This window comes from Mauremys reevesii, linkage group 2 (assembly GCF_016161935.1).
Source record: "Mauremys reevesii isolate NIE-2019 linkage group 2, ASM1616193v1, whole genome shotgun sequence".
In the NCBI taxonomy this organism is placed as follows: domain Eukaryota; kingdom Metazoa; phylum Chordata; order Testudines; family Geoemydidae; genus Mauremys; species Mauremys reevesii.
In genome coordinates, this window is record NC_052624.1 from 173024370 (window position 1) to 173148924 (window position 124555).

At 43.6% G+C, this 124555-nt stretch overlaps 3 protein-coding genes and 1 long non-coding RNA gene across 13 annotated transcripts; 2 read left to right on the forward strand and 2 right to left on the reverse strand.

Moving 5' to 3' along the window:
* Positions 1-647: 647 nt before the first annotated feature.
* SSR1 (signal sequence receptor subunit 1) lies at positions 648-21259 on the reverse strand. The gene is made up of 8 exons (XM_039523780.1): positions 21029-21259; positions 13313-13431; positions 10694-10781; positions 10212-10474; positions 9402-9478; positions 7249-7327; positions 6038-6131; positions 648-1450 (listed from the first exon to the last, which is right to left on the reverse strand). Exons 1-8 carry the CDS (start codon positions 21111-21113, stop codon positions 1383-1385), a joined length of 873 nt encoding a protein of 290 aa, XP_039379714.1. The 5' UTR covers positions 21114-21259; the 3' UTR covers positions 648-1382.
* A 1516-nt stretch (positions 21260-22775) lies between these two features.
* Positions 22776-53282, reverse strand: CAGE1 (cancer antigen 1). Of its 10 annotated transcripts, none has more exons than XM_039524318.1 (16): positions 52983-53134; positions 52411-52552; positions 46645-46721; positions 44837-45324; positions 44336-44527; positions 42032-43237; positions 40603-40725; positions 38940-39089; positions 32721-32825; positions 31954-32034; positions 29857-29964; positions 29272-29376; positions 28682-28752; positions 25039-25107; positions 24023-24062; positions 22777-23533 (listed from the first exon to the last, which is right to left on the reverse strand). In XM_039524318.1, exons 1-16 carry the CDS (start codon positions 52996-52998, stop codon positions 23426-23428), a joined length of 3081 nt encoding a protein of 1026 aa, XP_039380252.1. In that variant the 5' UTR covers positions 52999-53134; the 3' UTR covers positions 22777-23425. The 10 variants fall into 10 exon arrangements, with proteins under 10 accessions (XP_039380251.1, XP_039380252.1, XP_039380245.1 ...); XM_039524311.1 differs by lacking the exon at positions 52411-52552 and adding an exon at positions 50468-50683 and having other exon boundaries at positions 22778-23533; positions 46625-46721; positions 52983-53282; XM_039524315.1 differs by lacking the exon at positions 52983-53134 and adding an exon at positions 50468-50683 and having other exon boundaries at positions 22780-23533; positions 46625-46721; positions 52411-52546.
* LOC120397803 lies at positions 23943-28386 on the forward strand. The gene is made up of 3 exons (XR_005594012.1): positions 23943-24499; positions 25211-25377; positions 28184-28386. It is a non-coding gene; the product is annotated as an uncharacterized LOC120397803 (long non-coding RNA).
* Positions 53283-53400: 118 nt separating the features above from the next.
* RIOK1 (RIO kinase 1) lies at positions 53401-79852 on the forward strand. The gene is made up of 17 exons (XM_039524322.1): positions 53401-53878; positions 56903-57098; positions 58591-58681; positions 59685-59754; positions 61687-61729; positions 62499-62591; positions 64059-64171; positions 64309-64389; positions 67777-67863; positions 68554-68691; positions 69162-69265; positions 71029-71135; positions 72492-72557; positions 73961-74080; positions 75633-75686; positions 77110-77259; positions 78688-79852. The coding sequence occupies exons 1-17, from the start codon at positions 53808-53810 to the stop codon at positions 78796-78798; spliced, it is 1695 nt and encodes a 564-aa protein (XP_039380256.1). The 5' UTR covers positions 53401-53807; the 3' UTR covers positions 78799-79852.
* Positions 79853-124555: the final 44703 nt, after the last annotated feature.

Here is a 124555-nt window from a genome sequence, read left to right on the forward strand (position 1 = left end):
ACAAAACAAATCCTATTTGAGGGTGCATAGCAGTGTATCTTTTAAATGTATGTTGAACTAGCATGTATTTAATAATGGGAATATACTGGAATTATCAACCTGAAGAAGCAAGTTAAACAAAACTTGCATGAAGTACAATACAATTTAAAGTCCGAGTAAGATTTAGGTATTTCCAATAGCTGTCATTTCACTATGACTCAGCTACTTTAAAAAAAAGAGTATTTTACAACAAAATTTAAGTACTTCACTAAGATCAAAACTTCACATAACTCCACAAAAAAAGGGTCAAAGTTAATTTTTTTTACTGTCATTTAAGACCTCACAGCTTTGTACACCTGCAAGTTATATTTGAAATTAAAATTTGTTTACAAAAAGTCTCTTTACTGTACATTAACTAGAGTCTCTGCATAACATACAACTTCATAGGACAGTTATCTTTTGCATCCAATATAATCTATGAAACTCAATGCATGTTGCTACTTGTGATTCTTCTAGTTTTTGTAAGGGTGGGGAAGTCACTGAACACTAATTGGGTCCTATTGATTACTTGGACCATAGAGAGAGCTTTGGAATGCTTGCTCAATCCCCAGAACTGTTGGCACCAGTTAAATAAACTAACAATTTAAACAGATATAATAGGGGGAGGGGAGGGTGTAAAAAGAATTTTATATAGATTACATACCATTCCATGCTTCACAAATTTTGCTGCTGTAAAAATCCCTCTAACATTTATACAAATACATTTGGATTCTTAGGCCTCACAGTGTGCGCATTATATCAAACAGCAGCAAAAAAATTCTGTACTGCTAAAAGCAGTTACACCTGTTTGTGCCTTTAGAATACTAACTACATTTTAAAAAAGTCCAGCTCATCAGTGCATTATCACTGAAGTAGGAACATACAGAAAATCCTAACAAAAGTAGCTATGTGTGCAGCAAAGAATGAAGTTCATAGCTTTAGGATACTACAAAATAAAAATGCACGAAGACTCTTATATAAACAGGATACACTCAGAAGAGATTAGGCAACTACACATTTGGAAAAAAACAACACTTCAAAAAGGTTTGCAGATGACAAGCCAGCATTACATAGGACTCTAAAGGCACATTTCAGGTAGCACAATGATTCTGTTCAGATCAACTGTTTATACACACAAATGGTTAACTCTCATTCCCCCTGCCCCCAAAGCAATTTTGTTATCTTAAAGGGATGAGAACTATGTTTTCAGCAATGTTATCACCAGTCAGATAAACTGATCAGTCCAAATAGTAAGTAGTATTTTCCTCATGTTGATATGGATTCTGTGCACTACTGCAATCCAGGAAAAAAAGGGGGCGGAGGGGCAGGATTAGTAAAGGCTGAATTGTTGTATTAATTAACATTTACTCATCAGATCCCACTGATCTCTTCTGTACCCTTTTGCGCGGCAACCGCCTTGGTGAAGCTTTATCTGAATGAGAAAAGGAGACAAGATTACCTAAACTGCTGCAAACAGTATATCAAATTAAAAGGGCATATTTTTCTCTTTTAAAATATTCTCATGCTTTTCCTGAATAGAATGGAAATTGCCATTTGGCTTTCCAGCACACTGCCATGCAGGAGGCAGATTTGAGATGAAAGAGAAACTTACTTATTGTTTTTGAACATGCTAATACCATAGTATTTAAAATCTATTTAACTTCAGGGCATATAAATGTTCATGTTCTTCAACACACACCTCACAGGACTGACTATATTTAGTTGTTTGTAAAAAACTAAAAATGCACCCTAATGAAAGGTGCTTTGCATTCAAAACATTAATCTGTACCCCGCTCAAAGGATTACATGCTCTATCAGTTCCTTTAGAAGCTATGCCAAAAACCCTACACTTACCTTCCATTAACTAAACACTTTCCACAGTTTGCATATCATCTTCTAGCATCATATCAATCTCTAGAGAGTAATGCTCTACCAGCTGACAGCTGGAATCAAGTATTCCTTTAATGGTTTGTGGTAACCACATCAGAATTCAGCAGGGCAAAAGAGATATTCGCCATGATGATTTTAAATCCCATGACGCTAGGAATCATTCAAGCTTTACAATACTATAAAATAATCATTTAAAGTTTAATCCTGGGGTAGTTTACAAAACTCATTATGGCAGGTCTACAACTGTCCTTTGCTCTAGGGATGCTTTTTGTGCAAACAAAAACAGTAGATGAATTTTCAGTCCTTGTATAAGACAAGTGCAGCTATTCATGGGTGGGGGAAAAAATATCTAGTTCATTGGTATCTTTATAGATCTGTTTTTACAAATACTTGTTAGGATAAGACATTTCAAATATGGGTCCTCAACAGTCTCACTACTGAAAGTGTACAGAGATTCCCAGACACACTTTACTCTACCTTTTGAAAGCTGTAAATATACAATTTTTAAAAAGGGAGGAAAAAAGTCTTAAATCTTCTACATAAACATCTGAAAGCCAGGAAGCTCAAGGTTATTTCAGCACCACATTGCTAATTAATGCAATCCAAAATATAAATCCATGCCTAAATTTGGACCTGTGGCTCCAGGGAGAGTATTTTATGCCTTGTTGTTTAGACCCCTATCAATCTCTTCATTTTACTCTAAAGTCCTCTGGTGCTAATTTATGCACTTTCGTAATTCTGACACACATTCCTTCTACAAACCTCCTTATTCCTTCTAGTGTCTTTTATACCATTACCTCCCAACCAAAGACCTGTGGAAAGAAATAGGTAGGATACAGGAAGGGACCCAATAGTTTTATAGCATTTCACAATTATGATGCAGTGTGCAAACAGCCAATCCTCAGACCTTTATCGGGTAAGAAAATACTATTCCTATTTTACTGATAGGGAAACAGGCACAGGAAGTTTAAGTAGTCTGCCCACAATCACAGCAACTCAGTGTCCGCCTAAAGATTATAAACTAGGTCTCAATAGCATCCATGCCTAATCCAGCAGACCAGTGTCCCTCACGAGTCATATAACTGTCAGTTTTCTAATGATTACTCTTACACTTCACATGCTACACTATCTAAGGCCACAGATCCATAGCCACTATCACTTCCATCAGCTTGCACAACTAATTTCATACAGTAGGTGCACACTGTGGTATTCTCCTGGATGCTGCTGCAGTACTCACCTACCTTTCTCCCTGTCCTGGTCATGAGTAGTTCCACACCATAATAAAGATTTGTAAAGTTTCACAGATTTGACTGTGTGCAAAATTCTACATGCAAGAGATATTATGGCACATGCAGTTACTTGTACTAAAAGTGAACCAACTGTGTTTAAAATGAGATCCATGACCTTGTTTCCTTGTTACATGTGCATGATTTTTGTTCTTTTCACTATAAGTTTCCTCACAATGGCAGCCTTCATCTATACAATACTATGAGGGGAATAAAATGCTGTGCACTTTAAACTAGACTACCAAAACAAGAGTCACAAGAATACTAAAACTAAAGGAGGATCTATATCTGTTAAATGTTGCAATATGTTTACCTGCAACACCCAAACTTCTGTTGTAATCTTACTAGGGCTGTTGATTAATTGCAGTTAACTCACGCAATTAACTCAAAAAAATTACTTGCGATTAAAAAAATTAATCATGATTAATCGCAGTTTTAATCACACTGTTAAACAATAGAATACCAATTGAAATGTATTAAATATTTTTTGAAGTTTTGCTACATTTTCAAATATATTGAACATAGAATACATGTACAGTGCTCACTTTACATTTATTACAAATATTTCACTGTAAAAATGGTAATAGTATTTTTCAATTCATGTCAGAGATTGCATGACAGTACTTGTATCGTGAAAGTGCAACTTAAAAATGTAGATTTTTTTTGTTACATAACTGCACTCAAACACAAATGTAAAACTTCAGAGCGTACAAGTTCACTCAGTCTTACTTGTTCAGCCAATCACATTTGTTTACATTTATGGGAGACAATACTGCCAGCTTCTTATTTACAATGTCACCTGAAAGTGAGAACAGGTGTTCGCATGGCACTTTTGTAGACAGCACTGCAAGGTATTTACGTGCCAGCTATGCTAAACATTAATATGCCCCTTTATGCTTCTGCCACCATTCCAGATGACATGCTTCCATGCTGATGCTTGTTAAAAAATGAGTTAATTCAATTTTGACTGAACTACTTGGGGGAGAATAGTATGTCTGTTACTCTGTTTTACCTGCATTCTGCCACATATTTCATGTTATAGCAGTCTTGGATGATGACCCAGCACATGTAGTTCGTTTTAAGAACACTTTCACTGCAGATCTGACAAAACCCAAAGAAGGTATCAATGTGAGATTTCTAAAGATAGCTACAACACTCGATTCAAGGTTTAAGAATCTGAAGTGCCGCCCAAAATCTGAGCAGGACGAGCTGTAAAGCATGCTTTCAGAAGTCTTAAAAGAGCAACATTCCGGTGCAGAAACTACAGAACCAGAACCACTGAAACTGAAAATTAACTTTCTGCTGGTGGCATCTGACTCAGATGATGAAAATGAACATGCATTGGTCCACACTGACCTGGATTGTTATTGAGCAGAATCCGTCGTCAGCATGGACACATGTCCCCTGGAATGGTGGTTGAAGCATGAAGGGACATACGAATCTTTAGCGCATCTGGCACGTAAATATCTTGCGAAACTGGCTACAGCACTGCCATGTGAATGCCTGTTCTCACTTTCAGGTGACATTGTCAACAAGAAGCAAGCAGCATTATCTCCCGCAAACATAAACAAACTTGTCTGAGTGACTGGCTGAAAAAGAAGTATGACTGAGTGGACTTGGAGGCTCTAAAATTTTACATTGTTTTATTTTTGAATGCAGTTATTTTTTGTACACAGTTCTGCATTTGTAAGTTCAACTTTCATGATAAAGGGATTGCATGACAGTACTTGTATTAGGTGAACTGAAAAAAAAAACTTTTTTTTTACAGTGCAAATGTTTGTAATAAATATAAAGTGAGCACTGTACACTTTGTATTCTGTGTTGTAATTGAAATCAATATATTTAAATGGTATTCTATTATTATTTGTGCAATTATTTTTTTAAAATCGCTTGACAGCCCTAAATCTTACCAGTGCTTTCATGCTATTACAGACTCCAACATGCAGCAATGAATTATAATTTTACCAGAGACCAGTTAATGTAGATGCATAGTAAAAGCCCCCCAGTTACTATAAAGCACCAAAGTTTGAATGCCTCACCTCTTCTACTCTGCACTGAAGCCACAGGAAAGCAAAACAGAAGATAGCAAAAGAGAAGTTAGAAATATCCACAAGTATTCAAACAGCCTAAGAAAAATCAGATACTGAATTTGGGTTTAGCATTCTTAACAGAAGTAGTGATATTTAGGACTCCAATACAACTACACAACCTTAGTCTTAATGTTTTCTGTTTGATAAGTACAAGATCATACACTTTGATCATCATTTGATAGTCTTAAATGTGTTCATTCTACAGACTGAAAACCTGGGGGGGGAGGGAGGAGGGAAATGAGAAAATGTCTTATTCCACTAGGACTTCTCAGCAGGACCCCCCCTTCAGAATTCTGTGATCAAAACTTTGGTTGGAAGGTCAGCAGTGCTGAAAGCCAGTCTATGAAAGCATGGGTAAGAAAGAAAAGTTTTGTATTTTTTCTTTTTAAAAGCCTCTATATAGATCACTTCTGCCATGTAACACCTATTTTGGACTTCGTTTCTAGCTAACCAGTGAGATGGAATCTAATGAAAAATGACTAGCAGGCAGGCAGGAAAAGTTTGTGATGGCTGTCACTGTTAGCTCTACAACTGTCTGTTTAGAGTCTACCTTTAAAAACAGCTCACTATTTAAAATAGCCAATTACTGTGTAATACGCAAAAGAGTTATTACAAAAAGGTGCATATGCTTAAGATACTTCTAGATTGAACTTGTTTCATGAAGCAGATGGCTTAAGAATCTGGAAAAAAAATGTTTAACAGTTTGATAAAAGAAGTGAATCATACCACAGTTGTGAAAGGCTTACTACTTACTGATCTGATTTAAAGTTTCTTGAGGAATCCAGCTCATGTCAACGTCATTTTGATTTGATGTGCCCATCTCTACTTTCTGTGCTGGTCTCTTTCTCTGGAAGAGTTTGAGGCAAGAATATGTTTATCTCACACTGAGAGATGTATACAAATTTGCTTTCCATAAGGAAGCTTTATGTAGTACAAATGTCAGGGTATTAAACCTAAATAAGGAATTCCTGTAAAAGCCAACTGTCATTAAGCAAACACAAAATAATACACCTTTAAGCTTGTGAACAGCTACAGTGTCAACCCCTCCTTGTAGCCTAACTTTAGCAAACTTGACACCTTAAGTAATTTGTCACAACTCTTATAAAAAGTGTCAGATCTTACGCTTTTAAATTCATATCCTCATTCCATGTAGCAGGAATTATATTTAGATTCCCATACAACTCCATACATATCAGTGATGCAGTACAGTATTAAATTACCAAAAAAAGCACAAATCTACAAAACACTACTCTTATCTCCAGTGTACTTATGATCTATCATTTTTAAAAAGTTAGGATTTTTCCCTAATAACATTCTATTATTACTCTTTGAAATCAACACCCTTGTGGTACCTGGAGTGTTGTTACACTTTCACTAGATGTACTACTTGGCCAAATCAGTATGACGACAAACCATTAGTTGCAATATGATGATAGCGTTCAAGTCTCAGGCCTATCATGCTAAGCAAATATAAACATGTAGGAATACATGATCCCAGTCCCAAAGGTTACAATACAAGTTAAGACAGGGCATTAACCGCTGACATAACAGCAGGAAATGAGGAAGGACTTCAATGAGGTTGTAAAGAATACATGAAAAATGTAGTTTTGTAGCTACACCTGCCTGACATCTGGAAAACACCAGAGCCTTTTATTCCACAAGGCTGACCATTGCTATGGTGGAAGAAGGTAAGCAAAGGTACAGTAGTAGACAAGCAACTCATCAGCATAATTTTTTCAAGTTACAAAACAGCTCATAAGACACATTTCTGTTTAAAGGCTAGGAGGAATTTTAGTATCAATCTGCTTCCCTTCAATTTCACTGATCTACGTTAAATTTTCATGAGTTCTTTTGTGCCATAATAGACCATAAAAGGTGTATTGCTCTGATGGGAAGCTAACACTTAATCATATACAGTATTCTGTTGATGCTGAAGCAGTGCATGTACATAATTGCTTACTTACTTTCCTAGATTCTAGCAGTTGATGTAGACCAACAATGACAAGTAGGCCAAGTCCTGCCAGGAACACGTACATGAAGATTCTTATTTGGTAAGAGAAAAAAAAATGTAGGGTCATCTTCAGTTTGAAGTCTAATCAGTTGTTTAAAACAAAGAATGAGAAGTAATTGCAGAAATTTTATCGGGTCCTTGGAGTGCCTCTGCATATTGTGACTTTTTTTTTAAAGTGCTCATAAAGCAAGTTTTGAGGTCTCTCTCCCGTCTCTTTCAGGAGAAAGAATGGAGGGTGAGAAATAATGAAGCTTAATACAAAGTACTGTGAAATACAGAGTAAACCAAATTGAGTTGTTTGGCTCTGATAAGTTACAATAATCTTAACTTTTACTTGGAAAAACAGGGCAAATTTTCATACAAAAGTGCCATTTGGCAGACTTCAACAAATATGTATTTAGCTACTGACATTTCTCTAGGTTCACATTTGCTAAAGTTAACATGACGACCAAATTCTAAAATTGGGGGTGGGGGGGAAAGAAGAGAGAGAATGAACAAATGTGACCGCCAATTTACTAATCAGTTACAAAAGCTATGAGACCTCATTACATAATCACTTCTGTAGTATACACCACCTCAATGCACATGTTGCAAGAATACCCTGAAGTCTTTACTGATGACGGAGCATCCTAAGAAATGGGTACCTAAATTAGAACTTATGGAGAGAGTGTTCTACAGCTGAACTCTCTGAAACAGCCTGTACATTTCTTAGACTAACTGGATAGTTGAATTCTTTTTCCATAGATTCCAATTATAGTTTAAGTCTTATTCAGTATTTAAGAGGTTAGGTTCCCTTATTCTTATGAACAGTAGATCATCCTCCAAGGTATTAAACTAACCAATTTTACAAGCTGAAGCTGACAAGAAGTTCTAAATCTATGAACCATAAAAATTATTGTGCCAAGTATCAGAGGGGTAGCTGTGTTAGTCTGTATCCACAAAAACAACAAGGAGTCCGATGGCACCTTAAAGACTAACGGAGTTATTTGCATCTGAAGAAGTGGGTTTTTTACCCACGAAAATTTATGCCCAAATAAATCTCTTACTCTAAGGTGCCACCGGAATCCTTGTTTTCATAAAAATCATTGCAGAAAGAGCTTAATCAGAATCTTCATCAAAAGACAGATGTTTTCAGTAAGTTTTGGAAACTGATTTGCTAAGCAGGCAAATTCTAGTACACAGTCACCTGTAAATGCTCGGTCCTTCTTCAAAAGGGTGACATAGGTGCTTTTGAAAATTCCACACACAATATTTTAATGTATGTTTAACAAGTATGTACTGTGCCACATCCTTGCAACAAGTAGTGAGAGTACCACATCATTTCCTTTCTTTCAACAATTTAGTTGAATGCTCATAATGAATGCCTCTAATCCACAGATCAAGTAAAGCAGCTAAAAGTTTCCCCACAAGGAACTGCAAGCTACTTCCAGGGACAAGTAATTCTGTTTTCAAAGCAATTCACCTTTAGCCTCTTTGCATTTCTCCAAAATTGTGAGGAGCGCATGTGTTAACTACAAATTAGACTAACAATTCACATGTTGCCACCTGAAAAGAACCCCTCAAATTGCAACTTAGACTAATTTCAAACAGTGACTCAGAAGTAAAATTGTATACCACAGGTACTTCAGCCTTCAAAATGTGGACATTGCAATATCCTGAGCCATCAGTGTCACCCTTCCTCCCTACAAATAATGTTATTTAGGAATACAGCCTCAGTTTGAGGCTATTCCTGCAATTACCAATAGGCCACACTTATGCTCTGGACTTGGATCTCTGAGACAGAAAAGTAATGAAAACTATCCTATCTGAAATAGTAATATTATGACTATATTTTGAAATATGAATTAGGTACAGAATTTTTCTTAAGTCTGAGAAGTGCACATCCAATCAGTTTTACTTCACATTGAACAAGAATGCACAGCCTCTATTTCTGAGGTGTTGGCTTAACATTTCCTCTCCCCTCTTCTGAATCCTCTACTATCACCAGGCCATACAAGATTTCCAGCATTCCATGAAATGAGGACAAAAGCATTTTTAAGTGGCCACATATAGCAGTACATTACGGCTGATGTACTACCAACAAAAACAAGTTCAAATTTCTCTTACGTTTCTCCATCCAATCCATCTTCTTTTTCAATAATTGTAACAGTTTGATTGAAGACAGCATCTTGGAACACATTGCCCTGCAATAATGATGATTATTTTTTAAATCAGTTTAACCTGTTATAATTGTAATGCCTTCCAAGGAAATGTGATGAGATTCTAAAACCTCTGCTGAGGACAAACTACTATGTGGAGAGCAGAGGAACTGATTAGCTCACAACAAAAAGGTTATAGCTATGGGAGAAAACACTGCAAGAGGTTCTGAAACTGGAGCTAGCTGAAGACTTGCAGAGCAATACCTTTAGTAAGTACGTAGAATAAAATTTTTTTTACATAAGAACATGTGATACAGTGTCCATGGCTTTAGCACAAATGCTATTACCAATTTCATGTCTTTCTGTACTGTGATAGAGATGTTCTATTGAGCACCAACGATCTTATTACATTGTTCACTGGAGGGAACTTTCAAAGGTGCAAGAAGCTGTTAGAGGTTTAACTCCTTCTGAAAGTCAATGGGAGCCAAGCACCTAACTCCCATTAGTGCCTTTGATAAATCTTTTAAAAAGCTAATGACAACACTTGCACTGCTCACTCATTCAGATTCATGGGACTACACAAATCTCACCCAGTGAGTTTACGAGATCTCAGGAGAAAGTCAAGATTTTCCATAAAGACAGAGCACCATTCATTATCTTTATCTACACAGACAGTAAGTGTTTTTTAAAACACTACCAATTGGATTAATCTTTCCCTTCCTGCCCACAATTCCACTTTAATTTGAAGGAGTAAAAGTAATTCCAAAACCGGGCTTACATTTAAGTCTTTGTAGTTCAGATTTATAACCAGTCCGAAGGGGCGACCACCCATAGGCTCTGCAGGGATGAACGAGTACTCAAATGTGGCCTGTCTTTGTGGTGGAACCACTGTGTTCAGAGGAAGAGCTGTGAAATTCTGGATGAAAAACTGATAGTCCTGAGGGTACCGGAAAGAGGCATCAAGAGACTCAACAATAAAATCCTCTGTACCCTTGTTGGTGAAGCCTACCAGGAACTTTACAATGTTGTTTGCAGGAAAGTCTAGAACATAACAATATCTTAAAGTTAAAGTTTTTATATGCCATGCCAGTGTTAAAGTGCACAAGAATCCCAGTTTAAACTCAGCCCCAACAAAACTGTACAGTGCTTTATTAGAGCTTCAATATTGTTTTATGCATGTGTAATGCCATTTAAAACTAGTGACCAGTCAGCAACAGCCAAGCATTTGATAGACTGCTACAGGACTTGTGTACATCTTACCTTCACCTTTCACAAACAAGATAATTGTATCAGCGCTAGGTGAGGCTTTAGGTTCTCCTGATAAGTCTTCTTCCTCTTTTTCTTCTATCTAAGACAAGAGAATTTTTTGAAAAAAACCTATCAAACAGTGAAGCAAAGAATGTGCACATTTTATGAGAATCCTATAAGTTAAGTGTAACGGAAGTATTTTGTTGTGTGGCATTCTCTAACAAAATTAGTGGGACAAAACATTTACAGCTGCTGCTGTTGCAGAACTATTCTGATGTGACAGACTGCCAACTCTCTGCTGTTTGCTTCTCTTTGACCCTGAGCTGCTAGTTCTCCAGTGCTGTAAATGGCTACTGAGAGTGAAATGCAGCATGATTATCATATTCGTAGGCTCTAGCGTACAAGAGGTGCTTAGAAGTTGGTAATCTAAATTTGTGGAGTCTTGTTTTCCCCAATTATGTGGTTGTTCTCTATTTTTTAAAACAAGCAAAGAGCTTGGTCTAAGCCAAGGGCTATTTTGTCCCTCTGCATCTAGTTACTTTATAATAAAGTGAAAACCGGGAACAAGGCATCCTTCTTGTAAATAACTGTCTATGCAATATAAAATTTGTTAAATGTAAACGTATTAAATAGCCAAAATATAGTTCCCTGTTTACTAACCAAGACAGGTGGATATGTTTGTATAGTCTGTTATTTGATGACATGACTAAATATTTAAAGCAGTGCAGTACTTTGACACTTTTTAGGAGGAGTCAGTAGTCAACTGTTACAAGGAAGATAATCTCAACTGATGTCTTAACAAACACCTTTCAGTTCTACCTAAAGGATAAGGCTTCTGATCACAAAGCAACAGGAGAGTAACTGTTTAAATGAACAGTCTAAAAATAACTTCAAAAATTCAAGTAAGTTTCCATACCTACTCCAAGGTGTCAGTCGCTTATTAAAACAGATCTTACAGAATATAGCTTAGACAATAAAAAGTAAGTTTTGCTACAGACAAATTTTTGTTCAAAGACTATTTCTACTGAATTTTAAGATGTTAATGGTAAAAAAGTTGTATTGTGTTTGAACTCAGTCCCTTTAATTGTTCTTTGAGTCCACATTCTGGACAGGCCTCATTTTCTCATCCCTACATAATAGTATACCAATTGCCTGTCCTTCCATCTCCAAATAAGAGGACAGACTTTTGAAACAAGGAATCCTATGTCTTGTAAAATTTTGGGGAGTGAATTACTATTCATCTAGGAATTCTTAAGGGCAGCAGCTATTTATAATAAAGGTGTTTCTAGCTTAGTAAGGATATTACCAATGCTACAATCCTCGAAATGGAGGTACACCTCACATTATAATATTGTTTTCTACTTGTAAAACTCTGTAGATATATTGTGAGATACTGTTAATCACATTAAAGTTAAAGTGTCAACGTTACTTTTAACCAAGTGCTGTCAACTTGTTGGTGAAGGTTAGGCTTCAATTAAGCTTACATTCTTATGTTTATTCTTGGACCAAATATTTTTTGAAGAAAATCAAGCGCACAGGAAATTTTTAGAGTGTTCAGTACTCTATTCATCCCTAGGACTTCAAAAAATTTACCTCTATTCCCTTTCTAACCCAAGAACTAAGCCTACTAACCACAGAGAAAGATATATCATGCCTCAATGCAAAGCCACATCTTGTGTTATTTCAAGACCAGTCCTATACTGTTTGAACACTATACTTAATTTTCAGCTTACTACTAGAGATGGTTAAATAGGCAACGTACATTGAATGTATTCCATTAATACCACCAATATTTAATTCCTGCCTAATAGTATCTGACTGCTGTTAAGCTGGTCACGTACTATGGAAGGGCATCAAATAAATTTGATGAAAACCAGTAAAATGCATCAAATGTATTTATCAAGCAGTAATCTAGTAATTCTTTGCTTTTATTGTATATAAAAATTCACATACACCCTCCTCTTTTCGTCATCTTTCCATTTTTCTTTATTTTCCCATTCCCACGCCCCAAGTTTTCATTTTAATTTCTTAGCATTAATGTGCATGAGTTGATGTCAAGAGATTAGCCTCTATCAGGTATTTAACAGCTGAATGTTAAATCTGCCAGAGGTGACTAGTAACACTACATAAATCATATCACAGCAAGATTTTGAAATAGTTGCCTCAAAAAGGAAAGTGACATTTCTGGTGGCACGACAAATGTACCTTGCAGATGTAATTAATAGAAGCAAAAATATACCTCAAAACTAGATTTCAAACATTATTGCAGGGCTTAAGTGAGACTTCAAAGAGACAATATGACAAACCAAATTTACACTGAAGAAATACCATTATCTTTTTAAGGTAAATGTTGAAGTGGGAAAAAGCATGAACTGTGCAATTTCAGTTAGTGTTCTCTTTTTAAGATGCTGTTAGGCACAGCCAGTGTTCCAATTACTATTTAGTTGTTCCTCTTATATCTTTCCTAGTTGCCCAAATCGAAAGTATTTCTAAGGTCCTTAATTATATTTTGTCTTTAGCCACTTTAAAGAAATTAAATATGGTAAACTAAAATTCATATTTCTAATCTAACCTCTAACTTAAAGAAGCTGTATAATCTAATGCTTTGAAACAAAATGTATGCACATCTACCAAGTCTGTGGGTTCATCTTCTTCAACTTCAGCTTCATCATCTTCATCTTCAACTACCGTATCTTCCACTGCTTCTTCATCCTCCGTAGCATCTTGGGCTGCAACTAGTAAGCTTGAACCTAGTAACAAAACAAGATGGAAATACCAGAAGTCACTTTCTGTAAGTGTGGTTGACTAAGGGGACATTGGGATCATATTTCAGTTTTCCAAGACTTACATTTACTGGTAGGAGATAAATAGCTTGAGGTTTTAGTTGCAAAATATTATGCAAAAGTTTTGGTCTGTATAAGCAGAAATCACTATCAGTTTAGAAACTGAAGTTTTTATTGAATAAGTTTTTAAAATTTAGAAATTTACGTACCAGCAATTTCAAAACAAATTAAAGCTTTGATGCACACAACTGCAGAGAAAAAACTGAAAACAAGGTTTGTCAAGGTGTTTGCCTTAGGGTACTAGGAAGTAACCAAGCTGCTTCTTAGACCCCGATTGTACCATGAATGTCTCATTATTGTAAGATTATAACATTAGGTGTAGCTGATATGAAAGTGTTCTTTATTTCTAACAGGTTTCAGAGTGTTAGTCTGTATCAGCAAAAAGAACGAGGAGTACTTGTGACACCTTAGAGATTAACAAATGTATTTGAGCATAAGCTTTCGTGGGCTAAAGCCCACTTCATCAGATGCATACAGTGGAAAATACAGTAGGAAGATTATATATACATACACACACACACCCCCCATGAAAAAAAATGGATGTTGCCATGTCAACTCTAATGAGACTAATCGAATAAGGTGGGCTGTTATCAGCAAGAGAAAAAAAGTTTGTAGTGATAATCAGAATGGCCCATTTCAAACAGTTGACAAGAAGGTGAGAGTAAAAGTAGAGGGAAAATTAGCATGGGGAAATAGGTTAGTTTGTGTAATGACTCCTCCACTCCCAGTCTTTATTCAAGCCTAATTTAATGGTGTCCAGTTTACAAATTAATTCCAGTACTGCAGTTTCTCGTTGGAGTCTATTTTTGAATTTTTGTTGTTGAATAATTGCGACTTTGAGGTCTGTAATCGAGTGACCAGGGAGGTTGAAGTGTTCGCTGACTGGTTTTTGAATGTTATAATTCTTGACGTCTGATTTGTGTCCATTTATTCTTTTGCGTAGAGACTGTCCGGTTTGGCCAATGTACATGGCAGAGGGGCATTGCTGACACATGATGGCATATCACATTGGTAGATGTGCAGGTGAACGAGCCTCTGATAGTGTGGCTGATGTGATTAGGTCCTATGATGGTGTTCCCTGAATAGATATGTAGACAAAGTTGGCAACGGGCTTTGTTGCAAGGATAGGTTCCTGGGTTAGTGTTTTTGTTGCGTGGTGGCTGGTGAGTATTTGCTTCAGGTTGGGGGGCTGTCTGTAAGCTAGGACTGGCCTGTCTCCCAAGATCTGAGAGACTGAGGGATCGTCCTTCAGGATAGGTTGTAGATCCTTGATGATGCGCTGGAGAGTTACACAAACTAACCTATTTCCCCATGCTAATTTCCCCCCTTCTGTTACTCACACCTTCCTGTCATCAGATCGAGGGACAATCATTCCCTTCTATTAGACATTGGTGAGGCCTCATCTGGAGTACTGTGTCCAGTTTTGGGCCCCACACTACAAGAAGGATGTGGAAAAATTGGAACAAGTCAGCGGAGGGCAACAAAAAGGATTAGGGGGCTGGAGCACATGACTTATGAGGAGAGGCTGAGGGAACTGGGACTGCTTAGTCTGCAGAAGAGAAGAATGAGGGGGGATTTGATAGCAGCTTTCAACTACCTGAAAGGGGGTTCCAAAGAGGATAGATCTAGACTGTTCTCAGTGGTACCAGATGATAGAACAAGGAGTAATGGTCTCATGTTGCAGTGGGGGAGGCTTAGGCTGGATATTAGGAAAAAACTTTTTCACTAGGAGGGTGTTGAAGCACTGGAATGGGTTACCTAGGGAAGTGGTGGAATCTCCTTCCTTAGAGGTTTTTAAGGTCAGGCTTGACAAAGCCCTGGCTGGGATGATTTAGTTGGGAATTGGTCCTGCTTTGAACAGGGTATTGGACTAGATGTCCTCCTGAGGTCCCTTCCAACCCTGATATTCTATGATTCTAACTGTTTGAAATAGGTCATCCTGATTATCACTACAAAAGTTTCTTCTCCTGCTGATAATAGCCCACCTTATTTGATTAGTCTCAGAGTTGGTATGGCAACACCCATTTTTTTCATGTTTTGTGTGTATCTCTATCTCTCTTCCTACTGTATTTTCCACTGCATGCATCTGATGAAGTTGGCTTTAGCCCACAAAAGCTTATGCTCAAATAAATATTTTAGTCTCTAAGGTGGTGGTTCCCAACCTTTTTTGTCTGGCGGGTGCCAGACGACGAGCCACCGAGGACCGTTGCCGGTGGACAAGCATCTGCCGAAATGCTGCCGAGAAGCGGCAACGTCAACAGGTGTCGCCGCCGAAATGTCGCCGACAAGCAGCATCATCCAGAGGTATCGCCGCCGAAAACCAGCAGCATTTCGGCGGCGACGTCTCTGGATGACGACACTGCTTCTCGGCAGCATTGCCTCTGGAGGACGTTGCTTCTCGGCGGCATTTTGGCAGCAATGCCTCTGGAGGACACTGATTCTTGGCAGCATTTCAGTGGATGCTCATCTGCCGGACAATACGCAGGCACACATAGATGCCCCGGTGGGCGCCATGGCACCCAGGAGTTCCGCTTTGGGGACCACTGCTCTAAGGTGCCACAAGTACTCCTCGTTCTTTATTTCTAAGTAATCCACTAAATTTTAAACTTACATTTATACAACAGGAAGTTGAAAAATCAGATGCTAATTAATTGAGTAATCCTTAGGAATAATAAAATCATGGTATTTTATGTACATTGAGGCATCTGACTGTTGATATTGCTTTCATTCATGTAGTTCAACAATTCAGGTCAGAATCTGGCCTATATTTGAGAAATCTTTAAAAGCCAGAAATAAATGCACCATTCAGCTAAACCAGAGGTTCTCAAACTGTGGTGCACAGAACACTAGTGGTCCACAAGCTCCATTCATGTGGTCTGCATGACTCCACCAATTAGGTGCCTGGACCCTGGAGAAGACATGTGTAAAGTGAGGTGGTGGTCTTGGGGGGAATAAGGTATCAGTGGGAGGGGTCAATGAGGTGAAAGAAGGGGGTGAGGGAGAATTTGGGATGTGTAGGGCTGCGGTGGCCAGAAAAAGAGCAGCTCTAGGGCTGCAGCTGCCAGGGAGACGGTCCTCCTTCCCAGCCCCATCCCAGGGGCTGCTGCAGCAGGGGAAAGACCCCCCTCCTTCCCAGCCCCATCCCAGGGGCTGCTGCAGCAGGGGAAAGACCCCCCTCCTTCCCAGCCCCATCCCAGGGGCTGCTGCAGCAGGGGAGAGAGGGCATATCCTCGCATTAGAAAGGTAAGACTACTGACACTAAAATATGAGTTGTGTGCTTTTATTTGTAGAACAAAAAACCTATTAAGGGGCTTTTTTAATATAGTGCTTTTATCCAAAGCGCTTTACAATAGTTAGCTAATGGTACAAACAACATTTGGAAATATCATTAAGTGGTCCACTGAGACCCTCAGCAATTCAAGTGGTCCACACACACACAAAAAAAAATAGTTTGAGAACCACCGAGCTAAACTAACTAGATGCTCCAGCGCTCATTATCTATCCCTTGCTGTTTGTTATATTGCAATATTTTGGCTCAAGATGGGAAAGGTCTGAAACTAGAACTAAATGGAATCAAACATCTAAGCCCTTCTCATTTTCAGTTTTAATTTTTTCTTAAGTTTCCCAGGACCTTTATCAGTGTTTATTCAAAAATTAAAAAGGTGAACATTGGTAAAATATGAAAACAAAAAGGCAGCAGGCAGATGGGAGAAGGGGTGTTCAGTGCTCATGGGAGCCAGGGTACTCATGACATACTGGTTGGATGGTCTTGGGTGCTGGAGCCTGGCTCCCTGCCCCTCTTGCTTCCCCCCTGTACAGAGGAAGTGAACGGGAATGCACTGAAGGGCGTCAGGAGTGGAGTGGAAAGCTGCATCCCATGAGTACTAACACTCTCCACCAGGTGTAAGGGGAGTTCTGTGTGGGCTCTCTCAGCTATTGGGACCTCGCTCCTGCCCATCTCAATTCTCCAGGATACAGGGTCCTGTCTACTTCGCCTACTGGGCAAAGAACCCACCTGACCTGGCCCTTCAGCGCAGCCCTATTCATTTTCTCGCAGAATCCCCGTCAGCCTCCTCAGCATGCCTGGGCAAAGGACGGTAACTGTCAGTTGGTGGCTGCTATGCCTGCATGTTGGGGGAATGAAATGAGCAGGGCGCCGAGACTGCTTGCACAGAGCCCTGTCCACTTTCCCTGCTGGGCAGAGTGCCCTCCTGACCCCATCCACTTCCTCTGTGAGATTCCTGGGCCCCCTCGCCCCCCCCCAATAATCAAAAATGGGGGGGATGGGGGGAGAGAAGTAAAATCCAGATACTAGCTTCTTCAAAATCTGGGATTTTTTGGGAGCTGGGGTGAACTCGATAAATACTAAGGCAAGGGCCTTGCTAATATCATATAGTATAGATCAAATTATAGCAAAGGGTACAATTCAAGGACCTAAGAAAATTCACTTTAGCATGTCAAAATGATCAGAATGCTATAGTGGATTTATAACTAAAGTCATCTTGTGCTATTTTTCCACACCTTCTCTGAAATTCTTCCCCCCCCCACAAATATCAGCATTCACATCAACAATTGGTTTGGATCAATTTCACTTTAATTCAAAGTCATTAGGCGTTTTATCACATTCATGATATATGAGCACCTATGAAATTAGCTCAAATCCTCACATTTAAAATATGTAGGCACATACTGACGAAGTTTGAAAACTACAAATTTAGTCCCCAATCATATGGCTCATGCAGAGCTCCCCACCAGAAACAGAACTGCATATGTGCACGATCAACTATTTTTAAATGCTCAAGAACAAGAAAATTAACGGTCTCATTAACTTGACCATATTATGTTTTCTATTGAATGGCATGGTTTCAAACATTAAGAGTTATCATGTTTAAGAACATGAATACCTTTGCACAACACAGCCACGCCTTTTATAATAAAGTGAACTTTAATTTCCTGACAAGCATTCAGAGGTCCAACTCTACAAACATACATATGAATAACTAACTCAACCTGTGTGTATGAAGACCCACTGTTCTAAGCACTGTGATCTGAAAGACAGTCAACTTAACCCCATTTGTCTGAATTAATTTAACTGGTATTGTTACACCTAAAATTACCTTAACTGAAAAGAAAAGAAAGAAAATCCCTATTTACTTCATGCATTTGACAGCATTTCATGTGCAATCAGTTTTACTATTTCCCCTGTGGGCCCAAAACCTGAGTGAGGCCTGGAGGCATTAACCTACCTACAAATAAGTAGGAAAGGTAATGTTTTAAAATATAGTAAAATAGGACAGTAAATCCAAAAAAATTGTCAGGGAGGTCAAGGGTAGATACAGGACCTGGAGCTATTCAACTCATTTTAGATTAACAGATTTCAAGTTCATAGTGACCTTTCACTGTTACAGAAACAAAATTAATTCACCTGCTTTGGAAAAATCCAAAGTTATCAAGTTTAAGTAACTTGTAAGCAAAACAGCAGCTATGCAGGGCACTTACTCCCAAATAGGCCAGGAGCAATTCTCCTGGACCAGAGAAAAATCTGGATTTAGTGTGGCACTAAAACAGTCTCATTCAGATTGCTTATTATACCCCTCTGGTTGGCATCTCTCATTGGTTAGTTTAGGCAGCTCCCTGTCTATCCTGCTGGCTTAGTGGATTGCAATCTATGGTGTCTATGGGTACATCTATACTACCCGCCGGATCAGCAGGTAGTGTTCAATGTATCGAGGATCGATTTATCATGTCTTGCCTAGATGTGATAAATCGATCCCCAAATCGACGCCTGTACTCCATGTCGGCAGGAGGAGTAAACTGAGTCGACAGGGGGAGCCACGGCGGTCGACTCACTGCTGTGAGGATGGCCAGATAAGTGGAACTAAGATACTTCAACTTCAGCTACGCGAATAGCATAGCTGAAGTTGCGTATCTTAATTCAAACACCCCCCTGACTCCCCCAGTGTAGCCCAGGCCTAATTCTCCCAACTCTTAATATAGGAACCTAGGCACCTAATTCAGGCTTCTTAGATTGAAGTACAGTTCTTGTGATTTTCTAGGTGCCTAAAAATTAGGTGTCACAAGGTTCAGCATCACAATTACTAAATCCTTTTGTGGATCTAGGCCCAAATCCTCAGAGGATTAGCACATCTGTAGAATTCAAATGTTATGTTTAGCAATTTGTAGAAAGACTTTCAGAAACTTTTCAAGTTTACTGCTTAGCCACAACTAACTGAAATAATTTCAGCCCTAGAAGGTTTCAGAAAGTTAAGAGTTTGTGAATACTGGATTTATAATTAAAGTTCTAACATAACTTTAACTATAGCCAGTGGCTGCTATGTTATTTTATATCTCACTACATAAACGTGCTTCCTAAACAACACACTAATCTGTGCTCCCTTCAATGGATTTCAGAAGGAATGATGATGTGGCAATACTAGAAAAAGAGAGCTGCTTTTTTGTGGGAAGAGGACCACATGATATATGATGCAGTACCCAGGCAGAAAAGCATGCAAGTACAGCATTGCCCTTCAACTCTCTTTCAACTTAATATTATCAGCAATTTTCAAGGCATAAATCAGATACAATTACAGCGTAAACAGACGTGGTGAGTGTTTTATTATTTGAAGGACACTTTGGGGCAGGGAAGAAGAGAAGACTGGCTGCCAAGGCATTTTCTTGCAGTTTTAAAGTAGGCACTCATCAATTTATACAGCAAGTCCAGAAAAACGACCCTTACAGCCATTTCAAGCATTACAGCCTTCGGCAATTTAGCAGCCGCTCTGCAGAGTCACACAGTCCTTACTGGCTGCCTTGAAACGATGCTTCCCCCCGAAGCGAAGGTGCCTGCTAGAAAGTTACTGCTCACTGCAGCAATAGGACAGTCCCTGCCCCCGAGGCTGGCAGTCTGGGCGCGCTCTGGCTTGTGACACCTGCCAACGGTGTGTGACCGATCGCGGGAGACCACTCGCCCGCCACACACACCACCGAACCCCGAGTACGGGCGCGGGCCGGCCCGGCTGCCAGCCCTGCGGCGCTTTGGGTGTCGCCGCGGGTGTCCAGGAGGCACCGGGGAGCGCAGCACGTGTCCGGGAGGAAGCCACCGACCCGGGGCCGTTTGGTCAGGGGTAGCCGCGTGCGAGGGTCGGTAGCCGGAGTGGGGAGACCAGTGACACGTCAGCCTCGCGGACAGCGAGCAGCTCAACCTCCCCGCGCCGCCCGGCTCGCCCCAGTTGAGCGCCGGGGAAGGCGCCTGCCTTTGCCGCCGGCATGTCCAGCAGTGCCAGGCACCAGGAAGGCAGGACCTGGCCACCTCCAAACTGGACAGGGGGATCCCGGACCATCCCCCCGCCCGACACTCCGTGCCCAGGAACCTGGTCTCTCCACCCACCCGGGGAAGCCCAGGCCCAGCCCCTCACGCGCTCGCCCGCTCCAGGAAGCGGTTAACGTTTCCCGTTCGAATTTCAAATATCAACGTCTCCCCGAACACGAGCGCGCGCGTTCTCACCCGGGCCGCCGCGAACTCCGCCGAGCAGCAGAGCGGCGGGAAAGGCCAACAGCACGAGCAGCAGCAGCTGGGTCGGGGATCTCATAGCGGCAGCTACCTAGCGCCCTCCGCGCCTGCTGCTCTTGCCCAAATGGCGATCACCATCGCCTCCATCCGGGAACCTGGCGCCCTCACGCCACGCACGCTCTCCGACCCCGCCCCCGAACCGCGGAGGACGTGGCTCCGCCGGGGAAGCGGGAGGGGATCACGTGACTTAAACAACACGTACGCTTTCTTCTGGCCCTTAGGGCGCATGCCCAGAACCTCAAACGCACATGTGCCGGACGAACGGTCTCGTTTTCCAGGCCGCTAGTGCGCCCAAGCAAGGGGCTCCGTAAGGTTCACGTTGCGCATGTGCGAAGCTGTTCTTCTGTCAGGTTTATGGCAGGCGCTCCTTCCCCCCCCCGCGCTTATGCGAAGGAGAAGGGGACTCTGCGCCAGACGGGGATAGGCTGGTTGTCCCAATGCAGGCAGCTGTGAGGTGCAGCCAACCTGGCTCCTGGGGGGAGCGGGGGCCCTGCTACCTGTTGGCTGTCACTGTCCCCAGTAGCTTTGTGCCGTGACTACGTTTTGGCCATTTTAATAAAGTGCTTTAACCTCCCCCAGCACCTCCTGCATTTATTACCAGCCCTACTTTTTTCTTGTGCATGTGTGGGAGGGGAGAGAACTAACCGCACCCCAACACCCATGTCCTATCTCACCAAGACTCTCATACTGCTGGCTGGCGGCTCACACCTCATGGGGGTTAAATCAGTGGTTCTTAGTACCGGAGACCCCTTTCACATAGCAAGCCGCTGAGTCCAACCTCCCCCTCCAATAAATTAAAAATACTTTTAAATATATTTAACACCATTATAAATGCTGGAGGCAAAGCAGGGTTTGAGGTGGAAGCTGACAGCTTGTGACCCCCAGGTAATAACCTAGTGACCCCCTGAGAGATCCTGACCCCCAGTTTGAGAACCCCTGGGTTAAATCAAGGCAGGATAGTGCAAACAGCCCACCATCCACTTCCAGGCACTGGCTTCTCCATCCAAGATGGTCCATGTCCCATGGTGGCACCAGGCATCTCTTCGGGGCAGGATACGGATAGATGAAATGGACATGTCAGGCACTGGGTCTTTCCATGGTGTGTCGTTCACCATGACCTGACATCTCCAGAAACTCAGATTAGTGTTTTGTTCAGTGTTGCTAACTCTCATGATTGTGTTGTTTTTTTCTTAAACCATGGGATCAATATGAGTTGTGTGTGCACGTGTTGCGCACTTGCAAGGAACAAATGCGTAATGTGCTTACATCTTATCACAGTTAAGCAGGGGCCTATGTACTTTTCAATTGGGGCCTATAAGCCTGATTCAATATCCTTTGAAGTCAATGGAAAGATGGCTGTTGACTTTTGTGAGCATTGGGTCAGGGCCCATATGTGTTAAAGTACTCTTGCATATAAAAGTGCCGTAATTTCAAACAACCAACCATCTAGCAAAACTATTGGGCCTGATTTTCTGCAAACTAGTAAAAACCAAAGATGCCAAATTTTCTATTTAGTACTGTATTTCAAAACAATTCCTAATTTATCTGAAGATTGTTGTTGAGAATTAAACTTTCTTAATATTATGAGTGAATTGTTTAATTAAACAAACTATGTTAAACGAACACTAATAAAGTTGCAAAGTCAACTACTCAAAAGTTAAAAATTCAACCTTAATTGGTTCTCCTTGCACATATTCATTATGATACAGTATTTAACTGCATGACCACATACTATTTTTTGCTTCATTCAGTGCTCAGGATGGATGGTGCTTACTTAACAAGCAGCTATTCAACATTTTGTTTTCTCTTAATAGTTCAGTGCATGGCCCCAGGTCTTATTGCACAGTATCCAAACCCTGCTCTGAAGACAGAATTATTAATTTCCTCCAGAAGGCACTGCATAATTGAGCCTTAAACCTGCAGCTGCTTATTACATTATTCCATGCAGACTCTTTTGTATAACCTGCAGTGTTTCATATGCTCCCAGTTTAAAGTTGGAGTTTATTTTTAAATCCCCCACCACAGATAGGCTAGGCACAGAATGAGATACCCGCATTGGCTTCTCCGCATAAATAATCCCAGGCTTGTCAACTACCAGGATCTCCAACATCAAATTGGTAGGAATTTTTTACTATTAATCAAAATGCAAGATATATATTGAGTTTGAAACTGGGAAAAGCCTTCGCCAGTCCAGTATGCAAAGCACTCAGGAAAGAATCCACTGCATCCAAAAGCTGCCCTCAAACTTTCAGTTTCCTTCCATTGTTAATTCAGTAATGTATATACAAAGGAACGGTGTAAAATGAATAGTGTTTTGTCCATGGTAATACATCACTTGAACACATGCAATTTGCTGCTCTGACAGTGATACAGAGAATATTTCATCTTCTGTTCTTTAGTATCTACATTGTTTCCATTTAATTTTTGAACATCTTGACCCTGTAAATTATAGGAAAAAACATAAATCACAGTCCGAAGATTTCTCTAGTTTTTTTTTAACTTCTTATTCTTAATGTATTGAAATACTCTTATGCACTGATTCACAGTAAAGTCTAATCTGAAACTGGATAAGACCCTCTAAATCAGTGGCTCTCAAACTTTTGTACTGGTGAACCCTTTCACATAGCAAGCCTTTGAGTGCAACCCCTCTTATAAATTAAAAACACTTTTTTATATATTTAACACAATTATAAATGCTGGATGCAAAGCGGGGTTTGGGGTGGGGGTTGATGGCTCGCAACCCCCCATGTAATACCTCATGACCCCCCCGAGAGGTCCCAACCCCCAGTTTGAGAACCCCTGCTCTAAATCCTGGTTATTGGGGCAAGTATCTCTCAGCAAATATCCAAACAGATATATTATGCCAACTTTTCTGAAAATAAGTCACTTTTGATTATGAGCAATTGTTGGCGACATTCTTTGACTTACCTCAGTCACAGCTTTTGGAAAAGCAGACCAACATCTTTGTCTGTGGAAATTACAAAGATAGGTTGTTTCTGTGACATAGGAGGTTTCCTGTTTGATGGGCTAGAACCTGGAATCATATCCTAACATCTTCTGGGCAACATAGATGAAAATTCTTTTCTAACTGAATTAACTGACCGCTGCCCCACATCAATGTATAAATGGACACTAAACTGTGTGGTGCTGCTACTGAAATTGCTAGAGGTGTATTCTAACTCATGGGGGGTGGAAGGCGTGTTTGAGAAGAGCTGGGATAGCCTGTATAGCCCTAGGGAAAGGTTGATTATTGTTATTTATAGTGTTGTAGCACTTGAAGGCCTCAGTTAGGCTGGGGCCACATTGTGCTAGGCACTGTATAAACATATAGTAAATGACAGACCCTGTAACAAAGACCTCACAGTCTAAAAGAAAACATAACAAGTGTGTGAAACAAGCAAGCAGGTAAGGGGACATTGATAGGAAACACCAGTAGTAGGATGTTTTAGCATAGACTAGCTGTGTGCTCAGTTCACAGGTGTAATAAGCTAATCAGCAGCAGTAGTCACTATTATTGCAACTTGATTATAGGATACAACTCCCCTCTGATACTATTTCTGTGAATCAAAGGAGCATTGGGAATTCCCTGTCAAGAAACCTACAGAAGATCTGATTGTTTATCCAAGAGATATGGACAAACATCTTTGTATTAGGATTACCAACCCCACAAGTTTGTCCTGGAGTCTCCAGGAATTAAAGATTAATCTTTAATTAAAGATTATTATGTCTTGATGAAACCTCCATGAATACATACAACCAAAATCGGTAATGCTACTTTGTATTAAAAAGAGTTATTTTCAGCTAGAAGGGGCTGACCATGACTGTTCAGTTGCATAGATTTTTTTTCCTGCAAAAAGGGTCCTCAGTTGATAGTATCTATTATAAAAAGAGTTGATTTTTTTTTAAAACCTGTTGTTCTGGCATTTGAACTATATGATATTTACCTCAGCTTTCTTGCTTTCATTTTGAACTTCTTTACTAAGTCTTCCAGATGCTTGTTTCTTTTCTCTAAACTGTCAACATGAGACAATGTAACTGTTATATATACGGATAGACACATACACACACACACACACACACCCCTACCTTATTTTTCAGTATAAATATTTTTGTTAGGTGCAGTACAGAAATTAAGACAAACTGTCTCTTCTGCATGTACTGTATGTGGAGCCATCACTCAACTCAGGAAGATGCTTGCCTTTGGTGAACCAAGAGAACCCCAGTATGTTGACCTTTAAGACACATGGCCTGAGTGGTGGTGGAAGTGCATGTGTGAGGAGTTGGTGAGTTGATATTTAAGTTGTTTTGGGGGAAAATCTCTTCCTTTAAAAATTGTATAACATTTTTATACATGCACCTTGATTTTGTAATTAGATGCATTTTATTAATTAAATATAGCTTTTATAGAGAAGGCCTACAGAATTTGAGAGAGAATTTTAACCTGTCTATAGAATTTTTAACCAGGCTAGGAAATCTACGAGACAGGGTACTGGACCAGGAATCAGACACCTGGGTTCTACTGATCTGTTGTGTGAACTTGGGCAAGTCACTTTATCTCTCTGTGCCTCAATTTCTCCTCTCACCCTTTTTCTATCTTATTTATTTAGAATGTAAGGCCCAGTCCCTCAAATGTATTTAGGCATCTAACTCTCACTGATTTCAATGGGAGTTAGGTGACCCCAGACCATTGAAGATCTAGGTGTAAGGTCCTTGGGGTTAAGACTGTGTCTTATTATGTGACTACACAGTGCCTATCACAATGGGTCCCAAATCTCAGTTGAGGTCTTTAAATAATAATAATAAATACATATCTGATCAACCCATGCAATTCATTAGCAGCGATATAATTCTCTATTAAATTCTATAGTTTTCTAGAGTAATTCTATAGAACCATATAATTTCTATGGAATCCTGTCAGTTTCAGTCCTATTATACACCACTACCTCGATATAACGCCATCTGATATAACACAAATTTGGATATAACGTGGTAAAGCAGAGCTCGGCGGGGGGGGAGGGGACTGCGCACCTACAACATGGTAAGATTTTTTGGCTCTCAAGGACAGCATTATATCGAGGTAGAGGTGTACTTCTATAGGACTTTTCTAAAAGGTAAATGACTATTGTATATAATCATTATAACTAATAATAGGTCTTATTGGAAAATCTTACAATGGGATTTTCCCAATAAAGCATATACTTTTCAGAGCACATATTTTACTATTTATTACTTCACTACATGTATTACTAAGCTATTAGGTCAAAGTTTTCAAAACTGCCCTTTTGTGTTTGTTGTCAAAATTTTTGGATTCCAAAATTGAGATACCCTGGGCCTAATTTTTAAAGTCATGAGATCCCACAATTCTAATTGAAGTCAATGGGATTTGCAAATCTTTAGCATCTCTGAAAACCAGGCCCAAGGCATCTCAGGCTGGGCATTCAAAATCTGAGGCCAGTTTTGAAAATGTTGGTTTTAGTCAATAAGCTCTGAGTCAAGTGTTTGACAGAGGCTTTTTAGTCTTCCCCATCTTGTGTTGGATTTCTCAAATTAGAAAACAATAACAGGAAAATAAAGCATGTTTTAAAATTGTAGTAGGCCCAGAAATAGATACTGAATGTCCCTACTAGCCAGACAATGGGAGACTTCAGTTGAAAAATAAGTTTCAACTTGCGTTTTTAATTCTCCCCTGCCCTCCGTGAAATCCTCTGACACTTACTGGATTGATAAAGATAGTCCATAATACATATTTCTGTGATATAACTGACACCACTAGTCCCATGCAATCTATATGGGATATATCTTAGCCTTTGGAAATAGGTTTGGATTACATAGCCTTATCTCTTATATATTTAAACAACTACATGCTTTTACAAATTCAGGCCCTGGTTCAGGGCAGCAGTCCAGCACATGTTTAACATTAAAAGCATGTGCTGAAGTACTGCCCTAAATTAGAGCTTCAGGGACCAGTCCCGCAGAACCTTATTTACAGAGTTTAGTGTTTACTACCTTAGCAGACCTGCTGATGTACTTTATACTACTCATGGTAATAAGTACTGTGCATAGTGCAGGATTGGGCCTTGTCACTGTTACCATGTAATTTCCTGTCCTGTAACAGTAAAATAAATTTGTTACAGGATATGATGTCATATTCACGTGCAGTCTGATTCTGCAAGGTGCCAAATGCTCTCTGCTCCCATTTACTTTATTATCGGGTACCTCATTTGAGATCTGAAAATCAATGGGAGTAGAGAGCACTCAGCACCTCAGAGGAGTGGGTCCTAGGAGTCCATGCCTGCTCCTAATGAAATCCAATGGCAAATCTCCCATTGACTTCAATGGTGTTATGATTAGGCGTTTAGGCTAGGATTTTCAAAAGCACTTTAAGAGGTTTAAACTTTGAGCTCCCATAAAATTCATTAGGATTACTAATGCTAGTAATCTAGCAACTAACTGCCATGTGTTCCTTTGAGAATCACAGCCTTCAGAGTTTTAGTTTCCAAAAAGGAATTGTTGCTGTTATACTGCAACAACATTTTCTCAAAAACACCCAGATTTTTATTCTGTCTAAAGAACAGTGATAACTGTTTGAAGATCAAACAAATAAAAAGAAGTTGAGAAATAAGATGTGCTGTCAGCTTGACCACTTTCGATGTACTTGTCAGACATAGAAGAAATAAAAACAGAAGACAGCTGTTGGAAGTGATCTAGAAAATTTTCTTGCTGTTGTTAAGGAGAAAGATGGAACTGATCATGACTCTTTCAAGTACATTAGGAAATGTACCACAATGGTTGAAGCACTTCAAATAGCCACACTTAAAAAAATTTCCAACTTCCATTTGGTGTTGGTGGGTTTGTTTCTGTTTGTTGGTTTTGGGGAGAAGACTGATACCAAAAAGTGTTATAAATAATATACAAGCCCCAAGCTGTATATATTGCAAAGGTCTTATCCCAGTTCTCAACTGGAATGGTGCAAGTTGGCCCTAAATTAGGCATAGCCAGGCCTGGGAAAGGCTCCCATTTTAATGGGATGCTCAGCTAATGTAAGGCAGCCGTAACAGCTTCTATGTCCCTCTCCCATTGCCACTGTAGGGATCATGGCCAAAGCCAACAGAGGAGGCTCCCCTGCACTCTGACAATCCGCAGATGTCATATCAACTCTTTGGGACAGATGTAAGCCAATAAATTGTAAATTGCTCCACTTTAGCTAGTGTAAGTGGGACCAACCCTTAGGCTGCTCTAACATACATTGGGTGAATGCTCCATGACACATCTTTACCAAGATAAGACCAAGTTTGCAAAGATTCACTGTTTACTCCAACCTCTGCTGCAATCATGGAGGCCTCCCCTTTTAGTTTTGGTGAAATGTACTGTACAAAACAACTGATCTTTGTTCTCATGTTGTACAGTACCTAGCACATTTCAGTAAATATAAAATATAAAAATACTGTCATATCAAGGATCATCATTTATTCATTGTCTCCCTGAATATGGGAAGCAAGAGAAAATCTCTCTCTCTCACACACACACACACTCACTCTCTCTCTCTGCAAAATAAAGGAAATCAAGGAATTACTTCAGTCAACCTACTATGATATCTGGGTACTTGCTATCTCAAGCCTTTGGTCAGCACATTCAATAATTTCCTCATATGATGTTACCTTTCAAAATAAAATCATCAAACGATTAGCTGCTGTATAATATCTAAAACAGCAAGAGAAGGTTTCCACAAAGCAATACATTCTCATCTCGATAGGCCCTGCATTTGTATGTGTTGCTCCCACTGGCCCTAATGAGCATTCCAGAGCTATATCCTATTCGTCCTGCTCATGCCGATAATCCCACTGACTTTAGAGGGACTAACCATGTGAATAAAGTAAGCAGGACTTGGCTCATATGCTAAATTTCTACACACACCGAGTTTAGCTTGCTTTTCTATCAAAGTATATCAAACCCAGATATCTGTTCTTTAGAGGTTTCCCATCTAGGTACTGACCTGGCCTGACTCTGCTTACTTTGTGAGATCTGACAAAGAGTTCACAAGTCTAAGAAGACAATTAACATAAAATAGGTTGGAAGAGGGTGAAAAATATGTAGTTTAAACAAATGTCCTGAAAATGTCAGCTTTCCATTGTGTCAGGTTAACATGTAGAGTTTCTGCTATACAATCACACTTGTACCTTGCATGTCAAGCTACCCAAATCTCCTTGAAGCTTCTCATTTTCTCCTGTGAGCCTCTTGCATTCTTCTTCCTTTAGCGCCAGATGGTTTTCCAGTTTTGTAATCTCAGAAAAACAACAAAAATGTTTCATTGACAGTTACTGCCTTAAACATATCCTGTTAAATATCAGAAATAAAGAGCTACCGCTCAGAATGGAAGAGTGGAAGATAGAGGGCAGCCATGATTTCCTGAAAAAGGATAGTGGTCTTTGCAAGCCTTTATTTGTCACTTGTCAGTTCCCAAACTGTAAAGTGAGGATAACACTGCTTGTACTTACTAGGGGTATTGTGAGGCATAAATCAATATTTGTAAAGTATTTTGAGGCTCCGAGGTGGCAAGCACTATAAATAGAAAATGCCATTACTTATCACCACCAGAATGGATTTATGTTTGTGTGTGTATGTACATATATCCATAGGAGAATATAAGGTTCACCAGACTTAGGAAAGGAACTAGAATTCAGTGTGACAAAGCAGTATTGTACACTGATTTCCAACAAAAATAACTTCCAAGGCCTTATTCTGTCAGATACCAGTTTCCTCACCTGGCAATGGAGGTCATCACTTTGCTTATGGTATTCACCCATTTTTGTTCTCAGCAAATCAAGCAGTTCTGTGCCACTCCCAGTTTCCTCTTGACCAGCACCTGCATCCTATGGATAAATGTGCTATTAAGGAAAATTGGGTCAAATCCAGTAATAGTCATTAGACTCGTTTCCTTTTCTATAATAATGGATTTCAAGTTCCATAATGTAATTAGTCTATTTTTACAACTATTATCCAAACCACACAATCTACCAAAGACTAGTTTAGTCTTCAAGGTTTCCAACACACTCAATTTTTTAAAAATGTGCTTGTCAAAATCAGGACAATATAGTCTCTGGGCTTGATTCGCTACTTGTTAATCCAGGTTTAAACTGGTGTAATTCTGCTGATTATAGAAGTGTTACACTTACCTAAAATTGGAGTAATGCACTAATAACTCAAACTCTCTATTTAGTATGTTTAAGTTTTCCTAAAGACTACAGCCCATAATTTAAAATGTTTGGTAAAAGTGACTCATCCACAGAGCTCTATTCATTCTGATATAACTTTTTGAAGTGTAAAATGTAAAAAGATTATGGCGCAAAATCTCACCCCAATTCCACTCCCTTTGTGACTCTCAGACAATGTAAAGGAAGCTGAGACTCACTATAATTAAAGCTAAGATTTTGTCATGGTTATTTTTAGTAAAAGTCACGGACAGGTCACGGGCAATAAACAAAAGTTCACGGAAGCCATGACCTATCTGTTACTTTTGCTGCTGCTGCGGCTCCATGGTTTCCCCCGCCACTGTGGTGTCTGGGAGCTGTGGGGTTTCCCCTCCGCCCACAGCAGCTAGAAGCTGCAGGGGGGCCCCCTCCACCCACGGTGACTGGGAGATGCAGAGTGACCATATTTCCTGAACAGAAAATGGGACACCCCCAGCCGCTTGCCTGAGACGCCCCCGTCCCCATCCCCCTGCACGAGGCTGTTGCCTGTCACTGGAACCCCGAGGAGGGCCCCCTCAGGAGACTGTCACCTGTTGCTGGAACCTTGCAGGGAGCCCCCTGTCACTGGAACCCTGCCAGGGCCTTGCTGACTGCCAGCTCCAGAGTCCTGCAGACCCTGGGGCTGAAGCAGAGAATATCATGGAGGTCTCTGAAAGTCGGATTCCGTGAATTCCATTACCTCTGTGATATAAACGTAGCCTTAATTATAATTCCCATGCAAGGAATTCCCCTAGCACTGGTCGTCCCCAGATGGCACACAGATGTCAGACAGGGCGCTAGCCTGCCTTCTCTGCAGCCCTGGTGCCAGGGGTATATCGGGACTGGGAGTGGAGAGCAAATGACCAAAGTTTGACTCCCTCAGGCAATCCTCAACTGGACCATAGTCACTAGGTAAGTTACTATGTTATTGAATGGGGTAGCACTGCTAGTGCTGTCTTGCCCTGCAACAGAGCAGTGTGACTTCATTAGACAGTTTGGTTTATATGTATTAGTGCAGTGCATCCAAACACACCCAACTGTTATTGTACCTATGCACTGATACTCCTTCCCCAAAGTTCCCTGCATATCTGTCCTCAACAGGGGCACAACAGCAAGTGCAAAGCTGGCAGCACTCGGATACATACATCTTGTTTTTATTGTATCCTTAGTAGTATTCTTCTTAGCACCCAGGGCCCTAATCAGGACTGAGACCCTATTGTACTAGGCTCTATACAAACACAAAGGGTATGTCTAGGAACAATCACAAGGTGTGCAGCTCAAATATACTTTCGTGAGCTAACTTTAATTTAGCTAGCTCAGATCCTAGAGTAGTGAAGTTGCAGCAGCGCCTGCTTACCATAGGCTAGCCCTTAAAGTAATTATCCAGGGTTCTGGGTGGGCCTGTGCAGCCGCAGCTTCACTCCAGGACCCAAGCCAGCTAGATTGAAGCCAGTTTGGGTTCATCTGCTTAAACTGCAATCACACTCTCTAGACACAGCCACAGTATGAGACAATCCTGCCCCTGGGGAAATAAGTCATATTCTATTTTAATCTCATTGTATATTTTAATACTGACCAAAAAAACAACCTACTACCTCTAATTTCTGTAACTGTTGATAATGTTGAACTCACCTCAGTCACTTGATCTTGGGAAGCTTTCTCATAAATAATTAACTCTCTCATGGCTGCTATGCTTTCCCTGTGTTTCTGTAACTAAACAGTTACAGTGATTAAAGTGTACGTGAGAGAGAGAATATATGCCGCTCAAGTATAATTTATTTTTAACACAAACATCCTAGAAAAACTATCAATCACACAAGCAAATCTTGAGTGGAGAGACTCGCAACCAAAAAAATACTGCTTTATAAATGATGCACAGAGCCTGGGTGTAGTACATTATTTATATCACTTCAGTATCCCCAGAAGGAAGCACAGCTACCAAATGTATCCAATTTATTCTGTTCAGATTTTTGTATCATGCCCATCACTGTGTTCATCCAACAATTTTTATCACTTCCCATCTTAGACCCCAGTCCATGCAAGGGTACAGCTGCATGGAGATAATTGCAGGATCTGGGCCTTAAGGAGCAAGCATGTCTGTTAGACTTAGAATGATAAAAAACAACATAATGAAATTATAGGTGATGCCTTTTATTGGAATAATTCAGAATTAAATGGGTAAGCTTTTGAGGATTGCACCTTCTTCATCAGGGACCAAACAGAGATTCAGACCCTGATGAGGACAGTTTGAGTCTCAGAAATCATTTTCATAGTCATTCCCATAGAAAACATCACCTAACGTTGTGTTGTTGTTTTGCTGAATCTGTCTTTCTTCTTGGGACAGTCTGGGCTGGAAGGAGCCTCACTTCTACCTTCACCAAGAATGAGGGACGATTTACCTCTTTCTCCAAGGTTTTCTTTTTAAGGGTGAAGTTCTTCATTTTTTCTCCCAATTCAGTAATCATTTCACTCTTCTTGGAATATTCAATAGTAGAATCCATGTCCTAGTAAACATAACAATGGGACAGCATTAACAATGTTTAAACAATCAGACTAATGAGATTTACCAGGCCTAACTGAGGTCTGTTCAGAACCATGAGGTTCCCTAGGCCAGATATTGCTAGGAAAAGTAGTGACTATAAGGGGAAAGAACACCTAATATTGTTGTTCAGTGACATCCCGATGGCCCGACCAGAGATAGTTCAGATTGATTTTGGAGGAAACCACATCTAGAGGTTCTTTGCTGGAAGTCCAACCACCAGGCTTTTAATCATGTAACAGCAGGACCCTGTGATCTGCACTGGCTGCTTGTTAGTTTCCAGGTGGAGTTTAAGATGTCTGTTTTAACTTACATTGTCCCAAATGGTTTGGAACCACCTGCCTACCTGAGAGACTGGCTCCCTCACCTTGAGGCACAACCTCATCTGTGATCAATGGAGGTTTTTGTAGCTGGAGAGCCCTGGCTTTAACAGGAAGGGCCTGCTAATAGGACATTTTCCATGAGGGATCCATGACTCTGGAACTTACTTCCCCATTGGTTTACTAGAGCACAGATTTGTGAACCTTCCCGACATGCTGTAAAGGACCATCTTTCTTCTCTTCCTGTTTGGGAAGCATGACTTGAAGGACATGGATTGAATAATGTAGTGAAGAGGAGGTTAGCTAGGATTACTGTGGTGGGAAAACATAACTATGCCAGTGGTGGGAGATTTAGTTTATTACATATAATGATTTCAATGTTACCTTATCTATTATAAAAATTCCTAGAGCAATAGGTGGACACTTGAAATAAGTAAAAAATGAATGACAGAAAGGAAGGATTGAGGGGAATAAAAATAATTCTCTCTCCCTCCCAAAGACTCCCCAAGGATTTGCCTGTTATTAAAATTGAAGGGTAGGCTTGAAGTCTAAGTGGGAGCTGTTTTTGTGTGCATTATTTATTTTTTATTAGAATAGCAACTACAGGCCCACTATGCTAGCCACTGTACATACACTTAGCAAGACACATCCTCTGTCTCAAAAAGCTTACCATCCTATTAGACTAGACAAACTAAGCGATAGGAAAATGGAATCTTATTCCTCTTTGATAGATGGGAACTGAGGCATAGAGAGAGTAAAACCCTGGCCTCACAGCTGATGATGTGCGATTGCAGCAGTACAACCATGAATAGATCAGTTCGCTTCACTGGGGCTCCACATGGGCTCACTGCCACTACATGCAGTTAGTTGAAGGACCAGCACTCAGTGACTTGACCAATGTCATACAGGATGTCTGTGACAGAAATTGAACCCAAATCTCCTGAATCCCAGTCCAGTTGTGTAGGATTTGACCCCTGGTTTCAATTTTGTCCTTTGTTCTGCTCTGAATTTGTCAAAGAGAGCTTAAATAAACACTCAAAATATTGACTAAAATATAGACATATTAAGAAATTAAATGATTAAATAACAAACATATCCCATATAGGAATAGCCAGTAATGCTGTTGTGCATCATGAAACAGCCATACAACTGAGGAAGAATTCACCACTTCACTGATCCTTGGGTTTTGAAAATTCTTTACTCTTTTCAAATACTGAACTAAAATTAGTCCAATATGAGTTTTAAATTGTCCATTTCTATCTCTTCTCTTCTTCTATGGGGCTTGTAGCTGTTCTGCCATGCAAGGAGTCCATACAACTTTAAAGGTTTTCTGTATGATTTGAACAGAATAGGCCAGTGCTCCATTTCCTGTACATGCCACATACAGTATTACCAATCATATTAGCCTTTTTCCCATTGACTTCAATGGGCACTGAGTCAGGTCCTAGATGAGAGGGGAGACTTAGGCTTCCAAGCTCTCCCTATAGTACTGAAATAGGAAAATTACTGATATATTTTTAAAAAGTTTATCACAAGGAATGTCATACAGACTCCTGCTACCTCTAGCAAGATTCAAACGGAGTATGTCAGCACACACTATGGAACTTTTAGTGCATGGTAGCAGGGTCCACTCAGCAAGTTAATGCATGGCAGGTCAGTGTGCTGTAATTCACACCCTGGCTTGCTCCACACTAACTCACCGTGTAGGCAAGCCCCGCTTTTACAAACATAGGCCCTGCTCCTGCAATATGAACTGCACCCATCTGGATCCCTGTGGGCTCTACCCACATGCTGCTCAGTGCAGGATTGGAGTCTTAGGGAGACAATGGAAGGAAGAAGCTATTTTATACCATTGCATCTAGGGAAGGAGTCCAAATTTTTGGAAGGTGTTATTATTTCACAATCTATGCAGCAGGGGTGAAATCCTGGCCCCATTGAAATCAATTAGAGTTATGTTTTTGATTTCAAAGAGGCCAGGATTTCACCCCAATTCTTGGAACACAGTGAAACTTCACATATCCACTTGTGTACTGGCAAGACCTTTTCTCATTTCCATGGCTATGAAACATTAACATTGCAAAAGAAAACAAGAATATTCAGAATTTCTATTTGCATGGTGAAATAGTCACCTTCATGAGGGATACAAGAGAGAACCATCCTTGGATCCAATGGCAAATTCTCATCCTGTTCCAACAGTTCATTTGTTATTTATTGTAAAGTCTCCCAATGTGTTTGTAGTTTTATACAATTCCATAGTATCTGTGTGAAGTCAGCATTTTCTGTACTACAGACCAGATTCTTTGCTACATCTGGTCAATGCAAAGTACAATGACACAAATGAGCCTTGCTGCAGCTCCCTGACTTTCGGACTGGTTCTGTCCCAGTCTTAGCCCTGCTGTAATTTACAGCAGCCTGGTAAGTGCTTGAAATCTGTGTGTCGCAGGACGGGTTTAGGAGGGTTGCAGGTGCAGGGTTGGTGTTAGGGAGCGGCAAACAGGGTAACCTCCCGGGGCTCCATGCCACAAGGGGCCCTGTGAAGCTGAGTTACATGCTTCAGCCCGAGCCCTGCTGCGCAGGGCTGAAGCCCAAGCCCAAGCTCCACCCCCGGGCTGAAGCTGGAGCCCGAGCCGGTGCTTGGGGCTGAAGGCTGAGGCCAAGCTTAAGGTAGGGGGTAAAAAATTTTTTATTTAAGTCCAAAGGTGGTTGCCAGCACAAGAAGATTGAAAAACACTTCTCTAAACTATGCCTAAAGGTACGTCTACACTGCAATAAAAGACACATGCGGTATAGCTGCTGTTGGCCCGGGTCAGCTGTCTAAAAACTGCAGTGTAGATGTTTGAGCTCAGGCTGAAGTGCAGCTCTGAAACCCTGTGCGGCAGGTGGGTCTCAGAGCCTGGGCTCCAGCCCGAGCCCAAATGTCTACACACACTGCAATTTTTAGCCCCGTGATCCAAGCCCTGCAAGCCTGAGCCAGTTGACCAAGGCTCTGAGACTTGGTGCTACAAGTTGTTTTTAATTGCTGTGTAAATGTACCTTTGTGACCAACTAAGTCAAACTAGCGTACAGTAGCACTCTGGCCACACCTCCAACACACCTCCTCTGCCAAGCCATGGAGGAGGGTAGCAGCCAGTAATGCCAGCTCTGCTCCAGCGGAGGACACCCTATGCTGGAGGAATTTTTACCTGAGATCCCATTTTGGCCCCTTAGTGCTGCCAGCATGGCACAAGTGGGCTGAAGAGGCTAGAGAATTTGGCCCTACACCTCCAACACAACACATTCTTCTGTTTCCAGTAGACATTGTCTATAAAGAAACAATGTGACCTTAATGCACAAGAATTTTCACATTCTTTATACCAGGCCTGCACAACTCATAAAGCGGCGAGGGCCATATTACTCCAAAGAAAACAGCTGAGGGCCAAAATCCCACTGGCCCCGCCGACCCCCCCCTCCCCCAGCGCCGCCGAAAAATGCCCCCCAGCGCTGCCCAGCCCCTGTGGAACACAACCCCCCCAGCACCGCCCACCTGGCGAAAACAACCCCCCCGCACTGCCCAGCCCCCCCCCCACCAAACAACCTCTCCCCAAGCGCTGCCCGCCCCATGGAAACAAACTCTCCTTCCCCAGCACCGCCCCACCGAAACAGCGGTATTGAACCTTGGTAATATGTTATAGTGGGCCCCTAAGGTAGTATAATTAAGGTAAAAGAAAAATGTCTTTTTGCTAGAAGTAGAATAAGATCTTCCCCCCTACTTTGTGATCAATTGCCCTGTTGAATGAATGAGGTGTGACTGAGGAAGGCATGGAAGGCAGCACCTCCAGACAGCTGCAACCCTTGGAGAGGGGATGGGAGCCAGACCAGATCAGTAGAACAGGTCAGCCACCGACTTGTAGCTCGTCTCCTCAGCCCCCACCACCTGCGTGCCTTGTCAGCCTCCCCCTCCCCTGCCGTCAGCTCACCTGCCCCCCCCCCGCCAATGCCGGCCCGTTTGCCTCCTCAGATCCCCACTCCCCCGGCTCACCTGCCCCCCTGCTCACCTTCTCAGCCCCCCCCCCCCCAGCTCACATACTCACCCCCCGCCATTGCCCACCCGCTCACCTCCTCAGCCTCCCACCACCCTGGCCAGTGATGAGCTGCCAAAATCTTAACAACCGGCTGTTCACACTGGAAGCCTGGGAGGGCTGAGAAGCAAGCAGCGGCTTCGCGCTCAGGCCCAGGGAGGCAGAGGCAGAGCGGAGGTGAGCTGGGGCGCGGAGCGGTTCTCCTGCGCGCTCCCCCCCACCCCGGGTTACCTGCTGTGGCGCGGGCGGCCCTCCTCGCGTCCCTCTGCCCCAGCTCACCTCTGCTCCGTCTCCGCCTCCCTGGGCCTGAGCGTGAAGCCGCCGCACTGCTTCTCTGCCCTCCCAGGCTTCCCACTCAATCAGCTGATTCGCAGGAAGTGGGGGGGGAGGCGGAGAAGCAAGGCGGAGTGTTCAGGGGAGGAGGCGGAGTGGAGGTGAGCTGGGGCCAGCCGCCGGCTCACCTGCCCCCCTGCCATTGCCACTGCGCTCTCAGCCCCCGCCACCCGCTCACCTGCCCCTGCCACTGCCTGCCAGCTCGCCTCCTCAGCCCCTCTCCCTCCCCCCCTGGTTGCCTACTCACCCTCCCTCCCCCCCCCTCCCGTGGGCCGCACAGTGAGCCCATGTGGGCCGCATGCAGCCCACAGGCCGTATGCTGTGCAGGCCTGCTTTATACAATTGCTCAGGAGTCATATGGAAATCTTAATGGCCCCACTCTTAATGGCAGCCATCTGTTCCAGAGATAGAGGACACTTCATAGCTACCAAATCAGCTCCCCTGGAATTAAGTAAAAGGAGCCAGAAGCAACCACTGAAAATGTTTCTTCCCTGGTTTGACACCTGTGGCTAAGCCAAAGATACAATGCAGGTAGGTATGGCCTACGCCAGGAGCATTGCTCAAAATGCAACCTTGTTGCTAACCCTACTTCAGCTCCACCAGTGTTAGTAACTCACCAGCACTCACTTACCGGAAGCCTTTTTTAAGCAGCAGATCTTAGACACACATTTGGTCTAACACACAGTGCTTAAAATGCTGGCAGCAACATAGAGCCTAGTTTACATCCTGGCTTTCATCATTGTTATGTTGGTGGAGCTGAACCGATGTTAGCACAAATGTCCCTATTGTAGTCAAGACCAAGAGGCTTACAGATAAGAGGGGAGCAATAATTTGATATTTTTTCATTTACCGCAAACAGAATTATTTTTCTTTTAACACGTTGTGTGTGTGTGTGAATTTAATGCTCATGAAAGGTGCGGGACTGACAGTCCTGAACAACAATGAAAGCAGCATTAAAACATTTATTCCACCCGTTTGTCAATGGAAGAGAGTAGTCTGAGTGGGGTTTTGGCAGGTAGGCAATGCTAGAAGGTGTTTCAGGTACATCTCCATCTTTTTTTCTTCTTCTTGCCCTTCCATACATGGACAGAAATGTTGCCTTGGAACCAGCAACCTAAAATCGCTTCCCAACTTAACAAGGGAATGGGAGCTCAGCCGCGTGACTGTGACTGGTTAAAGTTGCAGGGAGGAGTTAAAATAATAGGGTTTTTTTGTTTGTTTGTTTTCAAGACATGTCTGAAATTCCTTTATTTTAAATTATTGGAAAAATACAGCAAGAGTGAATACCAGGTGACTAGCTCCGATTGGATCTGAAATCAGTGCCTAGGACTTGTGTAGATAGGCATTGACAGGGCTGTTTTGCATTACCTGGCAGGTAAGTAGTCCCTCTGTGAGGGACAGAAGGCTGCGAATTTTAGAGAGAAGCTGGGATGCTCGCTGCACATATGGCGAACTGAAACGGTCTTCTTCGCTGTGGAGGTTTTTCTGGATTAAATCAGAATGCATCGACTTCATATCCTGTATGGACACATTGGGATCTGTCAGATCACAGGACAAAGGCTGCCTCCCAAATGAAAACACAAGTAGTGTGCATAATTAGTGTTACCAAAGAAAAGCTACATGCAACACAGGATTCTCACCATTCATAAGGGAAGTTTCAGAGTGAAATCTGGGGACTGAACATGAGTACATGACGCTGTGCTCTTAGTTTTTATAATTATGCTTGTATACTTCAGGTTCTGACAAAGATCTCCTACATTGAGGGCATATTCCTATTTACCAGAATTCCTTCCCCAGGGAAGGGACCGTGCCTTCTTCTATATTTGGAAAGTACCTAGCACACCATGAGTGTTGGGGAACCCTAGGGAAGTGGAGCTTTCAGTTCCCACCGAACAAGCAGTGTGTCTCTCTTACCCAAGATACATCTGGAGATTTGTAGGTCCACCCTGCTGGTCTCACACATCAACAGAAGGGTGACACATTCATGCAAAAGTCCAGTGGTTCCTCACTATTCCTGGTTCTCCCTGACTTTCTTAGGGCAGGTCCATACTCACTGCGCGGGTCGACGCGGTGAGTTCGACTTCACGGAGTTCGAACTATCGCGTCTGATCTAGACGCGATAGTTCGAACTCCGGAAGCGCCGCGGTCGACTCCGGTACTCCACCACTGCAAACGGCGGTGGTGGAGTCGACGGGGGAGCCGCGGAGTTCGACCCCGCCGCGTCTGGACGGGTGAGTAGTTCGAAAAATTAGGGTACTTCGAATTCAGCTACGCTATTCCCGTAGCTGAATTTGCCTACCCTAATTCGAACCCCCTTTTTAGTGTGGACCAGGCCTTAGTAACTGCTCCTACTAGCTCCCCACTGGATCTGTCCCCGTTCTGAGAGTTTGACAACACAGAGCTGGAGTCTGCATAAGATAGTACATGGAAATCCCGAGAGGTGGTGGGAGAGGGAAGTAGGAGGATGACCCAGTCATGCCAAAATCATGTACAGAGGTTTCTGCAGTGCTGGAAGAAAAAGGTATGATGCCACATTAGCTGAATCCCCCTCCCTCTGACATAATTTGGTATGCAATTCCATTCTTTCATCTGCTCCATTGGGGGAGGTGCGGGTGGATGTGGACATACCTATTTTTCCACTTTAATTTACTGTACACTTCAAATTAAAAACTGTAAAACTTATCTCCATTCTATGTAATCCAATGTTTGTGTGAGCCATTGTATAAGACATATTTCCCAGCTTAGACCCCTATCCAGCAAAGCACTTAAACCTATGCGTATCTTTTAATTGCAGGAGTAGTCCCATGTACTTAAAGATAAGCACATGCTTAAGTACTTTTTTCAGATAGAAGTCTTAGTACTTAGTCCTGTTCCTGCACTTCTTACTCACTCAGAATTCCCACTGGAGTCAATGGGAGGTTTGCATAAGTAAGGAAGAAAAGGACTATGTCATCTGTAGACATGAAAGTGTAACTGCTATTTCTATAATAAAGCATTCTTCTAAGAAAGGACAGCACATGTCCTAACATACCAGAAGAAACCTCCCCAGAATGTGCATCTTCCACTCTATTTCCTCTTCTTTCTTCCTTAGTTCTTCCTTCTGTATTCCAATTTTATGTCTGAGTGTTTGGATCATTTGATACTGCATCTGCTCCTAGCATGTAGACAGGGAAATTAAAGAAGAAATCAACATATGCTGCTTATATCTCTGCTCAATACAAAGGCTCATTTACTCAGACCAGGGGTGGGCAAACTTTTTGGCCTGAGGACCACATCAGGGAATAGAAATTGTATGGTGGGCCATGAATGCTCACAAAATTGGGGTTGGAGTGTGTGTGGGGGGGTGAGGGCTCTCATTGGGGGTGAGGGCTGGGGATGAGGAGTTTGGGGTATAGGAGGGTGCTCTGGGCTGGGACCGAGGGGTTCAGAGGGCAGTAGGGGGAACAGGGCTGGGGTACGGGAAGGGGTGCAGGTTCTGGCTGGGGGTGCGGGCTCTGGAGTGGGGCTGGGGATGAAAGGTTTGAGGTGCAGGAGGGTGCTCCATGCTGGGATTGAGGGGTTTGGAGAGCGGTAGGGGGATCAGGGCTGGGGCAGAGGGTTGGCGCATGGGGAGAGGCTCAGGAGTGTGGGCTCCGAGCGGTGCTTACTTCAAGCAGCTCCCCAAAGCAGTGGCATGTCCCTTCTCTGGCTTCTACATGTGGAGTGGCCCCTGACACTGTTAGAGTGCCGGAGCGGGGCCATGCCACGTGGTGCGGCCCCCGACCCGGCACCCCGGCTGGAGCAGGGCCGAGACCCGTGGTGTGGCCCCCAACCTGGCGCCCCAGCTACAGCACCGGAGCAGGACAAGCCTCAGACCCCTCTCCCCAGCGGGAGCTTGGGGACGGCTTAAATGGCTCACCAGCCAGATCCAGCCCACGGAACGTAGTTTCCCCATCCCAGACTCAGACCCATACTCCCAACTTTCACTGAGAAAAGGGGAAAAAAGATAGAAAAATACTATTTTTAGGGGACCAAAATTCTCTCTCCCCCTCTCCCCAAACACACACATTTTGAGCACCATATTTATTTCAGTGAGGGATTTTAAATACATAATCAGTGCTCACAACCACAATATTCACCCTGTAAAAGTTGCATTTAGCAGCTACGTGTGACTTGCATTTTATGCAAGTGTGTGTGTTTGCTATGTGTGCTTCGGGTGAAATTCACCTCTGTATACAGAGGCAGATCAAGGCCTATGCACCACTGATGCCTTCAAAGTAGGTCTTAAATGGGGCACAGGCCTTGTGCTGAGCTTCTGTGGAGAGATGAATTTCACCACTTCTAAAAAAGTGAAGGAAAGACACATGGTGGTCACTGAGTGTGTAAGACAGCCGGGCGTTCTAGTCTATTCTAAATGACGTAGGTTCTTTTACTTTTAACAGTAATACAGTATGTCACGGATCCAAAGTGTATAGTAATACCTTTACTATTTGTGACTCCCTGATTTTGTCATACTGCTCTTTCCACCTGGCAGTTTCAAGCTGGAGAAAATGATTTTGCTCTCTGTCTTTCACTATCTGTTGCTGAAGCTCTTGGTTCTCTATTTTGAATGCACTGATCCGCTGTTGCATTTTCTCTGTCTCAGCCCGCTCATTTTCAGATTCTGTTTGCAAGATTTTAATCTGAGCAACCAGGTTGTTATATCTGGATTCCAACTGCTGCCTTTCTGCCAGCCTGTCGTCTTTCTGTCTCTGAAGTTCTGCCTGAAGGGACAGGAGCTGTTTCTCTGCATTCTCCTTTTCTTCCCTTAGTCTGTGCAAGGCGGAAGTGGCAGTCTTGACTTCATGCTCCAATTTTTGTTTAAGATGCTGCAGCTCTTGTATTTCTTGCTCTTTTCTGCGTATAGTCTGATCCATCTGTAAGCACTGTGTCGTAGATTTGATCTTCTGCTCCATCTCTGCTTCATGCTTTTCCTGAAGGAGACTATAATTGGTTTTAAGTTTTTCCAGCTGCAGCAGAAGGGCTTTTCTTTCAGCCCCAGCTTCCTCAAGATGGTCCCTGGCACTGGATAAAGCCTCCTGCACATTCTTCAGGCAGCTGTCAGTCTCAGACTTCTCCACAGAGATCTTGTCCTTTGCTTCAATTAGATCTTCGATGTTCTTCTTCAGCTTGTTTATGGTGTCTATAAAATGCAGCTGCTGGACAATTTCCACCTCTAGCTGTTTAATCTTGGTCTCCAACGAAATGTTATCATAGTAAAGATCCATGATTTGGGTCTGCTGTTTCTTTTGGTCCTGTTCTACCTTCTTCATGACCTCGCCCAAGTCTACACACCCCTCTTCAAGCAGCAGCTTCTCTATTTCTTTAATCTTCTTCTCCAAAAAAATATTATCATACTGAAGATCCATGATTTGGGTTTGCTGCGTTTGCTGGTCCTGTTCTAATCCCTTGATGACCTCATTCAAGTCCACATCCCCCTCCTGAAATTGACGTTTCTCTGGGCCAAGCTCTGAATTTTTTGTCTCATACATATTGACGGCTGCTTCATAGGGACTCAGGCAGTTTCTACTTGTACTATGAGATGGGAGAATTCCTTTACTACCTGTGTCCCCTTGCTTGCATTCTTCTTGGCCATCGAGTGACTTCTCAGAAGGATGGAATAAAGACTTGTCAGATGTACACGCTCCCTGGGGGACAACCACAACCTATTGTCAACTTATTAGAAAAACAAAAGCATACATGACTTGATTGGCTGTGACTATCTGCCTTACCTGACTAGTTCACCTGAGGATAATTTGAATGAGTTCCATTTACTGTAAGAGAACCAATATTGTTGCAACTTTACCATTACAAACAGGAGGTCATATCCTTCCCTCTTTAGTCAGTTCTCCTTACTCACACTGCATTTCCATTAACTTAAATGGAAATATTACTTATCTGAGAACTCAATCAATCTGCACCAGGCATTACAAAGCAAACCAAAATAAGGTTAATAAATATAAATTTTCAAAAACACTTTTTATAATATTTTTTTCTTTTGAAATTATTAACAGCTCATTTTTGTAATGGCAAAAAATAAAATTGCAATAAATTCAAGACACAGAATCTTTCCCAACCAGAAATAGGATGCTGTGTATTTTCCTGGACTGACAATGAATAAAAAACAGCATCTCTCTAGGGCCCCAGTCCTGCAATGGCACCCATGGCCACTCTGTCTGTGCAGAGCCCCCAGGAAATGAATGGGGCTCACAAGGATGCCATTGTAGGTTTGGGTTCTAAATTGTGTTGAGCAACCATCTTACAACAGGAATTTAAAAAACTCAGGCTATCAGGCACAACTATTGCACAGGATAGCATGAAAGTGGAGACAGAGAGCATTTAAGTTGAAAGGGCAAACACGACCACAGATAAAAAGTGACTTTCACTGATCCATGCAACAATATATGTGTTGAATTTCTGTATCCCCTACATAAGGGAGATTTCACTCAATGGTGGTACAACTTAACCAAAAGAGAGATAAAGGGCCAAATTCTGCTTTCCATTCTATTGGGCAACTCCACTGACTTCAGTGGGACAGAACTGGGTATCAGTGATACCTAACACAAGAAGGCCCTGATTTTTGATTGAGGGTTCTCAGATGCTATCATAAAACTAATAGTAAATTGGAGCAGAGTTTAGCCCACATTTTTATGTAGTTTTCAACTCATTTAAACTAAAAATTTCTTCCCCTTATTGCATATCTGTGGCTAAAAGGATAGAAAAATTATAAATAAAAGGTATCTCACAGACTCAGACAGAAGGCTGCCGCCAACACTTTCCTCTTTGTTGCAACAATGTAATAAGTTGCTCTTGATATTTTCTTTCATGAGTCTATTTGATTTCATTAGAGCTTGAATATATTCTATGTTTTCATCCAAAGAGACTGGAGAAATATCCTTCAAGTTCTCTGCACAGTCAATGTGTTGTTCAGTGGCTGTCTGCCAAAAGAAGGTAAGTGTTTGTAAACTGAATCCATACATCAGTGAAAATATGCTCTCTCATAAAATCCAGAGCTCAGTTAATTCAATAGGCATTTCTATTGCACCCAACTTTAGTATCAAGGGGGGATTTAGAATACATCTACTCTCTTATTAATAACATCATACATCAAGGAGGTGCAGTACTCTCCCACAGAGAGTATGACTAGGTATACACATCATTTCAAATATCACCACTAGCTATAATAGGGAACATCGTTTTCATCAACATGCTTCCATTTTCTTGTGGATTGCAGTTTGAAATCTTACCATATTTCCTTCATGACTGGCTGCTTTGCCAGTCAAGTTAAAGTTGTCCTCTCTGAAAAATAATTCTTCAGTAACAAAACACGGATTTTTCTTAATTAAAGAGCCTGTGGGCTGAGTGAGAAAATAGGACACTTCTTTTATGGGGGATTCCTTAACAATGCACTCCAGGAATGACTCCCCCATTATCACAAATGGATCATCTTCCAGAGGTAACAATTCTTTTGCCAGTGAAACTTCCTCATGCTCAGTTTCCCATGATGCTTTTTTAATCAAGTCTTTTCCAGTAATGGAGCTTTCCTTTGACCAGTCCAGCATTTTGCTGCGTTCTGTTGATTCTTCTTTGGATAATAATTCCTTCCTAGGGAAGAATATTCTTTCATTATCTGAGGATTCCTTCCAGTCTGCTACATACAGAGAGTCCTTGTTGCTAAGGCATGTTCTTGTATCACATAATGGTGTCAAAACTTTCTGTGAAGAGTCTTCAAAATCTGCACATAGTCAAGATGGGATTGAGTAAATACATTTGAACTGGTTCATAGAACATTAATAGAAATATCACACTGTAACTGGGGAGAGGTATGCTGTTCTGTTTCAGGTTAGCATAACAGGTGTATGATTTCCTTTCAGTTTACATGGCTTTCTGATCAGAAATAACCTAACCCGAACATGATGCAACTGTGTGAATGCTCACACCAGGGATTATGTTAGCACACTCAAATTTCAGCCCTCAGATACATGTGTACAACATCCACTGAAATCAATGTGCATGTGAGGGCAGAATTTAGACTACAATGTTAGGGAATAGTGAATTATGCAAAAGAATTAGCATGCTATGGACTGGATCCTGGCCTCTATTGTGCTGGCATGTAAAGGGAAACAGGGTATAGGGAGTCTTTTATAATGGAGCAAGCAGCAGAGCAGAATCAATCCTAATGCTCAAAGCAATACTAGGAGGTACTTATGACTAGCATGCTGGCTTGCACGCTATGGGCCAGATCCTTAGCTGGTGTAAATCAATGTAATTCCATTGACTTCAGTGGAGCTATGCTGATTTTCACCAGCTGGGGATCTAGGCCTCTAGGCTCTAGAAGAGGTAATCTGCCAGCTAGTGGATGTGTGCAGCCCCCGCTGCCAGCTAAGCACATATGCTGCTGTCAGCAGCAAGTGCTAGTTGGGCGTGCATTCTGCTCCTGCTCACAGGAGTAGGCAGCAGCATGTTGTGGCAGCCTATTCTGAGTCATCAGTGAGCCTGCATGGAATGAAGGTCTGACAAGTCAGGAACAGCTGTGAGGACCAAATTATCTCATTTCAGTGTCACCGTGGACACAGTGGAAGGGAATTTATTATTCACTGCAATTTACAAGTGAAATTTGTGTGTTGGTGAATTGAATATGGACCTCATGTTTCTTCTCTAGGTTATTTTCTGTCCGATTGACATAGTTGTGTTTTTATGTAAATAAATACACCTTTGCTTAAACAGTATCTTGATTATATTGCTACTGTTTCCAGACCTCCTTGCTCCATCCTGTCTCTACTGCTTATCTCCCTTACTAACATCACATCTGAAAGGTAGATGGTAAGTGCTTGATCTTAAACCTACTGAAATCAAAAGGAGCTTTTTATTGATATCAATAGACTCTGGACCAGGCCCCATGTGCTTTGGGGAAGGGAGTGAGTCTTTCTATACCTTCTGTGAAAGGCCACTGTAGCACACTTAGAGGCACTATAAAAAAAAAAGACAGTTAAAGTTCTTTCTATTTCCTGATTCATTGCCAAAGAGGAACATACTGTATATCAAATTTTCCAACCCTGGCTCAAAAAGATGATCTCCTTTGTAGAGTCTGCAGCTAGGATCCCCTTTCTGCCTCGCATTCTGTATTTCATCCTGCAAACACAAAAAGGGGACTCCTTAATTATCCTCATCACTTGGATCTTCAGCTGGTAGCAAGGCCTCACTCATCACAAAAAGAGTCACTACACACAGACGGTTTTTCTGTTTATTTTCTCCAATAAGTGTGAATCACAGTCAGGGGCGGCTCTAGCTTTTTTGCCGCCCCAAGCACGGCAGGCAGGCTGCCTTCGGCGGTGTGCCTGCGGGAAGTCCGCCAGTCCTGTGGCTTTGGCGTACCCGCCGCTGAATTGCCACCGAATCTGTGGGACCGGCAGACCTCCTGCAGGCAAGACGCCGAAGGCTGCCAGACTGCCTCCCTCACAGGGACCGGCAGGGCGCTTGGAGTGCTAGTGCCTGGAGCTGCCGCTGGCGCCCGTTATTTGGCCCAGAATGGATTTTGCTTTCTCTGCAGTACACCTTTAAATCACTCAAGGCTTATGCTATCTGCAGAGCAAAGCACCATTTTGTGTTATGTTCTGTGCAGGGCCGGCTCCACGGTTTTTGCCGCCCCAAGCAGCAGAAAAACAAAAACAAAAACAAAAACCGCGATTGCAGTTGGCGGCAACTCCACCGAGCCGCTTTCTTCTTCGGCGGCAATTCAGCGGCAGGTCCTTCCCTCTGAGAGGGACCGAGGGACCCACTGCTGAATTGCCGCTGAAGAGCCCAATGTGCTGCCCCTTCCCCTTGGCCGCCCCAAGCACCTGCTTGCTGGGCTGGTACCGAGAGCCGGCCCTGATCACAGTGTATTTGCTTTTCCTAGCCAAAGATGAGCAAGTGTCATCAACCAGGGTTAGACAGAGCTTTTAGGCACCATCCTGTGTATGGAGCAGTGCATAGCTACAATTCCTTGTTCCTGGAGGTTAGTAAAAACCTGATACTGACTGTGATCAGTAGTAGATTACAGTTCACCCCATGCCAGCTCACTTATGCCAGGTGGCATGTTGAATGGAGGTCAGGGCCGGCTCTAGGCACCAGCATTCCAAGCATGTGCTTGGGGCGGCACTTCTCAAGGGGCAGCTCTTTTCAAGGGGCGGCACTCCTTTTAATTTTTTTTTTTTTTTAAACTTCATTGGTGGCACTCTGACTTTTTTATTTATTTATTTTTGCTTCGGTGGCAGCACTCTGGCTCTTTTTTTTTCTCTCTTGGGGCAGCAAAAAACCTGGAGCCGGCCCTGGTGGGGGTGGAGCTGCAAGTTAGTCCTCTCTGTCCACTCCCTGCTGACCTGTATGAAGGCGGGGAAAAAGTTTGAGCATGCAGCCCCTGCTTCCTCCCACCTCTGCTTGAGGCCAACGAGACATGGGGAGGCTGCACAGAGGTGGTGGTGTGGGGGTTGTCTCACAGCCCTGCACAGCCATGTAAGTCAAGTCCCACCACAAGAAAATAGCAGAGCAGAAATTAGAATCCTGATCTCTGAACTCCAGCCCTCTGCTCAGTCCAAAAAATTACAGCTTCCCCTCTGTTTCGTTGGCTATCTAGATATCGTGGGATATCCATCAACATACTACCTGAGTTTATTTATTCTCCACCCGGGGGGGGGGGGGGGGCGGGGCTTGCCCGCCGGGGCCCCCCGCGCCCGCCGGGGGCCCGCGGGGGCGCCCCCCCCGCCCCCTGCCGCCGCCCCGCCGCCGCCCGGACGCCCCGCCGGCGCAGCCCGCGCGCGGCGGCGCCCGGCGGAGGGGGCCCGGCACTTCGGCGGGTCCCGGAATGGAAGGCCCCCGCCCCGCCAATTACCCCCAACCGCCGCTGAACGGCGCGGCGGCGTCCCGCCCCCTTCCCGTGGTTCTGGGGGGGTCCTTCCGGGGCTCCTCAGGACCCCCCAGACCGGCGGCGACCGCCGAGGCGAAAGCTCCCGCGCCGCCCCGCCCCCCGTTTGTTTGCGGGGAGTGAGAGAGTGGACCGAGGAGGGGCCCCCAAAACTCTGGTGGGGCCCCCCATGGGACGGGGGGGGGGGGCAATTTTGCCCTGCCCCCTCCCGGGCGGCCCTGTTATTCTCACAACACCCCTGTGAAGTAAGGAATTGTTATCTTCCCCATTTCACAGCTAGGGAACTGAATCACAGAGATATTAAAAGCAGCAAAGAGTCCTGTGGCACCTTATAGACTAACAGACGTATTGGAGCATGAGCTTTCGTGGGTGAATACATCTGACGAAGTGGGTATTCACCCACGAAAGCTCATGCTCCAATACGTCTGTTAGTCTATAAGGTGTCACAGGACTCTTTGCTGCTTTTACAGATCCAGACTAACACGGCTACCCCTCTGATACCAGAGATATTAAGTGATTTGTGCCAGGTCACACAGGAAGTCTGTGGCAGAGCCAGGAATCAAATCTGATCTCCTGAGACCCAACACAGTACTTTAAATATAAGATTGTCCTCCTGAGGGCATGGTACTTTTGCTAGCTACTTGCAGAAGCAGGAGCTTCACTGAAATCAACCCTCTCACAGGTGTCACATATTCCCTAGGGAGTCACTTCTTGCGTCACCTTCTATGGCTGTTTCAGAATGAGCATTGTTGGCCTCCTAAAGGAGAAATATCCAGCCCACCTTGGCTAGAGAGATGTTCACCCACATGGAGGCCTTGAGGAAAATCTGAGAAAGTATCTCTAGAGTAGGAAATAGTTAATAATCAATGTTACAAGCAAGCTAATTCCGAATCAGTCAACTGAATCACCATGTTTACTTGCAGAGTTCCTTATTAAATATATAATGGAATAAACTTGCAAGTCTCTACTTCAAACCTATCCCAGGTGATCAATAGTAGCTGAAACCATGTGATAGTTGATCCTAAAAGAAATGAGAGGGTGATCTCAGCCCAGCTCCTAGTTTTCCCTGGCAGCATCGGCAAAGACTGACTGGGCACAGGGAATGACCTACACTCTCACTGCTGGTCCCCTCTAGGTCAGGATCACCAGCATGCTGACAGGACAGCATGAGGAAGCTTATGCTGCTGCTACTCACACTTCACTTATTTTGTTGACACATAAAGAACTTCAGCCTCCAGGACCATCAACACTTCATAAGCATTAGATTCACTTTAAGCAAAAATATATATAGAATACCTAGACTGTGAGCCTTTGGGGGTAGAGACTCCCTTTTTTGTTACTTGTCTGTACAGTGCCAAGCATAATAGGGCCCTGATCCTGGATTGGGTTTCTTAGATACTACAGTATAATAATAAGTAAGAATACAGATTGTTTTCAGATACTGCCTTTCATACTCAAGGCATTACAAATCACATTGCTCAAAACGATGTACACATACTGACAGAATATTAAGGCTGGAAGAAATGTTGCAGCTCTCTGCAGTGTATAGGTACTGGGCAGTAGTGCTTTAAATAGTTTGGGAGCCCTCTAATGGGCATTCCTCTCTTCTAGTTTTGATGCCAACAGAACCCTAACAGAGCAATGGTGTATATATGGAGCTAGGTCTCGTATACTTATATATTTAGTAAATACAGTTATTTGGAACCCAACTGTGTCTATCTGGTTTCCTCATATTCCTAAAGATGTGTAGAGAGCAAAGACACACCACTGTCTTAACAACAGCTCACACAAAACCATGAGAACCTGCCTTACTGGAGGAGAATATCAGTTTGGATACCAGCATGTAATTCCCCTACTCCTTTGGTAAAAATATTCATGGGATATTTAATTTCCATGTGAACCAGAGACTGGCATGGGAGAATTTAGAGATATCCCAATTTAGAGATATCCCAAAGTAGCTCTATGACGTACACACCTGAGAGATCTCTGAAGGTGTACTGCTGCTTTCAACATTAAGAGAATCTCGGTGGGTCACCTGCAGAGAAGCATTGCTGAGGGAAATGGCATCTCCTTCATTCATTGTATTTAAAGGCTGCTGAGTAAAAGCATCGACCTCTGCTTTACTGATTACTGCCAAAGTCAAAAACTTTTGATAGCCTTCATCTTTACATACTGGATGGTGGGGAAACATCTGCAAATAAAAGATTGTAACCCTTTTAATTTCAACTAGCATAAACCACAAACAATGATAGCAAAAGACAGGCCTCCACCTTCATTTTTCTAACACATCAACAAACAAGCAAGCAAGCAGCAATCAAACTGTTTGTGTATTGGTTATTAACAGTGTTGTGGCGGCCATGTTGGTCCCAGTATATGAGCGAGACAAGGTTGGTGAGGTTGTATCTTTTATTGGACCAACTTCTGTTGGTGAAGCTTGAAAGCTTGTCTCTTCCAACAACATAAATTGGTCCAATAAAATATATTACCTCACCCACCTTGTCTTTTGTATTGAATATTAAGACATTATTATGACATAAGTAGAGAAATGTGATCTAGTGAGGACTGAATATTGGGAATTCCATTGGGTTCAGCTGGAGTTTTGTCAGAGTAAAGAAAGATTTTATAGTATATTATATACACCTGTATATATAACACAGAGACCACACAATCTACATTACATACTACATAATGGGTATATGAGTGTGTACTCTCTATATATCTGCCTTTATAGAGTAACAATCTTTACTCAGAAAAAGCTTCAATTGAAGTCTGTGAAATTCCTGCATCCAATATATATATTCTGCCAATTAAACTCTTCTTGAAAGTAATGAGTAGTTATTCCTAGTAAGGGAGGGTAAAAGGACTTCTGGGAGTGATAGTTCTACTGATTTATGTAACCTATATATGAGAATTCTGTAATTCAGACCTGCCATGGCCTCCAGAATAGAAGGCCTGTGCTTGTCCATCTATCATGGTGACTGGGGTATCAGTTTAGAATAAGGGACAAGCAGAAGAGCATATGGAGCCACAGTGGTGGAATTGGTCAGAGTCTTCGGCCATAGACAGGACTGTGTGCTCACTATGTTCACAGTGGAGAAGTAAGGGCCTGATCCAACTCTTATTACAAGATTTTCAGATCTAAGGCAAAATCCACTGATCCAGGTCTCTTACTCTGAGGAAGCCCCAGTATTTTTGATTGCATGACATAACATGACATGACATGACAAAGTATGCTTTCAATTTAGAATAAACTGTAACAAAATAAGGATGACTTTATAAATATTTTTATTCATCTTCTTTTTAATCACCAATGTTTAGTAGATATGGATGAACTGGATTGAATTAAAAATTGGATTGGATTAAATCCTGGCCTTATTGAAGTCAATGGGAGTTTTGCCTTCGATTTCAATGGAGCCAGGATTTCACACAGTTCTTAGCCCAAACCTCTCCCTGACCCAATTTTCACGCACCTTTACACTTGCTGGTCCTGGTTGGATCAGAGGCATATAAGCCAAAATAACATAAGAAAAGGCAATTCTCATGGTATTTCTAGAAAGACTGAAAATGCACTTATCAGAATTTTTAGGAGTCTGATTTTTGCAAACCAAAATAGTTCAAATATTTCAGAAAAGCATCTTAACTTTGACCTCCTTAAGGTTAATAGTTCATACCATAATATGGGATACTTAGCAGTTTTTCTCTTAGAAAAAAAATTTCCTAGGGAAATACCTATCATGGTAATGATAATAAATCCCCCCCCCCCCTTTGTATTTTATTAATTGTATTTAACCCAGTTTAATCTTACAGTTCTATTTGGGACTTTTTTTTATAAGTGGGGTAGAAATTTATCACTGGGCAGCACCTCTTTTCACTTCTCGTAATCAGTTTTTGCTAGGTCTTAAATTCTAATGGACTCACTTCTTGGATCCATGGAAACTTCTGAATTTAGGCCAGGTGCTTCCGGTTCCCTCCTGGACCATCCGCGTATGAGGTGGGTTGGGGGTCTGGCTGGTCTTAGAAGTCCAGTTGGCTAGGACTGCGGTGACGTCACAAAGACCCCCTGTGACATGACAAATCCACAACCAATCCCCCTGCCTGAACGGCGGGAGAGGGGCGGGGACGAGAGCCTTGAAGCTGAATGTTGGGTTTGTCTCACGGGCACGTGTAAACGGAACTGGTGCCGGGGATTTGTAAGAACCACTCATCGGCCCGCGGCTCAAGTTCAGCCGCAACCTTACACCGCATTAAGCGCTATTGGTTTTGACAGCCAGCTCCTAACCATGTTCGAGAAGCCTGATGTCAGCGTTCACAAAATAACCCCTGTACACACACACACACATTAACGTGTGCGAACACCAGATACGCATTGCGTTGATTTATAAATATACCGATGTATATAAATATTGGCCCTATAACTATTGTGCGTGTGTCTGTACCCCGAGTACCTACTGTGTTTCTGTAGGCGGACGATGTACCGGTTATGCACGTACCTGGCTCCCGTGCCATGTTATGGGTATACACGGCTGTGTATGGGTACTCGGGATACAGGCACACTGTGTTTGCTTACAGCGTACAGCGTGGTGCGGCTGGGGTTTATAGACTCTGCACGGAGGAGGCGTGCAGTCCTGGCGCCTCGGCATTGGTTTACACGAGACCGGCGCTCGGGTGGGTGCGGCTTCTCAGAGCGCGCGGTCGCGTTCGTGGCTTTTTTGAGCCGCTGGCTGTGCCGTAGAGGGTGGTTCCTGGCTGGTGCTAGCGGCGGCGCGTGTCCGAGCTCCGAGTCCCGGGACGCGGAGGAGGCCGCGCGCCGCACGCGGGGAGCTGCAGCCCCAGCGAAGGGGCCACACGCACGTAGCCTGGGACCCGCGCGCAGCGAGGGGCCTGCGCACCACCCAGTAGGCTACGCAACCCGTGTGTGTGTATGTGTGTGTGTCACACACGGCACGTAGCACGTGACGCTGCCTTCCTACTGCACTGCCTGTGCGTATGGTAACACACAACACGGCCTATCGAGTGTGTGTGTGTGTAACACGCACGTGTAGTGTATTCACTGTAACGTGCACAGAGTGCCTAACCTGCATACTATAGTATACACTGGAGTGTCCTGAGCATACACTGTGTGTGTGTGTGTGTATATACATCTAACACACGTAGCCTTCACATCCGACATAGCTTCAGTGTAAGGTGTAGAGCTAAGAGACCGCACATAGAATTTAGTTTATAGCTCATAAACACAGTACATAACCTAGCGAACACATTGTGTATATGACACGGATTCCAGTCCTCTGTACGTTGCGTGGAGACCTACTGCAACAATGAATTACAGGAAGGAGATGATGCGCCGAACAGTCCCAGGGCAATTCGATGATGCAGACTCCTCTGACAGGTAAGGAGAAAACAGGCTGCCAAGATTATTTTCAAATCATGTGAAAAGTTAGAACAGAGTTTGTTTTTCCCCTCACTGACTGCCTACTTGTATTTTTAAGATAGTGTTGAAAAGTTGGGGCAGTGTTGGTGGGATGGTGGGGAACAAGGTTTTTTTTTTTAATACAATGAGGAACAATTTGTTAATGATATTTCCTCCTATGCTGTTTTGGCCCCTAAGACTTCTGCATGGATACAGGGGGCCTCTTGGTAGAGCTCTGTGCAGGATCAGGGCCTGCACAGTCTTGCAAACATGACTTATGAGGTGTAGTGCTTACTGTTAGGAATAGTCTTGCTGACTTAAGTGGAACCACTCGAACAATTATATGTGTATGTGTTGCAGGATTGGATGCTTGATGATTAAAGATACTTTTTGCCCATCAGGTCCTACTTCTTCACAGCATGGCTATTGCTTCTTGGTCCTGCAATAACATTGTAATCCAATGTGTTTTACTCCAGATTCTGATGCCAAGGGAATAATGTTGGCGTCAGGCAGTTACTATTGTACATTACATCCTGGAGCAAATAGGGACAGGGTGGATTGTGAGGAAAGAGACATTTTGGATGATTATCAAAGGAAAGAAAAATCTACAAAACATGCAAAATATGACTAGATTTAAAGGAATGCTGTCAGGTTAGAAATGGTATGTGAGACTATATATAAAGTCTATTTACTTTTTACGCTCTCTGCTTAGGCAATAAAAATAGATTGGTTTGTTGCAAATTTGTTTCTCAGGAGTTTCCAGGCTGTTTCACTCTGTGATTCTCCTGAATTGTTTCAAAGCATGGAGGAGAATGTTTTTGTTTAAAAAGAAAATTGTTTAAATAAAATCATGGAAATATTTACATTATGTGTAAAGTTTGTGAAAGGTTGATTTGAATGTGGAAAAGTTTTTTCTTTTTGTTTTTTGTCTTTGTTTAACAAACCTGTGTTCAGCACATTTGACATTCCACAGTCAACCTGTAAAACTTATTGCCGGGGGATGTTTGGAGGACAAAAGTATGGCTAACTTAGCGCTGCGCTGCGCCGCAGCAGCGGGCAGCGCTTTGAGCGCTAGAGTGTAAGCAAAGCGCCAGCTGCGAAAACTCTCCCCTCGCTGTCTCGTCCTCAGCTCAGCTCTGGAATGGACAGCGCGGACAGCGGGCTCCAGCGGCTGCTTTTGATTACACTGGGACTGGGAGCGCGCGCATTTGCAGCTGCGCAGCAGGTGTGTTTTCACACCCTGCTGCAGCGCTGCAAATTTGTAAGTGTAGCCGACTGGGTTCAAATAAGACATTAGGTAAGTTCATGGAGGATAGGTCCATTAATGGCTATTAGCTAAGATGATCAGGAATGTGACCCTATGCTCTGGGTGTCCCTTAACCTCTCCATGCCAAAGCTGGGACTGGACTCAATAATTGTCCTGTTCTGTTCACTCTCTCTGAAGCATCTGATGCTGGCTACTATTGGAAGACAGGATACTGGGCTAAATGGACCATTGTCCTGACCCAGTATGACTGTTCTTATGATCTGTCAGGATCCTCGTTCTAAATTGAATAGTAGAGTTGTCAGCAAAGGATGGAGAAGTGCAGTGGGAAAGGGTTGATAAATTCTTAGGGTGAAATTCACCCCTCCCCATCTCATATTGGGTCTATGTGAGACATTCTGCCCTACTTGAACCCTACACATCTACAACTGTGGCATGTGAGAGCACAATGGATATACACAGAGGCCTCCTCACTCCTTTGCTTATCATGTAAGAAGGCTCCAAATTTAAGTTGATGCAGTGGCTCAAAACCCCAGTGTAGGAGGTACTGAGGGGCAATGCTAGGTCATAGGCTGGAATAGCAACCTTGGAAGGGCTATAGTGAATCTGTGGCTTTCCTGGATGTTGGAGGTAAAATCCATCTCCCAAATTATCCTTGACCTTCTTCCAAGAACCCATTTCCTCAGATTTTGTGTCGGGGAGGAGTAAATTTCACCTCTATAGTCTATGGTCTCATTTTTCTATTGCATTTGATGAAAAGATCTTCTGGACTGCATATGCTTATGATAAATTGATCTGGAATCTAGAATTGGTATGTTTCAGGCTAAGGTAATATTCAGTTTATTTTTGATGTGGGAGGGAACCTTACAAATATCTGAGGATATGTTTACATTGCAATTAAAAACACTGCAGCGCCAAGTGTCAGAGCGTGGGTCAGCTGACTTGAGCTTGCAAGGCTCATGCTGCGAGGTTAAAAATAGAAGAGTAGACATTTGTTTTCAGGCTGGAGCCCAGGCTCCAGTGTGAGCCCAAATGTCTACATGGCAATTTTACAGCCCTGCAGCCTGAGCCCGAGTCAGCTGACTTGGTCCAGTTGCATCTATGCTGCGTGTCTTTTACAGCAGTGTAGACATACCCTGAGGTGACTAAGGAGAAATTAGAGGTACATGGGAAGAATATGAAGAGACCTGACAGGCCACAGAGACCGGGCTTAGGATGGATCATAAGCGCTCATAACAACTAAATGTTCATTTCTAGGTCATCAGTTTTAGTGCTGGATCTGTTGATCTCTCAGACCAGGGTATTTGTTGAGCTTTCTGCAACTCAGTGGTAAGGTCCAGTTTGGGAACATCTCAGCTAGAATCCTTGCCTAGCCTAGTTTGCTAGGACAGCGGAGTGTGTCTGCCTCTGAAGAGTGAACAGGATGATCTTTTCTAGTGTAGGTGTTTGGTATGAGTTGCAGAGAGTGCCAGATATCAGTGATTCACTGAACAGAGTAGTTGAATGAATTACAAAACAGCATTTAAGCAAAGGAAGAAGATACTTAAAAGTGCTATAGTAAAAGTTAGCCACCATGCAGAAGAGCTCTTCAGGGCAGGTGAAATAATAAAATATTGAGCAGAGGTACCCTTGCTATTTCATTCTTCTGGATGACTGTACATTAATTTCACAATGATTCTGTATGGGTTTTATTTATTTATATATGGGGTTTATTTATATAGATCTTTTTTTTTTTAAAGTGAATTGACCCAGGGCACGGAAACAGTTAAAGAGGAAGAGGTAACAGTTAAACATCAGCAGTCATGTTTGTCTGAGGAAGTGGACAGTGATGAAATTGAATATGATGACGATGATGAGGATGAAGAGTGGGACTGGGATGATTCAGCTGGAAGACTCACCAAGCGGCATACTGCAACTGGAGGCTGCAACCCACAGGTACATTAAAGACACTTCCAGGACACTTTTCAGAGTTTCTAATAGCAAACGGGACTAAAGCAGGGCACAATGATATATGAATGTGACCCCAACCATAAATTCAAGTTGGGACTTGTCACTGCACTCTCAGCTTAGGAGCATCCCCATGAGTCCTGTCTCTTCTCCTCTCACACACACCCACCGCATACCTCCTAACCAATGCCACCCTCTTCCCATGCCCCGGTGGTTCTCCTTCTTCAGCTCCTATTGCTTGGTCTCGCCTGTGGCTGCAACTCTGTTCCATTCCTTTGGGGTCTCAACCTTTCTCTCCACCCTGATATCACTGTGATGTCCTCCTTTTCAATATCCTCCTTCTGTATTCCTGGGTTTCTATCCTTTCCTTCTCACCAGTTTGTGAGACGACATGCTTGATGTGACTGGGGAGTGTGAGGGCAAGCATACATTTTGTATCATTAGTAAAGGAGATAGCTCAGTGGTTTGAGCATTGGCCTGCTAAACCCAGGGTTGGGAGTTCAATCCTTGAGGGGGCCATTTAGGGATTTGGGGATTGGTCCTGCTTTGAGCAGGGGGTTGGACTAGAATATCTCCTGAGGTGCCTTCCAACCCTAATAATCTATGATTCTAAGGAGGCAAGTAAACCTATGAAAAACACCAAAGGTGAATGGATTTAGAGGGGTTTCTATCAGGTTAGAAATCTTGTCTGAATTACTAGCTTAAATAATTAACCCACAGAATTTGAAAACTAATTTACTTTTCACTATGCTCTCAGCTTGGGCAGCAGAAGGAGAACATTTCTTCTTTTCTCTTTGACATAGGGACATCAGAGTATCTCTGGGAAACTGAAGGGGAGCAGTTACAGAATGCTGTGGCTGGCACAAAATATATTTTGTGGGCTACCTATTTCTGCCTTATGGGCTTTGGAAAGAGACCTGGGGAGGAGGGAGTTATGTGTGGTGTGTGCTATTTAGGGGCTTATGATGGGGATCTGGCTAGGGCAGACATTGATTGGGTCTGGAGAAGAGTGCCTGTGGGAACTGATGCCTCTTTGGCAAGCCATGCATGCCCTTTCTTTGTTCTCTCTTTTTGCTCTCTTTCCTCTCTCAGTTTTTCTCCCCATCTCTCTCTTGGTGTTTTCTCTCCTTGTTTTCCCCATCACTTGTGTTCTTGTTCCCTCTTGGGAGCTAAAATACGCTAGTTGACTGAGTGACAGTCAATCCCCTGGTTAACAAGCACCTTCTCCTTGAGCTCTTAGCTAATAGGATTTTGAACCCACATATGTTTTTTGTTTTTTCTTAACTGAAATCATTTCCAGTTCTTAGCTATGTCCGTACCCTGACAAATTCTGATTTTCTAAATGCAGATAAGCTTGTACAGGTGTTTAGAGACATGAGCAGATCAAACTAGATAAACTGATTTTTTCCCCCAAGGTACTGTGTGTATTTAGAAGGACTACTTAGGGAAGGCAAATTATGTAACAAATCCTTTGTTTCAGGCAAATAGACAGACCCCTAGTTGCAATTCAGCAAAAATGTCCACTCCTACAGACAAGGCCCTAAGAAAATTTGAGCATAAAATTAATCTAGGTAAGTATAATCCTATCATCATCTTTTATGGTAATAGGTACACCTTGGTGACATTCAATGATTAATTCTAATTACAATGAGCTAGAGCTTTTAGGCATTATAACTAGCCAGCTGTTACCAAACAGTTAAAAGGGTTAATATTGGGTGTCACCTTCAGACATCATGTTTGTCTTTAGATACCATTCCTGGAGTCGTCTTCTCCCCAGAGAGCTGTCGGTCTCTCTTCCCTCTGCCTCCTTCTGATTACACAAAATAACTTCTGTAATTTCACCCCAGAAACAATCTGATTAGCTGGGAGGGAGGGACTCAGCTGTCCATCAGACCATCATCTGGTCACTCTGAAAGCTGCAGCACCTCAGCTTTTTTGGTTCTACAATATTCTGTCTAGTCAGTATGCAGTGAAGTTGCTGTGTAACATACAATGGTATCTTGTGATATCAAACTTATACTAGGATACAGTGATTTTGTCTAGTATCTTTCATACCAAAAGATTTAAAAAATGATGAGATAAGTGAGTAGGGCAGTGATTTATAGACACAGACAGCAGCAGTATACTTGGCATTAAGTCACATGCTACCTTAAACATCAGAATTAGCGATATTGAGGGAATATTGGCTTGGACACTGAGGGCTATTGCTTACTCTGTTAAAAAATCCCATGCCATTTTTCAAAGTTCCTTGAGAGAAGGGCAGATAGACTTCTGTTTAACATCCCATCTGAAGGACAGCATCTCTAGGCACTGTCTCATCTCCAGGGCAGTAGCCCCGTTGCTCCTCTATAATCCTGGAGTGTGTCTAAGACCCATAGAGGAGAATGCTAAGTTAACACATGCCGCTAGTGCATATGTTTTGAAAACCTGATCATGTTGTTACAAGTATTTCTTTATGTGCCTTGAATGTGTGTGATGTGTGATATGTCTATTGGCAGCAGAAGTGTAGCTGCAGTTTTGTGTGCGGAAAACCTCTTTGATCTTCACTTTTTTTTTTTTTAATGTATTTTTCAGATAGGTTAAATCTTGCTGACTCTGTTATAAACAAAGTCACAGAAAAGTCTAGGCAAAAGGAAGCAGATATGTAAGTACTCTGGGTGGCTGTATTTCTGTTGATTTACTGAAAACTCTTTTATGCCCTCAAATAGTTTTCTACTATGAGCTGCAACTTGATCTGTGATGCTGAATAAACTAGAAATTAGAGAATGTAAATGCTCTGTGTGCTGTTTGTATTTTGGATAGGGCTGTCAAGGGATTAAAAAAATTAATTATGATTAATCGTTCAATTAATCGAACTGTTAAACAATAGAATACCATTTATTTAAATATTTTGGATGTTTTCTACATTTTTAAATATATTGATTTCAGTTACAACACAGAATACAAAGTGTACAGTGCTCACTTTATATTTATTTTTTATTACAAGTATTTGCACTGTAAAAAAACCAAAATAAATCGTATTTTTCAATTCACTTAATACAAATACTGTAGTACAATCTCTTTATCATGAAAGTTGAACTTACAAATATAGAATTATGTACAGAAAAACTGCATTCAAAAATAAAAGAATGTAAAATTTTAGAGCCTGCAAGTCCACTTGGTCCTACTTCTTGTTCAGCCAATCACTCAAACAAACAAATTTGTTTACATTTGCAGGAGATAATGCTGTCCGCTTCTTTTTTACAATGTCACCTGAAAGTGAGAATAGGCATTCTCATGGCACTGTTGTAGCTGGCATCGCAAGATATTTACGTGCCAGATGCGCTAAAGATTCATATGTCCCTTCATGCTTCAACCACCATTCCAGGGGACATGCGTCCATTCTGATGACGGGTTCTCCTTGATAACGATCCAGATCAGTATGGACCAACGCATGTTCATTATCATCATCTGAGTCAGATGCCACCAGCAGGAAGTTGATTTTCTTTTTTGGTGATTTGGGTTCTGTAGTTTCTGCATCGCAGTGTTGTTCTTTTAAGATGTCTGAAAGAATGCTCTACACCTCCTCCCTCTCAGATTTTGGAAGGCACTTCAAAGTCTTAAACTTTGGGTGAAGTGCTGCAGCTATCTTTAGAAATCTCACATTGGTACCATCTTTGTGTTTTGTCAAATCTGTAGTGAAAGTGTTCTTACAATGAACAACATGTGCTGGGTCATCATTCGAGACTGCTATAATATGAAATATATGGCAGAATGTAGGTAAAACAGAGCAGGGGACATACAGTTCTCCCCCAAGGAGTTCAGTCACAAATTTAACTAATGCATTTTTTTTTTAACGAGTGTCATCAGCACGTAAGCATGTTCTTTGGCATGGTGGCCGAAGCATGAAGGAGCATACGAATGTTTAGCATATCTGGCACGTAAATACCTTGCAGTGCCACCTAAAAAAGTGCCATGCAAATGCCTGTTCTCACTTTCTGGTGACACTGTAAATAAGAAGAGGGCAGCATTATCTCCTGTAAATGTAAACAAACTTGTTTGCCTTAGCAATTGGCTGAACAAGAAGTAGGACTGAGTGGATTTGTAGGCTCTGAAGTTTTACACTGTTTTGTTTTTAATGCAGTTATGTAACAAAAAAAATCTACATTTGTAAGTTGCACTTTCACGATAAAGAGATTGCATTATAATACTTGTATGAGGTGAATTGAAAAATACTATTGCTTTTGTTTATAATTTTTACAGTGCAAATTTTGGAATTAAAATTTTTCCAATAAAATGGGATGATTTGCAGAGCCAGTCACTAAAGTCATTGCCAGGTCTTGATCCTGCTTTCTTTGAAGTCAGTGGCAAATCTAATTCATTTCAGTGGCTGTGGGATTAGTCAATATGGCAGAAAATGCTGGTGGTACTTTGCCAGCAAAGGAATCCCATTTTAATGTAATGATGCTTCCTCTTTTCTCTCCCTTCCTTGCCTAATTTTCTTCTTGAGCAAGCATTCTGGAAAAATTATTGGCGGAGCTATGGGTATTTCTCCTGAGTAGATCATGTCATGCTGTTATATTTTAATTTCCACTAGGTATCGAGTCAAAGATAAATCTGACAGAGCAACAGTGGAACAGGTAAGTCTTATATATATCAAACTGTTTGTTAAAAGGCTTATTTTCATTTGACTCAATAACCAGAGGTAAAATCCTAGCTTCGTTGGTGTCGATGGCAAAACACTCATTGACTTCAGTGAGGTCAGGGTTTCGCCCCAGATGTTTCTTGTCTTTCTGAACAAGACTGCTTTATAAAAATTGTCTGCTTTCACAGCTGGTTTGGAGAATATTGTGGTGCTTAGTATTATGATTTGCTGTTGTATTCAACTGGGATTTTGTTGATAGGCATAGAATTTCATCTTAGCTTTACTCAAAAGTGGAATTTTCCATGGAAAAGATGAAATGGTCCCTTTTTTTTAAATCCGCACATTTTTGCTTTTAAACCTAGTATGATACATTAAAGGCCTGTATACCACAAGGACCACCATGTGCTATTGTGAATGCCTGGCACATTTTAGGGTAGCTGTGTTCTAATGCACTTTTTTCTTGGTACTGTGGATGGGAAATCACTCCTCTATTAGCATTAGCCTAAGGATGCATGTCAAATATTATAAACCACTGATTAGGAGTTGCATACAAGTCACAAACCCATTTTCTCCTAATATTTTAAAGATAATTCCAAAATTATAGAAGAAACAGAGTACTATCCAGATAGAATTTTGAATGGCTTGGTCCACTAAGATGCTGTGGTTCTGTGGGTTCTTCAATTCAAGATGGATTAGTTTAATAATATTTTCAGTAAACTGGATAAAGTGATTTTGCTTATTTTTTTTTTCTAATTTCCCATGAGGTATTAGATCCAAGAACACGAATGATCCTGTTCAAGATGCTAACTAGAGGTGTCATATCAGAGATAAATGGCTGCATCAGCACAGGAAAAGAAGTGAGTTTCATTCCAACTGGCATGCTACAGTCTTCTTTGCAAACTGAAAGGAAGTTGACTGTGCTGAAAGGGAAATAGTAAAATACTTATCTCCTGCATTAAATTAATTTTCTTGTGTTTATCAAGAAGTTAATTTATCTACTGTAAAGTGAGACATCTGTTACTTTGAATTTTATCACATATCAGTAGTGAAGCTACTGAACTCTGTTTAATAATCAAAATATAGAGTACCATTTAAATTCCACTTAGACCGTAAGTGGTCATGAGGACTTGAGTGGTACATAGGTCTCATGCTGGCACTTGGCACAGAGGCTAGTTTCATTCTTACAGCCAAAGGCTGGTCTCATTGAAGTAACAGGCAAAATGCCATTGACTTCAGGGGAACCAGTATTTGGCTCTGAAGATCTGACCTTGCAGACCCCTGCTTATCATATGTGTAGTCCTCACTCATGCAGATAGTTCCATTGAAGTCAATGTGACCACTCTCAGGAGTGCAGAGCGTCAGTAAGAGTTGAGGGTGCTTGGCACCTCTTTGGATCAGGCTCCTCTCTAGTTATCTGTAATGGACATCCCAGCCATTATTGTGAAGTTCTATTGCATGTACGCATTTTAGAGCTTTATACATATGCTAACATCTTTGTATAGTTTTAGATCCCAATCCTGCAAGCTATTCCCTGTGGTTGGATCCCTGGGCCCATGCAAAATCCTGTTGACTTCAGTGGGGCACCCTTGTTGAGTCCAGAGGTCTCTAGGATTGAGGCCTGTAACAGCATTGCCACCACCTTATATCTTGGGGTGTCCTTGCAGCACTCTTGCCTCAGTTTCCCTCTTCTGAGGGCTCCTTAAAAAATTCCACACAATCCAAGATACTCAAAAACAAGGTTCCCCTTCTGCAGTCCAATTTATTAAGTCCTCATACAGTTTCCAATCGTTTCTCTCTCTCTCTCCCCCTCTTCCCCCCGATTACACTCATTTAGTTCTATCTGGACTGGCAATAAAGTCTGTCAAAACAAATGTAACTCAGAACAGAACCATCTTAACAGTCCTTTCTCCAGGGCATTTCTGCTGGAGTGCAGTTTTCCCACCTTTCTCTGGGGCTTGGAGGCCAGGACATATTCCAGGAAGCATGCAAACAACCTTCCCCTGCTGTCTCAGGGTCTCCAGCAGGAGCCTTCTTGCTTTCCGCAACTGTGCAGGCTCAGATCTCTACCTTACTCAAAGTCTCTCCCCTATCTACACCAGAGGCCTGATTGGGTCACCCCTCTGCGAAGGAGAGTTAGCTGTGTCACAGGTGGGATTCAGACCCATTTCTCTTTAAAGGGGCAGCCACCCTGTGACAAAGCCCAAGGTTTAATTTCTCTCCTAAAAAATGGTGTTCTTGACAGTATTTGATACATGAGCAAACTTCTCAATATTTAAACTATTCCCAGGACGTTAATATTGTTTCTCTTACTTTCTCACTTATAGGCTAATGTCTATCACGCCAGTACAGTGAATGGAGAGAACAGAGCAATAAAGATTTATAAAACCTCTATTTTGATGTTTAAAGATCGGGATAAGTATGTGAGTGGGGAATTTAGGTGAGTTGGAGTTCTTTTCTTTAATGACAGCAAACCTCTGCAGGGCTAACTGTGCATTTACCTTGTTCTTAATTGTTCTTAATTTTTGTCACAGGTATTCTATAACTGTTTGTCACTGTGGTGTGCTTGTTTTTAAGATTTCGTCATGGGTATTGTAAAGGAAACCCGAGGAAAATGGTGAAGACATGGGCAGAAAAAGAGATGAGGAATTTAATAAGGTGATTTTTGTGTTTAACTTTGGTGCAGATGTGACTTGTGCATTCCATTGCTGGTGGGAATTAATGTAAGTGTGAGCTGGCTGCTCCTCAATGTCCCCTGTGTGGTATCTGTGTGGAAAATTGATGTGATGAGATGTCACGGCCTTCAGGGCTGTCACCAATTCCCTGCCTGCTTATTTGGAAGCGCTGTTCATTCATTTACTAAGGGACGTTGAAAAGATTTCCCCAAGATTCCAGCCTGATGTGTCTAAGGTGTTTCTTCTGCATTAACAGCACTTGGGCAGACTGCTGCACCCACACACAGCCTCAGTGATCTGAGTGGGCTCCACACAAACACAGCTGTCCCCCCATTCACTGTCAAAGCAGGATCAGGGCCTACATCGCACTAGCTGTTGTGTTGTCTCTGTTCCTAAAACATTGCTTTACTTTTTCTCTGTTAGGCTAAATATTTCCATTAACATTTAAGTTCCTCATCTTAGTGTGCATGGATTGTACGATAGGCCAAATCCTGCAATCCTTATTCAGACGAGATTCCCAATGGAATCAGACAATCAGGATCTGGCACGTGACATTAAGCTTTGAAATCCACCCTCTTTTTCTGTCATGCTGCGACTAGCTCATTCATACTGTAGCCATGTTAGACTTTTAGGAAACTCAGTTTAGGGCTTTTCAACTAACAAACGTATTTTTAACACACAACCCTCTTGTGATGTTTTTAAGTGTCAGGGAGGCAGTGACATCGCTACAGAGCTCACTATGTCACCTCGTTCCCCCACAAGCACGGTGAACAGGAGAGGTGGCAGAACCACATTTTGTGGCACTTCACACAAGAGAGCCCTCAGGGCAGAGGAGCAATTGTTCATCACTGCAATCTGGTCCTCTAGCAGAGGAAAGAGCGGAGATGCTCCAGGGTGACTCAGTCTATCCTTGCCAGGGTCTGCAGAAGTGTGAGCCCCTCATGGTCACTGGGATCAGAGGCAGCTGATGCATTTAAGGGTTTGATCCAAAGCCTGTGAAGGTTAATGGAAAGACTCCTGTTGGTTTTAATGGGTTTTGAGTCAGGCCTCAAAAGAATCAGCATGGATGTGATTGTTGTTCATCACCATGTTGACATCAATGAAGACCAGCGCTGGTCCCATAAACAGAGCAGAAACCAGACTGTCTGTGAGCCAGGGAATCTGGGTGTTGCCAAGGCTGTTTGGTTAAAACCTTCCCCAGAATAGTAGGGTGAGAAGCAAAGTGATCATAGGAGATGTTGTCAGGTCAAGGGTGATTCTCCAGCAAGGGTCAAACAGTCGCTCTTTTGAGTGATTCTGGCACCCTGCCCTCCCCGGGGAGGCATCAGTCACCTCTTCCTTTTACAGACCCAGTGTCTTCTCACTAGATTTAATGTGGGATTTTCAAAAGTGTCTAAGTGAGTTAGGAGCACAAGTCTCATTCACTTTCAATAGGCCTTGTTCTCCTAATTCACACATTTTTGAAAAACCCTGGCAATGAGGGATATGGATCTAAATCTCCAGCATTTCCACACCTGCACAAAGTGAAACCTGCTGAAACTCGAGGAGAGACGACGTTGTGGCCTCCTTCCACTAGGATCAGTGGTTTGTGCATGTGTAGTGGGGTCTCAGGGAGGAGGGAATCAGGCAAACTAGAGAGCTAGCCAATAAACCGGTGCCAACAGGGGGTGGATCATTTGATGGTAGCTGTTCTGTTGAGCTCCTGCTTGTCCCAGATGCCCCGCAGGCACAAAAGGTGGGTTCTGATTTTAATCTGCCTCAGATCCTGTCCTCAGTTATGGAGGAACAAGATGTTTGGAACCTGATCTCCCATATAATCCCCCATTACCCATAGTGTCACTCACAAAGCCGCGATAGAGGGTGGGAGTCTTTAGTGCTGTCTGTTTCAGGAGTGAAACAGGAGAGAATCCCAGCCACTGCACCAAGATATCTCCCAGGACTGGGGAGCAACCCACAGGAGACAGCCCTCCAACACACACACAAGGGAGCTTTATTATCCCCTCTCTCAACCTGTGACAGCCATGACAGGGAATAATTGTAAGGCTCTGCCTGCATGCTGATCCTTTTTCCTCTAAAAATCCCCTCTTCCTCCTTGTCATGATCCCATGGCATAGTCTCTTGGGTCCTCCTTCCTTGCACTGCTTGGTGTGTTCCCTTGGGGTCCTTCGTCCTCTTCCCGCCCAAGCCCCAGCTCTGGGATTCCATTCCAGGCGTTCTCAGCTGGGTACAGGAGTCCTCCTCATTCCTTGCCCTATCAAACAGCTGCTGTGTCCCAGATCCTGGGTGAGGGAACAGATCCTCTTATGTCCCAAAACCAGCATTGAAAATGATGTCAGAATATGGTCAGTTTCCCCATGTAGATGGGAGCCAGAAGTGCAACGTATTATTTATTCTCTGTTGAAACACTGTGACCGGTGCTGACCTGACCCCATCATGCTCCGTGGTAGAACACTGACTGATGGGCACACAGCTTTCTGCTAATGGGCCGTGTCGGTCCCCACCGCACAGACCCTCCTAACATCCCTTCTCTTCCATCAAGGAAGAGAATGGAGCTGCAAAGGACACCGGGGACAGGGGAGACTGTTGCCTTTGCAGAGTATCAGTTACCCAGGCACCATCTCAAGGAATCTTTTTTTTATTTCATCTTTTTATGGGGAGAAAAATCACAGCGATGTCAACAACTCGTGACCAGTTGTTGCTAATGGAGGCATCTGTCTGGGGAGGGCAGGGTGGGATAAGGATGAAACACTTGGTCAGCAACAGAGAGACAGACTGGCTGATGCAGCTGGATAGTAGAGTGTATGGGGCAACTTAGTTTAACAAAATATATATAACTAAGGGTATATCTGTAGTGTGCAGCAGTGCACTGCAGGGGTGTGATTTCTAAAGCACACCACTATGTTGCACACTAATTGGTCCATGTAGAGCCTGCTGGTGCACACTAAAAATTCTCTAGTGTGCTTTAATGTAGCTGTGTTTAAAGTGCGCTATGGAACTTTTAGTCTATACGGACCAATTTGTGTGCAATATGATGGTGCGCTTCAGAAATCACAGCCCCATAGCGTGCTTTGCCAGTGTGGACACCACTGGACATTTGTGGCCTACCTTCTCACGTTCCAAGTGGTTAATGCAGGACTCAGCAAGTGTGAAAAATCAGGACGGGGTGGGGGGTAATAGGAGCCTATATATGAAAAAGATCCAAAAATCAGAATTGTCCCTATAAAATCAGGACGTCTGGTCACCCTACCTACAACAGAGGGGTTCCAAACTTAATTGGTGCCCCTCGGCACGACTCTAATACAAATTATAAGTACTATAGATTGCATTTGTTTTTAATAGGTAGTTATGGGTTTTTGTTGTAATGTTACAGGTTGAATACAGCACAAATACCTTGCCCGGAGCCAATTATGCTAAGAAGTCATGTACTTGTCATGAGTTTTATTGGTAAAGATGACATGTAAGTATCTTCAGAAAATCAATGAGAACTTCTTTATTGATAGGCTTGAACGAAGGTGAACTTAAAAAAAAAATCTGTTGAATTTGCGTAGTTTATGGCATAGGCTGGTGATTAATTGAGTACATTGCTCTGGTGTATAAATGAGAAGTAAAATATCAAGATCTCTCCCAGCTCCTGTGACAGAGGGTCTGCCTGATTCCAAAGCTTTATCCATGCAAGGCGTGAGCAAATAGTCTGCATTAGCTAGAAATTAAGGCCCCGGTAATGTAACTGGATCTGCATGGGCCTTTTTATACTTCATAGAATAGGGATGGTGAGGATTCCATGTTCTAGAAATGTAAAATAAACTTCAAAGCTCAGGTTGTGATGTGTTAATGCTTTAGTTGGAAAGTTCATTAGTGATGCACACAGAAATGTTAACTCAGCATTTTGTAATGTAAATATTTAATATTTATAATGTTGTGCTCTAGTTCTTCAGCTGGTGTAAAACATTGTAGTTCCACTTTCTGCAGTGGAGCGATGAATATTTTTATATTAGCTGTGGAGCTGGCCAAGTGTTTGAGTAAATCACTGAGGTCTTTCCATTTACTGAATTAAAATGGATCAAGTATTGTGGTGAAGGGACTATACAGCTGGTGTAAAATGGAAGGATTTATTCTGTTTTTTTTGTGTTGTTTTTTTAAATCCAAGGCCTGCTCCTCTATTGAAAAATGCTCAGTTATCTGACTCAAAAGCCCGGGAGTTGTATCTACAGATCATACAGTACATGAGAAGAATGTACCAGGATGCCAAACTTGTTCATGCAGATCTCAGCGAATTTAATATGCTGTATGTTTTTAAACCTTGCTCTGTATTTTAACATTTAAAATGTAGGCATTGGTGGCTTCTCACATATGTAGAGCTGTGCAGTACTAATATGCTCCTATGGGAGGGCAGTATCTTCCTTTCAGCTCTGCTTTGTAATTTACCTGATTTATTATACAGATTTCATCCCAAATCTATCTCAGATACTTTAGCTTGCAAAATACTTCCCTGAACAGGTTATTCAATGAGTTTTTTTTTCATCAGCTGATGAATAAACAAGTAAGCTATTTTAATTCATTGTTCTAAAATTGCTTTCTGTGTTCACCAGGATTGTTCTCTCAAATAATGTACAATAGTATAACTGAAAACAATTATTATATGGAACGTGTCCATAGCAAAACTTTAGTGTCAGGCCCCCAAAACTTGAACCATTTTTTCAAATGGTGGGATTTAAAAACATGTTTTTTCTGCTTTTTCTCTTGCTGCATCTCCAGATACCACAGCGGAGAGGTGTACATCATTGATGTGTCTCAGTCGGTGGAGCATGACCACCCACATGCATTAGAATTCCTGCGGAAGGACTGTGCCAATATCAATGGTGAGTGGGCAGTAGTTCAACTCCTCTTCTAATAGGTCATTCCTCTAGGAAGATTAACTGTATAATTCCTTGTATTCTTCAAACTGACACTGCATGTAGAACAGGATGGAGTTAGTTAAAATGCGCATCATCTTAGGCTGTGTATAAGTTTTGTTAGGAAACCAACAAGCTACGCTACACTAAGTACAGCCAAGGTAGAGTATGTCACACAAATTCAATTACATGTGAGCTTATGTTTTAGGCTAGCCTAAGGAAAGCAGAGTTCACACAATTTCTTACATTACAACAAAGGAAATATCTACCTGCTGTTATGGCAGAGAACATACAGGCTACAGATCTGCTTTGTTGAGTGATTACAAATCAAGTGCAGAACTTCTTTGTCAACAAGAAGTTACTCTTGGTTTGATCACGTTAGTCCTTGCACCTGTGCAGAGCAGGTTACAGGTTTGGGGCCCTTGGTGATCTATTGTTAAAGGGATATGCTAATATTTTATGTCAAGTTCATCAAGATGCAGTGAGCACCCTCAAACAGTATTTTATTTAAAAATGTTGAAATTATTGTCTTCATAGAAGAAGTATGGACAACTCTGGTCTGCATTTTGCTCTGGGCAGCAAGAAATGGGTGTGTCTTTGTAAACATTGGCTTCCTTACTGAAATCTTTATTTAAGAAAAAGGAAAAATCCATAAGACAGAACTTCTTACATTTTGATGTCACACATTGCTTGAGAGCCAGTGAACTAGTAATGTCTTATCCCTCTTGTGTTCCATGGGTTTGTGAATGTTTCCTTCTATTATCTGTAATCTTTCTTCTCCATGTTGTTCAGCTTGTCTTCTCTAAGTGCCACGTGACTTTGGAAGTTTCTTTGGCTGCTCTTTGTCATCCCAGTTCTCTGCTCTATCACTTCCACACTGGTGTTTACTTTGTCTGCTATAGAACTTGCAAGAGTATTTCTCCGTGAGCATGACAGTCATCTTAGTTGCCATGTTTTCTGTCCCTGGGCTGCGAGAGCCACCTGGGTTGCTTCCAGGCTTACCTTTTGTTCTGTCTTTCTAATTCATTTCTCTGGGATGCTATGTTGGTTTATCCACAGTGAGCATTAGCATTAGAGAGTATTCAGCTAAATACCCCATGGAGTGCCTTTGGTTTTTACTTGGCTATGGAACCGTATTTTCTCTGTCAACCTTCAGATTTAGTTAGGATTGGTATCTTAAGCCAGCTGGGTGTGAGTATCAAAGAATGGTCGTTAGCCTAAGATGTGCACCATATTGTCCCCCCCGTGAATGAAATTTAAATAGATCTTAACTGTACCTCAGGGCACACCTTTGATTCTCATCTGTAGAAATTCCAGATCTGCAAATTTCACTGTTTGACATCTACAAAGTTTAATCTTAATATACTGCAACTGCTTGATCCTTTATGAAGCCTTCCCTTCCACCCTCCTGCTTTTCGCTTGTTTCCTGGTCGCATTTGGCTTTCACTGAAGTCTATTTGACTTTTGCCCTTAACTTCAATAGGAAGGGGATTGGACTTCAAATATGCATGCTTCGTTCAGCATTTGTTGTATCTGAAAGATGGGCAACTTGGGCTTTGGGTGACTAAGAGTTTTCTGATAACCACACCCAGTGGGATTCTACAAACCTTGTAGGGAATTTCCCCAATTCATAGAACCATTATTCTGTATTTACCATCACTTTGATGGTGTAGAAGCATAAAGTGAACTGAATCATACTAACTTTGTTTTTTTCCCCTGCTTCCTGGCAGACTTTTTCTGGAAGTACGGTGTTGCGGTGATGACTGTCAGAGAGCTCTTTGAGTTTATTACAGATCCTTCTATCACAAGCGACAACTTGGATGCTTATCTCTCAAAGGTCAGACTTGAAGTTCCTGCTTATGTAGGAAGATTTAAGTAGTAAAATATGATCTGGTTCAAGCTCATCTATTCCGTTTATCCCACAACGATGCTTCTGCAGTAAAGATTGTTTATTGTATAATGAGACAGCAACTTAAAAAAAATATAGAAATGTTTTAACATCAATACTTGTAAGCCGTGGGAACTTATCCACACCTCCCCACCATGTTTGTATGGGATAGGGCGTATGAGTGGGATGAGTGAGGCAGACTTGGGGGTAAATGGGTTTGAGTGGAATGAGGGAGGCTTGCACCCCACCCTAAAACACCCAGCATCACCAGCTAAAATGCTGATTAGTCCAGTAGGTGAAAGGAACTTGCCTATTCTAGGAGGGGCGGGGGGTATTCTGACTCTAAGCCCCACACCTGGAATGTCTCAGGCTGGTCTCAGTTACTCACCATTGCTCTCTTCCCCTTTCCTCTGTCTGTCTAGTCTTGTTCTGACTCAAGCAGGGGTGGGTGTAAATTCAGCTGGGGTTCAGTTGTTGCTAGTGAATCGATGATCACTTTCCAGCCCCCTAGCTCTAGCAGTCCCTTCGCTGTGTCATCAGCCCCAGCAGCCACGTTGGGTTCTCCTTTACCAATTAGCTATTGCAGTAAATCCCAGCTCGGGTAGTCAAAGCAACAAAGATGGTGAAGGATCAAATTAAGACTCCCATATCCTGACCTCAACCATGTTGGGAATGGGGTGTCAGGAGACATTATTCCTGCCCCAACCTGGAATGCTGGGTAGGGGGCGAGTGCTTCCAAGCAGCCCATAAACGCTTGTACGGCACGCACAGCTTTTGGGTACTCACCGGTGCACTGGGCTGGAGGGAGTAGGACTGTGGCTACAGTACTCCCATCTTGCTCACGCATGCTGCTCTGGCTATTCAGTGCTGCTGGCAGCAATAGCAGCAACTCTCTGCAACTGGGTGGTGTAGGCAGCCTCCAGTGTGAGAGCATGAGCAGCAGACAGAGGCTCCCTGTGCGCTGTTATCCCACACTGGTGTAAGGACAGCCATAATTTGGCTCTGTGTTTGGATTGGCGGGAGTGGAGGGAAAGTTTTTTTTTGCTCTCATTAAGCAGATCAGTAGCCAGGAGTGGGATTTAAGTAGGTGTGCCCTGCAGAAATGTTCAGCACCGCTAGGTGTCACTAAAGGCATTGTGGTACGAAAAGCTGGAGTGTTTTACATGAGCGGGAGAGAACAGTTTCCCAGCGAATGGAGTGGAGGTGGGGAAATATAGGTAGGAACAGCTACATGAATTATTATCCAGCATGAGGGACTGGATTGTGAAGAGTGATGATTTTGTATTGCATTTCATATTGCTGTAGGCGATGGAAATAGCAACCCAAAGAACAGAGGAAGAAAGGTCCAGTCAAGATAACGTGGATGAGGAGGTGAGGATTTTTTGACTCTGCCAGGAGGGAATCATTGCAGTATCCCTTTTGAAGACTTTTTGAAATGTTATCTTTGATACCCTGTTCCACAGAATGTTACATTTAATACATTGATACATCCTGAGATAAGTGGAGAGGTTTTCAGATAGTAAATGGTTCTTTATATGCTAGCTAAACGCTTCTCATGATATCTTCTTTGCAATCTCTGGTCAGCATCACCTGTGTCATTAGGATGTTTCCTAGACCAACATGCTTGGTCTTGAACTTAGACATCACAAGGGACCCAGCTAGCAATGAAGGGGAAATCTTTGAGCTTCTGCAAATAATGTGCTAAAATGAGGATTCATACAGTGTTAAGATATGAATAGTTTTTGCCCCCTGGTTATTCATGTTGACTGAAAAACAATTCCAGCTCCCTCTCCCAGATTCTGATTTGGGTCTTCTAATTGTGGTAATATTGTTTCTCTCTGCTTATTTCTGATGCAGCAGTAGCCAACATAGATCTGTTTTCTTTACATCATTGAGGATGTGTGGTGCACTGGCAGTATTGTTTAGCATGGGAGCAAAAGACAAAATCACTATCTTGATTTGATTCTTTTAACTTGTCAGCAGCAAAGTGATTGGATTGCAATAAAACCTGAATTTAGTGTATTGAGGGGCATTTTGTACCAGATAAGAACTTTTTAAAAACAGGTCACTCTTTGTCCCTTAGCTAACTGCTGGTGTGTTTATAAACCAAAGGCCCAGTCTGTGAGGTGCACCGTGCCTTCTGCGAGGTGCTGAGCACCCTCAGCTCCCATTGAAGCCAATAGAACTTCAAGTATGCCCATCTGTGTTGTTGACTTCAGTGGGTGCTCAGCACCTCAGAGGAAAGGGCCTCATTACATACTCTATATTGTTGCAAGCTCATCTTGTGTAAGGAGATCCACTATTGTAACTAACATGAAGTTTTTGTTTAGATAGAATTTAAGTGGATCTGTACTGTGAGAGGAAGGATGATATAGTAGTTAAGGCACTGACCTGGGACTCAGGACATCTGGGTTCAATTCCCTACTTTGCCACAAGCTCCCTGTGTGACCTTTTAAATAAATCCCTTAAAATTCAAACAAATTAATGGTGAGGATGGGGCAAGGTATGGAGGTGGTCATAAAGAGATGGTCAGTAGCAGTCATGCTAGCAAAACCTTAATTACAAAATCTTAAGATGTTGTCATGGGTGAGCTCCATACTGTAGGGCCCACCACAACAAAGAGACGATCTCCTGCTGGCCAAAGACAGTGAGATAGGATCTCTAAATTATGGGTGTCGTAGACACCCATCCGGATGATTTTTAAGGACGAGGCCTATAATCAGAACGATATGTAAATCAATACATCTTCTTCTTGTTTCATTTCACTCTGTTAGGTGTTTAAGAGAGCTTACATTCCTCGAACCCTGACCGAAGTTAAAAACTATGAGAGGGATGTAGATGTCATGATGAAATTGAAGGAAGAGGACATGGCATTAAACGTGCAGCAGGATAATGTAAGTAGACTTCCCGAAACATTACGAACAACTTGAGTTGGCAGAGAGAGACAATTCAAGGCAGTACCATTAGCTGTGGATTCTCATGGAAGAACCACCAGCGGGGTTTGTTTGAAGTATTGGTGAATCCTGGTTCTATAGCAATATATTATCAAAAACTTCAAGAATGAATGCATTCAAAAGACACACTAGCATGTCAGGGATCAGTTGCTAACAATCACATCCTCTTTCTGAGTGGATGTGCGGTAGCTGTCAGCAACTTGACATTCAGTTTCAGCTATGTTTGGACTAAACTTCACATATTGTGGGAGGAAAGACCAAATTAATCTCTGGTGTAAATTCATTGATCTTAGTTATATTTCAGCCCAGGAATCTCACCTCTGACTTTTGTTTTTACAGAATTAAAATGCTCCCACATCCCTTTGAAATTAATTTTATATTATTTTTGTGGCTTGACTGGAAGCATAAGGTGGAAATACATAATACGGTACCTGGAGTCTAGTAATAGGAATCATTGAACTTATATTTTTCCATCATTCATTGTCCTGTTGAAACTTTAGATATTTTCCAGTTTCCCAGAGTAAAGCTAAAACTCTACTACAGGCAGGTGTTCATCCATTCAACCTTACTTCAGTAGATCTGTATAACAGAGCTTCTGTGCTACCTATATAGACATACCACTCACCATGGGGCCCTTGTCAGATGCCTCTGTTACTCCATGAATAATGCAGATCTTGCTCAAGGTCCGAGAAGTCAATTTACTGATGTGTTACAAAATGTGGAGACTGAGTGCTTAAAAGCTGTGTTATGCACAGGTGCAGATTCTAGCTCAGAAAAACAAGGCTTTCCAGACAGATCCTTTTGAGTGACAAAAGAACATAATTAAAAACACCTGGATAGTGGAAGATTCTAATCCGTGTAAACTGGGGAGATGATTTAAGTGAAGAAGTCAATTACAATATTCCCTTTGTGTTTTAAAAAAGAAAAGGTGCCATCGGTGCATTGCAGCATATTGGCTGTACTGCATGCATTGAAACAGTATTATTTGTCCGTTTTCTAGATGATCTTCCCATTCTGGGTAGTGCCAAGAAAAAGCCACATCACCAGATTGCTTTCTATATTTTGCAACCATAGTCTGTAACGGCGGCATAGCCCTGTCCCCTACCCTTCTTCTGTTTTGTCATTTTAGACTGCGAACTCTGTAGCGTGGGGTTCTGTCTTTCTGTGTGTTTGTGCAGTTCCTAACACATTTGTACACTACTGCCGTATACATGATGATGGTACTAGTGAGCTGATAATAAGAAAAACTCTTCTAAGGCTTTACAGGAAAGAGCTGTGCCTTCTCCCTCTCAGCTCGTCCGTGTACATAGTGTGAAGTTTCTCCATACAAAAGATTCACAGGGAACAGACTCTGATCTCAAAAAATGGAGGTCAGGCCTAGGGAATCTCTAGTTTCTAAAACCTGATATGCAAAATCTACCGCCTGTGTGCAGAGAGCTCTGTTTTGCTAGATGTTTTTGTATAATGGATTTTCATTTATCCTGGTGTATAGATTCTCTACCAGACAGTGACAGGATTGAAGAAGGACTTGTCAGGTGTTCAGAAGGTAAGAGGGCTTGTTGTTAAGTTTTTCTTCTATAGTGAATTTCATTGTTATAAAGGTGCCTGAGAAGTATTAAATAAGGCCTGGTCTTGCATTTGGTTCCATGCAGGCAGCCCCCTGATTTCAGAAAGGCTGACTGCAGGTTCTTCCAGCACAGAGACAGTTGCAAGATCAGGGGCTAAGATCGCATCTTTACACCACTGTGTACCTGCATACCATGTGGTGCAGTATGTGGAATGACTGCATTACTCAGCCAGTGCTGGAGTAACTCAGGAACAAAAATACTCAAGGAGCCACCAGATGGTCAGTATAGGAAGATACAAAACATGGCCAGATCTACATTTAGGAAGGTGGGGGAAAGATTTCCCAGTGCAGAAAACTTACTTTATATAGAATGCTACATTATCACAAGTGTTGTTAAGTTTTGTGTGACTTGTGCTGTAATTATTGTACATAGAGCATTTATGCAGAATAGGGCATTGTACTAACTAATGGAAATGTTGCAATGCAGTACTTTAAAAACACACTGGATAAAAATGCTGTACTAATCAGTCTGTAAGTGATTGCCGATATCCTGCTACAGTAGGAGCCAGGTTGGGTTTTTCCTTTTTTGGAAACCATGCTTAAACAGCACTAGGCAGACCCTGTCTACAGTGCAAATATAACCATGTCAAGCGACCAGGTTGTAACATGTTTGTTCCCGAGTATGATTAAAGCAGGACCGCCCAGAGGATTCAGGGGGCCTGGGGCCAAAGACCAGCACTTCGGTGGCGAATCCCGAGGCAGAAAGACCCCTCGCCGCTGAATTGCCGCCGAAGACCCGGAGCGGAAGAAGCTCCGGGGGCTCAGGCCCCGCGAGAGTTTTCCGGGGCCCCCGGAGCAAGTGAAGGACCCCACTCCAGGGGCCCCGAAAAACTCTCGTGAGGGCCCCTGCGGGGCCCAGGGCAAATTGCCCCACTTGCTCCTCCCTCTGGGCGGCCCTGGATTAAAGTACAGCTTTGTTTTGCATTGTAGATGCCTTATTGTTACTGCTACAGCCCATGTGGGTCACTGCTAAAACTGGCATTGGCATGATTCTTTAAAAAACCAAGGTCCGGTGTACACCACAGAACTGAATAGTACTTTAACTCTGTGTGGTGGGGAGGTAGCGGTGCAGCTGTTCTGTAACCAAGTCCCCTGACTAGTTGTATTTCCATTGTTTACTGTACCCTTTGTTTTTAACTTGGATTAATTTTGTTTCATTCTCTTTTTTGTAGTTTTAATACCAGTGTCTAGAGGCACATTGTGTGTGGAAAAGTGCATAAACACAAATTAGCTGACGGCTTTCTTTCTAGGAGGCTCTACCACTTAAATGCTACATCTTTTTTTTTTTTTTCTGTTCCATGGACTTTTGGTTAGGGACAAAATCCTTCTGTGTTTCCTTTAGGTCCCTGCACTCCTTGAAAAAAAAGAAGACGACATGGAATCAGATTCAGAAGATGGGGGCAGTACTGATGACTCTGACTCAGGCTGTAAAGAACAGGGAGAGCCACTGCATCCCAAAGATCAACCAACTGACACTGGCATGGACAAAAAGGTCAGTTGGCCAGGAAGTCGTACACTTTCCCCTCTCTGCTCCAGGGAGCTACTCAAGTGACAAATATATTTATTTTTCTACATACCTACTGCTCAGTGAGAACAAAAAAGCTTTTCATTTATTCTTTTAAGTATTTTAATTAAAAAAAATGAGCAGAGATTGAATGTCCCCAATGAAGCCTTATTTGAAGTGCTCTCTTGGGTTTTGCTAATGTAGTTTTTAGAGAGTAATGGTTTAACCTACACTTACCCACCCATTCCCAAACCCAGAATACATAAGCTTTGTGTGGGGAACTCCACCCGAGATGTGGGGAACAGAATCCGATGTGGACAGGGCACAGCGCAATTCTACAGCGTGTTTTCTAGCTCTTGGGCTGGAAGAGGGGCCATGACCCCTGCCCACTTTATATAATTGTGGACGCCGTGGCCCCGGCTTCATCCATAAGGGTTTATGAAGAGGTAGCGTATGGAGCCCAGCTCTGCCTGAGCACTAGGTATAGAATCTTACTGAGAGTCAGCTCTGTGGCTTCCTGAACCCTGCACAGTGGATCCACTCCAGTGGGTCAGAGACCTTAGCAAATTTCACTGAGTGTCCCTACCCTTCAGCAGCATTCCAGGCCCAGCATGAAGGGAAAACTTCATGCAGTTCAAAAGGATTAAAGTGTCAGAGAAGATGAGATAATTAACATTGAGCCTAAAAATCTGAACTACAATGGCTGAAATTCTTGGCGCTAGGATTTGTCTTTCACATGTGCTGTAAAATGGAGAGTTCTTGGCCACTTCTGACCATGATTCCCTGTTCTCTTTTGTAGGATGGGATGTTAGTTAATCACATTGTATTGGTCAGATCCCAGTTTGAATTATATTGTTTAGCTAAATTGCACCTGCGGTCTCAGTGAGATAAAGTAGCATTCACCCCCGGACTTAAACTGCTGCATAGTGTTTTGGTATCAAATCCCCTCCCTTCAACTCTGATGATGATCAAGTTGCTGTGTTCTGAGCTCGTTGCAGGCATTGGATTGGTCTCTCTTGACAGTCCATGAAAGTGTTCATTGCAGTAGTCCAACCTGGACATTGGAAAGCCATGCATCAGATTTCTATTACAATTTGTGTTAATAGTGGAATTTACAAATTAAATAGTATGAGTTCTCATCCCCTTCGTAATCTGCTATGTTCAGCAGTTGCTCCCATCATAACTTCCTGGCTTCAAACTCCTTGCAATTTGGAAACTGGATTTTGTGGATCAGTCTCATCTCTAGAAATGTGGTGTTCATTTAATTTTCTAATACAGCATTTGAAAGCCTGGGCCAAAATTGCTTAACTTCCCCCCCTCTACCTTTTCTAATAGTAACATATCATGTGTTAAGAACCAGCTCACAATCACTCTGGATCGTTATTGTAAATGAAGTCTTTTATTCACTTTTTATAGGAAAGGAAAAAGATGATTAAAGAAGCCCAAAGAGAGAAGAGAAAAAACAAAATCCCAAAGCACGTGAAGAAGCGAAAAGAGAAGACAGCAAAAATGAAGAAAGGCAAATAACATGGCTTTGATCTTGGGGGCAGGGTTAGCTGTTGTTGACTATTGGTCTCCATCAGTTATTTTCGCTACAAAATATTCTATTTATGTAAATATAGATTTCACCATGATGGTGGATTGTTAACAATCTTGTGATTGACTGGATGCAGCATATATCATGGATTTTTCGATGGAGAAGATTGACTTGTGTAAAAATGTGCAAAGTCTTTAGCCCTCAATGTGGGTGGCTGTTCTCCTGCTTCTCGGACTGCCAAGAAGAAGGAGCTTTTTATGATTATAGCCCAACACAGGAAAAAAAAAGAAGCACATACTTGTTTCTCTCTTTAAAAAACAAAGGAAAACCCCAATAACCGCATGGATGTCTAGTTATACTTTATCATGGGCATTAATACCATGGTCAGTGTTTTCACATGGAGGGGAAATGCGGGTGCACAAATCCTTATCTAAGCGCACATATAAGCACCTGCTCTCACGGAACATCAATGGCAAAACTGCCATCAGCTACAATGGAAGTAGGACTAAACCATGAGTGATTATTTTTTCAGAGATGCTAACTTTCCTAAATTGACTACAATTCCCACTGGAGTCAATGGGAGCGGTGAGTGATCAGCACCTCTGAAAATCAGGCTGCTTACTTAGGTGCCTAAATATGGGTTTAGGTGCCTGACTTTAGGTACCCAAGTTTTGAAAATGTTGGTGTAGCTGTTTAAATGCTTCACCTTAAAACTCTTCCCCATCTAAGATGTTTCTCATATGGTTGATGCAATCGGCTGCAAGCTGCTAAGAGGTGGTAATTGTTGTTAAACTTCTAATAATTCTTCTGTGTTCTGTTCCATACCTGTTGTTTCTGTGTATCAATGCTCATTGGGTGTTTCAGTGGTCAAATTTAGCATGCAGATGTTTCCATTTTGAATGAGAACATCTGTACTGAGGTCATCACATAAGACTGCAGCTTCAAATCAATATGGCTTTGGATCCGCTTATGCAAGCAGAACGTCATTCTATTTGTTGTCTGGAATATATTTCAAAATACAAGCATAATGTTTTGTTACTGGCATACTTCTGAAAATGGATTTTATTCAGATTCTAGCAAACAGTACAAATCTAAAAAGCTTCAATATGATGCTTATTTAATTATAAGCTGCTTTTGTTCTCAATGGCTAAAGGAATAGCACATATATAAGTCATTGGTTGTAACAAGGGTGCTATGTCATGTTTTTAATCAGGACATAATGCTAACAGTTCAAATGAACAAGCAGCCATATTTAATTTCACTACGTATGAATAAGATCATGATCATCACATTGGTTTGACATTTGATCAGGTCTTAAAACTGGTATTTCTTCCACCCAGAGCTTGATCTGCAAGGTGCTAAGTGCCCTCCACTCCTACTCCCATTAGAAAATTTAGGCCCTTGCTTCTCTGAGTCAAAGTGACACTAGTGATTTTGGGTATTAACTTGAGACACTGTAAAGGAACCTGGTTTTTAGAAATTGCTGAGCACCTGTCCTCTGAAAATCAGACCCCTCTAAGGCACCTCACATGGGACACTCAAAATCACTAGTCACTTCTGAAAAGGTAGGCCAAAATGCTGAGTAGTATGCAAGAGGATTACACATACAGAATATGAATATCCACAGTTACACTGGCTAGGATAAAAATTAAGGGATGATTTACCCCCATGCTTCAGGACATAAGCCAACCACTGGATTTAAGAAACTTTCCCCTGTGGGCATGTTGTTATACATTAGTTGGTTTTTTAAATACCTTCCTCTACTTGCAGGCATCCAACACTCTCCACTGTTGGAGAGAAGTGGATGTTGGATTTACATGGCCTGAATGCGCTATGGCAATTGCTCTGATACTGCAATTCTGAACAACATATTTGTATTCTTTGGTCAGGCCTTGCAAAATTCAGCTCATGTATAAAGGCAGTACTGGGCCGGGTATTGGCATGCTGCTTCTCTCACATGTTAGATGTACGCTCTGTTGATGTAACTATTGTGCAGAAGCTTTGGGAGGTGGAGATGTGCAGATGCGTTCTCCATGGTGAAGCCAGTAAATCCAGTTTTGCACATAAGGAGATGTCAACAGGGAGGTTTTTTGCTGCGCTGAAATATTTTGATGAAAGAATGCAAAACTAGCTCTGACAGGCCTCTGTTGTACTTGCATCAGTCACTCATTCAAGAGTTACACCTAGGATACTGAAAGATACAGTCTCTGAGACGCAAAAGCCCGCACTTTCCAAGACCCCTTGGCCTGCCGTGTAGTTTTTCAGCCACAATCAATTGAATTCATTCACATGCATGAGTAAAGGGTAGATGTGGACCTTTAATGATCTGATTTGTAGGTACATTGGCAGTAGAATGAAATTCAGTCATTTGTACCTGCAAAATTGATTGTGGATGCAAAATTGTGGATGTGAAATATGGTGCAGAGTGCAGCTGACTTCCCCTTCCCTGCCCATTCCTGATCAGCAGACCATGAACCTTACAGGGCAGCTGCAGAGAGGATTTAATAGTAACAGAAAAAAGGGAAGCATTCTTGGGAGTCCACATGCCTATCTTCCACCCCCACCCCTTGTCTCACTCCCCTCTGCTCAGAAATGGGAAGGAAGGAATGAAGACTCAGGCCCTTAGTTGCTTCGATGTAATAGTGATGGGGGGCTCAAAGTACTTAGATTTTTTTTTTTGTAATTGATTAAAAGAAAATTGATCCCCTGATAAATAGTTCCATATACATTTTAAAAATAAAACAAAGGATCCATTTTAACTGTTAACTTCTTGGGGTGTTTTGCTGTGTTAAAATTAATAAGTGTATAATTTTTTCTGAAAGCACACAACTCCTATTTTAATATCCATAGTCTTACCTTTCTAATGTGATGGATGTGCCCTCTCTCCCCACCGCGGCAGCCCCCGAGCTTGGGCACTTCCCCCGCTGTAGCAACCACAGAGCTGAGGCTGGGAAGGAGGACGCGGGGTGGGGGGGAGGTGTCTCCCCTGCTGCAGCAGCCACAGAGCTGAGACTGGGAAGGAGGGCCGTGTCTCTGCCCGGCAGCCGCAGCCCTGGAGCTGGAGAAAGTCACCTCTTTCTCTGGCCGCCGCAGCCTTGCACATCCCAGATTCCCCCCCACCCCTCTTCTCACCCCACTGACCTCTCCCACCTCCCCATGTTCCCCCCAAGGCCAGCGTCTCACTTTACATGTGCATCTTCTTCAGGCACCTAATTAGTGGAGCCATGCCTGCGCGGCTCCACTAATTAGGTGGATGGCTCTTTATTTTCTCATGTGCAGCTGCCCTGGTGTGCACCTTGGAGGGAATTATCCACAGACCACCTGAATGGAGCTCACGGAACACTGGTGGTCCACGGACCACAGTTTGAGAACCTCTGTTTTAAAGCATCATTAGATGAAAAGAAAGAGCTTTGGCCTAGTGTCTGTGTAATGTCCTGTTCCCCATTTTATTTACCTTTATTTGAGATCATTTTACTTCCTCTAGAGGGAAGTGCAAGTTCTTTTTCAGTACATGCTGGAAAGCAAGACAACTCTCTTGTGGGGCTTTTGGGGGTATTTTTTTTTTTTTAAATAGTGGAGGGACTTCTTAGTTGCATTCATTTGTGAAAATATTGAGCTTGATCTTGTAGCCTTTATGAAAGTCAAACACATTATATTCCAGAGGTCTTTGATGTGAATGAGGACTGCAGGTTCAGACCCATTGTTAAGAATAAGCTTGTTTTGATCTGGATTTCATCTAGGCCAAAACTCTGGGTGTTCAAATCTGGTACAGCTGGTTTGGCCAATTATTCAGGTGTGGGTCATTTGCAAAATGTGGAGTTGAGTCCAGGTTTGGATTTCAACACCCCAACATTTGGGGTTTCAGTGTGTTTCAGCCCATCTGTGTTAATATATTAAAAATGCTAATAAGGTTTGTACTTCCTCATTAAAAAAATTGGTAAATTATGGTGTGACATAAATACACACTCTTAGTACAGACCCAAAGAGAACTGATCTTTTCATGTATACAAAGACCGCCCCCAAGAGAATGTCTGAAAAATGTATAGTTCTTCAAGTGACTGCTCATGTGTATTCCCCAATAGGTGTGCGTGCTCAGCACGAGCACCGGAGCTGGAAGTTTTTCCCTTAGCAGTACCAGTAGGAGAGTGCCCTAGTGACCCCTGGAGTGGCGCCTCCATGGCGTGGTATAAGGGGTGCTGCACGCTCCCCGGACCCTCAGTTCCTTCTTGCCGCCAGTGAAGGTGCTTCAGAACTGCTCTGCTCCAGCTTGCTGTAGCTCATCCCCAAAACTGCTTGTTCGTTCAGTGTATGGTACCTGTAGTTAGTTGTTTAGTTTAGCTAGAGTGCCTGGGCCGGGGCATGCCCCATGCCGCAGGTTTTAAGCCATGCGACACTTGTAGGTGACCTATGCCAGTGAGTGATCCCCATGCAGACTATTTATGCTGTTTGGGGGGAACCCATCTCAGCGATCACTACAAGATTTGCAAGTCATTTAAGCCTTGGACCAAGAGAGAAAGGGACATTAGGCTCCGGGCTATTCTGATGGAGTCAGCAGTGACCCTGGCTCCAGCACGGCGCTCCAAGTCGGCACTGGGCACCGCGGTGTCAGTGCGCGGCGACCCTTCGGCGTCATCGACTAGTCGGCACTGCTCCCTGTCCACAGGGCACGCCAAGAAGGCTAGGAAGAGGACTTCTTCGCCGTGGCACCAGAGTAAACCCAGGACGGAGGCTAGACCCATGTTGGGAAGTCCTCAATCCCCACCGGCCTCTAGGCCTCCGACTCAAGCAGAGTAGTCTGGCCCATTCAGAGCAGGCTCCCCAGATGTCCCGATGCCCTTCACACCGGAGGCCCTGCAGGTGGCCCGGGATGTTATGTCCATGCCGGGACCAGGAGCATCACTGATGTCGGCCCTGCGCTCCAGAGGCAAGCCTCTGCTGGGATCTCCGCAGTCCCCCCTGGCTCGGTACCGGTCTCAGTTGAGGGGACATCGGGAACACCTATTGTGAAATACATGTTTCCAAAGCCATTCAGCACCCAGCAACCATTCAGGGCAAAGTCCACGTGGATCACCCTCGACACCCTCCAGGTTGTCTGGTTGGGTTCCGTCTGACCGAGACTCTCAGCACCACTCCGCCTCTAGGCGCGAACACCAACGGGACTGAGGCAGCTGATGCAAAAGGTGCCTGTCTCGGAGGGGCTATCGCAGCTGGTCACTACACAAACGTTAACATCATTCCCATTTGTCATCCCACTCCCGGACCCTGCCACGGCACCACCTCAGCAGTCCCGAGCATCAATTGCCAGTGTCTCGCCATCGGGGGTCAGATCGCGGATGGTACCAGTCCTCTGCGTCAGGATCGGGGTCCCGTGGTTGGCATCGCTCCCAGCGCTACTGCTCCTCCCTATCCAGGAGCAGCATCAGGTCGTATATCAAACTGGCCTCCCTTCGTAATCGTCCACCGATGGACCAGGCCAGCCAGGCCGAACAACGGCTCTGCCGGTGCCACAGCAGGTGCAGTGGCACTGGGCCCCATGGCTGGCCCAATGGTACCAGTGGGCACCGTGGCCCCTGACTCAGCCCCCGATGGGGGCTTGCTCAGTGGCTGGAGCCTCAGAAGGACCATCAGTCTCCCTCTCCAGACCTCCGAGGAAGGAGTCGGTGGGACGTACCTCCTTGGCATCGTGCCTGGAGACCGACCAGGTGGTGGACCCTCCAGTGCCGTTGGACACGCAAAGTATCAGATGAGACGATTATGGCCCCTCCTCCCTCCCCCCTGCAGGAGGACTTTAGGGCCCACCAAGAACTCTTAAAAAGGGTGGCATCAAGCCTCCACCTCCAGGCAGGGGAGATGGAGGAGCCCTTGGACTCCCTGTTTAATGTACTATCCTCCTCGACACTGGGCAGGGTGGCCTTGCCTCTCCACAAAGGAGTGGCGAAAATTTCAAATGCCCTGTGGCAAACCTCAGCCTCATTGGCCCCCATCTCTAAGACAGCAGAACGCAAGTATTTTGTACCTGCCAAGGGGCATGAATACTTATACACCCACCTTGCTCCTAACTCCCTGGTGGTCGAGTTGGTCAACCATAGGGAATGGTAGGGCCAACCAGCCCCTACCCCAAAAAAATAAAGATTCAAGGAGGCTGGACTCATTTGGAAGAAAAAATTATTCATCCTCAAGCTTTCACTTATGGGTGGCAAACCTGGGATCTCCTGAGTTCAATCTGTGGGGCTCCCTGCCCAAGTTCGAGGACTCCCTCCAGGAGCGCGACAGGAAGGAGTTCAAAGCGCTGGCAGAGGAGGGCACAGTGGCTGCCAGGGCAACCCTGCAGGCAGCTTCGGATGCAGCAGACACAACCGCGCAGTCCATGGCTTCTGCGGTGTCCATGAGAAGGGCGTTGTTGCTCCTGCTCTCTGGGCTATCCAGCGAGGCGCAGACCTCCCTGCAAGACCTTCCGTTTGATGGTAAAGCTCTGTTTGCGGAACAAATTGATACAAAACTGCATGGCCTGAAAGATTCCCGCACAACGCTCCAGACTCTGAGTCTCTGTGTTCCGGCTCCAGCTAAACCTAAGTTTAAGGCACAGCAGACTCCCGCTCAGGCCACTCTTTCAAAATACGAGACCGCTTATAAAAAGTCGTGGGACTATAAGAGGTTCCCACAGAGGCAGTCTCGGCCTGCCCCCCAGCCTGGGTCCTCCAAGGGCAAGCAAGCGGGGAAAAGGCGGTTTTGACAGGACACCCAGGGGCGCCCTGCCAGTTCTCCTCAGGGATCCACCCTCAATAAGCTTCCCTTCTCCAATCGGTTGTGTGCTTTCCTCCCGGAGTGGTCGCGGCTGACCTCGGACTGATGGGTCCTCAACACCATCTCCTGGGGCTACACCCTCCAATTTACTTCCACCCCGCCCAACCACCCCCGGCGCCCATCCCTCCTGGGGGACCCCTTGCACGAGGGTCTGCTCGAGCAGGAGGTGGGGCGGCTCCTGGGACTAGGAGTGGTGGAAGTGGTACCAGGGGAGTTCAAAAGCAAGGGGTACTACTACTGCTATTTCCTTATCCCAAAGAAGGGCTCAGGCTCATCTTGGACTTGCAAGGCCCAAACCAGTGCATGGTGAAGCTTAAGTTCCGCATGGAATCCCTGGCCTCCATCATCCCCTCCCTGGATACTGGGGGCTGGTACGCTGCCCTCGGTCTGCAGGATGCGTACTTCCACATTCATATATTTGAGGGGCACAGATGCTTCCTCCGTGTCATGATGGGGCAGGAACACTACCAATTTACGGTCCTCCTGTTTGGCCTGTCCACTGCCCCCAGGGTATTAATGAAATGTATGTCAGTGGTAGTGGCCTACCTCAGGCGCCGGGGGTGGGGGTGTCCAGATCTTCCCCTATCTGAACGAATGATTGGTCAAGGGCAGCTCCCAGTTGCAGGTGTGGGATCACGTGGCGCTCCTCCTGTCCACATGCTCCACTTTGGTCCTGTTGGTAAACAACACCAAGTCCACGTTAGTCCTGGTACAATGTATAGAGTTTATCGGGGCGATTTGGATGCCTCGTCGGCCAGAGCCTCCCTCCCACCAGCCAGGTTCAAGACCCTGAAGGGGCTCATCGACGCGGTCACAAGGTTTCCAGTGACAACAGCCAGAGCATGTCTCCAGCTCTTGGGTCACATGTCGGCGTGCACGTATGTGGTCCATCACGCGAGACTTGAGATGAGGCCCCTCCAGCTCTGGTTGGCCTCGGAGTTCTCCCAGGCCAGACAGGATGGACAAAGTCCTCACGGTGCCCGAACTAGTGATCACCTTCCTGTGGTGGTGGTCCTCCCTGAGAAACATGCTCCAAGGGGTCCCATTCAGGGACAGGGCCACATCGCTGGAACTGGTATCCGACGCGTCGGACCTGGGATGGGGGGCCCATGTGGGGAATGTTCAGACCCCCCAAGGTCTGTGGTCGGCTCAGGATCTGACCCTCCACATAAAGGTCAAGGAGCTCAGGGCAGTACAGCTGGCATGCATGGCCTTCTGCTCGCACCTTGAGGTCAGGGTGGTCAGGGTCCTCACGGACAACATGGCCTCAATGTTCTACATCAATAGGCAAGGCGGGGCCCGATCCTCTGTCCTCTGCCGCGAAGCCCTCAGGCTGTGGGACTGTTGTATAGCCCATGACATCTGCCCACAGGCCTTCCATCTGCTGGGCGCCTGGAACGCATGGGCGGATCGCTTGAGCAGAGACTTCTCCTCTCAGTATGAGTGGTCTCTCCACCAAGAGGTGGTGCACAGACTTTTCCAAGCGTGGGGAACTCCCCAGATGAACCTGTTCACGACTCAGCAAACCGTCGCTGTCCCCGGTTCTGCTCCGGGGGGGCCTCTGTCTAATGCCTTCTTCCTGTCCTGGTCAGGCCAGTTTCTCTATGCCTTTCCCCTGTTCCCACTGATCGGCAAGGTCCTGGAAAAGCTAAAGACAGACAAGGCCCAGGTCCTTCTGATTGCCCCGGTATGGCCCAGGCAACACTGTTACGGGACTCTCACGGGCCTGGCGGTCGCCCCACCATGGCCGTTATCATCCCGCCCGGACCTGCTCTCCCAGGACCAGGGCCGCCTCTTCCACCCCAACCTAGCAGCACTCCACCTCACGGCGTGGCTGCTCAATGGTTAGGTAGGGAGGAAAGGATTTGCTCAGAAGGGATTCAGTGCGTCCTCTTAGAAAGCAGGTGGCCCTCCACATGCCGAGCCTACTTGGCAAAGTGGTCTCAGTTTTCCAGATGGGTGGACGAGCGGGGTGTTTCCCTGGTGGCCGCCCCGATCTAGCTGATTCTGGACTACCTCCTTCACTTTAGAGCCCAGGGCCTGGTGCCCTCATCAGTCAAGGTGCACCTGGCGGCCATATCTGCCTTCTATCCGCTGGTGCAGGGCCACACGGTATTCTCCCATGCTATGACTGGCTGATTCCTTAAGGGGTTGGATTGCCTCTTCCCATATGTAGGCCCCCTGTCCCGCTGTGGGACCTAAACCTGGTGTTGGCGCGTCTCATGGGGCCCCTGTTTGAGCTGCTAGCCATGTCGCACCTCTTGTGGAAGGTAGCCTTCCTAGTTGCGATCACGTCGGCTAGGCGGGTCTCGGAACTCAGGGCCCTGACCTCCGAACCCCCATACATCGTCTTTCATGAAGATAAGGTCCACCTCTGCCCACACCCTTCGTTCCTCCCAGAGGTGGTTTTCGCCTATCACATCGGTCAGACATTTTTCTGCTGGTCCTCTGCCCCAAGCCCCATGCGTCCAGTGAGGAGCGTTGCCTCCACACGCTGGATGTGAGACGGGCTCTGGCTTTTTACCTGGAGCAGACTAAGCCATTCAGAAAGTCCTCGCAGCTGTTCATCGCCTCGGCTGAGCGCATGAAAGGTCGGCCGATCTCTACTCAGCGGCTCTCCAACTTTGTGCATCCATACCTATTATGATCTGGCGGGAATCCCTCCCCTGTCAATTGTGAGGGCACACTTGACTAGGGCGCAGGCCTCGGCTGCCTTTTTGGCCCATGCCCCATGCAGGACATTTGTACGGCTTCCACGTGGACTTCAGTTCACACGTTCACCTCGCATTATGCAATCGTCTCCCAGACCAGGGAGGACGCCGGGTTCGGCAGGGCTGTGCTCCATCCCAAGAGTTTGTGAATCCTTCCCACCTCCAACAGATATAGCTTGGAATCACCTACTGTGGAATACACATGAGCAATCACTCGAAGAAGAAAAGACAGTTACTTTTCCATAACTGGCGTTCTTCGAGATGTGTTGCTCACGTCTGTTCCACATCCTACCCTCCTTCCCCTCTGTTGGAGTTGTCTGGCAAGAAGGAACTGAGGGTGGTGGGAGCACATAGCACCCCTTATACTGCGCCATGGAGGCACCTCTCCAGGGTTTGCTAGGGCACTCCCCTATGGGTGCTGCTGGGGAAGAACTTCCGGCACCGGTGCACGTGGCGAGCACGCACATCTATTGTGGAATGGACATGAGCAACACATCTTGCAGAACACCAGTTACAGAAAAGGTAACTCTCTTTTCTTCATTCAAAAGAAGACAGTCCAAGGACTGGCCACATTCATGATGTACAAACTGTAGCTCTCTGTGCAATTAAGTAATAAGTGATCTCCATACCACATGCTTCAGCAAGTACATAGTACTGATGGTAATCACTAGCCATGGAGCAGCTACTATTTTTTTGTTGCTTATTTTGAGAGCATCAATTAACTATTACAGGTGACACCTACCTCAAGCATTCAACTATCTGTTCTTTGCAGCACTTATTTTCTGCTCCTTAACAAAATATTTAATTTAAAAATGGAAAAAAAGATTTTTTTAAAAAGAAGTGTAGTTAAAACTCAAGTTGTATGCAATCCTTGGGGGTGGCTGCCTTAGATGAGACCTTCAAAAGCAACATCCTGTGCAGCATTATAGATCCCCTGCTGTGTTTGGTAAGAGTAAAGGTTTCTCCCAACCATACGTTTCCCTCCCTAGTCCTACTGTTGCCTGGCGCACCAGGTGGCTGCTTGCTTCCTTCAACATGGGCGGTGGCTGCACTTTTCGGGTGTGCCTACACTGCAGCTGGGAGTGTGCTTCCCAGCTCGGTAGATAGACAGATGTTCGCTTTGCTTGGGAAACCCCCCACCCCCCCATTGTCGGTGGTGGCTTAGGCTAGCCACCTGAAGACAAACCTGCCAAGACCCACTGGGTTTACACTCGGGCAGCTAGCCTGAGCCACCGCCAGCTACATTGCTATTTTTAGCAAGATATCTTGAGCAGAGCTAGTGTGTGTGTGTCTGTCTGAGATGAGAAGCAAGTTCCCAACTGCAGTGTAGAAATATCCTTAGTGGTTCTCTGTATGGGTTCCCATCTTGCAAATACTTATGCATGTAAGTAACTTTGAGTTTAATAAAGCTACTTGTGCATAAAGTTACTCCTTTGCAGATGTGTTAGTAGGCTCAGGACTGTAGACTGGGGGGAGGGATAGCTCAGTTGTTTGAGCATTGGCCTGCTAAACCCAGGGTTGTGAGTTCAATCCTTGAGGGGATCATTTAGGGATCTGGGGCAAAATCAGTGCTTGGTCCTGCTAGTGAATGCAGAGGACTGGACTCAATGACCTTTCAGGGTCCCATCCAGTTCCAAGATAAGTATATCTCCCTATATTAGATAGTCCATGCTTTGGGAACTGGGGGGATACAACAAGCTTTGCAAATGTAAAGTGTATTTTATGATTCTATATAAAAAAGCATGACTTGTGGGCTTAGTTTCCCATAATTTTTAATACCAGAAAAAACTTGCTCTGCCACAATGATGCTTATGGTTCTAGTGAAGGGGCAACTGCAAGGGATGGGAAAACTAGATGAAAGAGCCTGTGAAAAGCCTGAATGTTGTTGCTCTAGAATGTCCCATTTCCCCAGAGCCACAGTAACTTGTGTGTGGTACTTGTTTGTTTCAGTTACTTTTCCATCAATCTACACCTATGCAAGGAGCACCTGCTTGCTCACCCCCCCAACCCCATTTTCTGGTTCATCCTACCTATGTCTCCTTCTCATGGCCACATCCTTCAGAGTGACTTGAGCGCCAATTATGTGGGAGGCGAAGTAGAGGGAAAGGAGGGAGGAGGCATACTTAATAATTCCGGAGTGGCTTCAGCTTGCTCGGGATGCCACTCCCTGTGTGGGCAGTGGCTTGCTTCTGGTGCAGTAGCACTAGCACCACAGTGTGGAGTGAAACCATGGCACAGTGTGGGTATAGTATAAACAAACACTTGATCCTGTGAGGTGCTCAGCACTCTCAACGCCCAGTGTGGGTAATGGGAGTTGAGAGCAGGATGAGGCCCAAAGCATGGGTACAGGGGAGATACTGGTTGAGATCTTCAGAGCCAATTAGGGGATGTAACTGCACAGCTCTCAGTGAAATCCATTTCAGTGGGAGTTGTGTGGCTAAATCCCTAGTTAGCGATGAAAATCTCAGCCACGGTTACTAACGTAAACAGAAGAAAAAATTACATGGCTCCTTTAAAAACAATTTTTACTTGGATTTGGAGAAGGGGCCGTTCTGAAGAGGTAACTATGGTCTCTCTCTCTCTCCAGACTTCAATGGCCATTGCCTGACAATGAGATTAAAAAGAACTGTAGAAGATGAAAAATATATCTTTAACAGTCTTTTCTGTTATGATGTGCCCGTGATTGTCATTGCTATCCCCCTATAGTGATCTCAGTGCTTAGTCACTAAATAGTAAAGTAAAGGGGGAACTTAACCATAACCTCCCCCAAAAGTAAAACAAACACAGCCCTGCAATTGCAATATACACATTTTAAAACCAATTGATTTTGCACTTAAAAAATCATTCAAAGAGGATTGAACTCAGCAGGCTGGTTTCACAGATATTAACATGGAGGTTTTCAAACTTTTTTAGAATGTGGACCACATCTTAATGGACAGATTGGCTACTGGACCATCTTCCCTCCCACTGATGATCCAAGAACACCCTGTGGTAATGACAGCAGTTACACACAAGGAAAAATAGATAGTAATGATATAATAATGAGAGTAATGTATTTCCAGTACCATTTAGCAGCTAGAAAGGAGGAGAAGCCAGTGCTATGTGACCAGTCAGTTCTTTGTGTGGGACCACTCTTTTACCACAGCTGTCTTAAAATACCCTACAGCCATCTACATGTTGCACTGTTTACCACTGAAAGTACATTGTGCTTGGCAGAGATTAGCTACAGCTAAAGGGCTTTTTGCTCTGATCCTCACTTGTTTTGAAAAATATTAATGAGTACATTTTGTGGAGAGCTTAGGGAGCACAGAGTACTGCTGTGGAACAATGGATATGGGGTGGGGCTCTTTGGGCTGACTGAGTGACCTGAGGTATTCCAAATTCAGAGACTGAAAGGTAGTGAAACAGGCTATGCAGCTGCTGGGTGACTTAAAGTGCTTCATATTTGAATCAAATCTTGAAGAAAACAGGAGAAAGTTCCGTGCAGGGGTGAGAACTTCCTTAGGTTCTGTACTTTGGTTGCAGGTTGGGGAGTATGTGTGAAAAAGAGAGACACCTCATGGGATGATCCCCCTACATAGGGAGATCCATTAGTGGCACAGAGCAGCTGTAGTTGTTCCTGTACTCTGGTGCCTTGCTTTGGTCAGCAGTGGGCGCTTAGCTCAAGTGTATCTAGGACCATAGGTAGATGGTGCAAGTTAGAGCAGCCTTTTGGACTTAAATCTTAAATTGTGTAGCCCTCAAGTTATTGCATCAGGTTAACGTTGGCAAAACAATGACCGCAGTAAAAGATTCTGATTGTACCACATGTGCTTTAGGCGCTTCCAAGCTGCAGTCAGAAGCAGCATATTGCATCATAAAATAAATGTTGAAACGGGGCGCTGGAACAATTTGTATAGTGGGGGTGCTGAGAACCATTGAACCAAACTGTAAACCCTGTATATGATGGAGGACACAATCAGGGACCATTGTCCTTTGGTGCTGTATTAAAAAGCCAGTCCCTCCTCCAAAGAACTTACAATCTTGGTCAGGGACAAGAGACAACCCCTGGCTGGAACAAACAAATGGATGGGAGTGGGGAAGAGGGAAGACAAGGTGACAGCCATACTAGCATATTTTTGTACAGACTAGCTCTATGCCCAGTTTAATTCTAGCCATTATCCATTGGCAGCGTTTGGTAGGCATGATGGCAGAAGTGAGCTTTGAGGAGGAGTTTGGAGGAGGAGAAGGTAGCGAGCAACTTGATGGCTCTGTTCAGGGATTTTGTGTCAGTGCATTAAGGACAGCAAGGGGAAAAGTGCAAAGGTGGTTGGAGGAAGAAGGAGATTAACATCAGTAAAGGCTGCGCTCCCCTTGATATTCCAGTTCAGAGATTCTTTCATGATCCCCTCATCAATTACAGTTACACCCATGCAATCCCACTGAAGTCAGCAATTGCCTATTTTGCAAACACTGCCTGATGCAGTAACTTGGTGGCCACACATTTTAAGATTTAAGATGTACATGTACTACACAGCTGTCAGTGACAACATACATTGTTTGACATATAATCATGGCTACCTAAGCAATTCTGTGTAGCTAAAGTCAGGTTGCCTGGGTATAACTAAGAGTGGAACTTGGTTTGTAGCGTTAGTAAGAGTTATCCAGTATTATATGGGACTTCATCAGGTGCAAGGGTGTAACTGAGAACAGATTCTGCTCTGGAGTGTATCCAGTCATAATGCTACTTTCCCATATTAGCCACACCCTGCAACAATTAAATACTCCTTTAAACCCACCCTTGAACAATTAGTCACTAAAGCCATGCCCCAAACTGACATCACTGGAAAGTCTAATAAGACAGCAGCAGACTTCCAAACCATCCCAAGGAAAGCAAAATAATCTGTGGTGCAATATCTTCTCTGTTATTTTTCAATATCATACACTAGGAAGAACTGTTGTGGTGTTTGAGTCTACTCCTAGCAAATGGCTTCTGTGATCAACAAAGCCTCGTCTTTCCTCTGGCATTTAACTAGCAACCTCAAAGAGCAGTTTATTGTTTCATTTCTCCTCAGATCTCATGAACATTATCCTCTGGTGGGTCCAATTCTGTGAGGAACTAAGTGCTCCCAATAGCAGCCGAGAGTGCTGAGCACCTCACAGGATCGGGTCCTGCATGTCTAAGTCAGAGATACCTTTTTATATATGTCTAACTGTGTCCCCATCCCTTTGTACTTGATCAGTTCTTGGGGAGCATAATGAAGTTAATTGTCGTTGGGGAAGGAGAGAAATGTGAACTTGTTTTACTTATAAACACATTTCCTTTGTGAAGAAAACTCTGAGGAAAACCTCTTGAGATTTTGTGAATTGGGTCCTTGGTATGTGAGAAACTGGAAAGCCATCACATTCTTTGCATGAGAGGTGAGCAGGGAAGCTGGCCGTGAATCAGAGGAATTAGATCTTTTCAGGAGCATGTCTGGACTGGCAGACCTATCATCCAGAGACAGTAGGATTATATTTTTCAGTTTTGCTTTGCCTAGGACCAATCCTACAGACAGCGACCTTCCGGACACAGTATACAATTAAATGAGTTGCAAGAGAGTAGAAGAAAATAGGATGTTATCAGGGAGAGACTGCTACGTATTAACATGGATGATGGAGGCACAAATCTTTGTGATTGGAAACAAAAATTTCTACCTTGGCTGGCATATGTATTTCAGTTTGGGTGTAACCCTTTCATGTGCACAGCTGCACTCCGCATTCCCATGGGTCGGAATGATGGGTAAAGCCTTTGATCTTGCATTCTAGGCTTACTTTGGTTACATAGTATTTATTAAGACTTTCTAACTCCCCCAGAGCTGGGTGTGAGATCGCTCCTGGAGGAACTGCCCTCTGGAACCCTGTGATTATAGCAAGTTGTTAGTTTCTCCCTGACAGGTGCAGGCAAGTTGGTTAAAAATAATTTAGTAAAGTGAAACCTACCTCCTGTCAGCTTGCACACATGGGCCTGCACCATGGAGGCTTGTTTTCCTTTACTAAAGGTGGTAGTTTTTCCTTTTCTCCCAAAATATGTGATCTGTTTGAATTGCAGATGACCTTCTCTCTCTTGCTCTTGCCATTGTGTCAGCAGTGGCTGAACACATAAGACCTGGAACAATTTAATGCCTCTGTCATCCAAAGCCCCTGGAAGTCACTATGAGGTGGTGGAGAGAAGTCTTTCCATTGACTCTAGTGGACACTGGATCAGGCCCTGTATTAGGTGTTGGTGCTGATCCTGAATTCCTTGCACAATCAAAGCTCCCTTTGATGGAAACCTCCAGCATTTTGCACTTCTGATGGAACTGACTGCAGATTTTGATAGCTTCAAAGAAGCAGTGCCAGCCTTTCCAGTGATTCCCTTTCTCCTAAAATGCTCTGCATGGTTCCAGAGCTTGGTAAATAAATGTCTGCATTTTTCACTGACTGAAATATTTTGTAAATTTATGCAAGCTTGTATACAAACTAGGTGCAGACTTCAGGCTCCTGAGAAGCAGCCGGGCCTTTGGTGCTGAAGAGGTTATGTAGCACTTCCTTCATCAGCCAGAGGAGTCCCTGTTGAGCAGGGTGAGATAACGCTCTTCCCCAAAGAGATTGTTGTTTAAAGAAACCTTTCAGTTTCTGAAGTGCTGCATGTATGATTTTATTTGTCCTGTAGAAACAGAGTAGAACTTGGGACATTACCTGTGTGTTGCAGAGATGTTGTTCCCTACCCATTCAGTTCTGTGCAAGTGTGCTGTAGACACTGGGCATCACTGCAGTGAGCTAACCAAGACCTACATTTGCATATATGCACTATTTTTTTTAAATGGAAAAAAAAACCCCAATCATTTCCCCCCTTAAAAACACAGAATCATACCTAGATACTGATGAAGTCAATAGAAGTTTGGAGTCTCCAAGAAAGGCAAGATCAGGCCTCTAATTTCTCTGCTTGCAAACAAACCACTTTGTAATTAACCTGGTCCTATCAAAATCCATACTGTGTTTTTAAGGAAACCCCCGTGTTCACCACCGAGGCCTGGCTCAAACTCCTTTTGTGTAAAATACATAATATATAGTGTTGTGTGTCATCCACCATTCAGTCACACTCAGCAGCTTTTTGGAGTGTAACAAAAGTGCTTCAGGCACAGGCGTCTCCCAAGCTACATTAATTGCTGAAACTGAAGCTGCTTCCCGAGCATTATTGTCCTGTGCCTTGTTCGATGAGCTGGCGCTGCAGCCCTGGCTAACTTGAATGGCAGTAAATGAAGTACTCTGCCTTGAGCGGCACATGTTTTATGTATGGCATCTGACTTACGAAGACTACACCCAGCAGGTACCATTCAGAGAGAGAGAGGGGAAAGCTTGATAAATCTACATGTGGTTGTTTTTCACATTCCTCTTTTTATTAGAGATGGACAAAAAACAGACCCTCAAATTCAAACCCCTTTGAAGCTCAATTTGAGTCCAAATTCTGCCCAGTGGTTTTATTTTAGTGCCACTGTTGTCATGTGAGAATGGCAGAGAATCAGAGAAAGGATCACTTTCTTCTAAGACTGAACAAGGAGCTTTAGAATAAGAAAATAGTTTTCCTGAAGCTTTCCCCTTGCTCCTCCCCCACCTGCTTCGCTGTACACACATTCTAATCGGTGCCAAAAAGTAGAAGAGGACTCTTCCAATTATGGTTTGGATGTGTCTGCAATCTCACAAAAAAACAATTCTCATGAGATTTTGGCACAAGATAAACTGCCATTCAAAATGGCAGCAGTCCTGTGAGGTCAGGGGATCTTATGAGCTTAAGGCTATTTTGGGTTGAAATTTTATGAGACCAGTTCATGAGATTGCAGTACAACGGATTTCAGTACCAAATCCAAGCTTAATCCCCAGTGTCAGTGACAAGTATCAATAATTCTGTGCCAGGAGAGGAAGACATTGGCTAGTCCTTACATATGCATTTCACTTGAATGAGGTGAGTAATGTTCTGCAAGCCCTCTGTGATGCATGGCCAGAAAGGGTTAAACATCCTGCAAAATAAAGAACCCTCAAAAGACATGTGGGGAGATAATGTTTGTGTTTTTGTGTATTTAAACATGTATGAGTAGGGTCGACTACGTAATCAACAGTCCCTGTCTATGCTGTAGTCCGATAATTCAGAGGTGGTAAAAAAAATCCTAGCATTTAAATGAATTGTAAACAGGGGATATCTTGATATTCATCTCTCTTTGAAATGTATTGTGAATGGTGGAAGAACAAGCAAATTTCCTTCTGTTAATTCTATAGCTAATGTGACAAAGTTCCTCCTCTACCTTGGTGGGTCTTGCACTTATTAACGGATTTGCTCGCCTCACAGATTCACCCTATGGGTCAGGAAACAGCCCAGAGACCTTCCCCTCTGGTAGAAGCCACAGTCCAGGTCAACTCCTCCTGTGTTTGATCAGGAGTTGGGAGGTTTGGGGGGAACCCAGGCCCACCCTCTACTCCAGGTTCCAGCCCAGGGCCCTGTGGACTGCAGCTGTCTATAGTGCCTCCTGGTACAGTTGCACGACAGCTACAACTCCCTGGGCTACTTCCCCATGGCCTCCTCCCAACACCTTCTTTGTCCTCACCACCGGACCTTCCTCCTGATATCTGATAACACTTGTACTTCTCAGTCCTCCAGCAGTACGCCTACTCACTCTCAGCTTCTTGCACGCCTCTTGCTCCCAGTTCTTTACACACACTTCCTCCCCCCTGGCTCCCTTTGGCCTGACTGGAGTGAGCCCTTTTATAGCATCTGAGGCGCCTTAATTAGAGTCAGGTGCTTAACAGCCTCACCTGACTCTTAGCAGATTAATTGGAGTCAGGTGTTCTCATTAGCCTGGAACAGCCCCTGCTATGGTCACTCAGGGAACAGAAAACTGCTTATCCAGTGGCCAGTATATCTCCCTTCTACTACTCTGCTGTTCCCAACTGGCCTGGGTCTATCACACTAAGTAGCAGTGATGGACCTCCTTCAAAGTCATGCTAATTACCTTTTGAACTCCAACTTGTCGAAAGACATGAAATTGTATAAAAAATCCTTGGGTCCCTGATTCTGTCATCTCAGATCTGCTTAGGCTTCATCAGGGGAAGTTTGAGTCACAAGACTGAAGTCCCAGTTATGCAGGTACGCCCTGAATATGATATTTGGACATTGGACTATAACAGGGGTTCTCAAACTGAGGGTCGGGACCCCTCAGGGGTTGCAAGGTTATTAAATAGGTGGTCACGAGTTGTCAGCCTCCACTCCAAACCCCGCTTTGCCTCCAGCATTTATAATAGTGTTAAATATATAAAAAAGTGTTTTTAATTGATAAGGGGGGTCACACTCAGAGATTTGCTATGTGAAAAGGGTCACCAGTACAAAAGTTTGAGAACCACTGGACTATAACTTATGAACTATTTCTGAAAGAACTCTTTGCAACTACAAAGCTCACCATCTGTGCTATGACTCTGAACCTCATTGAACTGAACTCGCATCTGTATGTACAGTGATCTTTTAACCATACTCTCTCTCTGTTGTTTTTAAATAAATTTTAGTTTAGTTAATAAGAATTGGCTGTAGTGTGTATTTGGGTAAGATCTGGAATATTCATTAACCTGGGAAGTAATGTGTCTGATCCTTTGGGATTGGTAGAAGCTTTTCTTTTATATGATGAAATAAGATTTACAGAAATTTTCATCATATTTAATGTGGGTACCTGGATAGAGGCTTGAGGCTGGATCACTTTAAGGGAACTGTGTTGTGTGGGCTTCTGAGTAACCAGTAAGGTAATAAAGAAGCTGTTTTATGCTGGCTTAGTAAATCTAAGTATTGGTATATCCACCAGCTTTATGGGGATTGTCTGCCCCATTCTTTGCAGTTCACTCTAATTGAGTAATCACAGCTGGATCTCCACTAGGACCTGGTGACACCCTCCCTCTCATTATTTCCTTAAGTTCTATGGAAAATGAAACTGTCAAGGGGATCCAGGATTCTCCTTTCAGTGTGGGCTTATCCGCTGTGGTTCTGACACCTCTTCTATCTTGCTTTCATTCTTCCCAGACTACCACTTTCAGAGTGAATGAGCAGGTTGCCCATTACTTCAGTAGAGCTGTACTTGCTTGCACCAGAGATGAACTGGGTCTTGTGTCTTTTTATTCTAGAGGAGAGTGGATCAAAGTCGCATCCTGCTGACCACATTCATACAGTAGTTTAAAAGTGACAATCTAGGGTTTCTACAGAAGCAGAGGACGATATGGGGGCTAATAATATTTTTCCAGTTTGAAAGACAATCCCTAACTTTTCAACCATTAAAATACTTCTCTCAGTAGGAATTATATCACTGGGGGAGGGGAAAAAAACAGACAGAGGTTTCTGACCATCCCTCCCTCCAAAGGGCCTAGAGGTGACTGATAAGACTATTCCACTGTTGACAATAATGAGATTGGGAGGGAGCCCGTGCATTTCAGCAGGAAGCACTTACTGCTGGTACCACCTACCTATGCTCTTTCCATAAGGTTCTGTGAAACCACAGCTGCCAGTTTTGTTGCACATGGTTCAAGTATGAGTTCATAATAAACACAAACAACTGGCCCTCCTCCTCCTTTCATAAATGCCATACTGTTTGGTATTATTTGCATTAGGGTAGTATCTTGAGGTGCCAACCAAGATCAGGAGCTCAGTTGCTAGTGTGACATTAACTGGGGTAGAATCTGGACTATTGAACAGCTGTGTCACCCCAGTTCTCCAACATGGGGTATCTTTTACACTGCTTCACTGCGACAGCAACCACTCCTGGTCTGCTCACACACGGCCTCCAGCATGTAAATCACTCCCAGCTATACTGTGTGAGTGCTATGGCCAGCCACTCCTGAATTACACTGCAGGGCACCGCCAGCAAATTCCCACTCCTGGATGTGCCCCCCAAAATATGTGTCTTGTCCTGCCCAGCTCTCTCCTTCTGGACAGTACAAGCTCATATAAAGTCTGTCATTTTATTAATAGAAAATGATACTCACAAATCCTATTATTTCAAATGAAGTTTCCTAAACATTTCAGTCCAAACACACTGGTTTAGGTAAAACAAATTTATTAATTACAGAAAGATAGATTTTAAGCAATTACAAGTAATGAGGCATACAAGAATTGGTTACAAGAAAATATAAAAGTAAAAGACAACTAATACTTCACTTAACAAGCTAAGTGAATTAAAAAAAAACCTCTCTCATCACGATTCAGCAATCTTACTGTCTGAATCTCTTTCAGACAGGATCCCTCCTCAGTTCAAAGCTGTCTCTTTTCTTCAGGTGTTGTGGCTGCTGTGGATAGAGAGAAAGGGAGAGATGTTTTGGGGTATCTGTTCTGCTTTTGTATAGTTCTCTTTTGAGAATCATTTCCAGCTGAGTTCAAGAGGCACCAAGTCCACCTGGATGGGAACCTCAAACTGTTCTTTGTGAAAATGTAGATTTCTTGCTCACACTCTCTTTCCTGCCAAAGAGTGGCCACTTAACTAGGTGATAGCTCATTTGATTTTGTTGACACTTGGCTGAGGCATCAGTTTGCCTTTGTCTCTGAGAAACTGGTTTGTGGCTGCTTTTCTAAACTTGGAACATGTCTCAGTAATGTAATAGAATAATAGGACTGGAAGGGACCTTGAGAGGTCATCTAATCTAGTCCCCTGAACTCATGGCAGGACTAAGTATTATCTAGACCATCCCTGACAGGTGTTTGTCTAACCTGCTCTTAAAAATCTCCAATTATGAAGATTCCACAACGTCCTTTGACAATTTATTCCAGTGCTTAACCACCCTGACAGGAAGTTTTCCCTCACATCCAACCTAAACCTCCCTTGCTGCAATTTAAGCCCATTGCTTCTTGTCCTATCCTCAGAGGTTAACAAGAACAATTTACCTACCTCCTCCTTGTAACAACCTTTTATGTATTTGAAAACTGTTATCCTGTCCCCTCTCAGTCTTCTCTTCTCCAGAGTAAACAAACCCAGATTTTTCAATCTTTCCTCATAGGTCATATTTTCTAGACCTTTAATAATTTTTGTTGTTCTGCTCAGGACTTTCTCTAATTTGTCCACATCTTTCCTGAAATGTGGGGCACAGAACTGGACACAATACTTCAGTTAGACCTAATCAGCATGGAGTAGAGTGGAAGAATTACTTCTTGTATCTTGCTTACAACACTCCTGATGTTTGGGTTATTTGCAACAGTGTTACACTGTTGACTCATGTAGCTTGTGGTCCACTATGAACCCCAGATCCCTTTCTGCAGTACTCCTTCTTAGTCAGTCATTTCCCATTTTGTATGTGTGCAACTAATTGTTCCTTCCTAAGTGGAGTACTTTGCATTTGTCCTTATGGAATTTCATCCTATTTACTTCAGACCATTTCTCCAGTTTGTCCAGATCATTTTGAATTTTAATCCTATCCTCCAAAGGATTTGCAACTCCTCCCAGCTTGGTATTGTTGAGTCTGAACTTTTTATGAACTGAAACTTAACTCAGACTTCATGTCTCTGTCTGTCTCTTTCTAAAACTTTTTTTTGAAAAAACTACTGAACCCCTCCCTCCTCCCCCCCCCTCCCCATAAGCCAGCCATCTCCTCCCTCTTCTCTCTCCTTTTTACATTTTATTTTTTTTGTTTCTGTCTGTAATTTGATGATTGATTTGATTTATCCATTATTATTATTAATTTGTTTACTTGTGTATGTGTATAAACATTGAACATCACCATAGTAAAGTTGCCACCACCTACTCCTCTTTTTTAAGCTAAAGGATGTGTGTGCCGTGTGGATCAACGAATTGTTGTCTGGTCTCTGACATTTCTGAGTCTCCATACCAACTCCTCCACAAAAACGGGGTGCTGGAGAGGTGAGTAGGACTTGCTTTTTACCTAACAGTATCATCCGCAGACTTTATAAGTGTACTCTCTATGCCATTATCTAAATCATTGATGAAGATATTGAGCAGAATGGACCCAGAACTGATCCCTGCAGGACCCCTCTTGTGATGCCCTTCCAGCATGACTGTCAACCACTGATAACTACTCTCTGGGAACTGTTTTCCAATCAGTTATGCACCCTTATAATAGCTCCATCTAGGTTGCGTAAAAGCAGCAAAGAGTCCTGTGGCACCTTCTAGACTAACAGAAGTTTTGGAGCATGAGCTTTCGTGGGTGAATACCCACTTCTTCGGATGCAAGTGGCAACAGGACTCTTTGCTGCTTTTACAGATCCAGACTAACACGGCTACCCCTCTGATACTTGACATCTAGGTTGTATTTCCCTAGTTTGTTTATAAGAAGGTCATGCAAGACAGTATCAAAAGCCTTACTAAAGTCAAGCTATATCACATCTACCGCTTCTCCACATCTACAAGGCTTGTTACCCTGTCAAAGAGGGCTATCAGGTTGGTTTGACATGATTTGTTCTTGACAAATCCATGCTGGCTGTTATAGCACCTTATTATCTTCTAGGTGTTTGCAAATTTATTGCTTAATTATTTGCTCCATTGTCTTTCTGAGTACAGAAGTTAATCTGATTGGTCTGTAATTCCCCAGGTTGTCCTTATTTCCCTTTTAATAGATTGGCACTATATTTGCCCTTTCCCCAGTCCTCTTGAATCTCTCCTGTCTTCCATGACTTTTCGAAGATAATAGTTAATGGCTCAGATATCTCCTCAGTCAGCTCCTTGAGTATTCTAAGATGTATTTCATTAGGCTCTGGTGACTTGGAGACATCTAACTTGTCTAAGTAATTTTTAACGTGTTCTTTCCCTATTTTAGACTCTGATCCCTACCTCATTTTCACTGTGTTAAACATCCAATCGCTACTAACCTTTTTGATGAAAACTGAAACAAAAAAGTAATTTAGCACATCTGCTATTTCCACATTTTCTATTATTGTTTGAGTAATAGGCCTACCCTGTTCTTGGTCTTCCTTTTGCTTCTAATGTATTTGTAGAATGTTTTCTTGTTACCCTTTATATCTCTAGCTAGTTTAATCAGGTTTTATGCTTTGGCCTTCTTTCTAATTTTGTCCCTACATATTTGTGTTGTTTATATTCATCCTTTGTAATTTGACTTACATTCCACTTTTTGTAGGACTCTTTTTTGAGATTGAGATCATCGAAGATCTGGTTAAGCCAGGGTGGTCTCTTGCCATGCCTCCTATCTTTCCTATACAGTGGGGTAGTTTGCTCTTGTGCCCTTAATAATGTCTTTTTGAAAAACTGCCAACTCTCTTAAACAGTTTTTCTCCTTAGACTTGCTTCCCATTGGACCTTACCTACCAACTCCCTGAATTTGCTGAAGTCTGCCTTCTTGAAATCCATTATCTTTATTGCGCTGTTTTCCCTCCTACCATTCCTTAGAATCATGAACTCTATCATTTCATGATCACTTTCACCTAAGATGCCTTCCACTTTAACATTCTCAACCAGTCCTCCCTATTTGTCAAAATCAAACCTAGAACAGTCTCCTTCCTGGCATACAGTAATCCCCTACTCTCATAGCATAGAATCTTATAAATTTACATATAATGTTGCCACACATATTTTCCAGGACAATAATGGTCAGCAAATTATGAGTTTTCAAACCATACCTCACAAGGCATACTTTGTACAAAATTTATCATAGTCTTGTAAAAGAGGTGAACATAGGGGTACAGGCTGTCACAGCTAGGCACTGTACATACACGAGACAGTCCCTGCGTTGAAGAATTTGCAATCTAAACGGGGAGGAGAAGAGAATTATTATCCCCATTATACACACATAATCTGGGTTTAATTATGTAGCTATTCATGTGGGGCACAAGGGCCATTGAAGGGCCAACACACCTCATAGGAGGCACTTAGCACCTTCCCGGATTAAGTTTCTAGACAAGAAGGTGTATGAAGGAATTTAGGATTAATTATATAGGGCCCAATCCTACATGGTGCTGAACATCTGTTGTGAGGTGCTGATTGCCTTTTAAATCCACCCAAAGAAAAGTTGGAATTGATGGTGCTCAGCTCTTTGCTGCATTGGGCCCAAAGAAAGTGGTGTGTTATAATGGTCTCTACTAAGACTGCTGCAGTTGATGGTCAGTTTCTATGTCTATCACAAACTTCAGTTTTTAGAATTACCACTTGATCATCTCTGGTCAGGAAGGGCAGTCAGCAAAGAGGGGATCAGTTGGATTTACTTGTATCCTGCTGTGGAAGAAGAGGCTTTAAAATAGAAGATTTTTTCCCCAAAACCTGATCTGACATTGTGAGCTTTGTGGATGAGACCAAATCAAATTCCAAACCCCTCAGGGTTTGCCCATCCCTCCTACATACTGTATAGAATTTTAATAATAATGGGCTCTTCAATATTACCATTGGACTCAGTAAAATGGAATAGAATTTCTACTATAACTCAGAAGAGGCAGACTCTTTCATTAACCATTTAAATGCAGCCATGTCTGGGGTGGAACATGGTGCACATTTTTACTCAAAACAGTCAGCCACAAAGTAGTTTAGGACAAGTGAAAAATAATGTATCCATTCAAGAATTTAAATGTACAGAACTACAGCTTAAATTTAGCCAGGATTATTGACCAAACAAAACTCACCTAGTCATTACATTGACCACTTTGTTTTTATGTTGTTTCCCTTCTTACTTCTGTTTGTAGGTTTTTAGTCTTTTTAGATGGCTTCAGGGCAGGAATTGTGTCTGTATAATGCCTAGCACATTTTTGGTGTTCTTGCAATGTAAATAATAATAATTTTATTTTTATAGCATATCCTTTGTAGCCAAAACCCACAGATAGCTACACAACAGAACACTAACCAAATGCAATACACTAAAAACACCATAAAATACCACCCACTTAATATATAAACACTTATTAGCCTGGTCCTCAGCTGGTGTAATTAGTATAGATCCACTGAAGTCACCAGCTAAGGATATGATTTATAAGATTAGGAGCAAATAATCCAGTTTAAAAAGGGAAAGGCACTAAAAGAGATGGTCGTAAATATAGGACTGAGTGTTATTGAACCAACACCTTGGCAATAAAAAGGTTTGAGGGGAGGCACCAAATGAGATGGATTTCAGGGGGAGACACCAGTGGGGAAAGCTGGAGGCATCAGATGAGATTGATTTTTATGGGGAGCAAATTCCATGCAGCAAGACTCATCACGGCAACAGCATGATTACCTGTTGACACTAGACATCTGGGTGGAAACTCTAAACAGCAGGCAGTGTGTAAGTGCAGCTACTCAGCAATACAAGGTTCATGGAGCATGTCTCAAAAGTAGGGTGGGGCAACCGCCCCACCAAAAAAAAGTGGGGCAACCCCCCCAAGTCTTTAAAACCCAATACTACCCCCAAAAAAGTCTTTAAAACCCAATACTACTAGTTTTAAGCCAATCACTGCAATCAGACCATATAAGGAATGGAGGGTGGACATGAGATGCTCATGCTAGCTCAAACCAGTGAGAAATTCTGCTGTAGCATTCTGAATAAGCTGTAAGAACTGACCAGCCCAACTCAGCACTTCAAGGAAAGGGAATTACAGTAGATTCCACTTAATAGAAATCCCAGTATTAACAACTTTTGCTTAATAAAAGCATTTTGCAGGGAACCAATTCCACCCCACCAGCTTTAATATTAATGAGATTCGGACATGACAATATACATGGCACTTACTAACACCTTTTTTGGGAAGAAATCCCCCAACTGCAGTCAGGTTTGCAGGACTGCAGCCAGGGAAGGAAGCACTGGGGCTGCATGGTACTTCTCCCTGTGCTCTCTGGGCTGTGTCCTGCCCTGGCACCAGAGGGTAAGCTCGGTACGTCCCCGTGCTTCTTTCCCTGACTGCAGCTCCACAAACGTGCCTTCTGCTTATTGGTAACAAGTTCTGGATAATGGCACCTTTTTGCTGGGAACTGATTGGTTGCTAATAAATGGAGTCCACTGTACAATAATCAAGACTCATGGGCACAAGGGTATGCGCTGCTGCCCCAAGGTCATTGTAAATTAATAGCAGTGCAACACGAATTATACCCTACCCTGTTGAAAACTCCACTTTTTTCACATTGAACATATGGCCTTCCATGGGAAAAGGACAGTCCACTGTGACATCAGGGAATGTCACCACAGTATCACTGAGAATGGTGTAAACAGAAATGGGGACTGGCTTGAAGCATCTATAGATAACAGTTATAAAACTATTGATAATGTTTAGGACTGTCAAACAATTACAAAAATTAATCATGCTGTTAAACAAGTCCAATCAGTCCTACTTCTTATTCAGCCAATCGCTCAGACAAACAGGTTTGTTTACATTCGCAGAAGATAATGCTGCCTGCTTCTTGTTTACAACGTCACCTGAAAGTGAGAACAGGCATTTGAATGACACTGTTGTAGCTGGCTATGCAAGATATTTACATGCCAGATGTGCTAAAGATTATGTCCCTTGATGCCTCAGCTGCCATTCCAGAGGACAGGCGTTCAGGCTGATGACAGGTTCTGCTTGATAACAATCCAAAGCAGTGCGGACTGATGCATGTTCATGTTCATAATCTGAATCGGATGCCACCAGCAGAAGGTTGATTTTCTTTTTTGGTGGTTCGGGTTCTGTGGTTTCCGCATCGGAGTGTTGTTCTTTTAAAACTTCTGATAGCATGCTCCACACCTCATCCCTCTCAGATTTTGGAAGGCACTTTAGATTATTAAATCTTGGGTTGAGTGCTCTAGCTATCTTTAGAAATTTCACATTAGTATCTTCTTTGCATTTTGTCAAATTTGTAGTGAAAGTGTTCTTAAAATGAACATGTGCTGGGTCATCGTCCAAGATTGCTATAACATGAAATGTATGGCAGAATGAGGGTAAAACAGAGCAGGAGACATACAATTCTCCCCCAAGTAGTTCAGTCACAAATTTAATTACTGCATTATTTTTTTAATGAGCGTCATCGGCATGGAAGTATGTCCTCTGGAATGATGGCCAAAGCATGAAGAGGCATATGAATCTTTAGCGCATCTGGCATGTAAATATCTTGCAATGCCAACTACAACAGAGTCATGCGAACATCTGTTCTCACTTTCAGGTGACATTGTAAATAAGAAGAGGGCAGCATTACCTTCCGTAAATGTAAAAAAACTTGTTTCTCTTAGCAATTGGCTGAACAAGAAGTAGGACTGAGTAGACTCATAGGCTCTAAAGTTTTACATTGTTTTGTTTTTGAGTGCAATTATGTAACAAAAAACCCTACATTAGTAAGTTGCACTCTCATGATAAAGAGATTGCACTACAGTACTTGTATGAGGTGAATTGAAAAATACTATTTCTTTTGGGTTTTTTTCCAGTGCAAATATTTGTAATAAAAAATAATATAAAGTGAGCACTGTACACATTGTATTCTGTGATGTAACTAAAATCAATATATTTGAAAATGTAGAAAAACATAAAAAATATTTAACAAATTTCAGTTAGTATTCTATTGTTTAACAGTGTGATTAATCATGATTAATTTTTTAAAGTGCAATTAATTTTTTCAAGTTAATCGTGGGAGTTAACGGCAATAAATTAACTGTCCTAATAATGTTATTTCCCCTCACTCCTGACAGCTATATCTTAGTGAAAGAAACCAGATTTGTCACTGAAACTCTGATGTCCTTGGTGTCCTGTCTGTACTTCAGATATCATTTTCCCGAGCACGATGTCCTGAGTCAGAAGCTTGATGGACTATGGAATGTGCAGTTCTTTTATCTCATCCTCTGACTTCTCTGTGTTTATGTAGAGAGAAGGGGCTGAGGCTGGAGAAAGAGAGATAAAGCAGGTTTGTTTATGGATGAATCAAAGGCAGCGCTGTTGGAGTGTTTTATTTGTAAACTGATGGAAATATTACTCACTGGGATTGCAGCTGCTCCCACTGATTGCTGGAAGGAGCCTGGGTTTCTCAGGGCATTGCCAAACTGTGATATCCAATGATGAGCTCTGAGTAGAACTCAGTCAGTGGCAGGTATAATTACAGTGTTATTAATCAGCATTCAGGCAGCAAAAGGACTCTTCATTATTTGAGATTGAACACAGCATTACCACGATTGGAAGAATCATTTTAGTTGGTGTTTAGGATTTGTATTAGCAACTACATAACCAGAGCATTCATGGGCAAGTTACCAGGTGTGTATAGCACCTTCAGCAAACAAGAAAGTCATAATGTTAGCATCATATTCTAGGAGAATACTGAGCTGCAATCAGCATAGTACAGTGTGGGAAAATTATGGGCCAGGCTCTTACAGTTAGTTGGATGCAGTTGCTCACATATATATGTGCATGCCAAGTTTATGTACACAATAGCTCCTTTTGTTCATGCAAATCAGGTATTTATGCTGGGCTGGAAAAAGGAAGCCTGGTCTTGTAATTACAGCAGTAGGCTTGGATTTAGGAGGTTTAGGTTCAAGTCCTGGCTCTACCACAGACTCTGCGATCTTAGGCACGTAATTTTTTCTCCCTCAGTCCCTCATCTGTAAAAATCAAGGTAGTGATGCTTTCCTTTCTTCCACCCGGCATCTCTCTTCCCTATTTAGCTTGTAAAGTCTTTAGAATAGGAAGTGTGGTCTTTTACTATTATACTTGCAGCACCTAGCACAATGGGGCCATGATCCCAGTTTTGGCCTATAGGGACTACTGGAATACAAATAATTAATAATCATCTTTCCCCCAGATTTGCTTTGAAATCATTAAGCTGGTAAGTTTGTCACAACCTTTGCAGAAGCTGTGGATTCCATCATTTTCCATTTTTTTTACATGGTGTAGAGCCAAGGCCGTCCAGAGGATTCAGGGGGCCTGGGGTCTATGGCGGTGGGGAGCCCCTGCTGCTGAATTGCTGCCAAAGACCCGGAGCAGAAGAAGCTCCGGGGGCCCGGGCCCCACGAGAGTTTTCTGGGGGCCCTGGAGCAAGTGAAGGACCCCGCTCCAGGGGACCGGAAAAACTCTCATGGGGGCCTGGGGCAAATTGCCCCACTTGCCCCCCCCCTCTGGGCGGCCCTGTGTAGAGCTCCACTGGGGTCCTAAAAGTGCCACAGATGGCTCCCTCCATGGGCGCTACTCTGCCAGCAGAAGTGGAGGATGATACCGCGGCTATAAGTACCTCATACTATGGGATAAAGATAAGGTATCCAGCAAGTTCTTCTTTGCAGGCAGGCGGAGATGAGCCCCTTCCATTTCAACTCCCCCTTCAGATAGTGGGAAATGGTTCATGCCACCACAGGGCGCTAACACATTATGGTTTGTGGCCTGGGCACTGACCAGTTTTCTAAACCTACATTTTTCAAACTGTTGCACTAATTTTTAGCTGCATAACTCTCAGTGGCAGATGCTGGGTGCTCAGCATCTCTGAAAACCAGGCCATTTATTTAGGGACCTAAATATGGATTTAGGAGCCTCACGTTTGGCATCCAAGTTTTAAAATGTTGGCCCTAACCTCTTTGTGCCTCACTGACCCCAGCTATAACCTTGGGTGAAAACACAACCTCCCTGAAGGATGTAATACATACACTTCTTGTAACTATTATGTCTTTGTTTTCTGACAGTGCCTAGAGGCCTCAAGTGAGATTGGTGCACCAGTGTGGTCATTGCTGTGCAAACACACAGTAAAAGACAGTCCCTGCCACAAAGCGCTTACAGTCTAAATAGACAAGCCAGACCAAGGGTGGGCGAAAGGAAGTGTTGTTATCCCCATATAAAAGATGGGGAATGGAGGCACAGAGTGATTAAATGACTTTCCCATGGTCACACAGAAAGCCAGGAAGTGAACCCAGATTTCCCGAGTTCTAGTCTAATGTCTTAGCCACAAGGCCATAAACATCAAAAGTGCAAGTCTTGTTGGCTATACTGTTGTAAAAAATAAACTGCCCCTTAATCCCCACCTCCTGGTGCTCCTATGTCACCCTTGAAGACCAAACTGGCCATCCTTATGCCACTCTGCCCATCGCAATAGAGATTTCTTCTCCTGTCCCTCCAAAAAGAGGGGATAAATAAAAGATCCCTGAGATGGTGCCTGTGTAGCTGATACTCTGTAAAGGCAACGGCCTCTCCTGCCCTGGGGGTCCTGTGCCACTCCACCTGCTCCTGCTATGGAAGAGAGGGGATGTTAGGAGGGTCTGTGACTCTGCAATAACCCAGCATTAACTCTGCCCATGACTGGAAGGCAGTGTCTGCCTGTCAGCCGGAGCTCTATCATGGAGCGTGATGGGGTCAGGATGGGGTCAGTCCAGGGAATGGCATTTTGGCAGGTTATAAATAACGCCTTACAATTCTGGGGTATCTTATCTACTTGGAAAAATGGACCATGTTCTGAAAACATTTTCAATGGTGGGTGTGGGACACAGCAGCTGTTTGACAGGGCAAGAAATGAGGAGGACTCCTGTACCCAGCTGAGAATGCAGAGGGCATGGAATGGAATCACCGAGCTGGGGCTTGGCCAGAACACCAGGGTGAGGCCCCGACCCCTGCAAATGGGGCAACGGGCACTTTATTAACCATACGAGGCTGGAACTTTTTGTCCAAAGGGTCATTTTGTTTCCAGATGTGTGTAAGTGCTTGAACATTGGGGTTCAAAGCCACAGTGTCAGTTTGCAACAGAGCCAGGAATAGAATCCATTTCTTCTTACCTCCGGGCCCCTGCTCTAACCTTTGGAAAACCTGCTTCTTTTGACTCTTGTATTTCTTGTTCTGAAACCAATAATGTGTGAAGTGACCTGGGATCCCAGAGGCTAAGTAGCCTATGGTCAGTTGGGATCATCCTCATCATATCTCTGGCATTCTCATCACAGGAGATGATGCAACAGAGTTGGCATGGGGAAAGAGAGAGTTGTTGCTCTTGTTCACACATTGAGTCAGAGCAGAGTTTGCAAATTAATTCCAATTCTGCAATCTCTCATTGGAGTCTGTTTTTGAAGTTTTTTTGTTGGAGTATTGCGACTTTGAGGTCTGTACTTGAGTGACCAGGGAGGTTGAAGTGTTCTCCGACTGGTTTTTGAATGTTATAATTCTTGACGTCTTGACACCATCATAGGATCTAATCATATCAGCCACACTATCAGAGGCTCATTCACCTGCACATCTACCAATGTGATATATGCCATCATGTGCCAGCAATGCCCCTCTGCCATGTACATTGGCCAAACCAGACAGTCTCTACACAAAAGAATAAATGGACACAAATCAGACGTCAAGAATTATAACATTCAAAAACCAGTCGGAGAACACTTCAATCTCCCTGGTCACTCAATTACAGACCTCAAAGTCGCAATACTCCAACAAAAAAACTTCAAAAACAGACTCCAACGAGAAACTGCAGAATTGGAATTAATTTGCAAACTGAACACCATTAAATTAGGCTTGAATAAAGACTGGGAGTGGATGGGTCATTACACAAAGTAAAAACTATTTCCCAATGTTAATTCCCCCCCCCTACTGTTACTCACACCTTCTTGTTAACCGTTGGAAATGGGCCATTCTGATTATCACTACAAAAGCTTTTTCCTCCTGCTGTTAATAGCCCACCTTAATTGATTACTCTTGTTATAGTTGGTATGGCAACCCTCATTTTTTTCATGTTCTCTGTGTATATATATCTTCCTACTGTATTTTCCACTGCATGCATCTGATGAAGTGGGTTTTAGCCCACGAAAGCTTATGCTCAGATAAATGTGTTAGTCTCTAAGGTACCACAAGTACTCCTCATTCTGAAAGCAGGGAGGCTTTCCTTTGCTCACCAATGAGTCAGTCCCCTGTCCCGTACACATACTACAAGGGGATGATTGCATGTAGTATCCCAGTTCAGTACAATACCCGCTTTCCTTTCCTTTCTTTCTTTCCTGGCCTTGCCCCATTTTCTGTGGTAGTGCATCATCTAAAATTCTAAATGCATCCGTGGCACATCTTTTCTGCTTGCTGTCTGCATGCAGGAGGTGGTGGGGACTTTCTGTCTCTTGATCGGTATTACAGCGTGTCCATTACGATCTACTCACTTTAATATAGCAGTCACACCATTCCGGGGCAAGGGTTTCCAATTGTCTGAATTTCGCTGAGTGAAATAATTCCCTTAAATAGTCAGAATGCACTGTGAACCCACAAGTCTGGTTTTTGACTTCTAAAGCATTGTACATAACCCTCTGCCTTCTCAATGGAGGCTGGCTAGCAGCACCACCTCTGGTGGCCAATTGTCTGCATTATTAGGTACAAGTATTGCTCTCAAGTGTATCTCATTGTACTAGTGTAGGTGTATTTTACGCCAGAACAATCCTGCTTAGTTTGATTGTCAAGCCAGGGAGTCATATATAGTTTTCAAAGGCGGTGAACACATAGGAGGAGATAATGGGTGTGAGTGGGGAATAGCAAATATTTTTTCCACTCTTTTGCAATACAGTGGTGGGGCTGCTACTCTGTCATGTGATGGGGAGGGGAGGGAATGCAGATATTTTCTTTAGTTTGGAATGAAGGAGGAAAGTTTACCTCTAGCTGAGAGAAGCTCTGTTTTCTCCAAGCAACTTGCATCCTGGCCTTTTATATAATCACAGCCTAGTAGCCCCTATAAAAATATGACCTCGTGTTTTCTGTTTGGCTAACTGCTAATTACCTTAAATGTATCACTTCTAGAACAAAAACAAGCAACCACCCACAGTGCATGCTGCTACCTGCGCTGGCAAGTGAAGGATTTTCATTTTATTGAGGGCAGGGATAGGGATAGGGAAGGGTGGAAGCTGCCTGCCTTCCACACCCAGTGCTAACTGGTGAGAAAGCAAGCCGCATCGGAGCTGGAAGCTGTGCAAAAGACATTAGAGGGGAACTTGCTGCTCCTCCCCCAGGATAAAGGTGTGTTCCTTTAAAGGCTCTGCTCCAGTGTAACTTTGAAAAGAATACATGAGAGCTGGCTTGCCCGGAAGGTATTTCACTTACACATGGGTATGGCTTATCGAGAATGATCAGAGCTCTCAGGGCAGCTACATTCCAACCTAAGACTGAGACTGACTGCTGACTGAGCACTTGGCAATCCCTTTCAATCTGAAAGGGCTTCTCACAGTGAAATGGCTTGGGAAGAGCTCAGTTTCAATGTGGCAGCCTCAGAGCAAACAGAGACTTGCAGTTACAGCAACCTATGTTTTTAGTGTACCCTGTGGTTCCTCAGAGCCACCCAGCCACGGGATTTGAAGGATTCAGGCTTCACTGGATTGCTGGGGTGGAGACTTTTTGGTTGTATTTCAGGTAGTTTCAAAGTAACAAATACAAAAAAAAGGGACAATTGTTCTCTTCTTCCTCTTGAAACAGAAATTATTTTGAATTCTGTAGTGCACTCTCACAGACATCCTTGAACTGAGCTCTGAAGCCCATGGCACTGGCCACTGTGGGAGACAGGATACTAGTCTAGATGAACAGCTAGTCTGGGCCAGGAGGGTGGCAATTCTTAGGTTCCTCTGTATGCTGGATCTAATCACCATGCCTCAGCTTGCTTTCCACTTTTTGCATTTTAGCCTTTTCCCATCCGTATTCTTGGCTGGGCCTGTCACAGTCGTTTCTCACAAGTGCTGGATTGCTCTGAAGTCGCATCACTCCAAGAATAGCTTAAACAAGAAAGATGCATTGAGCCCAGTATACAGAGATACATGTACACATGACAAGCTAAGAAAGAAACCAATAACAAATGCACAATTCCTACTAATATTGATTCTAACACTAACTGGACAGTACAGTGGAGCAAATCACCACTGGTGTAGCTCCCTTGATTTCAGCGGAGTCACACTAGGGATGAATTTGGCCCAGAAGTGTGAAACTCTCTTCTTCTGCTCAGCTCTGTGGACTCTCTGGTAATTATGAGCCAGAGCTCTGGACAGAGGGTAGTGCACAGTTGCTTCACCCCAGGCAAAGCATCCGGAGGCATGTGTCTCAGAGAGGTGCTGTATCTTCTGGAATTCCCAACCATGCAGGAGGAATCTGCCCGCTGATGCACCCATCTTGTGTGACGGGGGCACAGTATGTGCTCCCTTGTCTGACCAGCCAGTTCCGCTGGGTGGTATGGAGGGAGATTAGGGCCTGGGCCTCACCTCCTCCTCACCCTCTTTGGTTTGGCTAGCACCATTTCAGGAGACTGAGCATGGATTGTAGCTGTGGCCGTTCAATCTGCAAGATGTGCAAGGGAGGAATTTTCTTGTGCTCTCCACCTCCCTTGTGCATCTGTGTAGGAGATAGTCACAATCTGGTCCTTGCTGTTTAGCTGTTTCTGTCCACAATATCTGCAGATGTCATCAGTTACTGAACCAACAGGCCTTTAATAATAAGTGCACTCCAGATGTTTTGACTCACTCAGTTCAATAGTCCTCCCCCTTCATGGGAGACACAACAGTGGATAAAATTCTAGTCTGGCTGGATGAAGTCCAACTGTCCTGCTGACTCCAGACAATACGTGGAGGACAAGCCCTCCAAGGCACCAGGAAATTGGGCTGGCACTTGTCTGCTTGTGAAAAATGTAATCTAGCATTAATTGCAGGAAAATGTCTACCAGTGTGATCCTCACACCAGCACTCAGAAATGAACAAATCCTCAACTCCCAGAGTCACATGAGAATTACTGTGCTCAATCAATGAATTGTCCACACCTCATCTAGAAGCCAAACAGTGACAGTGTTCTGCCTACCATTGCACAATTGTCAAACAATATGGACTAGACTGTGTCTTTAATGCACTGCTCTGCAATCGGGGATGCGGAGGCTTCATATTGCAGTAGGAACACCAGGGGGATTTCTGGGTAACTCCATGGCCACGTCCCCATCTCATTCCCTCCTCCTTTGAGATGGCAAGCACCTCTGCTGGAGCTAGCTTTTTGCTGTGCTGGTACTTCCACATACATTGCAGGTGGCCAGGATTGCAAGGGGAGGGGAAGAAGGCTCCTTGCACACAGTCATGCAGTCAGCCACAATATGGCCCTCAATATAAAGCAGCCCTTAATGTCAGACACCTGAAAACCCCTTGCTCACATTTCCTGAAGATCCTTTGTTTATTACCTGCAGCAAGATATAAAGACATTCTTTGTTAGTTACATTTAAGAGCCAGAACCACAGGTGCTTATTAGGAGACACGTAGCACACATCAATTAATTGTCTGCTTACATGCATTATTTTACATGTATGTAATCTCAAATTTGTTCCTTCTGCAATGCTTGATGTTGCTAGAGATCAACTCAGCACAGTTTTACTTGGCTTAGGAGATGTGTGATAGGTTTTGCCCCGTTGCTGTGAGTTTCCCTTTTGCTTTAATAGAGCTGAGACCTGTTACATTGTGATTGTGTATAGTGTTTCTGGGACTAGATGCAAATTCTTGGTGCTAGTTACCCAGAATTACTGAACAGTCTTGGGACTGTATGTACCTAGTCTGGGAGAAGAATAGGTTAAGCTACTGATTTAATGATCCATAATCCAAAATGAGACCATGGAGATGACTTTTCCTCCTGACACTGTTATTTAATCACACGTATAACTGTGCAACAGAGTCTCTTTGTGTCAGATAGGATGACAATCTGTGTATAAGTGACTGGTGAGGGAGAACTAATGAGGGACATCAATGTATATCAATTGAAACACTGCACCTATGTCCGTAAATGCCCATGTAAGCCTAGGTCCAAATATTTTTAAGGGGCAAATTTTTAATAGTGAAGGTTAGTAACTACTGAAACAGCTTACTGAGGGATATGGTGGATTCACCATCACTTGAAGTTTAAAATTGAGACTGGACATCTTCCTAAAAGATACATTTTAGCTCTACCAGAAGTTATGGGCTTGCAGGAATTGCTGGGTGAGATTCTGTGTCCTGTATTATGCAGGAGGTCTGAATGGATTATCATAATGGTTTCTTCTGGCTTTAAAGTCTATGACTCCATGAATATGGGCCAGCTATTGTTTGAACATGTGCAGGATGGAGTATTATTTAAAAAGCTCTCAGCTCAGCCTGGCATGCAGAGGAGTTCAAATCACTTCTGTAGCTCCTCTGATGTACAGTGATTTGCTGACCCTTGGGAAAGCAACACATGGATCTTTACTGATGGGAGGGTGGAGGTCTTAGGGGAAGAGCCTTAGCTGATGTAAACTGGTATACTCCTACTGAAGCCAATGTTTCTATGCTCATTACCTATCTAGCTCTTAGTTTCCCAATTCCTCCTGGGTAGCGCCTATTTTTATCACTCTCCTGGTACTGAATGTTCATTGAGGCAAAGGCTGCCACCTCTCCATCACAAGCACAGCAACTATTTTAGTCATATTCTCACTCAGCAGGTAATTTCAGTCCCAGGGCTTAACAATACCAGCGGCTGCCTATTGTGCTAAATTGGGTTATGATTTGTGACTCTGAGTGTATCCAGGGAACGGAGCCCCTCAGACTCATTTTTCACATGTGGTTTATAGTTATTAGAGTTTGAGACTTGATCCCTAGAAGTGCAACACAGTCCATTAATACAGGGGGCCAAACATACCCAAAGGTTTGGATTTGTTAGTAAAGATTCAAGCAGGATTTACTCACAGTTGTTCTCTGATCCCTAGTAATTGTCTGAAGCGAGAATTACATACTTACAGAAGCATTCCAAGAAATGTTAGTAAACTCTCCAGAAACTGTTTGGTTGTTGTTTTTTAATCTTGTAGGCTGACAGAATCCCATCAGATTAAAAAAAGTATACACAGTAAATAAAGCCACTAGAAGCTGAAGGAAAAACAACAAGGAGTCATTGTGGCACCTTAGAGACTAACACATTTATTTGGGCATAAGCTTTCGTGGGCTAAAACCCACTTCATCAGAAGCTTAAAGGGAAAAATACAGGAGCAGGTATAAATACATGAAAGGATGGGGGGTTGCTTTACCAAGTGTGAGGTCAGTCTAATAAGATAAATTAATTAACAGCAAGATATCAAGGGAGGAAAAATAACTTGTGAAGTCATAAGAGAGTGGCTCATTACAGACAGTTGACAAGAAGATTTGAGTAACAGTAGGGAGAAATTAGTATTGGGGAAATAAATTTTAGGTTTTGTAATGACCCAACCACTCCGAGTCTTTATTCAGGCCTAATCTGATGGTATCCAGTTTGAAAATTAATTTCAGTTCTGCAGCTTCATGTTGGAGTCTGTTTTTGAAGTTTTTTTTGTTAAAGAATTGCCACTTTTAGGTCTGTTATTGAGTGACCAGGGAGATTGAAGTGTTCTTCTACTGGTTTTTTAATGTTATGATTCCTGATGTCAGATTTGTGTCCATTTATTCTTTTACATAGAGACTGTCCGGTTTGGCCAATGTACATGGCAGAGGGGCATTGCTGGCACATGATGGGATATATCACATTGGTAGATGTGCAGGTGAATGAGCCCTGGTTGGTGTGGCTGATGTGGTTAGCTCCTATGACGGTGTCCCTTGAATAGATATGCGGACAGAGTTGGCACCGGGATTTGTAGCAGGGTTTGGTTCCTGGGCTGGTGTTCTTGTTGTGTGGTGTGTAGTTGCTGGTGAGTATTTGCTTCAGGTTGCGGGGCTGTCTGTAGGCAAGGACCGGCCTGTCTTCCAAGGTCTGTGAGAATGAGGGATTGTCCTTCAGGATAGGTTGTAGATCCTTGATGATGCGCTGGAGAGGTTTTAGTTGACTTCTCGGTACCCTTCTGGCTCTGTCAATCTGTTTCTTCACTTCACTAGGTGGGTATTGCAGTTTTAAGAACGCTTGATAGAGATTCTGTAGGTGTTTGTCTCTGTCTGAGTGATCGGAGCAAATGCGGTTGTATTTTAGAGCTTGGCTGTTGACAATGGATCATGTGATGTGGTCTGGATAAAAGCTGGAGGCATATAGGTAAGTATAGTGGTCAGTAGGTTTCCGGTATAGGTTGTGGTTTATGTGACCATCGATTATTAGCACTGTACTGTCTAGGAAGTGGACTTCTTGTGTGGCCTGATCCAGACTTAGATTGATGGTAGGGTGGAAATCACTGAAATCTTGGTGGAATTCCTCAAGGGCCTCCTTCCCATGGGTCCAGATGATGAAGATGTCATCAGTGTAGCACAAGTAGAGTAGGAATGTAAGGGGACAAGAGCTGAGAAAGCATTATTCTAAGTCAGCCATAAAAATGTTGGCATACTGAGGGGCCATGCGGGTACTCATAGCAGTCCCGCTGAGTTGAAGGTATAAATTGTCCCCAAATCTGAAATAGCTGGAATTCCTCCTCATTCCTTGCCCTCTCAAACAGCTGCTGTGTGCTAGGTCAGGGGTGGGGAAAGAAATCCCCTTATATCCAACACCCACACTCAGGGTTTGAGGGCTAGTTAATGAACAATGATGAGGGTGGGGTGGCCAGGTGCCCAGTTTGTGACCAGAAAGTCAAATAAAAAAGGGGACCCGGCAGTGTCCAGTCAGATCTACTGACCGGAGACCTAGTGTCCGGATACTGTGGATGGGGGAGGTGGAAAACTGCTGGGTCATCACCCGCACCAGCCCCTACTCAGCTAGGGCCGCCTCCTATCTGTGTCAGGCAGCTGCAGCTCCCAGCCCTGGCTCCACAGGTGAGTCCCTCCTGACCTGGGAGGGGGTAGGGGTGAGGAGGTGGGAGGGGAAAAGCAGCCAGTGGTAGGGGGAGGGGGCCTCAGGGAAAGGGGCAGGGTGGGGTTTTGGGGAGAATAGGCAGCCCAGGGGTGGGGCCTTGGGGGAAGAGGAGGGCAGGGGAGGTTCTGGGATTCCTGCTGGAGTCAAAGGCGGCTCCAGGCACCAGCGCTCCAAGCGCGTGCCTGGGGCGGCAAGCCACTGGGGGCCACCTGCCGGTTGCTGTGAGGGCAGCAGTCAGGCAGCCTTCGGCGGCATGCCTGCGGGAGGTCCGCTGGTCCTGTGGCTTTGGCAGTGGGTACACCGAAGGCACAGGACCAGCAGATCACCTGCAGAAACGCTGCCAAATCTGCGTGACCAGTGGACCACCCGCAGGCATGCCACCAAAGGCCACCTGACTGTTGTGCTTGGGGTGGCAAAAAACATAGAGCCACCCCTGGCTGGAGTGTCCAGTTTTTAAATATTACCAAGTTGGCAACCATAGGGTGGGGGGTTGAAATCCTTGGGCAAGGGAGGGTTCAGGACCCAGCTATACTGGGAAACTCCCTGCACTCAGGGGAGTAGTTGTTAGGAGGGTCTGTGCAGTGGGGACAGAGTTCACCCAGCATTAATGCTGCCCATTAGCAGAAGGCAGTGTGGCCATCAGCCAGTGGTCTATCATGGAGTGTGATGGAGTCAGGCAGGGCCTGTGCAACCATTTAGGCGACCTAGGCGGTCGCCTAGGGCGCTAGGATTTGGGGGGCGGCATTTAGGCAGCGACCGCGGCGGCCGGATCTTCGGCCGCCCCGGTCACCACCGCATTTAGGCAGAGGGAGCTGGGGCAGGGGTGCGTGGGAGGGCCACCTGCAGCAAGTAAGGGGGGGGGCACGCAGGGGAACTCCCCGCCCCAGCTCACCCCTGCCCCGCCTCCTCCCCGAGCATGCCATTGCCGCTTCACTTCTCCCCCATCCCAGGCTTGCCGGTGCCTAAGCTGATTGGTGCCGCAAGCCAGGGAGGCAGGAGAAGTGAAGTGGCGACGGCGTGCTCGGGGTGGAGGCGGAGCAGGGGTGAGCTGAGGTGGGGGGGTGCCTCAGGGTGGGGAGCTGCCATGGGGGGGCGCCTCAGGGTGGAGGGGGGGAGCTACCTCGGGGGGCACCTCAGGACGGGGGCTCGGGGACGGGGGAGGGTGCAAGGTGGAAGTTTCGCCTAGGGCGTGAAACATCCTTGCACTGGCCCTGGAGTCAGGAATGGGGTTAGGGCAGGGAACGGCATTTTGATGGGGAATGAATAATTCTTTGCACTTCTGCCCCCACCCTCCATCCACATGGGGAATCTTTTCAACAGCTGATTTCTAAAGTGTTTTCTACCAGCACATTTGGAGCAGCAGGTTGGATGGGAAGCATCTCTGCCTAACAGGGTCTTGAAAAGTCTGGGGCAGGGGAAGCCATTGCTTTTTTACATTTTCAGTTGCACCTCTTCTTTGGGGGGAAAGAGGATTGTATCTATCTTTCTGGAGTGAGCAAGTTAGAATAAGGATGATCAATAATGACACAGAGAGCCTGCTGTAGACTTCCTGTGTGACCCTGGACAAGTCACTTAATCTCTTTTCACCTCAACTCCCTGTCTCCAAAATGGGGGCAATGATACTTCCTACCCTTTGACGATCTATGAGGAATGGAAGCTTTTTGAGTTAGGGTCTATCTTTTACTGTGCTTTTACAGTTTGTGCAATTAGCCCCTGATCTCAGTGGGGAACTCTAGGTGCTTGTCATAGGGTGGTTGGCTCCTTAGGGGAGATAGGCCTCAGCTCCGCCTTTAGCAAGATCAATTCACTTCCCCAGGTGGGAAAATGATTTTGGTCTTGTGTCAGGAAGGTCATGTGACTAACTCAGGCTCTAAGGGAGAGGCCTGCAGGAAAGTGGGATGGGAGCTTGAGTGAGACCCTGGGACACACCTGTTAGGTGCAGCTGGTGTGCCAGGCAGGGCAGAAACCTGGGAAGCTGGATCTGGCTTGAGGAGGAAGGCGAGTATTGTAGGGGTCAAAAGTGGCTAAAATAGGGAGTCAAAGGTCTGTTTCAATTATAACTGTGAAGGAGGGCTGGGGACTCCTAATATAGGGAGTGAGAGAGATTGAACTGTGGTCTACCTCCTGGCTCTGAGAAAATGAGACCAGTGTGAAGGAGGTGACTCCTGACTCAAGGAGAGAGAATGGTGTGAATTGCAGAACCATTAGTCTGCTCAGTTGCTGTGAAGCAGCAATATTTGTGGAGACTAAATAATTGGATCTTGTTTCAAAAGGGGAATGTTCTTAAAATATGGAGTAGGTGGAGTTTGAGTAGCCCTGGAGAAAGGGGACTAGATGTAGGTGTTGTATAGCCATGCCTGCCCAGGAGGTAGGTGACCTGTTTACTGTGCTACTGTAATGCAAACAATTAATGAGACTGATGGAACAACTTGACCAAACGAACACTCATGTTTGAAAATTTGTAGAAATTGAAATTACTCAGCTATTGAAATATGAATTCAATTGCAGGTTGACTTCTCAGAGCAATAACTCATGGCCCAGCCTCACACTGCATCCTACCTACACTTGAGTTAAAATTCTAGACCTAATAATTAATGAGGGTTAAGCTGCCCTCTGAGTGAGTGTCACTTGCATTGAAAGTGATGGTGTTGCATTAACCTCTCAGAGGGCAGTGTCTGGTCCTTTGTGTTAAGAAACAAAAGCGTAACTGCCTGGGTTAGTTTGTATAACTGTCTCCTCTAATCCTTTTATAAAACAGAAACCCATTTTAAACTGTGTGTGTGTGTGTGTGTCTGTCAATGGAGTCCTGGTCCAGACTGGGGCTCCTAGACACTACTAAAATACTAGTACTGATAATAAATAGAAACCACCTCCTCATATCTCATCTCAACCCTGCTCCAGTTTATCCAAATAGCTTTTGCTCAAATCATCTTCCTTTCCTGCTGCTCTGATCCTGTTCATTGTACCTATGGATTACCCTAGTCTGAGAGAAAGGAGACAAAGCTGCAACCTTGTTAAAAGGGAAGAGGGCTTGAAGTGAAGGCTATCCAGAAACTGAGTGAGGGTCAGCATCTAAATGGGGTGCTGTCCATGAAACATGCATACCCTCTAGGAGAGAGGCCATGCTAGGAAACTGTTCGGAGGCAGTAGGTAACTTATAGTACAGAAGGGAATTTTGCTAATATACAAGTGTAAAGCCTGAGGTTCTGTCTTTACGGTTATTTTCTGTGTAACTTGTATCTGTTTGCTTTTTATGAATATTTCATCTTTGAGACTTTTTTCTCCTATCACACGTTTTGTTTGTTTTTACCCCAAACAGGTCTCTGTTGTGCAAATGGTGGCATATGTGTGCAAGAGTGAGCTGAGATATAGGGACAGATTTCATTCCTTTGGGAGGTGATGAACCATAGGGGAAAAAAACAAGTGTCTGTCTGGTAGTTGAGAAAATGAGGATGAATTTGGGGAGACTTGGGACCAGAAGGACTATTGGGTCTCCCTACAAAGAGTAACTAGGCAAGTGGAATCCAGGGTGAGACCTTTATGGTTGAAGGCTGGCTACTGGGATCAGAGCTCTGAGCCATAGCGGTATAGTATAGTTACAAGGCAGGTGGTGACCCCTTGGGGATCACCTAGATCCCTAAAATATCACAATCATCTGGAGTTTTTATGTGAACTCAATGAACTGTTCTATCTCTATTTGTCCTAGGCTGTAGACACCCTTTGGGACAAGTACTGGTCTTAAATGTTAGTGGAGTGTTGAACACACTCTTGGTGCTCAATAATTCTATAAATTGATAGACACTCTTTCTGAAAGCCTGTATCCATGCCATGCTACAGAGGAAAGTAATTAAATATAATAGAAAATCTGTCTCCTAACCAAATATATGGGGTCAAATTTTGGTCCTGCTGATTTCCACGGGAGTTTTGCCATGGACTTCAGTTGGGCCAGGATTTCTCTCAGGGTGTTTTTTAAGAGCCAGTTCAGCTTCTCAAAGTAGGGGCTGGTAGCAAGAGCACTGCTGAAGAACCGGTCTTTGTCCTTGGCTTTCTTACAAGCTCCCTTGGGCCCTTTGCTTTTGGTGAAGCATTAAACAGGGTCCCAGCAGTGAGTCTTCTTGGCCATTCCTTAATGAGGCTTCATGCATGTCTTTATTGGAACGGGGTTGTGTTTTTTGTTTTGGTAAGGGTTACCTCCACTTCTGCCTTTCCCCAGGCAAGCCGCAAGGCTCCAGGCATCTGCACAAGACATTATATAACACTGCTATAACAACAGTGGAATAATGCTGAGGTATGCAGCTCCAAGAGTGTGCAACAGCAAATAGACCAAGGCTGGTATTAAGTTAGCATTTGAATGGGGAAGTGACATCTGGTCAAGTGGACCCCAGAGCAGCAGAGAGCGCACAGGTAAACAGACACACCAGTCCCAGTGTCACACTAAGCAGTGTGGGATAGCAGTTGGAGGACTGCCAAGAGAGATGTGTCCACAAGCACATTACTTTGCACTAACTCAATCTGTAATTAATTTAGTAACTTTTAAAAATGGACTATAAAATTAGTATTAACTTGCCAGTTAAAGCATAAGAATTGCATTGTGTGGATGCAGGTCATTTTAATGCAATCAAACTACAGTTAGTGTGAAATATACCCCACCCTCCCATCCTGTGTCGACAAGGCCTTACAAGGTACAATCATCTCCCTGGAGAATCATGCCTTAGTATTCTCAGTGCCCTTCTTATTCTACTTACCAAGTAATCTACAAACGGTTTCTTAAAGCCATTCCATCCTGTTATAGTTAGCACAAAGTGTTATCACATCCAGTTCTCCTTCTTGCCTTCCAAACTGGCATGGTAACAACTCTGTTAAGAATCCATTTACCTTTTTGGAATTTCTTTGAGTGGGTTATGCCGGTGGGGGGGAGGGGGATTTAATTTTTCTTGATGCTTTAGGAAACTTGGGCTCTGAAATGTGCTGAATGCCATACAGAGAAGACCCTCATGTGAGGTGTGGCAGGATGACTGCTTCTGACTTTGCTTCCTACGCGTTGTGATGCTTATCAATGTGAAAAGACACACCCCAACCCTAATTAAGCAGAGCTAATGCCATAAACCTATTGGCATGCTGACTGAAGCTGGCACTTCTTGAGAATGAGTTATCACTCCCTCTTATGCAGCATGTCCTTTGAACTTGAAACAAACAGCTTTGAAACATAGTGAGGGCTTACGTTTTGGGAATCTTAGTACTTTATAACAATTTTGAAGTCCCTGCCACTCCGCTGGCCAGGGTGAATATCTAACAGTAACAGTATTGATGAGTTTGAGTGATTTCTCAAAGCACCTTAACTAAAGACAATTAATGGCTGACAGGGAGGAGAGAAAAATAGACACTCCTTGGGGTAGGGCACTGCATCAGTACTAAATAGGTGTGACTCACTGATGGCTATAGTCCCAGCAGAAGCCACACCCCTCAAATAAGTTTTGCGTGCCAGATGGAAAACTGTGTGCCTGTGCAAAAATCCTATAGTTCATGTTGGAACAAGCTTCTCAAAGGGCTATTCCCAACAGAAAGACCAAGATCCATTTTTGGTGTTAATCTCATTCTCAGTGCAACATGAACACTGGCTTTTACAGGTGGATGTGCTTGGGGCCAGCCTTTAAGAGGATGCAAGCAAAAAAGCCCTCAGTGAAGCAGAAGATTGCTTTTCTGTTGGTAAAAGCATGAAACAAACCCATCAGCCTGTCAGGCAAAAAATCTGGTTGTCTCCTCCAAGACACTTAACAGGATGTGACTAACAATAGTGAAGAATATAGACATGACAGTGACACTGTCGGTCTGATTTTCTGCAAGTCTGTAGGTCAGAGGTGGGCAACTACGGCCCGCAGGCCACATCCAGCCCGCCGGACCATCCTGCCCAGCCCCTGAGCTCCTGGCCCAGGAGGCTAGCCCCTGGTCCCTCCCCTGCTGTCCCCCCTCCCCTGTAGCATCAGCTCGCTTGCTCCGCTGGCACAATGCTCTGGGCGGAGGGGCTGTGAGCTCCTGGGGCAGCACAGCTGCAGAGCCTGGCCTGACCCAGTCTCTGTGCTGCGTGGTGGTGGTGGCAGCATGGCCCAGCTGCAACCAGGCAGCCCGGCTGTAGCACCACCAGACACTGGTGCTCCAGGAAGCGCAGTAAGGGGGCATGGAGTGTGGGGGGGGAGGGTTGGATAGAGGCCAGGGGAGTTTGGGGTGGTGATCAGGGGGCGGGGGTGAGGATAGGGGCAGGGGAAGAACAGGGGGTTGAATGGGGGCAGTCAGGAAGGGGGTTGGTTGGGGCGGCAGGGGGCCGGCAGGGGACAGGGAGAAGGGGTGGTTGGATTGGGAAGGGGTCGGGGGGGTCAAGAATGAGAGGAAGGGTTGGATGGGACAGCAGGGGCCCAGGGGCGGTCAGGGAACAGGGAGTGGGGGTGTGTGGATGGGGCAGGGGTCCCAGAGGGGCTGTCAGGGAACAGAGGGGGTTGGATGGGGCAGGAGCCCTGAGGGGGAGGGGGGCAGATAGGAGGTGGGGGCTGGGCCACAACCCCCTCCCCAACTGGCCCTCCATACAATTTACAAAACCCGATGTGGCCCTCAGGCCAAAAAGTTTGCCCACCCCTGCTGTAGGTG

Excerpts from the sequence above, each read along its gene's own strand:
- SSR1 (XM_039523780.1), bottom strand. The coding sequence starts at position 21,113 with ATGAGATCCCCGACCCAGCTGCTGCTGCTCGTGCTGTTGGCCTTTCCC. Across the intron at positions 10,475-10,693 it reads CTTGTTTGTGAAAGGTGAAG|ACTTTCCTGCAAACAACATT; the intron begins GTAAGATGTACA and ends GTTATGTTCTAG. Across the intron at positions 6,132-7,248 it reads AACTGCTAGAATCTAGGAAA|AGAAAGAGACCAGCACAGAA; the intron begins GTAAGTAAGCAA and ends AAACTCTTCCAG.
- CAGE1 (XM_039524311.1), bottom strand. The coding sequence starts at position 53,132 with ATGCCGAGGCGCCAGGACTGCACGCCTCCTCCGTGCAGAGTCTATAAA. Across the intron at positions 46,722-50,467 it reads CACCTTCAGAGATCTCTCAG|GATGAAATACAGAATGCGAG; the intron begins GTGTGTACGTCA and ends TTGTGTTTGCAG. Across the intron at positions 29,377-29,856 it reads GTGATGACCTCCATTGCCAG|ATTACAAAACTGGAAAACCA; the intron begins GTGAGGAAACTG and ends TGTTTTTCTGAG.
- RIOK1 (XM_039524322.1), top strand. The coding sequence starts at position 53,808 with ATGAATTACAGGAAGGAGATGATGCGCCGAACAGTCCCAGGGCAATTC. Across the intron at positions 61,730-62,498 it reads ACAGAGCAACAGTGGAACAG|GTATTAGATCCAAGAACACG; the intron begins GTAAGTCTTATA and ends ATTTCCCATGAG. Across the intron at positions 67,864-68,553 it reads TTTATTGGTAAAGATGACAT|GCCTGCTCCTCTATTGAAAA; the intron begins GTAAGTATCTTC and ends TTTAAATCCAAG.